The 142,759-nt window shown below is 44.0% G+C and overlaps 5 protein-coding genes and 1 non-coding gene across 6 annotated transcripts; 1 reads left to right on the top strand and 5 right to left on the bottom strand.

Annotated features, from left to right (window-relative positions):
• Nucleotides 1-23,820: 23,820 nt before the first annotated feature.
• On the bottom strand, nucleotides 23,821-38,417 carry LOC126014293 (dimethylaniline monooxygenase [N-oxide-forming] 4-like). The gene is given in 11 exon segments (XM_049777602.1): nucleotides 23,821-23,932; nucleotides 26,193-26,321; nucleotides 28,319-28,498; nucleotides 30,101-30,526; nucleotides 30,692-30,761; nucleotides 32,004-32,356; nucleotides 33,530-33,729; nucleotides 35,500-35,642; nucleotides 36,416-36,578; nucleotides 37,349-37,537; nucleotides 38,284-38,417. Coding segments are annotated over 11 exon segments (2,097 nt in total). The 5' UTR covers nucleotides 38,416-38,417.
• Nucleotides 38,418-41,568: 3,151 nt separating this feature from the next.
• Nucleotides 41,569-41,675, bottom strand: LOC126015152 (U6 spliceosomal RNA). Its single transcript, XR_007498045.1, has one exon. It is a non-coding gene; the product is annotated as a U6 spliceosomal RNA (small nuclear RNA).
• Nucleotides 41,676-44,443: 2,768 nt separating this feature from the next.
• On the bottom strand, nucleotides 44,444-59,440 carry FMO1 (flavin containing dimethylaniline monoxygenase 1). Its single transcript, XM_049776658.1, has 8 exons — nucleotides 59,290-59,440; nucleotides 56,315-56,503; nucleotides 53,932-54,094; nucleotides 50,718-50,860; nucleotides 48,138-48,337; nucleotides 46,363-46,718; nucleotides 45,634-45,706; nucleotides 44,444-45,072 (listed from the first exon to the last, which is right to left on the bottom strand). The coding sequence occupies exons 1-8, from the start codon at nucleotides 59,419-59,421 to the stop codon at nucleotides 44,730-44,732; spliced, it is 1,599 nt and encodes a 532-aa protein (XP_049632615.1). The 5' UTR covers nucleotides 59,422-59,440; the 3' UTR covers nucleotides 44,444-44,729.
• Nucleotides 59,441-67,042: 7,602 nt separating this feature from the next.
• LOC126013408 (dimethylaniline monooxygenase [N-oxide-forming] 2-like) lies at nucleotides 67,043-83,399 on the bottom strand. The gene is made up of 8 exons (XM_049776495.1): nucleotides 83,268-83,399; nucleotides 74,068-74,256; nucleotides 73,475-73,637; nucleotides 71,306-71,448; nucleotides 69,956-70,155; nucleotides 68,557-68,915; nucleotides 68,121-68,193; nucleotides 67,043-67,466 (listed from the first exon to the last, which is right to left on the bottom strand). Exons 1-8 carry the CDS (start codon nucleotides 83,397-83,399, stop codon nucleotides 67,115-67,117), a joined length of 1,611 nt encoding a protein of 536 aa, XP_049632452.1. The 3' UTR covers nucleotides 67,043-67,114.
• A 7,132-nt stretch (nucleotides 83,400-90,531) lies between these two features.
• Nucleotides 90,532-105,649, bottom strand: FMO3 (flavin containing dimethylaniline monoxygenase 3). The gene is made up of 8 exons (XM_049776540.1): nucleotides 105,420-105,649; nucleotides 100,029-100,217; nucleotides 96,895-97,057; nucleotides 96,303-96,445; nucleotides 94,048-94,247; nucleotides 92,946-93,301; nucleotides 92,107-92,179; nucleotides 90,532-91,121 (listed from the first exon to the last, which is right to left on the bottom strand). Exons 1-8 carry the CDS (start codon nucleotides 105,549-105,551, stop codon nucleotides 90,779-90,781), a joined length of 1,599 nt encoding a protein of 532 aa, XP_049632497.1. The 5' UTR covers nucleotides 105,552-105,649; the 3' UTR covers nucleotides 90,532-90,778.
• Nucleotides 105,650-131,291: 25,642 nt separating this feature from the next.
• On the top strand, nucleotides 131,292-131,402 carry LOC126013525 (thymosin beta-4-like). The gene has a single exon (XM_049776643.1). The coding sequence runs from the start codon at nucleotides 131,292-131,294 to the stop codon at nucleotides 131,400-131,402; it is 111 nt and encodes a 36-aa protein (XP_049632600.1).
• The last annotated feature ends 11,357 nt before the right edge of the window (nucleotides 131,403-142,759 follow it).

Below are 142,759 nucleotides of genomic sequence, written 5' to 3'. Positions count from 1 at the left end.
CTCTCCGGGCCCTTGGAATTTTAAATTTTATATGTTGCAGGTGTGCCTTTAATTTTGAACATTTGTCATAATGGCTTGAGTTAAGCTACATTACTCTGAGATTGGCCATATAACTCCAAAATTTTGGGTCCCATCATTGGAACCAGAGACAGGTTTTGAGCTACCCTGGCATTGAGGGATCCAGGGGCAGGATCTGCATCACCCTGGCAATGACTTGCAAACAGGGTCATGCCTCCTGAATCACTGGCAATTACTTGCAAACTGAGGCATGTTTTGTGACACCCTGGCATCGATCTAGAACTTGTGAGAACCCGTGGACTCTATGTCTAATATGATAACTATCATGAGAAGAACTTTTCCTGGGACCTAGAAGACTCTCTGGAGTCAAGCAAACTTAGACTGTCTGAAGCCTGCAGTTGGAAATGTGAGCAAATGCTTCTTAGGAAAGGTCACCCCATTCTTAGGCTGAAGGTTCTTTCTCATTTCTATCCCCCACTTTACTGTGCCTATACAAAATACAGCCACTTTTATAGCTCCTGTATGGGGAGGTCCCTCCTTGTGCAGAGAACATTAGAACACTATTTTGGTTTATCTCATACTTCTACATTTTAGTAAACATACAAGTAGGAGTGGAGTATAACTAGGTTTTTCCCTAAACAAAGATGGCTTTCTCTTTACATGTCAAAGATTCACCTGGGTGGGAAGAGTTTCTAGTTAGGTCCTTTGCTTTTGCCCCCTCCCTTTCATAAGGGTGGTCTTAATTTCTCAATAAATACTATAATTTCAGAGGACCTCACTCGAAACACAAAGTGGAAGGCTTCTGGGCAACATATGCTTCACTCTCATCCTGGTTTGTATTATTTCCTGTGGTGATCCTTGCTCCAGATCCATTCTACTCAGAGTAGGATTACAGCGTGTGGAGCCTTTACACCTGTTGGCTGAAAACTCACTGCAGTGTGTGACTGAGGGTAGCAAAGAGCAATATCCATGCTTTTTCTCCAGGAGCAAACTGAGAAAGATAGGGATTCTGGAGAAGGGTCCTAAAAAATTCCAATTCCTTCTAAGCCACAGAGGTTAATTGCCTTGGGTTATCCAGGGCAGAGTCCCCTTCAAGGGTGAGGAACAAGTTACTAAGCTCTGAGTTGGGACTGCAATTACTCTAACATGAACAGTGATTCCCTTAAGAGTTAGACTGATTCTTTCTAGGAGTAGGCCTATAGCACCAGGCTGGATTGACCTTCTTATTTTATTTTGTTATTGGGTCACGCCCATCAGCGCTCAGGGGTTACTCCTGGCTCTATGCTCAGAAATTGCTCCTGGCAGGCTCGGGGGGCCATAAGGGATGCTGGGATTTTAACCACTGTCCTTCTGCATGCAAGGCAAACGCTTTACCTCCATGCTAGCTCTCCGGCCCCTGGACAGGCCCTTTTATAGCAGATTTTTAGTCACATATCTAATTAATATCTCCTAGCAATTTTGAAAGTCATTAAGAGTTTAGAGGGTTTTCTGATTGATGGAAATTTTCTGGGGATGCACTGTAGTGTGCTTCAGAATATAACCTTAGTATTTATATGGGAGCAGTATCTGAGTTTTCTCTATGGCAACCTGTAAATCAGCCACTAGCAAGTGTACCATTACATACTCATATAATATCTGAAGCTCCCTGTTGTTAGACGTGCAAGCAAGATTTTCATTCATATAGTGAATAATATAAGCATGAGTAAACCTTGCACGAGAAAGGTGTAAAACAATATCAACAAAGTATTGACACATGGTAGGTGAGTTGGTCATTCCCTGTGGTAAACAGTCCACTGAAATCTGTGCACAGGTGTCTGATTATTAAAAGAGGTAATGGAAAATGCAATGTTTCTGGGTGAATATGGATATTCTGATAGCAGTCCTTTAAGTCAATCACAACCAGCGACCAGTCTTTAGGAATCACTGCAGGAGAGGAAAAGGCGATTTGGAGGGTCCCCATAGAAACTATAGTAGAATTAACATATCCCAAGTCAATAAACAACCATCACTTGTCCATTTTCTTTTGTATAATAAAAACAGGAGAATTTCACTTGAAAACAAAGTTTCAATACATCCTAATATAAGCCGTTCCTCTATCAAATCTACCAGTGTCTTTAACTTTATTTTTTGAGGGGCCACTGCAATATCTACACAGGATTGTAAGACTTTCAATGAATGCAAGAAGGGTACTGGTAGCCCCGATTAAATAGGTATGGCCTCTGAGTTAGGGGCCAATGAGGAGGCTGCCACAGTTGGTGTAAACATTGACCCCATAGATTTAGGGTTACAGGGGCTACATAGGGCGGGAAAATGGCTATAATCACCTCTGGTCCAATGCATTTTAGCTATCTATCATGCTGTCAGACAGAGAAAGAAGGCAAAGTGCCTTTTCCATGCAGGCCATAAGCTATTGCCTTCAAGTCACAGTTACAGGGCTAGTAATAGAAAGAGATGATAGAAGTATGGCACCTGTGTCAATCATACCCTTAATCTGCTTCCATGAATCTTAAGGGTTAAAAGTGGGTGCTAGCCTTCTATACAATCAGAAGCAAAGGCTACCAAAGGATAAGCAGAGGCTGCTAGGGGATTAGTGCTATTGAAACCTCCAATCCTAAAGTGATTGGAGAAGTCAGGCAAGGAAGGAGGTGGAGCTGGGTAATATACTCTCCCTTTTCAGAGGTCCAAACAGTTGGTACCAATGTGACAATTATTATTTCCCCAGAATCTATTAATCCGACATAAACAATGATTTCTTTAAGAGTCGACTGATTCTTCCTAGAAGTAGGCCTACAGTGTCTAGAGGGATTGACTCTTTTATAGTAGATTTTCATTTATAGGGGCAGGATATATCCAATGCAGCACTCCCTATAGTATTGGGTTGCAGCTAACCTATTGACTATAGCTTGTAAGCTCAGATTGGGGGGTGCAGTCGGGAGTGTCCCCTTATTCTGCAGAGCCTGGGGTTGGCCCCTTTACCAATTTCCTGAGACAGGATTAATGAGGCAATCTTTTGCCCACTGGTCTCCCCCACTGCATTGCAGGCAAGGTCCGGGTGGTGGTCTCCAGAGGGCAGGACCAGGAAGGGCCCTACAGTTCCTGAGGAGAATGGCCCAATCCATGGCAACCAATACATCTATGTGGGCTTGTGAGGCCTAGGACTGGCCTCCTACAATATTAAAACAAGATTACCAAAAGATCATGATCTTGCCCAATGGTGCACACCACAATTGGAACATTTGTCCTGAGCCTGCCTCTATACTGCATAGGCCTCAATAGCACTCATATATGTCTTATATTTAATAAGGCCAATGTTTCAACATGTTTTAAAATAACCTATAACACCCTTTCTCTCTCTGATGGGGTGTAAGATCACCTGAAAAATCTACATTAGCACTCTCAAAAGCTAATTTTCTCAACAAGTTTTGTTGAGTCTCTTTATACTTAACCTATTTCTGAGTTGCCCCTATACGTTTCCCAATAAATCCCTCATATGGCTCAAAAACTCCCCGAAAGGTTCCTGTATAACCTCCTTTAAATTTAGCATCAGCATCAGTCTTTTCCCAGCCCAAAATGCTGCCGCATGGACATGAGTTAGAACAGCACAAGGCAAGGCAGCTTGCTTTTTTGTGTCCTTCCACTCTCCCTTGCCTATTAGGATCTCATAAGTCAATTAAACTCCTGAAAATTTCCTCCCAGAATGACTTAAGGCATGGTGTTTGTCTTGGGCTTATTACTGAATAACATTTTTCACTGTATATATGAAGGGCTTAGGCAGATTTTAGAAACCCAATGAAAATCTCAGGGGGGTGGTCCAAAGCATTCCTTCCTTCCTTCCTTCCTTCCTTCCTTCCTTCCTTCCTTCCTTCCTTCCTTCCTTCCTTCCTTCCTTCCTTCCTTCCTTCCTTCCTATCTCTTTTTTTTTGGGGGGGGCACACAGGGGTTAATCCTGGCTCTGTGCTCAGAAATTGCTTCTGGCTCAGGGACCATATAGGGGCAGGGGATTGAACCAATATCTGCATTAGGTCAGCTGCAGACAATGCAAATGCCCTAACACTGTACTACCACTCCGGCCCCTCAAAACACACTTTCACTCTGTCCTGTAAGAAATTTATTTCAGGGGCCGGGCGGTGGCGCTGGAGGTAAGGTGCCTGCCTTGCTTGCGCTAGCCTAGGACGGACCGCGGTTCGATCCCCCGGCGTCCCATATGGTCCCCCAAGAAGCCAGGAGCAACCTCTGAGCACATAGCCAGGAGTAACCCCTGAGCGTCACAGGGTGTGGCCCAAAAAAAAAAAAAAAAAAAAAAAAAAGAAATTTATTTCAGTATGAAGACATAGGTCCATACAAAGCACAGGCCTTTTAAAAGCCTTCATAAGGGGCCAGAGAGATAGCATGGAGGTAAGGCATTGTTTGCCTTGCATACAAAAGGACGGTGGTTCAAATCCCGGCATCCCATATGGTCATAAGATGGAGACTGATTATCCTCAGATGGATGGGGAAGAAAAAATGAAGCTCATGAGGCCTAGGAGAATATGGACAAATAAGGGTGTTAACCATATGCTTTGCTTGGAACTATATCTAGAACAGTCTCTATGGGGTAATGATGAGGAAAGGAGGGAAGCATTTATACTGAGCCATTTTCAGACTCTGAGTTTGAAGTGGTGGTAGCAGGCTCATCAGATATTTCTTCCTCATCTGATGTACTGAAAGTGAAGTCATACTTGGGAAGTAAAGGTCTCTCCCATTTGACATCAGTTGTGAACAATAAGTTAGAGGCCCTGAGAAGGTTTTTAGATCAAGAACGTGTTATTGGGGCAGGAGCGGTGGCACAAGCAGTAAGGCATCTACTTTGCCCGCACTAGCCTAGGATGAACTGTGGTTCGATCCCTTGGTGTCCTATATGGTTCCCCAAGCCAGGAGCGATTTCTGAGCATATAGCCAGGTGTAATCCCTGTGCATTACCAGGTGTGCCCCCCCCCCCAAAAAAAAAACCCCAAAAAGTGTTACTGGGAAAGCACCCCTCCCTCTTGGGACATATGCATGGGAGAATCTCTAGAGGGCATGGCACGGCCAACCTCATGTGCAAAATGTATGTAAACACAACAGAGTAATGCAAAGCAGCTCAGAAGGGGGGGGTCACATATGCCAATGCTCTGGTAAAGGGCACGGGGCATTCAGTCCAGCATGGGATGGGGGGATGTCATGGCCAAAAACTTGTTACCCCATTCACCAATTTTGTCCCTTTGTTGAGGTTTTCAGGTCCTTGTTCTGGGTGCCAGATGTAAATAAGGCAGGTGAAATCAGACCCCTTGCAAGTAGAGAGCTTACAGATTCAAAAAACCATCCATGAGCTACTGTGCGGGGAATAACTCCAACAACCTTTTATTTTAGGTGGGGATGGGATATTTATAATGTGTCTCAGCCAATGGTAAGGAGAAAAACAGGAAAAAAAGAAAAACAGAATAGGTATCTTTAAAGAAAAACAGGATATACTCTGTGTGTGTATGTGTGAGTCTTAATGTATTTGTTGAAGTTAGCATTGTCTTCCAACAAATACACATTTTACTGTTTCTGTTTTTGGGCCACACTCAGCAGCACTCAGGGATTACTCTTGGATCTGTACTGAAATCACTTCTTGTAGGCTTAGGGGACAATATGGGATGCCAAGGATTGAACCCAGTTCAGCTGAGTGAAAAGCAAATGACTGTGCTACCACTCAGGCCCAGGACCTGTATTCTGTTTAAAGGAAAAACAGGACATGGACTCTGTTTAAGGAGAAAACAGGATGTTTGATCTGTCTAGGGAGTGAAACACGTTGTCTGTTAGACTCTGTGTGTTTAGTTACAATACTACAATGGAGATGTGCTTGCCTTGTATGTGGTTGACTTGGGTTCATATATGGTCCCATATATGGTCCTCTGAGCACCTCCAGGAGCAATTCTTGAAACACTCAACTCAACACTTATGTTGAAAATGCATTTCTGGGGCCGGCGAGGTGGCGCTAGAGGTAAGGTGTCTGCCTTGCAAGCGCTAGCCAAGGAAAGGACCACGGTTCGATCCCCCGGTGTCCCATATGGTCCCCCCAAGCCAGGGGCAATTTCTGAGCGCGTAGCCAGGAGTAACCCCTGAGCATCTAATGGGTGTGGCCCGAAAAAAAAAAAAAGAAGAGAAGAAAATGCATTTCTTTCCAAGCATCAGGACTAGAATTTCAATTCTAAATGTCTATACTGGCTCCTAGAGGAAAGAGAACTTCCTAAATAAGAAAATATCGTGGGGGATTGGAGAAATAGTACTGTGGTAGAGCATTTGCCTTGCATGTAGCTGACTTGGGACGAACCCAAGTTCAATTTCTGGCATCCCATATGGTTTCCCAAGCCCATCAGGAGTGATTTCTGAGCTAAGAGCCAGGAGTAATCCCTGGCACCGCCAGGTGTGACCCCAAAACAAAAACAAAATAAACAGAAAAGAGAAAATATCATGGGGCCAGAGTGGTAGCACAGTGGTAGGGCGTTTGCCTTACATGTGGCTGACCCCAGGACAAATGTGTATTCTATCCCTGGCATCCCATATGGCCCCCGAAGCCAGGAGTGATTTCTGAGTGCAGAGTCAAGAGTAACCCCTGAGTGTCGCTGGGTGTGGCCAAAAAAGGAAATAAAAATAACAAAAAAACCAGCTGTTCATAGATTTTGTTTATTTGCATTCTTCATCCCTTATTTCTGCTGGGGTTAATTAGATTCCTTTCAGAAATCTTGCTTCAAGTAGCTGAGAGTCTAAGTGAGATCATTATGTCCAGTGGGAATTAATGATGGTTCAATGATCCAGAGACTGAACTGTGGTGAACTTTACAGAGCAACCTGGGAGGGAGAACTGAGAAGAGAATAAATGAAGAAGCTGGGACTGTGAAAATCTTTGCCAGCCTGGGTAACTACAGGGTAATAAAACACCCATTTTTGGACCATTTCATTTTCTTCAAGAAATTTTTAATGGGTCTAGAGCAATAGTGCAGCACAGAGGTCATTGGCTTTGCATGTGGCTGACCAGGTTCAATCTCTGGGACCCCATAGGCCGGTCAACGAGCTCCATCAGGAGTGAGCCCTGAGCACAGAGCCAGGAATAAGCCCTGAAAACAAACAAAAGTTAACAATCTTTAATGCTTATTTTTGTTGTTTTTGGGACATACCTGGCATCACTTGGAATTACTTCTGACTCTTCACTCAAAGAAATTACTCCTGGCAGACTCAGGAGACCTTATGGGATGCCAGGGATAGAACTCAGGTCAGCCACATGCAAGGCAAATGCATTACCTGCAGTGCTATCACTCCACTTCACCTTAATAATTTTTATTAAGACCAAGCTTTATTTGATTTATCTAGTGTTTTTAGGCCATATTGATTAATGTTCTGCCAGAGTCCATGAGGTCCTCAACCTGCCAGAGGCCGAGCAGGCAAGACTCTGGCAAGATGTTTCTTTAAACCTATTTTAATAAATAGAAAGGGTAGAGAAGCCAGATGCTTTATGAAAAACCCCTAGGCCGGGAGAGGGAGAAAAATGGAGAGATTCCTGGGTTTTGGACCAGGTCAAATTGAGGGACAGGTACAAGGTACAAGGTAAAAATGGCAAAAGAATAAGCTGTCCGGGGCTGGGTGGTGGCACTAGAGGTAAGGTGCCTGCCTTGCCTGTGCTAGCCTAGGATGGACGGCGGTTTGATTCCTCGGCGTCCCATATGGTTCCCCAAGCCAGGAGCGACTTCTGAGCGCATAGCCAGGAATAACCCCTGAGCATCACCGGGTGTGGCCCAAAAACCAAAAAAAAAAAAGAATAAGCTGTCCAGGAAAATACAGCCAAAGCCTGTAGAAATCAGAAAGCAAGCCATAGCCAGGCGAAACTGTTCATTAGTCTGATGCTCCACAAAACTTCTTTCACAATTGCCACCTTACAACTCTCCCCACAAGCCTCACTTGGTGTGATGTTTCATACCCCTAGCCAAATAGCCAACTAAGATAGTTGGTTAAAGTCGTTCTTGAAAAGGCATACCCCTTTTATGGCTGCTGCTGGGGCATTATGAGAGTAATACAGTAATATAGGACAAGAGTGCTCAGGGACTATTCCTGGTTTGGTACTCAGGAGATTCTTATGTGGTGCTAAAAATTAAACTGAGATCAGCTATGTGCAAGGCACACCTCTCCAGTTCTAAGATCAGGCTTTATTTTATTTTATTTTATTTTGGTTTGGGGCCATGACAGTGCTCAAAAATAAAATTAAGTGTTCATGACTTACTCCTGGCTCTGCACTCATATCACTTCTGGAATGCTCACAAAACTATGTGGAATGCCACAGATCTAACCTGGGTTGGTGGTATGCAAGGCAGAAACCTTAACCACAGTATTATCTCTCCAGAACTGAGGTGTGATGTTTCCCCCTGAGGGTGTTTTTTACCTTTCTGTTTGTTTGTTTTGGGGCTACACCCAGCAGTTCAGGAGTTACTCCTTGTTCTTCTTGGTTCTGCACTCAGGAATCACTTCTGGCCTTGCTCCTCAGACTGTATTCCATGCCCGAGATGAAATCCTCCCCACTGTGCTAGCACTCTTACCCCTGTTTTTTATTTTTATTTTTATTTTATTGTTTTGTTTTTTGGGCCACACCCAGTGATGCTCAGGGGTTATTCCTGGCTCTGTGCTCAGAAATCGCTCTTGGCTTGGGGGACCAAATGAGACTCTAGGGGTTCCAACAGAGGTCTGTCCTAGGCTAGTGTGTGTAAGGCAAATACCCTACCGCTGCACCATTGCTCCGACCCCATGTTTTATATCATTTTTAAGACAGGACTAAGTCAGCTTCTTTTCTTTTAAGTATATATGAGCACTGACATCCATTCTATCTTAGTTTAATATTGATCTTTGCATCATACACTTATATCTAGAATATTTTTCCCTGAGAAAAATTCAACACAGAACTGATATTGAATTCAAATATTAGGAAGAAACAGATAAGTAAAAATAACAAATATGATAAATGGCTTTGACTCACAGCCTATTTTTATTCTCTGCTGAATGGTGAGTGTCCAGATTTATATTTTCAGAGCATAAAAAGAGAGAAAACTTGAGTTTGGAGAGTTCCAAAACTACTTCTGAAGTCTTCATCTTTTTTGTTTTTGTTTTTGTTTTTTTTTGTTTGTTTGTTTTGACCACACCCGTTTGATGCACAGGGATTACTCCTGGCTAAGCACTCAGAAATTGCCCCTGGCCTGGGGATCAAACCTAGGTCCTTCCTTGGCTAGCGCTTGCAAGGCAGACACCCTACCTCTAGCGCCACCTCACCCCCCCCCCCCCCGAAGTCTTCATCTTACTGCAAGACTGCCACCTGATATGGTAACATATACATTTTAGAGGCCAAATACCTCACCCTCAAAGAGTATGCAGCAATGTAAACTGGTGTTACACCAATTTAGAAATTAGAATAAGGGAGGTGGAGTGGTGGTGCAAGTGGTAAGGTATATGCCTAGAACGCACCACGGTTTAATTCCCTGGCCTCCCATATGGTTACCCAAGCCAGGAGCGATTTCTGAGTGCACAGCCAGGAGTAACCTCTGAGCGTCACTGGGTGTGGCCGAAAAACCAAAAAACCAAAAAAAAAAAAGAAAAAAGAAAAAAAAAAGAAAGAAAGAAAGAAAGAAAGAAAGAAGGAAGAAAGAAAGAAAAATAAGGAAAGAAAGAAAAAGAAAAGAAAAGAAAAAAGAAATTAGAATAAGGGCTAGAGAGATGACTCAATAGGCTCTCCAAGCTTGATCCCCAGCTCTCCAGGCCTCCATCTACCATCCAAGGCCATATTAAGGGCTGTTTTGCAACACTCCATGATGACCCAGGACACAAATAACCCTTGGGCCCAGAGCACTAGTGGGTGTATCTCCACCCCACCCCCAAAATAAAAACAAAAAGAAAGAACAGCTTTTGAAGAGTCTAAGAGAAAAAGAACGCAAGAGCACATACTTGTGACTCTTTACTCAGATCACTCCTTGAAGTGCGAGGGAACTAGATGTGGTGTCAGTACTGAATCTGAAGCAGGCAGGTAGGTACATAGGGAAGGACCCCCTATAGCAGTGAGTTCTTGGAATGTAATAAGGAACATAATAAAACCAAGAGATGGATTTGAAGACATTATTCTTATCTTAAGGCTACTGGGACATACTTGTGGATACTGGAACTAAAGCCTGATAAGAGAAGCTCCAGCAGGAACAAAGTCCAGGAAGGAAAGTCAAAGAAAGATCAACTGATCCTAACTCTTCCCTAGCAATCACAACAGGACTCTTATCTAGGTAGAATGTGGGGCAGGTTGGGAGAAACCTTGTATAAGACAACTTGGAATCAAGGAGATATATACATGTGCTCCCTGGACTCATGAACATGGTCTGTAAATGATGTTAGTGAAGTCATATTCCAAGATGTAGAAGTCCCTGGTGAAGTCAGAGTCACTGGTAAGGTAAAATTCTGAACAAATAGAGCACTCCCAAAGAAGCCTCTGCCAACCACTTTGGGAGAGTAACTCAGTTTATTGTAGGTGGGAAATGGATATTTATATTAGGGAGAGTAGGGTGTGGTCTCTGTGTCAGCCAATCCAGTAGGATGTGAAAGGGGATTAAAAAGGGTGTGTGCTTCTGTGTTTAGGGAAAACAAGGTAAGGGGATTAGGGTGTGCTCTAGATGTTAAAACAAGGTATATGCTTAAGGGGATCAGCAACATTTCCCCATTTTCTGTTTGTGTGTGTGTGTTTTTAATAAAAGAATTGAGGTTTTTTTTTTTAGCACAAAAATTAGAGAAAGGCTAAATAAGTCATGCTAGATTGTCTTCTACTAGAGGTGGGAACTCCAGATCAGAGCTAACAGCAAAGGGTTAAAAGGGCTGTTATTTTGCAGAGGCACAGTAAAAGCTAGGATAAAAAAATTTTTGGGGGGGGGGTTGCTCCTGGCTCTGCACTCAGAAATTGTTTCTGTCTTGGGGGACCACATGGGACACCAGGGGATCAAACCGAGGTCCATCCTAGGTTAGCAGCATGCAAGGTAAATGCCCTACTGCTGCGCCACCACTCCGGTCCATGGGCTAAAAATTTATAACCTAGGGGCCAGAGTGGTAGCACAGGGCGTAAGGCATCTGCCTTGTGAATGCTAGCCTAGGATGGACCGTGGTTCGATCCCCCTGCATCCCATATGGTCCCCCAAGCCAGGAGCTATTTCTGAGCACATAGCCAGGAGTAACCCCTGAGCTCACTGGGTGTGGCCCCAAAACCAAAACCAAAACCAAAACCAAAACAAGGGGCTGGAGAGATGGCATGGAGGTAAGGCGTTTGCCTTGCATGCAGAAGGTCGGTGGTTCGAATCCTGACATCCCATATAGTTCCCCCGAGCTTGGCAGGAGCGATTTCTGAGCATAGAGCCAGGAGTAAACCCTGAGCACTGCCAGATGTGACCCAAAAACCAAAAAACCAAACAAACAACAACAAAAAACAAACAAACAAACAAAAAAACCTTAACCAATCAACCAAACAAACAAAAAAACCCAAAACCATATGCCCTGGTATCAAGTCATTGCCAGACTGGTGCAAAATTTCCACTAGCTCTTTAGTCATCAGGATGGCTTGAAACCTAACCCTGGTTCTGTTGATGGGATCCAAAGTTGAGGGGTTTATGGTCAATCCCTGAACAATTCAAGCTTAACTCAAGCGAGTATGACAAATGTTCAGGGTTAAAGGCTCATCTGCAACATAAAAAATTTGGAGTTCCGGGGCCAGACAGATAACATGGAGGTAAGGCATTTACTTTGCATGCAGAAGGTTGTTGGTTTGAATCCTGGCATCCCATGTGATCCTCTGAGCCTGCCAGGAGCGATTTCTGAGCATAGAGCCAGGAGTAACCCCTGAGCGCTGCTGGGTGTGACCCAAAAACCAAAAATAAAAATTTTTTTTTGAAGTTTCTATTCCTAATAGATGAGAACTCTTCTCTTTCATAAGATTTTGTCCATTTACTGGGCCTATGAATAAAGGAGAAAAGGATATTACCACAGGGTAATATTGGGGTATCACAGGACTATGGCTAGGTTGTAGTTCACTATCTCTGATCATAGGTATAGTAATAACATTGTTCCCTGGTGTGTATATATATATATATGTATACATATATATACATATATATACACACACACACATATATATAAAGAAATATACATATCCCCTCTTCTGTCTGTTGAATCAAATCCAAAGTAATAACCTTGTTCCCCAAGAAATATATACATCCCCCTAGTCTTTTGAGAGCAAGTCCAAAGTAGGATGATTCAGGAGGACTACTTAACAGGTAATCTGTTGACTGAGAGTAGTCAGGGAGGCAATGGAAGTGTCAAGAATTTCCTGCACTTTTTCTCTGCTGAGCCTGCCTACATCCAAGGACTATAGCCTCTTCAGGACCCATCCTGGTAAGATGTCCCCACCCAACGCACGTGGGGTCAATTCCTGCCGTGATTGGGTACCCAGAGACTTTTAAACCACAGCGGCCTTGCTCTCTGCCTTTTCTCTGCTGAGCCTGCCTACATCCAAGGACTATAGCCTCTTCAGGACCCACACCCGAAACGCGGCTGCAAAGTGAAGTGGAGCGGCCGCGCTTATCTTGTAACCCCTGAATTCCATTTCTGTAAATTTTAAGAAGCAATCTACAGCCTTGCCAATGGAGTAATTTTGCAGTACACCCCCATATTTACAGAAATCAAGATGGCTCCTCTAATAATCTAAAAAGTAGGAAACAAATAGGTATCCTCTCAAGAAGTTTAAAGTAGAATTATGGAGAATGTTCAGGGAGCTCAAATAAAAAAAAAAAAGCATCGATAAACTTGACTGGAGCAAAATTAAGCATCAAGAAGTTTTGTCAACTGAAATTAGAAATTTTCACACTGAACTAACAGATCAGAGAAACTGAACTTACCGGGACCCTTATTCCTAGCCTGAGGAGTGCTGGGAGGCTTGACAGGCCCCCAGCCATCCTTGTCTTTTTCCCCTGACTCCAGGCCTTCCCTGGGTGCCATCTCAGATGGCCAGAAGTGGGTTCAGGTAGACTCTTAGTGGTCCTCAGGTTCCCCCCTCCCTCCGTACTCCAGGGGGGAGGTGCATGGGGAAGAGGGCAGGAAGACATCTGGCTTCCAGTTTCCTCTTTGATTCTGGAGACCAGCTCTTGCCAGGTATGGGGTTTGGGGAGGCCCCATACCAGAGCTTTTCTCCCTAGCCTGGGGAGTGCTGGGAGGCTTGGCAGGCCCCCAGCTGTCCTTATCTTTTCCCCCTGACTCCAGGCCTTCCCTGGCTGCCAGCTCAGATGGCCAGAAGTGGGTTCAGGTGGACTCTTAGTGGTCCTCAGGTTCCCCCCTCCCTCCGTACTCCAGGGGGGAGGTGCATGGGGAGGAGGGCAGGCAGACATCTGGCTTCCAGTTTCCTCTTTGATTCTGAAGACCAGCTCTTGCCAGGTATGGGGTTTGGGGAGGCCCCATACCAGAGCTTTTCTCCCTAGCCTGGGGAGTTCTGGGAGGCTTAGCAGGCCCGCAGCCATTCTTGTCTTTTTCCCCTGACTCCAGGCCTTCCCTGGGTACCAGCTCAGATGGCCAGAAGTGGGTTCAGGTGGACTCTTAGTGGTCCTCAGGTTCCCCCCTCCCTCCGATTTCACCCTTGATTCTGGAGACCAGCCCTTGCCAGGTATAGGGTTTTTCTCCCCTGGACTTCAGTCTTTCCCTGGACACCAGTCTAGGTGGACTCTATAGGGGTCAACAGGCTTTCCCCCTATCTCTCCCTACACTAATGGGAATGCACTCTGGGAGGACAGGCTGTTCTAGCACTGGTTTATATTGGGACAGTCAGAAATATTTTCTCTTTTTTTCATATTGATATTATTGTGTGCATATATTCGATATATCCATAATATCCATCTTGTATTGGGACCTTGATACTGCCCTACAAAGCTCATTTCTAATATTTTACTGCCTCAGTCCCAACCCTTGCTTCCCCCCATCCTCCCATGTAGGTGCAGCTAATGACATGAAGCTCACCACATAGAATGATAAGTGCAGTTAGAGAAATAACTACACTGAAAACTATCATAACAATGTGAATGAATGAGGGAAAAAGAAAGCCTGTCTCGAGTACAGGTGTGGGTGGGGTGGGGAGTAGGTAGATCTGGGAAATTGGTGGTGGGAATCCTGCACTGGTGAAGGAGGGTGTTCTTTACTGTAATCATACAAGTCAATTATATTTGTAATCACGGTGTTTAAATAAAGATAATTAAAAAAAAAGAATTTCCTGCAGCTGCCATTCTTTGCAGAATCATTGAAAAGTTTTACTAACGTAGACAGGGTCATTATCAACTTTGATAGTATGGAGAATGCCCATGACAGAGAAATCTTGTAGTAGAAAGAAACAAACAGCCTTAGCTCTTTCAGAAGTCATAAGAACAGCCCACATAAAATGAAAATATTGTCAACTATTACATTAAGATATGGTTTGTTCAGAAAAGGTTTACATGTGTTGCATCCATCTGCCACAAATAATTCATCTGCAGACATTAGGGCTTGGCTTCAAATATACATGGAGTACAGTTCAAAGGGGCACAAACATTACATGCCCTGATAATTTGTCTGTTTTTTTTCCATTGAATGTGATAGTGTACATGAAGGTGGCGAGTGTTTGTGTATAAGGCTTGATGATCTTCTAAAATGGATATAAAAACAGGCACTCCCGGGCAATCAGTAGTCTCATTTCCTTGAGCCATAGGCGTGGGGAGGCCAGAAGGAGATCTTTTTTTTTTTTTTTTTTTTTTTTGGTTTTTGGGCCACACCTGGCGGTGCTCAGGGGTTACTCCTGGCTGTCTGCTCAGAAATAGCTCCTGGCAGGCACGGGGGACCATATGGGACACCGGGATTCGAACCAACCACCTTTGGTCCTGGATCGGCTGCTTGCAAGGCAAACGCCGCTGTGCTATCTCTCCGGGCCCAGAAGGAGATCTTATGTGGGTGATGAAAATGGGTTCAGAACACTGTCTTAAAAGGATTTGGAGTTGGGGCCGGCGAGGTGGCGCTAGAGGCAAGGTGTCTGCCTTGCAAGCACTAGCCAAGGAAGGACCGCGGTTTGATCCTCGGGTGTCCCATATGGTCCCCCCAAGCCAGGGACAATTTTTGAGCGCTTAGCCAGGAATAACCCCTGAGCATCAAACGAGTGTGGCCCGAAAAACCAAAAAAAAAAAAAAAAAAGGGTTTGGAGTTGCCGAAGTGATTCCTAAACCACATTTTCTGTTATTGTTGTTTTTGGGTCACACCCAGTGATGCTCAGGGGTTACTCCTGTCTCTGTGCTCAGAAATTTCTCCGGCTTGGGGGAACCATGTGGGACACCGTAGGATTGAACCATGGTCCGTCCTAGGCTAGCTCAGGCAACGCAGATGCCTTACCACTTGTGCCACTGCTCCACCACCCCTAAACTACATTTTTATGAGCATTTAGGGAAGTTGTGACAAACCCAGGGAAAAGGTCGACCTCGTATGCTGAGTCACTCACCACATTACATGGGTTTGACACATGAGAAATTAAGTAAATTTCTGTGGCAAGTTGTTGGGCAGATTTATAATTTGTGGACAATGTCATGGTCAGTGAGGGCCAGTGATACCACCTTTCCCTGATGAAGAATAATTTTGAAGAGCTTCACTGAGAGGAAGAATGAATTAAATTCCCTTTTATGGAATAGGCAAGACATGGGCCTGGGGGGTTGTAACTCCGTAGAGTATGTGACCACAGTCTCCCTTTAATTACCAGAGCAGCTATCAATTCCAAATATGGTACAAGGGTAGGAGGCTGTTTATTGTTTAAATAATATGGGCCAGATATTTGGGCTACAGCAGCAGTTGGAAATTGGACCATAGCAAAGAGCAGTAATCATACCTATTCTCCAGGGGTAAACCTGGAAAAATAAGACTTTTGGAACTGCTCAATTAAAAATTCTAATTCCTTTTTAGCTTCAGTTGTTAACTGCCTTGGGCTATCCAGGGCAGAGTCCAAGTCTAGGGTGAGACATAGGTTACTGAGCTCAGAATTGGGAATTAGAAGGGAAGGGCAGACCCAGTCTCCCAGCAGTTTTTGAAAGCCATTAAGAGTTCTGAGATCTTTCTGGTAAATGGAGATTTTCTGAGTACACACTGTAGTGCATTTCAAAACATAGCCCAAATATTCATACTGAGGCTGCATCTGAATTTTCTCTGTGGTAACCTGTTAACCAGCGATTAGCAGGCATGTCTTCACATCCTCATATAATCTTTGAAGCCTCCTGTTATTGGAACATGCAAGCAAGATATCATCCATATAGTGAATAATATAAGCTTGGGGAAACCTTGCATAAGAAGGCCATAAAACCACATAAAATATTGGCACATGGTAGATGAGTTGGTCATTCTCTGAGGTAAATAAGTCCACTGAAACCAATACAAGAGGGCATGTTTTTAAGAGGAGTGGAAAATTGCAGTACAACTGTCAGTTGCCTGACTTCTTTTGTATAACAAAAATAGGAGAATTCAATCTGAAAATGAAGTTTCAATATGTCCCAATTTAAGTTGTTCCTCTATCAAGTCTAGTAGGTCCTTTAATTTTGTGTGGCTAAGGGGTCACTGAGGCAACCACACAGAATAGTGGGGTTTTCAATGAATTCAGAGGGGTGGCAGGCAATGAATTACAGCAGCCCCAATTTAAAAAGTGTGACCTCTAAGCTAGTGGCCAGAGGGGGGCTGCATGAGGGATGTGATAAGCATCCCACTGATTATGTAGGTCTTGGCCCCATACATTCATGAATATGGGAGGTACGTATGACAGGAAAGTGGTTATCTTTTTTTTGTGTGTGTGTGTGGTTTTTGGGTCACACCCGGCAGTGCTCAGGGGAAACTCCTGGCTCCATGCTCAGAAATTGCTCCTGGCAGGCACGGGGGACCATATGGGACGCCGGGATTTGAACTGATGACCTTCTGCATGAAAGGCAAACGCCTTACCTCCATGCTATCTCTCCAGCCCCGGTTATCTATTTTTAAGAGCTAATACATTTAGTTGCCTTGTCGTTTGTCAGACAGAAGAGGGTAAAATACTACCTATTCCCTCCAGGCCATAAAATATATATATATATATATATATGTATATATACATATATACATATATATATATTTTTTATTTTTAGGAGACAGGGTCTCGCTATGTTGCCCAGGGTTCGTCCCTCCTTAGGCAACAGCGGAGGGGGTGCTCGCCTTTCACAAGGCCAAACCAGGTTTAATTGTGGCATCTCATATGGTCCCCTGAGCAAAGCCAGGAGTGGTTCCTGAGTGCAGAGCCAGCAGCAACTCCTAAACATCTCTGGGTGTGGTCCAAGCCTATCCCTTCTCCCCAAAAGAGGTGCTTCTGAGTGAATTCCAGGTGGCATTGATGAGAAAAAGAGATAGATATTAGGGGGGAAATCAGAGATTCATTAATGGGGATGTGGTAAGAATGTCAGGGAGAAAAAAAATCAAGCTCTCATCTGTGGATAGCAAATTGGCAGTTTTTTTTTAAGGCTTGTTTGGCCAGAGAGATAGTGAAAGGCATTATGGGTAGGCTGCACTCCTTTGGCAAGGCCAAGCAAAGATCACCCAGACTTGCTGTGGGAACAGGTGGGAAGAAGGGGCTGGGCCACAAGGATCAGGCTGGAAGTAGTGTTCCTGAAACTTTACAGCATTATAAACCACGGCTCAGGCAATAAATGAGACAAGAGGATACTTGGGCCAACTTTGTTTCAACCAAGCAGGGTCAAAGGGGAAGTGACAGGGGTGGGTTGGGTTGATGGGTGGTAGGGGAAAGCTTGTTCTGAGAAAGATGAGGAAGTGGAACAAGGAATTAGGTTATCAGCTGTAACCTAATTTTCAGGGAGGAAAGACTTGAAGCTTATGGTACTCCAAAATCAGCTCCTCTTAAACTCTGGCTCAGGTCTAACTTGTTTTTTTGATTTTGTTTTGGGACCACACCTGTTGGTGCTCAGGGCTTACGCCTGGCTCTGCACTCAGATGTCACTTTTGGCAGTGCTCAGGGTACCATAAGGAATGGTGGGATTGAAACTCGTGCAAGGCAGATTCTCCCCCCATTGTATTATCACTCCAAGCTTCAGATTCCTGTTTCTATAGGAGACCTTTACTCCAACAACGCACAAGTAGCATTGATCATGGTTGAGGCCTGGACCACTTTCTTTCCACTTGTTTCTTTTCTACACCTCATAGGAAGCCAGTGGCAGGCTGGGATGGGTGGATGATATTTACATTAGGACATGGCATCCCTTTGATTTTGTCTCTCATTCTCTACATCAGGTCTTAGGAGATAACCAGAAGGCCAGAGCTTTAGGACATTGTAATAAGGCACCTGCTTTGCTTGTAGCAGCCTCCTGGCACTACAGAGGGTTCCTCAAGTGCTACCATGAGTGATCTGTGAGCAGAGTCAGGAATAAGCACTGAGCACCCAGGGGATATAGTCCCAAACACAAACAGTTAACTGGGGGAGCTGACAGCACATCTGTAATTTGGTCTTTCTCATTGCTGCCAGATCCCAGTGTCCCATCAGCCACCTCTGACCTTGACTAGCAGCTTCAGCTTCTGTCCAGGTCCTGCCTGTACAGAAATTATGGGATGCACATCCTTGGGTATGTTTCCACAGGACCTACATGCAAGCACTTGGAGCTTAGTGAGGGGTCCCAGGGGGACTTTGTGAGGATATATTTAGTTGCCAGACTGCTGATGATTTGCTCTCTGGATGGCTATGTTTGTTTATAGCTGTAGACTAATAGCATTTGTGGGGCCCCTTCCCCTGCATTCTAATTTCTGATATGACTAAACTTAAAAAAAATTCCAGAGTTATCCTATTTTAATTTTCACTTTTTGGGTTACTCTGAGCATTTCCCCCCACCCCAGATTTATTCTTTTGTGATTTTGGGGGGGTGTTGATAGAAAGAAAAACCCCTGTATGTCTATATATTAATTTTAATTTTTTATTTTTGGGGTCACATCTGGTAATGCTCAAGGATTACACCTTGCTCTGCATTTAGGAATCACTTCTGACAGTGCTTGGGGGGATACTATGGGATACCATGAATTGAACCCATGTCAGCCACTTGCAAGGCAAGTGCCCTACCCATTGTCCTATCTCTTCAGCCCTTATACTAATTCCTCTTATTTTTATTAAAAGGCTTATTTGTGGGCTGGAGTGGTGACACAAGCGGTAGGGTGTTTGCCTTGCATGTGCTAATCTAGGACAGATTGTGGTTCGATCCCCAGCATCCCATATGGTCCCCCAAGCCAAAAGCAATTTCTGAGTGCATAGTCAGGAGTAACCTCTGAGTATCACTGGGTGTGGCCCAATAAAAAAAAAAAGGCTTATTTGGAATGTGGGACACACCTGGTAGTGGTTGGGACTACTTCTGGTTCTGTGCTCAGGGATGCTCTGAAGACACTATAGTGTTGGCTGCATGCAAGGCAATACCAAGCACTCCATTCAATTCACCAGTTCAAATCCTTGACTTTAATAGGCGATGAACACAGTCCACCATCTGTTAGACCCTCACTGGACCTTAACTTTGTCTGTGAAGACTTTCTCTGAGAAGATATCTTTTTTTTTTTTTTTTTTGGGTCACACCCAGCGGTGCTCAGGGGTTACTCCTGGCTGTCTGCTCAGAAATAGCTCCTGGCAGGCACGGGGGACCATATGGGACACCGGGATTCGAACCAACCACCTTTGGTCCTGGATCGGCTGCTTGCAAGGCAAACACCGTTGTGCTATCTCTCAGGGCCCCTGAGAAGATATCTTGTGTTTATGTACTAAGCCTGTTGAGGTTTTATGTATTTGCCTTGGTGAGTTGTGATTTGGGGACGTTCTCTACTTTCCTGGTCTTTCTGGGCTCTCATTTTTGATGAAAGGTACCAATTGTCTCAAAGACATCTCTAAATGAGGTATAAAAAAGAAATTCAATGTGTGTCTTTCCCATGTTCCAAACCATGTGTGTCAACATTCTTTAAAAACAATCTCATTCCTTTATTCAGAGAAGAGGCCATTTCTGACATTTATTAAGTTTCTATATATTATGGTGGTCTGGTCTAGGGTCTCTCTCTTGCTCCACTGATCTGTATTTCCAAAGCCCAGTGTTATTTTACTCGAGTTGACATGGTGGTAGATCTTAATATCTGTCAAGAAAAAACAGAGGCTGGAGTGATAAGATAGTAGGTAGGTGTTTGCCTTGCATGTTGCTACCCAGGTCAATCCCCACAATTCCATATGGTTCCTGAGCCCACCAGGAGTGAGCTCAAGTGTAGAGCCTTGAGCACTGTCAGGTGTAGCCTAAAAGCCAAAAAAGAAAAAGAAAGAGGCAGGAGAGAGAGAGAGAGAGAGAGAGAGAGAGAGAGAGAGAGAGAGAGAGAGAGAGAGAGAGAGAGAGAGAGAGAGAGAGAGAGAGAGAGAGCTTAAAGGGCTGAGTTTGTGCTCTGAATGCTCTGCTGGATTCTCCTCCTGGCTCTTCTCTTCCCCATTACTGAGAATGCTAAGAATGTTCTATTCTCTCTTATCTTGTCCTTTCCCAAAAGCCAGTAAGAAGGGGAAGGCAGGAATCTTCCTTCAGCTGAGACATGGCTTTGCAACTGTTTGTACTTTCTCCCACCACCAGACATAGAATCCCATAACTACTTACTTTTTATTTCTGTTGCTCTGGGGTTTCTTTGGTGGTGTAGTGGGGCCACTTCTTTGTTATTATTTTTTTTCCCACATAGTGGTTTTCAGGGCTTACTCCTGGCTCTTTGCTCAGGAATCTTTCCTGGCAAACTGTGTGTGTGTGTGTGTGTGTGTGTGTGTGTGTGTTTGTGTTTGTGTTTGTGTGTGTGTGTGTACTGTAATGGATGCCAGGGATTGAATTCAGGTCGGCCACATGCAGGGCAAATGTCCTACCCACTGTGCCATTGCTCTGGCCCTGGTGGAGTTACTCCTGCCAGTGCTCGAGGAGGTATTGTTGGGTGCCAGGAAGGAACTGGGCTCCAGCCTAGAAGAGTTCTGTGCTTTGAACCATCCTCCAGGTCCCTCAAAGCTCTTCTCACTCTGACTTTATTCAAGTATGCTGGGAACATAAAGACAGCCAGGAAGGCAATTCTCTTGAAATACAGATAAAGAAAAAGTGTATGGGCCCCACATCAGCAGAGCAGCTGATGTGTATGGCAGAGGCTAGTTTAGGGTCTCTCTGGTTAGATGTATCACTGGATCTCCTGTAGATTTGGGAGATAGGAGTTTCCCAGTCACTGTGTCTGTTTGCAGAGAGGCAGGTAAAAGCTGCCTTTTAGGCAAGTTCTAACCTGATGCGGATATTGTGGAACTGAAACCTTAGAAAGAAGGCATGTGGACAGTGCTGGGGATGGAACTTTGGGCCTCACACTTTTAAATCAGGTGCTGTTGCTCAGGCCCCCCAGCTTTCTTCTTTGCACTTCCTTCCTTCTTTTTTTTATAGAAAGGGGAAAAAAAATCCAGAGCTGAATGAGTTGCAGCATAAAAAGAAGAAATTGAGACAGCTGCAGGGCAGGCCTCTCCTCCTTTGGGATCTTCCTAAGTAAAAGGATTGAGGAGCCATGTTTGGCAGTGCGGGAGTAGCAAAGCTAAGGTGATCAGGAAAGAAACATTGTGGGGAGAGGTATTCCAGGAGCTATTTTGGCGGCTGACACATTTAGCTAGGATGACAATCACAGAATGGTTTCACTCACACAAGGGACAGAAACAAAACAAACAATGAACTGTCTAAACACACCCTGGATAATTCTGGAATCGGGGCAAACTGGGATGATCATTGGGGAAGGGGAGGGTAAGAGAATCAGGGAGCAGGGAGTGGGTTTGTGTTGGCCCAGGGGTCTGAAATGGCTGAGGAGGGGGCCGGAGAGATAGCACAGCAGTAGGGTTTTTGCCTTAGACACAGAAGGACAGTGGTTCAAATCCCGGCATCCCATATGGTCCCCTGAGCCTGAAGGATGGTGGTTCGAATCCTTCATCCCATAATGTCCCCCGAGCCTGCTGGTAGCGATTTCTGAGCCTAGAGTCAAAAGTAACTCCTGAGCGCTGCTGGGTGTGGAAACCCTCCCCCCCACCCCCAATGACTGAGGGGATCTCTGAGCTGTTTAGGACATTTTATTGTGTCACATTGAAAAACTGATGAGGATGGAGACTCCTGAGCTGGGGCTTATGGGTATAAAAACCCGGCAGAGGGCCAGGAAAAAAGTACAGTGGAGAGAGTGTATGCCTTGGATGTGGCTGACCCAGAGATCTATCCCCTGCATTCCTGAGCACTGCCAGAAGTAATTCCTGAGTGTAGAGCGAGAAGTAACCCCTGAGTATTCTAAGGTGTGACCCCAAACAAAAACCAGAACCAAGCCTACAGAAAGCTAGGTGTCAGTTTCACCATCTGCACAGAAGCACAGCGCATTGCCCAGGCCCTCTCCCAGACTCTCATTATCCTCACTGTTTCCTCTTCGGCTTTTTCTTTCACTTACCTACTCTGAGTCACAGGATCACTCAGAAGTTTGCCTGGATTGCCAGAGGGCTAGAGCAGGCTTGAAAGGAGCCGAAGCTTGCACTAACCAGAAAAGCAGAGCCACAGGGGAAATTTGGAACCTAGTTTCCAGGTAAATAATAACAGAAATACTCTGAAAAACAAGATGCTTCCACCAGGAATTCTCTCTACACCACACCCAGGATGGTCCTTAGACTATCTGACCATACTCTCTGCTGCAGGGAACAAAACCCAATTGGTCTTTCTGCCTTATAATTGCAGGGACAAGGGACAGACAGGGGTGTAAACACATTGGTGGGATCTTAGGTCATTTAGGGAAATCACAGACTGGGAGACTTTATTTAAAATTTAGAGTCCGTTCAAGACTCACATTCCTGCTCCATTGGTCAAATATCCCTAGGAGCACCCCCTGAGCACTGATTGGAACAACTGTTCCTTCACAGTTAAATCCAACCAAGGAATCACAGTGACCCAATGCAGTGAATTAAAAGAAGACTGTGGATGTCCTCTGGCCCACGTGGACGAAGCCTTTAGAAACAGACAGCTGCTGGGGGGAGAAAGCAGTGTCTAATTTGCACAGGGAGGGATCTTGTAAAAATATCCCTCCCTGGACCCCTGTCTTCTGGCTGGTCCAGCACAAACACCTCCCTTTGAGGAGGGTTAAGTTGGAAAAGTGACAAATGGGAACAGCAGGGGTCGCTGTTTGCCAATAATTCTATGCTTGGCTGTAGGGTGTTGAAACTTCCATAAATCATAAATCATAAAGTGGAGTGGTTGAGTGTAAACACACACCCCCATTTCCTCTGGTGTAATCTTACCTGCTAATAGACCTCCCATTTCTGGGAGGGGTCTTGGAAAGGTTAGATAAGGCTTTGGCCGCTGGAAGGGCAAAAGGATTTTGCCTGGATAGAGAATAGAGGAGGAAGCCAGAGAAGGAAGCAGGAGGAGAGATGGCTGAAAGAAGCTAGACGCAGGGCAAGCTGACAAGACCATGCTTAAATAGGTTTAAGATTATAGGCCACACATATTGGCCAGGGAAAATAAAGCTATATTTTCTAAAGCCTGTCTGTGAATGGATTTTCTCCTTGCCGCCACCCCGATAGCTGAAGGGGGTTGCAGAGCCACGTGTCATGAGCTGGAGGAGAAAGGCCTCCATCACCATCCACCTCTATCCAAACCCATCCTAAGGGCTCTGATGCAACAGTTGAGTGTTATCAAGAGCTGGGGGCTTTGGTTCCCGAGCACAGTGCTTCTGTGAGAGTGTGGGAGAAGGAGAATACGGGTGCAAAGTCTCCAAATAGTCTCATGTCTTTGAGGTCTCCCGACCTACCTCAAAAATTAACACAGACCCTTGAGAGTGGCTCAAAGGGCAGGGCTAAATTTATGCTTGACCTGTCCCAGGCAGGAGAACAATCCCTGGCAACTGTCTGACCTCACAAGAGGTGCTGGTTGTAGCCCCCTCACTTCTGGTTGGCCCCCTCACTGCTGCAGAGGCTCCCTGAATTACTGCAAATGCTGGAAGCTGTTCCATGAACCGCCCACAATAACCTATTGCTCAAGCAACACTGCACAATATTTGGCACTTAAATGAAGGAGCGCCCTTCCCCTTATCATCCACTCAATTCTGAATGAAATCAATCTTCAGTGGTCTGAGTGATAGGACAGCAGGGTGGGTACTTGCCTTGCACACAGTCCCCCGAGTTTGATTTCTGACATTTATAGGGCCCTCTGAACAGTGCTAGGAGTGATTCCTGAGAACAAGGAGCATTGCTGGTTGTGGTCCCAATTTCCACCCCCAACTCCAATCAATCCCCCTAATGCTTCAGAAAGACCTGAGGGTTTTTGTTATTGTTGTTTGTTTGTTTTTTGGTCATACTTGGGGGCGCTCAGGGGTTACTCCTGGCTCTGCACTGAGAAATTGTTCCTAGCAGGCTCCTGGGACCATATGGGATGCGGGATACCAATCATTGAACCACACTGTCCGAAGGCAAGGCAAATGGCCTACCAATGTGCTATCGCTCCAACCCCAAGACCTGAAAGTTTTTTTTCTCAGGCCACTGGAGTTCTCCAGTTCTGCATCCAATGATCCATTAAGTTCAGGCTGCACAAGGGACCCTTTATAAATGAAAGCACAGTCTGGACTCTGTGTGTGTGGGTGGGTGAATATGTGTGTGTGTGTGTGTGTGTGTGTGTGTGTGTGTGTGAGAGAGAGAGAGAGAGAGAGAGAGAGATCTCCTCTCTTCCCTCCCACATCCTGTTTCTTTCTCTATCCAGTTCTTCACATTGTGTGTGAGAGAGAGAGAGAGAGAGAGAGATCTCCTCTCTTCCCTCCCACATCCTGTTTCTTTCTCTATCCAGTTCTTCACATTGTTTTCACTTAGCATTTTGATAATTTTATGAGCTTCTAAGCATTTTATGAGAAAAGCAGATTCCTGTTTATATTTCCAACCCTGATTTCTCCCCAGAGCTCAGGACTTTGGAACTTCTTTCAGTTCCCTTGTCTGTGAAATTTTGTCCCAGCACCAATGTGCCTGCCTCCCAAACACCTGTTCCTATTATTTTATTTATTTATCTTTTGTTTAGGTTCCACAACCAGTGATGCTCAGGGGTTTCTCCTTGCTCTGTGCTTGAGAATTGCTCCTGTTGGTGCTCAGGGATGCTGAGAATCCAACTTAGGTCGTCTGCAATAAAAATAAGCACCTACCCACTGTATTATCTCTCCAGTCCCTATTGCTATTTTTTTTAACCTTTACAAACTTACTTGCATTTTGTTATTTTCCTTCCACCATAATGCTCATGTTCCATGGACTCCCTGTTGTTAGTTAACTCTCAGAGGACTTGGCATGGACTACGTTTGGTGTTAATTTATGCATTGTTTCATATTTCCTCCAACTTTTTTTCCCCTGCTTGCTTGGCCTCAGCTTCTGTTGTAATTAGTTTCCTTAAAAACATAGGTTGGCCCTTGTCTTTCTGTCTGTTTTCAAGCACTACCCCAACTGCTGGTTGGTGGCTCTGGGTTTCTTTTTCTTTTTTAAAAGCAGTTTATTTATTGATTGACTGATTGGTTTGGGGGCCACATCCAGCAATGCTCAGTGTTTACTCCTGGCTCTGTGCTCAGAAATCACTCCTGGCAAACTTGGGGGACCAAATGGGATGCCAGAAATCGAACTGGGTCTATCTCAGGTCAGCTGCATGCAAGGCAAATGCCCTATCACTGTGCTATCTCTCCGACCTGGCTCTAGGTTTCTAGGCGAGACTTTTCAACTAGTGCATAGACTCATTACCAGGATATCAAGTTTGGACTTTAACCTTTGGATTGTGTTGCTTGTGTGTGTGTGTGTGTGTGTGTGTGTGTGTTCGCGTGCGTGCGGCACGCGCGTGTGCGGGAGGGCTCTGCACCGCATGCTAAAAGTATCCAGAATTTTTATGTGGAGCCTTTTGAATTTCCCACAGTTTTCTTCTGCCTAGTTCCTGATTTTCTCAGTGGAAATGGAAACTTCAACCCCCTCGACTTTTTTTTTTTTTTTAATTTATTTTGAGACCACAGCAGATAGTGCTCAAAGGCTATTCCTGCCTCCAGTATCACCTTGGTGATAATGGTGTAAAGCCTATCTGGCCAGCAGCAACTTGTTCTATCCCAGGCTCCTCCCCTCTCCAGGGATTTGGAGTAGGGGCAGCCTGGTTCCCACCCTCTTTAGCTAACAGGTTAGTTTCCCTGCAACCAGACCCCCTTAGGGTTTTTTCAAAAGTCACTTTACTCACAGATGCTCAAATGTGTTTCTGGGGTGGGTTACAGCTGACTCAACAAAATAGAGCTAAATAAAACAGGTCAGACCTGGGAATCAGAGGAATCAGGGTCCCACTGATCAACCCAAAGGATGGTGGCCTGAAGTCTTTATTGCAGGTTTTAAAGGAAAAAAGATCAGGAAAAAGACAAATGGCGAGAGTTAGGAATAATGAGAGGTTACATTCCTACAATAGAAATGGCCTTGGTTGCCTTGGAGAGAAGGAAGAGAAAACAAATAATCTTTGCACAGTTTCTAGGAAAAAAAAAGCATTCCCTGGCTGCCAGCCTTTAAGTCATTAAAAAAAATGGGGTAGGGGGCCAGAGGTAGTATGTTTGCCTTGCATGCAGAAGGATGGTGGTTCGAATCCCGGCATCCCATATGGTCCCCCAAGCCTGCCAGGAGCGATTTCTGGGCATAGAGCCAGGAGTAACCCCTGAGTGCTGCCGGGTGTGACCCCCCCAACCCCCCCCCCCCAAAAAAAAACACAACAAAAAATGGGTAAAAATCATTAGCACTGAGACTTTTTTTTTTTTTTTTGGTTTTGGGGCCACACCCAGCGATGCTCTGGGGTTACTCCTGGCTGTCTGCTCAGAAATAGCTCCTGGCAGGCACGGGGGACCATATGGGACACCGGGATTCGAACCAACCACCTTTGGTCCTGGATCGGCTGCTTGCAAGGCAAACACCGCTGTGCTATCTCTCCGGGACCACTGAGACCATTTTTTAAACAGGACAAATTCTGGGGCCGGGCGGTGGCGCTGGAGGTAAGGTGCCTGCCTTGCCTGCGCTAGCCTAGGACGGACCGCGGTTCGATCCCCCGGCGTCCCATATGGTCCCCCAAGAAGCCAGGAGCAACTTCTGAGCGCATAGCCAGGAGTAACCCCTGAGCGTCACAGGGTGTGGCCCAAAAACCAAAAAAAAAAAAACAGGACAAATTCTGCAAGACAGAGCTATTTTAATTGCTATTTCTTCTTTACTGGGAGATCTTTTCAAATGATAAAATAACAAAATGTGTCTACATTGTGCTTATCGATAACTCAGGAAACTGCTCTGAGATTCCAGTTGCTCTGTGCTACTCAAATCAAATCAAAATATCCAAATCAAAATATCCCACAGGACTCTCTGAGCTTGCCCACAAGGTTTGGGCCACACCCAGCAGTCCTATCTATTCCTGGCTTTATCCTCAGGGGTGACCCCTGAGTTCTGAGAGCAGAGGGATTGGGAAGGTGTTTCCTTTATTCATACAGGTCTTTAAAGAGAGGGTGGAGGGTCCCTGCACTTATGAGAATTTTGCTCTTGTTGCCCCCAAAAATCTGCAAATGCCACCACAGTGCTTTCTCAGGGACAGTCTGGATCCAAGAAGGTGACAAACCATCAATTTTTTGTTGTTGTTTTTGGGCCACACTTGGTGGTGCTCAGGGGTTACTATGGCTCTGTGCTCTATGGTTCTGTGCTACAAAATTGCTCATGGCAGGCTCAGGGGATCATATTGGATGCTGGACAATCAAAGCTGGGTCAACCTGTGCCAGGCAAATACTTTCCCAGTTAGCTATTATCACTCTGGCCCTTGTTCAAGTTTTTTTTTTTTTTTTTTTTTGTTTTTGGGCCACACCCGTTTGACGCTCAGGGGTTACTCCTGGCTAAGTGCTCAGAAATTGCCCCTGGCTTGGGGGGACCATATGGGACGCCGGGGGATCGAACCGTGGTCTGTTCCTTGGCTAGCGCTTACAAGGCAGACACCTTATCTCTAGCGCCACCTTCCCGGCCCTCAAGTTTTTTAACTAGACCCCTCTGGTGTAGGTTATGCTCCCTAAATATTCTATGTATTTGCTTATGTTGTGGCTGGAGGGGGGTCTCTCCCCAGGGACTCGTCACAGCTTTAGCCAGAGAAAGTTAGGGACCTATTCACCCCTAGGAATCCCACCCAATCCTGGGCCAACCAGGGGTGTGCTCCAGCCCTTTGAACTTTGTCCCTGCTTTTTTAGAAACACTTTGAACCTTGCTAATCAGCAGGATGATCAAATCTTTGACCCAGCCTTCTGCTACATTGGCAAAACGTGAGGAGAAAGTGCTGTCTTGAATGTCTGAATTTCTCTTAGACTTCCTGTGAGAGAAAATGAGAGTTTTCAGAAACACTCTTCACTCAGGAACCTGCTGAACAAACTTTTCCCCTGTGCATTTGTTCACTGCATCCCTGGATGGCTGTCCTTCCAGTTGGCAGACACTGTCCTGTCAGCCAGAGCACCTGACTTTCCAGGGCGCACTACTGTTATCTGTCAACTCACTTATTACACTTTGTGTTAATCCTGATAGATTGTGGGGGAGGGGGTCAATTTAAATCAAATAGTCAATGACTTTGCTCTCAGGGTTCTGATGGGTTAGCATGTAGCAGAGTTTAGTGAGAGAGTGAGTGAGAGAGAGAGCAGACTTCTCTCTTTTCATTCATCTCCACCCAGTTGAGAGAAACGGAGAGAGACAGAGAGAGAGACAGAGATAGAGAGAGAAAGTGAGCAAATTTCTCATCTAGCTCTCCTCTTGGGGTTCAACAATAGAAGCTGAAGGTCATAGTTCTTCCTTTTTTGAGGGGGTCACGCCACACCTGGTAGTGCTCAGGGGCTATTTGGCTCTGTGCTGGGAAGGAGAGGTCCCAGGGGGCCAAGCACTGCCAGATATTGAATAACCAGGGTCAGAACCAGGGTCAGCTTTTTGCAAGGCAAGTGCTGTAACCCATGTGCCTTTTTCTATTCTGAAAGTCCTATCTCAGCAGTGAATCTCAACATGATTCACCTTCTCTCTCTCTCCCTCTCTCCTCACTCTCTCTCTTTTGGTTTTTGGGTTACATCCAGCTGCGCTCAGGGGTTACTCCTGGTTCTGCACTCAGGAATTACTCCTGGAAGCCTTGGGGGTTCATATGGAGTGCTGGGGATCAAACCCAGGTCAACCTTGTGCTAGACAAATGCCCTCCCCGCTGTGCTATTATTCTAACCCTCTCTTCTTCAGTCTTATTATACTGCATATGGTCAGAGCCCTCTTGCTGCTCACACTGGATGTGCCCCATTAGCCCTCTGATTTCTCTTTACTCTAGCCTGAATTGTTTTGTTCTCTGGAAGTTGGGTTAGGGTTTGATTATGTCATAGTTCCCATAAAAGAAAGGGAAATCCCATATCCCTATCCAGTAAGGATAGGGGAAGCAGTTCCAGTTGTATTCATCTGCAATAAATAATCTACACAGATTATGAGGGTAATTAGAGGAAGGAAACTCGCACTCAAGCAGTTCACCAACAAGCCAGTTGCTCCTCTCAAGGAAGCCCCAACCTGCCGGGAAAAGGCTCCATCCCTCTGCTTTCCTATTTTTTTCAGCTCCAAACCACACTCCTCCCCATTTCAGAGAGAGGGGAAAAAGCAGGCCATGAGAACAGATACAAATGAGAACAATTACAAAGACCTCTGTTTACCTAGTCCATGTCTTTATCATTTGAGACCATCTCTGTATTCCTATGGCCACAGTCACTTCTCTGCAGTACTGCCCTGCTCTTGGCACTTAAGGACAACCGAATCAGTCTTGACCCAGACAGTCCTGTCGTGGTGGCAGAGCAATGATGGGCTCCACAAGGGAACAGGAAAGGAGGTAAAGATAGGGAAAGCCAAGACTTATTCCTTCAGATAAGGAAGGTGCCTGAGCTTGCCTGACAGTGTAAACAGGTACTTAGCTGGGTGGAGATTAGAGCAGCCCCACTCATCACATTCCTGTAGCTTCTATTGCACCAACTTCACTATAGGGGCTGCTCTATAGAGCAGCAGAAGCAAAGCCAGCAAGAAGGGGGGTCCCCAGATTTTGAAGGGGTGAGGCCTGGAAGCAGGCGGGGAGGACTTGTGAAGGTCTCGAGATTTCAAGGGTTTCATTGTCCTGTTCCACTGGGTGAGGATGGCTTGTCTGGCACCAGCCCACTTCCCTGGGCCCTGGAGGCGGTACTGGTACGGGGTACACGGTCCAAAGAAAACTTCCCAGGCCAGCCTGGGGTCGGTGAGCAGAAGGGACAGGACCTGGGGCTGGGCACCGATAAGCACGGCCAGCTCGTCCAAATACTTGATGTAGTTGAGCTTGTCTTGTGTGGGATCTTCAATCACACCCCTAAGAAGGGAAATGAGGTTTGCCTTCTACCCTCAAGTTCCTTGAGTTGCTGTTCCACCCCCACCCCACTTTAAGGAAAGGATGTTGAATGAGGGATTGGGGGCTAGCTGGGTGGGAGAAGGGAGAATCCATGGGTGGCTTTTCCTTAGCAAATCCCATTCATACCTTTCTATGAGCTTCTGCTTCTTGGTGAACTCCGCCATCAGTTTGTGGGATGAGGGGATGGAACAGAGTCCTGCGAGAAAGATGAGAAAGAAACAGAGTTGGGGGTCCCCACTTCCCATGAGTTATATTTTCTCCAGCCTCAGGCTTTGAAGATTGAGATTGATGGGTGGAAGATGGATCTGCCTCAAACATTCTGGGACAGAGAAGTGCAGAGTTGAGGGGCAGGGCTGGGTGGTCCAGCTTTCAGCCTGTATCCCCACATTGCTAACAGAAGGGCCAGCCTCTGCCGTCCTATGACATGTATTTGCATATTTACCCTATTCTCCAATTCTCATGGCTTGAGCACACATGTGTGAGTGTGTGTGTGTGTGTGTGTGTGTGTGTGTGTGTGTGATTTTATTGACTTAACTCTAGCTCCTGGCACAACTTTTTTAGCTTTATTATCCTGCTAAGCAATGTCCCACCTTAAGTTACAGAAAAAGTAAGATTAAAAAAAAGGTACTTAAGTATCCTTTGTGGTTAGAATTCAAATCGACCAGTGCCTCAAAAACACTTTCATTGAAAGAAATAAAAGCTGGTGAAAATTTCATGGAAGGCTGTGGAATTTCGTTCCTTTGTAGTGTAGGAAAAAAAAAAAAAAGAGAGAGAAAGATTTCCAAGCCCCTTTTTCTTCTACCACCACCTTCCATTCAAAAAATTTAATAGAAACTTATTCTACTTACTATGGTGACTAGTTGTTTACAATTTGTGAGTGGTTTTTAAATTAAAGACACAAATTCTTTAAAAGGGCAATTGTTTGGCTCAGTTGCAACTGTGATTTATATTTTAATAACAATTTTTCTCTATGGTGCTGGGATCAAACCCAGGGTCTCACACTAAAAAGGCGAATGCTCTAGCCCTGAGTGACCTCTTTCCCCTTACTCATACAATAGAACATATTTTATAATAAGACTTGAAACATTTCTGATATATAGTCCTTGAGCTGACATCTGCTTGGTCTTAATTAAATCACAAGGCACTTGGCTTTGTTCATTTTGCATTTTGAGCCACATTTAGCAGTGCTCAGTACTTATTTCTGATCCTCAGGGATCACTCTGGCAGAGCTCAGCGGTCCATATGAGATGCCAGGGATCGAACCTATGTCGGCAGCATACAAGGCAATCACCAGTACAGTGGGCTGTACTATCTCTCCAGCCCCAACACTTGCTATTTTCCTCCTCTCAGACCTCACGGGCACATGAAATACGGTAGATGGCACTGAGGCTCCTGCTGGCAAACCTATCACCACTGTCCCAGCAAAGCACCAACGTACCTTTGAAGACTCGTGTGGCCCAGCGCGCCTGGAGCTCGGTGCCCGCCAAGATAGAGCCTTGGAGGCTGATGAGGCCGATGAAGGCCAATGTGGTTCTGTCAAGGCTGGAGGGGAAAACGTACTTGTACAGGAACAGCTTCTTGGCACAGAGGCTCCGGAGAGGCTCCTCCAGGAAGGGGAAGGAGAAGGTGTAGCCTGTTGCAAAGATGACTGCATCCACGTGCTCCTTCATTGATCCATCCTGGAAGAGCACCCCGTGTTCTGAAAACTCCTTCACTCCACCTTTCACGGTCACTGCCCCACAGAGGATGCTGGTGGGAAGTTCATCGTTGATGATGACTTTGGGTTTTTTCCTTTGGACACAGAAAAAGAAGAGATCAGCACCACCCGTCCTATCTGTGAGACACTTGAGCAAATGGTGCGGGGCATTGTCTGCCCAAGTCAAGGAAGGGGAATGCACCCAAGGTCTAATTCAAAATGAGGCGTCCGCCTCCCTATTCATTCCCCTTTGGTTGCTGGGCTCTCAGGAGAAGGTCACCCATATATAGAAGGTGTGAGCCCATTCCTTCCTGCCTGGGTTCACAATTCTGTCTCTTGGAATTAATTTCTGCAGCATTCCTCTTTTCTCTGAGTCAGAATAGACAACAGTCGATTTGCTTTATTAAACTTTTTAAAATTTGTTTTGTTTTTAGACCACATTCAGAGGCGTTTAGGGTTTTTCTTGGCTCTGCCCTCAGAAATCACTCTTGGCAGGCTTAGGGAATCAAATGGGAAGCCAGGGGTCTAAGCTAGGTTGACCCCATGCAAGGCTATGCTATTGCTCTGGACCAAAAAAATTATTTGGGGGGGTGGGACACGCCCAGTAGTGCTCAGGGTGACTCCCGACTCTACGCTCAGGGGACCAAGCAGTGCAAGGATTGATTGAACCTTTGAACTTGGTCCTCCCACTTGTGAAGCCTATGCTTAGTTCGTGAATTCTCTCTCTCTCTCTCTCTCTCTCTCTCTCTCTCTCTCTCTCTCTCTCCCCCCTCCCCCCTCTCATCCAGAGTCATGAATTTAAATGTCCTGTGTGGGGCCAATGAGATAGCATGGAGGTAAGGCATTTGCCTTTCATGCAGAAGGTCATTGGTTCGAATCCCGGTGTCCCATATGGTCCCCTCAGCCTGCCAGGAACGATTTCTGAGCGTGGAGCCAGGAGTAACCCCTGAGCAATGCCAAGTGTGACCCAAAAATCAATCAATCAATCAATCAATCAATCAATCAATCAATCAATGTCCTGGTGTCCTGGTCTTCGAACTGGAAAAGAAAAGTCTTCATCTTACATCTTATATTTGCTTCTAACTACATGAACAGCAGTTTTGGTTCCCAGACAGAGAATCTTGAGCGTTTAAGAACTTTCTTAAGAAGAAGAAACACAGAACAGAATTGGGCAAAGTCCCAATATGGAGCAGTTGGAGTTGCGAATCAAAGTAAATAAAGACATGGATTTAATCTTGGAGAACATGAAATTAAAAAAAGGTAAATACCCCTTTGCAATACTCAATCCATACATCTCATGGTTAAATCTCTTATTTTTCTGCTTCTCTTGAATCCACTTTAGCACAAATGAAGGCAACACTTGTGCAATAAAATTATGATATCTTCTTGTAGTCATCATATTATATGGGTAGCCCCCATTTGAAGTTCGGCCAATAACCCAGGCACCAGTTCTAGTACTGAGAAGTACCTGAAAAGTAAGGCAAGAAGGATAGAAACGTGTCTGTTATTTTGTATGTGGTTTTTTTTTTTTTTTTCCTTTTGTTCAATGTCCTAAAAGTCTTAGAATTTCTGGTCTTCCTCAGAGTGTTGGTGAATTTGAATCTACCTCTCCAAATGTTTTCTTTGTTGTTTTTTTTTTTTTATGACTTTCAGAAATTATACTTTTTTTTATGGAAGGACGGAGAAGGGTTGGGTCATACCTGACTGTGCTTTATGCTCAGGGATCATTCTTGACAGTGCTCTGTGACCATTTGTGGTGCTAGAAATTAAATCAAGGTCAGCTGCGTGCAAGGCAAGAGTTAATCCCTATAACAAGAGTATAATCTATGGGGCCTCAGATATCACTTTGAGTTGATTATATTATGTTATATGTAAAGAGTGGTAATACAGGTAGATATGAGCTATTGATTGGGAAGTTTTTAACATGTAAATAAGATAGTATTGAAAAGAAGGTTTTCGTTGTGTGTGTGTGTGTTTTATTTTTTTTAAAGAATAGACTTAATTATGTTTTAGTTTAGTGCTTGAGAATCTCTCCTGGTTGTGTTCGAAGCAGCATGTAGTGCTGTAGCTCAAATTTTGACCTCCTAAATTCAAAATACTTTTCAGCCCATTGACCTATCACTCACTGCAGTTCCAAGAACAAAATTTTAATTGTGGTTAAGTGGAAGAGATTGCAAATTTGTGACTTTGGACTGTCTAAACCATTGTTCACTTCTTTGGTAACGAAAAACCAAGAAACAATTGTGACCTATAGTAGGAAATTTAGAGGTATTCACCCCCCCCCCTTTTCTATTCTTGGAAGGAGGTTTGCCATAATTACAAAGGGACATTGAAGAAGGAGGTAGTTGGCCTGGGGAGCAATTTGCTCTTTTGACCTTATTCTGTTAAAATCTAAAGTTTGATTAAATGTTGAATGTTAGAATAACATTGATTTTAAATATTAGGGTATAAGTTTGAATTTAACTGCTGTTTTGCTTCTGTAAACCTGGCTTTGCTTTGAACCAAAGTACAGCCATGACAGACTCAAATTGTAAGGTACAAAGAGTAGGCCCAGAAAAACAGCCAATTCCTGGAACCAGACACCATAGGGGCACATACCAGGAAAACATCCATATAAGGCTAAACAGCAATGGCCAGATGGCCTGATGACACTCACATCCTGGGTCCAACACTGCACCATGGATCTGGAGGCACACGCTTTCCTGTACAGCCCACTCTGGCCGTTCGTCTGATATGACATATTGCCAACAACCAATCCTAGTCATTTGGTGATTCAACTTAGTACAAAAGACCAATAATTTTAAAGATCAACTACCCAGAGGTGGGAATTCCCTAGACTGAAGCCCTAGGGTACCCTATAAAATTGGCCTGTGAGCCATTTTCGGGGTCCTCATTTCTTAGGAGATGTTGGACCCCAGCATGCTGGAATAAACTGCTGTGTTTTTCCATTGCTAAGCTGTCTTCCTGGTGGTCTTTTGCATGGAAGATCATGAGATCAGGATCTAGAAGTTCCTGAGAGTAAAAAAGGCCCAGTGTCCACCTAACAAACAGGGACCCTTCTGGGTTGGGCTCTGCAAAGTGTCATTCAGGTCAGAGAACCAGTGGCTCTGGGGACATCTTTGGGGTTCCTGTGTTCACACTCACCCCTATCTACAGGACTTAGTAACTGATCAGAGTGTCTGATAATACTGCAGAAGTGACATCTGGGAGGGACATGGGAGGGACAAGATGTCATTACCTGAGCTGCTGAGTGTCCAAGCTCCACAGCAAGGTCCCCTCCTGTGTTCCCAAGGCCGATCACCAAGACACATTTGCCTTGGAAGCTTTCTGGGGTCTTGTACTCTTGACTATGCAGGATTTGACCTTTGAACTTATGGATTCCTATGTGCAGAAGGGATAGAAGAGGATCAGAAAATCAGAAAATTTTAAAGCTGACTTTCCCCAATGGGCAGGCATAGTGTTTGTGGATGGTTTCTATTTGTTTGTTTGATGTTTGGGCCACACAACTATGCTCAGGAATGACTTCTGGTGGTGCTGGGGGACCAGGTGGGATGCTAGGAAATAAAACCAGGTTGGCTTTGTGCAAGGCAAATGTCCTCCCCACTGTACTGCTGCTTTAGCTCCAGGTCTGTGGCTAGTCTTAACCACCAAGCCTGACAGTCTCTACTTTGGGTTATGGAAATGATGGTCCAAGGCTAGGTCTGCAGAAGGTTCTCATTGCAGGACATGGGACTGTTGATCATGAGAATTACCGAGTTCCACACTGATGTATTCTTATTCTAAAAATGCCATATTGCCTTTAAAATCAGAATTTTTGAGTAGGGGAGGTGGGTGGGTGCGTGGAAGATCCCAGGCTGCAGTAATAGTCAATATTAAATATGTGTCTTCCACATTGTTTTCATTGTTTCTCATTGAAAAACTAGACACCTGAATTTTTAGATTAGTAGAACAGAAACATCTACTAATGTCTCCCTCATAGAGTTTGTTTCAAAAGTCTGCTTAGGGCTGGGCTGGGGCTTGGAGGGAGGTCACTATGAAGTATTGCTGGAATCTTCTCCCATGCTGAGAAATTCTAATGCATTTCTCAAAGTTAGGCAATACAATCATTTTGAGCACTAGAAGAGTCAGCATGGTCTCAGGGAGCTGCAACTCACCAGGGAAGAATTCCAAAGGTAGGTAAGGATTCAGGAAGTGCCCCGTGCAGACCAGGACAGCATCAAACACAGCTCTGTTGTACCTCCCTTCTGTTTCCGTCACTACCTCCCACTGACCAGTTTCAATAAAATCTGGACGCCTGGTTATGTTACACACTGTGGTCTGAGAGCAAAAGACAAAATACTTCCCATCAATCACTTGGGCTTCTCAGTCAATAATGGCCAAGGAAGTCATATTTGGTAGCATAAGCAGGTCACATGACTTCCTCAAGTATGCAGCCATGATTGAAGTCCTTCTCCCTAGAGAAATAACTAATTGGGTCAAAATCTTTTTTTTTTTCAGGCCACACCCGTTTGATGCTCAGGGGTTACTCCTGGCTTAGTGCTCAGAAATTGCCCCTGGCTTGAGGGGACCATATGGGACGCTGGGGGATCGAACCACGGTCCTTCCTTGGCTAGCGCTTGCAAGGCAGACACCTTACCTCTAGCGCCACCTCGCCAGCCCCATGGGTCAAAATCTTAAAAGTGGTCCTGTATATAAGAACTTCAAAACATCCTTCTTGGATGGAAAAGAAATATTCAGTTTCTTGTTATTGCTTATTTATTTTGTTTTGGGGCCAACCCGACCATTTTCTCCCAATGAGTTTCCTGAACTAGATTCATACTTGGTCTCTTTAAAGGTCATGATTTTTATTATGACCAAGAAGATGGATTTATAGATAGATAGAATCAAGAAGTAGTTTAGTATTTTCATGAGGTATTTGTGTACAATTTTAGCTTTATTATTTATATAAATAAATTTTACCTCATTTATGTAAAGATTAAAATAAGAAAAATTAGACCAACATCTAAACCCCTTGTCTATGAGCTTAATTATTAGACACCCCTGACCCACCTTCTCTCCTGAATCTTTCATGTCTCCAGGGATCTTACCTGGAACTGAATATATTTCAGAAGGCCAAAGTGCTCTGCAAATTCTTGGAGATAGGCCCAGAATTTTTCTTGGCTCATATAATTGGGATAATCTTCATGGAAGGGGAAGTCACTGTAGCATGACATTTCCTTGCAGACATTGGTCACTAAGGATTTGTAGACCTTGGTCATCCTATCTTTTGGGCCATCCTGCAGAGAAAGCAAAGTTAGCTTGGTGGGGAGAGAACAGGTGGTTATTTCTTCAGCTCAGGAGAGAGGGTGCTGCTGACCCTCCAAAGAAAGCTCAACAGTTTCCCATGTCACACTAACTGGAAGTCACCAGTGGGAATGGAATCATTGAATAAACAATATTCTTGTACCCCAGTGGAACCAGAAAATTGAAACAGTGCTCTGTAAGGCTCTTGGTACCCCAAAAACACTTTCCTGAATTCTGCTCCATTTTAGGTCTGGACTAATTTTTCTTCCTTCCCTTCCATAGTCCCTCCGCTCATGCTCCCTGGCTTCTCTTGCCTTTGCACTGGGGCACCTAAGGGTTTCCCCTCTACTGTCTATGTGGATTAGCAACCATGCTGTTTGATGGTCTCCTTCCCAAAGTCTTGCCTTACTCTGCCAGCCTCACTGATTTCCCTACCCAGAGTGTCAGCTGCTCTGCATGTACTTGTTTAGCTGATACCCTGCTCTACAGTCTTGAACTGCAGTCTGGAAATCACTGGACCTGACTCCCCAGAATTAGCTATTCCTTCCTCTTTCCCCTGACCCCTGACACATGCCACCTCCTTCAGCTCACCCACATCATCTACATCCTGTGCACATCCATGTGGTTTCCTGCCTTAACTTCCAATATAAGTCAAGGCCTGGTGTCTGCACAGGTACAAAGCCAAGGGTCAGAAAAAGCTGCAGGGAGGTGAGGAGGGGAGGGGCAGTCTCCTACTCACAGTGAACTTCCAGAGTCCCCCAAAGTTTTTGCTCCTCTCAAAGCAGGTGGGTTCCAGGCCCTCATCCAAGCAGCACTTAATGGAGGACAGGCCACTCACCCCTGCTCCTACCACGGCTACTCGTTGGATCATTATGGTCTGTTAAGGAAGCAGGGAAGAGCATGTTTAAATGATGAGGTGGGGAGGACAGAGCTGGAGGATGCTTGCTTTGGATGCAGTCTGCCCACATTCAATCCTCGGTATCCCATAGGGTCCCCTGAACCTGTCAGGAATGATTTTTTTTTTTTTTTGGTTTTTGGAGCCACACCCATTTGATGCTCAGGGGTTACTCCTGACTAAGCGCTCAGAAATTGCCCCTGGCGATCCTTCCTTGGCTAGAGCTTGCAAGGCAGACACCTTATCTCTATCACCATCTCACTGGCCCTATCAGGAATGATTTCTGAGTTCAGAGCCAGGAGTTACTCCTTAGCATTGCCAGGTGTGGCCTGAAAACAACATAACTGGACTTTTGAACACCATCAAACCCCATACCCCTTCCAGAGCAACAAAGAGAGGAATTCTTTCTTTTTAAATTTAAAAAGTTTTGATTTTTGGTCACACCTGGTAGTACTCCGGGGTTTCTCCTGGCTCAGTTCTCAGGGATCACTCCTGGTGGTGCTCAGGGGACCCCTTGGATGCCGAAGATTGAATCCAGTTTGGCTATGAGCAAGGCAAACATCCTACCTATTGTACTATTGCTCTAGTCCCAAAGGCAGGAATTATTTCTAAGAGGAGAGAGCCAGGTGATTTGCAAATCAATTCAGTGATCATGATTTATTTGAGTTAGGAATGTGCTGGTTTATAAATCATATTACCACCTGCAGATATTCTTCATTCTAGTTTTACCTGTCAATCTCTCTATGGAAAACTTGTGTTTCCCACTGCCTGCAAACTCCCAGTGCTTCCTCTGAGATAAAATCAGAGTGGATGCTGGAGCAGTAGTATAGCAGGGAGGATACTTGTCTTGAATGCAGTCAACCTAGTTCAACCCCTGGAACACCAGAGGGTTCCCTGAGCACTGCCAGGAGTAATTCCTGAGAACAGAGCCAAGCATAACCCCTGCACACTGCCAGATGTGCCCTCAAGCCCAAAACAAAACCGAAAAAAGATGAAACCTGGGAGCCTGCAACTAGAGAAAGGTTGATGTCTTTTTTCCACTAACGCTGTTCTTTTGGGCTGTTGCTCGTGACACAACTTCCTTTCTTTACAACCTGCCTTTGCTTCCTGCTGCTCTAACCCTATCAAGCGGCTCCAGAGGTTCCGGAGAAGAGTCTTGTTTCTTCTCAGGAATGCATTCAGAAGTCTCAGAACACTCTCTTCTGCAAAAATAGCTTCTGAAAACATGCCCCCCCCTTTCCCGCCCCTGTTTAAACACCAAATCCAAACAAATTCAGGACACTCACCTTGTTGGCAAAGAACAGAAATGCTGCCTTCAGCTTTTCTTACAACCAATCACTAGTCCGTTCTGTCTTTGAAAAACATATTTCAAACTCTTTAGTGAACACCAAGATATGCTGACTTCAAACCAAGTGCTCAGTGTAAGCAAAAATCTCTCTGGCAGAAGGCAAACTTACAGACCGTTAAAAAAACAAAAAAAAAAAAAAAAAAAAAAAAAACAGATTGTGTGAAACTTAAACTCGCTCCTTCCGTGGTTTCAGATAGGGCGAGATGACGAGTTAGGACCGGGCTCCTGGATTGGCAGGACACTTGTAACCTCTGTCCCCTCCCTCCGCCTCTGGGAGGCAACGAACCTTGAAAGGCGCAGATTTTGCTCCTGCCAGCCGGCTGGGGGCGTCCACTTTGCATCAGCACCAGCTTGGAAGCGCATCTCCCCTTTGGGAGATGCAGTACCTGAACCCCGACTCTCTGGTGCCTGGAAACTGATCTGGGGCTGTGCACCGAATTATGCGACAGGAGTAGTCTAAGGGGCCCCAGAACAGAGATTTTGTTTTGTTTTGTTTTTTGGGTCACACCTGGCGGTGCTCAGGGGTTACTCCTGGCTGTCTGCTCAGAAATAGCTCCTGGCAGGCACGGGGGGACCATATGGGACACCGGGATTCGAACCAACCACCTTTGGTCCTGGATCGGCTGCTTGCAAGGCAAACACCGCTGTGCTATCTCTCCGGGCCCCAGAAGAGAGATTTTTACAGCGCTGCCATATGAGGCCAGTGAAGAGACAAAGTTCCTGACAACCTTGAGGTGGCCTCAGAGATGGGGGGGCCTCAGAGATGGGAGCGGGGAGGTGGCAAAGATGCGTCTTCTTTCCCTTCCACTGGAAAAAGTCTCACAAAAGAGCTGCCGAGGGTCTTTAGATAAATAGACTTGGGGTTTCTGGACAGCTGGAGGGTCTCTGAGCAGACCCCGCTCATCTCAAAGTTTTAGATATGCCTTCTTCAAATGAATTCCACTTGAATGAATGCACTTAGACTTCTCAGAGGAAGCTACTGTCCCAATTTTTAAAGGTCAAACTGTTTACATGAATACAAACGTTAGTGTGTTTTAGGGGGTGCACACACCACCTGGTCTTCCTACATTGCTGTGCACTGGATCTCTCCTTTCTTCCCTTCCTCTCCACTCTTACTCTCCTCCCTTCTTTCCTTGCCCTCCCCTTTCCTCTTCTCTCCCCAGGTCCTCATTTGCCAACCTCATCTCACCCTGAGTTTTGTTTTCCTCTGACCCACCTGTTTTCTCCTCACTCATGGTGCTTAGCATGAGCCTCTCCAGTCCCATTCCTGTTGTAGAAAATGGGACAGAAGTCTGCTCATTTCTAGGGATTGAGCAGTAAGCACCACCCATCAGTGGTGGATGTCTTTTTTTGTTTGTTTGTTTGTTTTTGGGTCACACCCGGCAGTGCTCAGGGGTTACTCCTGGCTCCACGCTCAGAAATCGCTCCTGGCAGGCTCGGGGGACCATATGGGATGCTGGGATTTGAACCAATGACCTTCTGCATGAAAGGCAAAAGCCTTACCTCCATGCTATCTCTCCGGCCCCATGGTGGATGTCTTTATCTACTTCTGTGTTGGGGTGTTTGAGCTGTGTAGGGGTGTCTGGACTGTGTTGGGGGTAACTTGCTATGTTGGGTGCCTCAACTGTATTGGGGTGACTAGGCTGTGTTGGGGTGCTCGGGCTATGTTGGAGTGCCCAGGCTGTCTCCAGATGCCAATTCTTCATTTAAGGGAGGCTCTGAGTAGAGTTCCCTTTTCTAATGAAGATAGCTCTAACATTTTTAATTCTTTTATTTTTTTAAATTTTTTGGAACGCTTCACAAATTTGTGTGTCATCCTTGTGCAGGGGCCATGTTAATCTTCTCTGTATCATTCCAATTTTAGTATATGTGCTGCCGAAGCGAGCACTAGCTCTAGCATTTATGGCTGTAGAAGTCTGTCTTCTGGGGGAGGGATCTAGATTTGGGTCTTGGTGATGCTAAAGTGTGCATTTGCCCATGAGGGTTCATGGGGACACACCTGTAACCCCTCAGCCAGCAGGTTTGAAGGTTTCAGGGTAATGACATAGAAATAATCACAAGCAGTCAGTGTTTCATCGGAGCCAGCTTGGTTTATTCCATGGCCCTACCCGCCATGTGCAGACTTTGTGCCATGTCTGCCTAACTCATCTCTTTATCCCAGAAGCTCTCTCTCTGTCTCCCTTCCAGCTTATCTCCAAGGTTCCTTGCTACCTTTTTCTCTGCCCCCTCCCGCACAGGCAAAACTTTTATTTCAAACCTCAGACCCCTCCCAGGGTGGTGGGGTCTGACCATTCAGGTGGGATAAACAGGAAGTTTGGGGAGGGGATACCATATTTATATGTCTTCAAAATTTTTATTATAACACCACAAGTTATATTTATAATACAGTTGCTTCAGGCATTAAATGTTCCAACACCAATCCCACCACCAGTATGACTTTCCCTCCATCAATGTCCCCAGTTTTCCACCCACCATCCTAACTTTCCACTTTGCAGGCACAAACAACTTAACACAAAGGCCAATGAAATGATCAAAACTTAGATCAACAGGGTCAATTTGAAACAATAGTTCTATCTTTTCATAGTGTTACTAAAGTCAGTGTCTGAAGATCGACTGTGCTGTGGTTGATGCAAGTGCTAGGTTAGCTTCTGTGTTACTGTGTAGGCTCCCTCAGCTTGGTGGGCTTCTATGCAACTTTCTCATCAGATTTGCTGTGATCCTACTGGGCTGACATTACTATGAAATTTGGACCCGATATACAATAAATTAATCTTTGATAAAGAGGCAAGAAATGAAAGATGGAGCAAAGAAAGCCTCTTCATAACTGGCCAGCCACTTGCAAAAAAGTGATCCCAGACCTCCATCTAATACCATGTACCAAGGTCAAATGCAAATGGATTAAAGACCTAGATATCAGACCTGAAATCCTAAGGTAGAACAAAATGTTCTAAATGGTAAAAAAAATCTCCATGACATTGAGACTAAAGACATCTTCAAGGAGGAAACAGCACTCTCCAAATAAGTGGAAGCAGAGATAAACAAATGGGACTATATTATGCTGAGAAGCTTCTGCACCTCAAAGGAAATAGTGCCTAAGATACATAAGCCACCCACAGAATGGGAGAAACTATTCACCCAATACCTATTAGACAAGGGGCTAACATCTAAGATATACAAGGTATTGACAGAACTTAACAAGAAAAAAAAAACTAACCCCATCAAAAAATGGGAAGAAGAAATGAACAATTTCTCAAAGAAGAAATATGAATGGCTAAAAGGCACATGAAAAAATGTTCCACATCACTAATCATCAGGGAGATGCAAATCAAAACAACAATGAGGTATCATTTCATGCCAGGGAGACTGGTACACATCACAAAGAACAGTCAGTGTTGGCGGGTTGTGGGGAGAAAGGAATTCTCATTCACTACCAGTAGGAATGCCATCTAGTCCAGCCTTTATGGAAAACAATATGGAGATTCCTCAAAAAACTCCCCTATGATCCAGCTATACCACTCCTAGGGATATATCCTAGAAACACAAAAACTCAACACAAAAATATCTTGCTCACACTGATATTCATTGCAGCACTATTTACAATAGCCAGAATCTGGAAACAACCAAGATGCCCTTTACCGGTTATACACAATGGAATATTATGCAGCCATCAGGAGAGGAAGTCATGAAATTTTCCTATACATGAATGGACATGGAAACTATTATGCTGAGTGAAATAAGTCAGAGGGAGAGAGACACAGAATAGTCTCACTCATCTATGGGTTTTAAGAAAAATAAAAGACATTATTGTAATAATGCCTAGAGATGAGGGCTGGAAGGACCTGCTCATGATATGAAGCTCAAGCTACAAAGAGTGGTGAGTATAGTTAGAGAAATAAGTACACTAACAACTACCATAACAATGTTAATGAGTGAGAGAAGTAGAATGCCTGTCTCGAATACAGGGATAGGGTGGAGGAGGAGGGAGATGGGGGGCATTGGTGGTGGGAATGTTACACTGGTGAAGGGGGTGTTCATGTTTGTAATCACAGTGTTTAAATAAATATATTATTTTAAAAAACTTAGAAATAAAAAAGAAATTTGGAGGGTCCATGTGGTCCAGGATTTAGAGATCTGGAGCAAACTTGGTGCCTAGACATTATTTTAAGAAGGCCTTAGGGTTTTTAGCCTGGATCAGACAACTTGGGAAGAGTTGGAAAATATCGTTTTCTTTGGGGGGAGTGGGGACAGAGAGAGAGACAGAGACAGAGAGACAGAGAAAGACACAGACACACTTAGAGATAGAGGACTTCTCTCTTTCCACTCATCTCCCCCAAGTTCTTGAACAGACAAAGCTGGAAGCAACTGATTTCTGGGTTTCTTTTATTTTTATTGGCTGCTACCCAGGAGCTCCATTTCAGCATCCCCTCCCCAGGGCTCCCAAAGGGAGGGTCTCCTTAAGAGTAGGAAGTTGGTTCCAGAGGGAGAAAGACATGGTTACCAGACACCTCTCTAGCACAATTTTCTTCTAAAAATGCTGCTGTAAACTTCCAGCAGCTTTTCAATGCACAGATTTCTTGAGGATCATCTTTTCGGCTTAGAAAAATCAGGAGAACTGGTAGAAGTTAGGATTACCCATGTAGAAAATGGTTTCTTCACTTGTTTTTGTTTTTGGCCCACACTTAATGATACTCAGGACTTACTCCCAGGTGTGTATTTAGGGATCACTCCTGGAAGTTGTGGGAGGACCCTATGAGATGGGGGAGATCAAACTTTGGTTGGTTACATGCAAGACAATGTCTGCTCCATTGTACAATCACTCTGACCTCTCTTCAGTCTTTAGATTTGAGTTTTTATCTGTGAACATTTTGTTCCAGTGGAGGAGCCAGGCCCAATGGGTTACTCTCTGTGCCTCTGCATAAGCTAATTTTTGAGTTTTTGGGTTTTACAGGAAAATCAGGAATACAGCCATGAGTACCACTAGGAAGCCAATGAGTTTAAGGAAGCTGATCACAGATGAGGTTGACTCTTGTACCACCCGGGTTTTGGTCACCTTCACCGTCCTGTCCCACTGGCTCAGGATGGCATGCCTGGCACCTGCCCACTTCCCCGGCCCCATCAGGCGGAACTGGTAGGGGGTGAAGGGGCCAAAGAAGAGGGCCCAGGCCAGGCGCGGGTCAGTAAGCAGCAGGGCCAGCAGGTTGGGTTTGGCTCCAATGGCATCCAGGAGCTCATCTATGTAAGGGATATAGTCCGATTGCAGTGCTTGACAGAAGTGCAAGCCAAACCTGCACCAAGGAGAGAGGGCGAGGGTAAGGGAGGGGAAGAGAGAGAGAGAGAGAGAGAGAGAGAGAGAGAGAGAGAGAGAGAGAGAGAGAGAGAGAGAGAGAGAGAGAGAGAGAGAGAGAGAGAGAGAGAGAGAGAGAGAGAGAGAGAGAGAGAGAGAGAGAGAGAAGATGATGGCAGCCTTAGAAATGTGCATCCAGGAACAGTAGCCCCGGGAAACTGGACACAGCCCTTGGGTTCCTCCCTTCAGAGCTTCTAATGCTCTTAGGTGATTTCTGTCCTTAGATGGGGGTTTTTCTGGGGTGACTGAAAGTGCCTTCAATCTGTGCATCTTTATTTTTATTTCATTTGGGAAGGGCACACCCAGCTGTGTTCAAGGCCTCCTCCTTACTCCTCAGGAATTACTCCTAGCAGACTCAGGGGACCCTATGGGATGCCAATATCAAACCCGGGTCAGCTGCATGCAAGGCAAACATCCTCCCAGCTGTGCTATTGCTTTGGCACATGCACATCTTTGATCAGTGCCAATTATGGCTCTAGGAGGCCAGGCCCAATGGACTTACCCTGTGTGCTTGTTCTGTTTCCTTACTCTCACCTCCTCCATCATGACAGCTGATGGTGGCAGCTTGTTCACACCTAGAAAACAAACCACACAGGCACTTTGCCTGCAGGCAGACACAAATGTGTACCCAGAGGACAGAAAGGAGAGGGATTTCTACTGCTCATTGCTGGCAGTGCTGGACCAGAGTGATACTAGAGTGAGAAGAGCATTTGCCTTGTATGTGGGTTCAATCTCCAGCATCCCATAGAGCCCCTGAGCACAGCCAGGAGTGATTCCTGAGTACAGCAGAGCCAGGAGTAGCCCTTGAGCATTGCTGGATGTGGCCCCTATTAAAAAAACCTGGACCAGAGTTATATAGCACAGCTGAGCTGAATAGAGGCATTTGTATTTGGGTTCAATCCCTGGCATCCCACATGGTCCCCTGAGACCACCAGGAATAAGCCCTGAGCACAGAGTCAGGAATAACCCCTGAGCACTGCTAGGTGTGGCCCAAAAACCAAAAAAAACCCACCTCACCCCAAAACAAACAATAGCAACAACAATGAAAACCCCATAAAATAAAATTGGCAGTGCCATGCATTGCTGGTCTGATCCTGATGAAGTGGAAATGAAGTGGATGCCGGCAGGAAAGGGCCTTATCCCTGTGCTGGCCCAAGTGAACAGATTCTGGGGTGGACACAGCTTCTAGCCTGCGGAACCGCATGGTCTAACAAAGGTACCCAGACCTTACCCTTGAGCACGCGGACAGCCCAGCGTGCTTGAGTCTCCATGGTGGGGACCATGGAGCCCAAAGGCTTGATGAGGCCAATGACAGCCAACGTGGGCTTGGGCAGGTGCGCTGGGAAGATATACTTGTACAGGGAGGCCTGGCCCTCTTCCACCTTTACCACAGTCTCATCCAGGAAGGGGAAAGCAAAGGTGTAGCCAGTGGCCAATACAATGATGTCCACAGGCTCCTCCTCTGGCATGTCGCAGAAGAGGACGGAGTGTGCCCTCACTTCCCTGATGCTGGGTCGGATGAGCACTTTGCCTGTGATGATGCGCCCAGGAAGCTCATCGTTGAGTACTGGCTCCCTCAGCTGTGTCCTGTGCAAAAACAGTTGGGGTAGATGCAGGCCGAGGACTGGTCTTCCAGCCCTGCTCTATTCTGGGACTATGCCTGGGGCATTAGGGAGGAGAAACCACCCTCCCCTCTCTCCAAATCCTTATAGAAAGTGATTCAGGAGTATCCAGGAAGAAAATGTCCCACAGATACAGAGGAAATGTCCTGTTCTCAACTTGGGATTCAGGAACACTGAGATCGGGACAGTCTGGGCTCCCACTTCTCTGCTGTGAATCCTCTCTTTTGTACTCTATACAGAGAGAGCAGAAAGTTGGAGGTGGGGACCCCAGGAACAGCCCTCACCTTCCCAAGCTGCTGATGATTACAGGAATTTCTCCATTCCCCAGAAGCAGTGGCACAAGGAAAACAGAAATTCCCTTCTCAAGCCGTCCCATAGGCATCACACAAGCTTAAAGGGGTGGGATGGTGGCCTGGGGGAGTCACATGAGCAGAAGGGGACAAAAAAAGAGGAGATAGAGGAGAAACAGAAAGGGGGACCCATGCCCAGAGTTTGGCCCTAGGGTTCCAGAGGCATCTTCGCGGTATTCTGGGAGATAGGGACACTGGTACTTCTCGCTCTGAGCTCCCTGTGAGCACTTACAGAGGGTAGGTCTATATGAACTTTGGGAATGACTGTGCTAGAAAGATGGACAGCAGGGAGAGAGATTTTTCCCTTACTCATGGCTGACCTGGATTTGATTCCTGGAATTCTATAGGGTCCCTGAGCATCTCCAGGAATAATCTCTGAGCATCACTGGGTGTAGCACAATAATAACAAAACAACAACAACAACAACAACAACAACAGCCAGTGAAGCCCAAGGATGGGATTGGGTGTCCCACATTACAAAATCAGGCCCATATACTGCTCTATTGGAGATGCCTGGGTTAAAGGCTGGGAATTGGTAACCTGTGAATGCTGCATGCAGCCTGGGGGATCTGGAGGCATCTTCTTTCCGAGTGCTGCTCTTCTTGGTGACCCATCGCAGCTCAGGGCTCAGTTATTGGCTCATAAGTCTAGTTTATTGGCCAAATATCACTAAATATCAGTTAACTCACAGGAAAAGGGCTATGATTGGAATCTTTGAAGAAGGTATCACTGTAGACAATCGAATCACACCATCTCACTCCCAAGCATGCTCCACACCAGCTATTAAACCAGGCCAATTTGTGTCTGTTTTCCTGCTAATTCACAGGGAAGGCCTGTCTTGGCTCTGCCTGGGAAGGCCTAGGCCTCTTCTTAACCTCTTCAGCAAGGCTAAATAGATGGCCTGTTGGCTAGAGTCTCTGCTTTGCTGCTAGGAAGCCCTGGGTTTGATTCCTGAGTACATCTTCAGCAATTCAGAGCACAGAGCCATGTGCAGTCCTCCAGAATCCATGTCATAGAACTGGGACTACACTTACCGGTCTTTAGGGATGACCCCATAGTTGGCATGGTTGAACCAGCTGTTCATCTTTCTTGCTATCAGTCTCGTGACCAGTGAGGTTGGGAGCGAGTTTCTGAGGAGGTTCTGGAAGCGCGTCGTGAACACCATGTCCCACGGGTAGCCTGAGTCAAAGACCCGGCTCATGACCCAGGCACCACCGGTGGTGCTGAGATAGACCTGCAGGGGGTGAACAGGGGCTGAGATGACCCCATTGCTGCCGAGGACCCCACCTGTCTCTAGAAGGGGCTCCTCTAGGGTCTGTTTTCAGGGGTGCTTTTGAGTTGTGGTCTGACTATGTAGATGGATGTGCAACTCTTTATTTTTTTTTCTTTTTGGACATGCTAAGGACTCACTCCTGGCTTTGTGCTCAGGGATCACTTCCTGGTGATCAGGGGACTCGGGTATGCCAAAGATCAAACCTGGGTTGGCCTCTTTTAAGGCAAATGCCCTTCCCACTATGCCATTGGGCTGGCCCAATGTGTTCAACTCTTTCACCCTGTACGCCAGTTTCTGACCTTCAAAGAGACAGTGATCTTTGACTTGCAGATGGCCCTGACACCTCAGTGCCCACTCATCTGCCAGCCCCGAGCTCCATGGCCCAGTAAGTGAGAGCTGTGGACAGGGAATTGTCTGGGGGCTGAAAGCTTCTAAGACTGGAAAAGAGGTGAATTCAGCTTTCTTTGTTAACAGTGGGGTTGGATGTGACAAACAGATAAGGGGTGCCTGAGCATTATCAGTTGAGAGCCCTAGAAAGTAGCATTGGAGCTGTGGGGAAGAGCAGAGACACCACGAGCAAGGCTGTTCTTTATCAGGCTTGATTGCAGGGACTGTCTGGTGATGTTTGACTCAGTTCCACTTGGTATGGCACATGCCAGACCTGAAGGAGGCTTTGTTCCACCAAAGAAATTTAGATTTCTAGAACATCATTTGCAGGCCATACAAGTCAGGTAGGGAAGTAGGTGATGGGCAGCCCATGGGAAGCATTCGTGTCTAGCCCATCATGGGCCAGGGTCAGACTCTGATTTCATATATAGTTCACAGTCCAGACAGGCCCTACCCAGGGTCTATGAACAGTTATTTTTAATTCTCCTTGCCAACTGGACCTGGGGACTCCAACAAATGTGTTCATGATTTTGCTTTAAAGTGATTACTATGATATATATTTTAAATAATTGTGTGTGTGTGTGTGTGTGTGTGTGTGTATGTATGTGCTTCAGTCATGCAGTTGAAAGACAGAAAGAGTTGTTCTGACACTGTGTATATTTGTGCTGCATCCTGGGATGGAGTTGGGCATACCTTTGGGCAGATTTAGAATCTGTTCCAAGCTGAGTGGAGTTTCTTGGTTGTAGAAAGGATGAGATTGTGCTGAGGAAAGTTTTCAGACTGAAGACATTTGCAAATTATTAGAGAACAAGAAACACTGAGTTTCCTCCTACAAGTGACAAGTCAAGGCAGATGGGCCTGTACTAATATTTGAGAACCCATTTCTCTTTCTTCAGAATAATCTTACAAAAACAGCTAGATCTTTCCATACCAACCTCCTCCTTTACGGAAATAATCAGAAGGAAATGCCAATGTTATACACATCAAATTCCTTTCCTTCCAAGCTAGTTGTATTCTTTTTTTTTTTTTTCTTTTTTCTTTTTTTTTTTTTTTTGGTTTTTGGGCCACACCCGTTTGATGCTCAGGGGTTACTCCTGGCTATGCGCTCAGAAATCGCCCCTGGCTTGGGGGGACCATATGGGACGCCGGGGGATCGAACCGTGGTCCGTCCTACACTAGCGCTTGCAAGGCAGACACCTTACCTCTAGCGCCACCTTCCCGGCCCCGCTAGTTGTATTCTTGCAATAATTAAATGAGTTTCCTACCTGCTCTGCTGGCAGGCTTCCCACAGGATTGTGTGTTTCAGGATGGTTTGTGCTTTCTAGGATTTTTTTCCACTGCCTCCCACAACGTTTCGTCCCTTATAAGCCAACAGCTCATAGATATTTGTTGGCTCACTGCCATTCAGTGAGTTTGTAGCATGGCTTGTAAAACAATATTTGAGAAAAGGTAATGTGTAATACTAAGACTTAAAATGTGCTTGCTGAGGTCCGAGCATTTGTGGTGGGAATGAGAGAGCTGTGTGTGAATGTAAATTGTCATAAAAGAGGAAAGAACATTGCAGAAGAGCTGGAGAGGACAAAGACTGGGGTTACAAAATGCACCTCTCTCCAACTCCAGCACAGCTGCCAGGCCATGGCTGATAGAATTAAAGTGACAGATGTGGCTCAGGATACAAAGCACCAGACAAAACAGGAGCAATTATCTGAAATTTGTTATTTAACAAAATTAAAATGATTTGGGGGAATGTTCCAATCAATGTTCATGGAAGTTGGTGGCCATTTTGGTGATACTCAGCCCAGTATGTGAGAGCCTGATAGCTGGTGTCCCATCTGCTAGTACCTTGGAGTCACCAGACTCACCCCAGTGGTGCTTAGAAGGCACTTCACACACACACACACACACACACACACACACACACACACACACACGAAAAAGAGAACAAAAATGGTACCTTTTTGGCCACATGACTGGCCTCCACGGCAATGTCAGTGCCAGAGTTTCCCATCCCGATCACAAGAACTCTCTTGTCCTTAAATATGTCAGGGTGTTTATATCGTCGACTATGAAAATATTCACCTTTAAAGTTCTTTATACCTAGAGGGGGGAAATATGGAGTCAAAATTTAGAGGATCTGTGAAGGCAAAACATGCATGAAATAGTTTGGAAAGTGGATTAGTATTGAGTTCAGTTTTCAGAAAGCCTGAAGATATAATCCTGAGAATTTACAAGATATTGATAGTGCAGAATCATTCATTTATTGGGAATCTTTAGCTCGTCTCACTATAATGGTCTCAGTGTTTCCTACTCACCTGAAGTGGCTGAGTCAACTAGGTGGCATGAACACTTTCAAGCTAACGTGGATGGAGCTAATACCTTAGCACAAGGTTGGCAGAAATCAATGAATCAGGGGCTGGAAAGATAACACAGAAGTAGGCCTTGTATGCGGCCGACCCAGAAGGGACTCAGTTTAATTCTCGGTATCTCGTATGGTCACCCAGCCAGCCAGGGATGATTTCTGAGTGCAGAACTAGAAGTTACCCCTGACCATTGCTGGACCTGGCCCCAAAATCAATCAATCAATCAATCAATCAATCAAGTTAAAAAATAAAAGAAATCAATGAATCTGTCATACCCATGGGCCTAATATTTAGTTTGTACAGAGCTTTGCAAAGACAGAAGCAAGAGCACAGGGAGAAAGGAAGTGCTTAGTCATCCTCACTGTATTCAAGCACTTTCCATTAACTGCTCTATGCTTGGCACAGAGTGAGGGACAGACACTGGGAAATAAGATACAGAAAGTCAGATGCCTGATAATACCCTGAAGTACTCAGGAATTAACTCTAGCTTTGTGCTCAAGGATTATTCCTGCCAGTGCTAGGGAACCGCAAAGTGGCGTGGATTGAACTCAGGTTCATCCATTCATGGCAGATGCCTGCGTGCTGTAGTTTTGTCCTGGAATTACGCTTATTAAATGGGGATTAAATTTATGGTTTTTTTTTTTTTTTTTTTTGGTTTTTGGGCCACACCCAGCGGTGCTCAGGGCTTACTCCTGGCTGTCTGCTCAGAAATAGCTCCTGGCAGGCACGAGGGACCATATGGGACACCGGGATTTGAACCAACCACCTTTGGTCCTGGATCGGCTGCTTGCAAGGCAAACGCCGCTGTACTATCTCTCCGGACCCAGATTTATGGTTTTTACTAGCTAAGATCTCTCAGCTATCTCAATACAAATAAAATGTCAAACAGAAGTAGAGATTTCTGGAAAATTCTCTCAAGGTTGTATGACACCAAAAATAATGCATCCACACCAAGAACTTATTTTTCCTCAGACAAAGAGATAAAGCATTTAGAGTTTCAGGGAACAGATATTGCTTGGTGTCAGTAGCTTTACTCAGGCCTGGTCATACCTTAGAAACCCAAGGCAATGTCAGGAACTAAGATATAGAATTAACTGTGACCTAAATGTTGAAGTTAGAATATGGTGTGCCTTTAGAGGTAACATTGCTTTGGCTTCTGTTCTTTGCTTGCTTAAGGAAGTTAACTGCCATAAACCTGGCTTTACTGTGAGCCTAAGTATAGCCACAACAGGTTCTAGTTTTAAGGTAAAAGAGCAGCTAGTTTGTAGAACCAAACTCTAGGGGTACATGCCAGGAAATACATCCATTTAAGGGCTAACAGCTGACAGCCAGCCTGATGACACCGAACCCTGGATCTGGGGGCACGCAGCCCACCCAGCCATCTGTCTGATGCTATACTTGAACTACAAACAATCCTAGCCATTTGTCTGTTGCAACCTTGTACTAAGGACTCAATACTTTTAAAGATAACCACCCAGAGGTGGGAATTCTCTAGACTTAGCCCTAGGTAACCTTCAAATTTGGCTTGCTTGTTCTTGGTATCCTCATTTCTTAGGAGATGTTGGACCCCAGCATGCTGGAATAAAGTCGCTTTATTAAGTAACTTGCATTACTGCCCATCTCTCTGGTGGTCTTTTTGGTGGCAGATCCTGAGTTATGGACTTAACATCAACTGTCACTTAAAAATTCACAGAGGGGGCCAGAGAGATAGCATGGAGGTAAGGCATTTGCCTTGCATGCAGAAGGACAGTGGTTTGAATCCTGGCATCTTATATGGTCCCCTGAGCCTGCCAGGAGTGATTTCTGAGCATAGAGCCAGGAGTAACCCCTGAGTGCTGCCGGGTGTGACCCAAAAACCAAATAAATAAATAAATAAATAAATAATTCTTAAAGAAAACTGAGAAAGTCTCAGAAAACTGAAACTTTAAGAGCTGTGCAACCACATTAACACATTCACTCAATCAATGACTGGACATGTATCAGGGGACCACAAGAGGTGAAGTGCATTTAAGACTCAACCACCGGGCCTGGAGAGATAGCACAGCGGCGTTTGCCTTGCAAGCAGCCAATCCAGGACCAAAGGTGGTTGGTTCGAATCCCGGTGTCCCATATGGTCCCTCGTGCCTGCCAGGAGCTATTTCTGAGCAGACAGTCAGGAGTAAGCCCTGAGCACCGCCGGGTGTGACCCAAAAACCAGAAAAAAAAAAAAAAAAGACCCAACCACTGCAGCACAGAGTATCTGAATATTTGTGGTAACAATGCAAGCCAGAGTTTAAATATTAACCTGGCCCAGGGATGCAGCGAGGATCAAAGATCTGCAGAGGGATCTGCTGTGGATCAGATTCGAGTTGGCCAAATTGAAGTGACTTACCTGAAGGGCTTGTACCCTGGTGCTGAACACCTCTAATTGATCTCACCTCTAAGACCCTCTGCCCTTGGCTAAATCTAAAACAGCTTTGGAGATATGTGCCGTGGAGGCTAGAACTGCACAGTAGTCTGAGTATGTGAAGCTAAAGCCTGAACAATTCCTTCGGGTCCATCTAGAGACTGGGATATTGAAATGGAGCATTGGGGCTATTGAAGTGGAGCAAAGCATTGTCGGGCTGTGCAAGACTTACTCATTCTGTTTGTTAGCACTCATGTCACAAGGAATAAAAACAAGCCAGAAAGTAGCCAAAAAGATGGTAGGGAAACAAAGCCAAAACCAACACTTCCTTCCCACTTTAACTATTTAAGGGGAATTGATTTACTAGTTGTAGGGGAACCTCCCATGAGAAAAGTGCAGGTGCATTGCAGAAAATGCTGTACCTGGGAAGGAGTCCAGTGGCAGATGCGGTATGGTCAGAAATCCAGTGCAGACCATGACAGCATCAAAGGTGGCCGACTCTTGCTTCCCTTCCTGCTGTGTGATCACCTCCCACTTGCCAGTAACAGAAAAATCTGGACTCTTGGTTACACTGCAGACTTTTGTCTGTGAAGAGAATCCCAAATGTGATGATGAGAATCATTAAAGAAATGTTGAGATACTGAGGACAATCATTTCCTACATGCAAATCATCAGAGCTTACCTCTAAGATGCTTGAACTTATGTGTGAATAGTTCTAGGAAATAGTATGAGTTTCAGACATAAGCTTAAGAAGGGTACGGGAGCCTGAAGACTAAATAATGGGTTAAAACTCTCATAATCAAGTACTAGAATCAAGACAGCAGTCTAGTGTTCCCCATTTCTCTTATTTTCTTTCTGTTCCAGAAATATTTCACAGAGAACTGTCTCTTTCACGTGAGTTCCTTTTTTTCATGGAGAATGTGTAGTTGAAAATAAAAGTTTTGTCCCTAGCAGTAGCTCCTGAAATGTCTTTTAGAGTTTGTTGCTAACATGTTTTCTTGTGGCTAGAGAACTGCTGAAAAGGTATAATACTTTGCCTGCATTTCTGGGGATTTGCTCAAACTTTAGTCAACTTTTTTGTTCTTACTGAGAACTCATGTGTCCAAGGGTACCAGATTTTAGTTCAGGAAAGAAATAAAATAGTTCTAAGTCAAAGCATGCCCTTGGCCCATGGAACTATCTCTATGACTCCTGATCTGGTGAGATTTGGGGGGGGGTATTAAGGATTGGGACCACCTTTAGCATTTGTGCTTAGGGCTTATTCCTGACTTTGTGCTCAGGAACTGTCCCTGGTGGTGCTAATGGGACCATATATGGTTCAGGTAATCAAACCTGGGTTTGAATCAAACCTGCACGCACCTCCTGTACTATCTCTCTGGTCAGTGATAGAGTGTATTTTTTTTTTTTGGGCACACTGTGATTATTGATGATAACTCCTAGTTCTTCATTCAGGTGCTTAGGGGACCCTATCAGATGCTGGGGGTTGAACCTGGGTTGACGTATGCAAGGCAAGCACCTTAATCACTGTTCTGGCCCTTAGAGTATATTTTTAAGATTGTGAAAATAAATCTTATTTGTTAATTTTTTGGAGTCAATCTTTTTCTGTATAATATATATTATATATATATATTTGGTTTTTGGGTCACACCCAGCAGCACTCAGGGGTTACTCCTGGATCCATGCTCAGAAATCGCTCCTGGAAGGCTTGGGGGACGATATGGGATGCTGGGATTCAAACCACCATCCTTCTGCATGCAAGGCAAACGCCTTACCTCCATGCTATCTCTCTGGCCCCTCTGTATAATAATTTTTTTTTTTTTTGGTTTTTGGGCCACACCCTGTGACGCTCAGGGGTTACTCCTGGCTATGCGCTCAGAAGTTGCTCCTGGCTTCTTGGGGGACCATATGGGACGCCGGGGGATCGAACCGCGGTCCGTCCTAGGCTAGCGCAGGCAAGGCAGGCACCTTACCTCCAGCGCCACCGCCCGGCCCCCACTGTATAATAATTTTTAAAATTACTTTTTGTTTTTGGGTGACAGCTGGTATACTCAGGAGTTACTCCTGACTCTGTACTCAGGGATCTTTCCTGGAAGTGCTCAAGGGACCTTATGGGGTGCTGAGGATCAAACCTGGGTCAGAAACAGGCAAGGCAAGTGCCCTGCCTGCTGTACTATAGCTCCTGCCCCAATCATTTATTTTTCAAATGACATCATCTCTGATAGAAAGGAAGGCAGGAGGGTAAATAGAACACATAAAATACCATGTATTTTGAGAGGATGAAAAACAAAGAGGAGAATGACTAATATTCATTGGTCCCCTTCTTACCAACCTTTCTGACTCTGTTCTCAGAAATGGAAGGAAACTGGATTCAGCTTATGAGGGAGGCAACATACCCTAAGTTTTCTATTCCTGAAGTGCTGTCAAAGATTTCCCTGAACTGTGAGGTCTTTTGTGAGTGTGATCATTGCACTGCTCATTTCTTTGAGGGACAAGTGACAAAGAACTGACCCAAGGATGAAGGGAGTTCTCAGGGCCCAATACACAGGCAAGCAAATAGGATCTGATATTTTAGGATCCTTGGGGTGGGGGGTTATGGTAAACAACAATATACACTTTTTTTTGAACAGGAGATATGTGCTTTTATCCTGGAATTAGGAATCTGGTGCTACCTCCATATTTACTGGGGGACAGAGGCAAATACAAGGGGGGAAAAGAACCCAGGCAGGAGTCTACAGTCTTGTCAGTTCTGTGTGTGCTCAGAACTGGACTGGGCTGGGGTGCACAGGCCAGTTCCCTGTATTTTACCTTAAAGCGGATGCACCGTAGGAGATCAAAGTGGTCTGCGTACATTCTGAGATAGTCCAGGAAGTAGGAATTGGGCACGTAGTTTGGGTAGTGCTCGGGGAAAGGGAAGTCAGAGTAGCAGGACATCTCCTTGCAGCTGTTGGATACCACAGACTTGTAGAGGCTTGCTCTGCCTTCTTCAACATGCTCCTGTGCAGACAGGGACCCCAAGATGTGTAGACACACTCAGGAAATGAAAGTTTCACTTTGAGACATTTTAAACATTGACTTGAGTGGTACATGGTCCCCAGCATCTTCCTAGCAGGATTTGTGATTCTGCCTTGAGACCATTGTTTGTTTGCTTTTGGGTCACACCCAACTATGCTCAGGTGTTATTCCTGGCTTTTCACTCAGGAAGCACTTCAATCAGTCACATGCAGGGGACTATATGGAGGTGCCATGGACTGAACCCTGGTTGTGTGCATGCAAGGCAAGTGCTCTACTGGCTATGTTCTCTCTCCAGCCCCTGCTCTTGAGAACTTTGATTTTCAGTGATCACTCCTGGTGGTGCTGGGGATAGGGGATCTATGTGGTGCCAGGATGAAACCTGGGTTGGCCAAATCCAAGACCAGCACTTCCCTACAATCCCATGACTCTGGCCACTGAGTTTCAGCTCACTGGTGCTGCTGTCGTTCATATATCAACCCTGCCGCTCTGGAGCACTGCTTGCCAAGTTGGCTACTAATCACTTTATTCCTTTCAATTTTGTAATGAAAGATTGTTTGTGTTGCCCAACCCCTACTCTTCCTGTAATCTTACCTGCAAGAATAAATAGTTGGGGAGCGAGGTGTTCAGGGTCTTTTGGAGAGTTTTCTGGTTGGCCCTAGGTGTTTTTTGGAGCTTGCAGCAGGCAAACAAAGGACTCTCTTGGCCCAACCTTTTACCCCTTAACCCTCCTGTTTGTGTGGATTATTTGCTGCTGATAAATATTACCAAGATCTCCCCCCAAAAGGGAACAAAAGGATGCAAGGCAAGTGCCCTACCTGCTGTACTATAGCTCCTGCCCCAATAATTTATTTTTCAAATGACATCATTTCTTTTTTTTTTTTTTTTTTTTTTTTTTTTTTTTTGGTTTTTGGGCCACACCCGGTAACGCTCAGGGGTTACTCCTGGCTATGCGCTCAGAAGTCGCTCCTGGCTTGGGGGACCATATGGGACGCCGGGGGATCGAACCGCGGTCCATCTCCTAGGCTAGCGCAAGTAAGGCAGGCACCTTACCTCCAGCGCCACCGCCCGGCCCCAAATGACATCATTTCTGATAGAAAGGAAGGTAGGAGGGTAAATAAACACATAAAATACCATATATTGTGAGGATGGAAATGTGAGGATGGAGAATGACCAATATTCATTGGTTCCTTTCCTACCAACCCTTTTGATTCTGTTCTCAGAAATGGAAAGAAACTCAGCTTATGAGGGAGGCAATATACCCCAAGTTTTTATTCCTGAAGTGCTGTCAAAGATTCTGCAGAAAAGTTATGTTTATGGAAAGGCTGATATGTTACTTTTCACCTTAAACTGTGTTGCTATGGGAATATTACCCACCTTTGGCTAAAGGCAGAGTCAGGATTACAAAATCTTATGACCCTTCATGCATATTCAGGAAGGGGGAGATCGTTGCCCAACCCCCATTCTTCCTGTAACCTTACCTGCAAGAAAGAGCTGCTCATTTCTGGGTGAGGTCTTTGAGGGGTTACAAAAGGTTTGGCCAGAAGGCCAGGAGGAGATTGATTAGAGATTGATGAGGAGATTTGGAGGAGGAGTTTTGGAGAGATTGAGCAAGGAAGATGGAAGGAGAGAAGATGGCTGAGGGACAAGGTACAATGCAGGGTTGAGTAGTGATCCAGCATAAATGGTTATGATAGGCCACACATGTTGGCCAGGACCTGAATAAAGATGATATACCCTGAAGCCTGCCCCTTATACCCACCGCTATCCTGAAGCTGCAACCCCGGCGGCTGGGGGAGGTGTATACCTGTGGTCCTGGACACTGGAGGAGAAAGGCCTCTCATCCCTTCATCACTATCCACCACCATCCAGGCCCATCCAAAGGGCTGATAGTCAACAGTTTGTTCTTTGCCTGAGCCCATCAGGGGCCAGGACAGCTGAAACTCACCTCCCCATTCTCCCTCCCCTAGACAACTGTCTCTACTGCACAGGGAAAGCTCCAGAGGATTGTTCTTCCCTCCAGGAGGGAAAATGGGAACTACATTTAGGGAAAGTTTGTGCAAACACTTTCTGGGATGAGCCTTCTGAATACAAGACTTTTTTCTGCCTTATTTCTGGGGTCCTGTGATGGCCCCAGAGCCCAGGTAGGTCAAAAGTGGCCTTTGCAATACCCTCTGTCTATTGCTCAACCCATCACCTCCATCAGTGTAGACCAAGCCAAGCTGAGAAGTGAGAAAATTAATCCTCTTTTACTCATAGAACAAGGAAAACCTCTAAGTTCACATTCTCAATTTCTTGGTAGGTTTTTCACTGGCTGTAGGTTCTCAATACATCAATTCCATATGGGGAGCAGGCCCCACACTCTCAGTTTATCTGTCCCACCCAGAGGTCTCAATTTGCCCATCCCACCCTGGAGCTTGTGCAGTGGCAGATAGGGTCAAGACCCTGTTCCGGGTTACCGTCTGTCCCTAGTATAGGCTCTGGTCTGCATCCTGCTTTTTCTCCTCTTCTGAGCTTTCCTGGGCTGGTCTCAACCCCTCATCCTCCAGCTGGAGGCAGCTTGCAAGTGGGTTTTCCAAGGAGCATGGCAGAGTTTTCTGGCACTTTCTGCCAGGAGAGTGGATGACCCGTTTGTTTCTATCTCACCGGTTCCCTGTAAGCAACGGCTGCTCCTCCCCATGACCACCTCCCAATTGGGAGGCCCCCCTGGGTGCCGTTCAGCCTGTCCCTGCATTTTAGCTACATCTTCAGGCAGGTCAAACCCCACTTACGGTGAATCTCCAAAGGCCCCCAAGATCATCGCTCCTCTCGAAGCAGGTGGGCTCCAGACCCTCTTCCAGGCAGCATTTGATGGAGGCCAGACCAGCGACTCCTGCCCCCACAATCGCCACGGCCCTGGCCATGGTCACCTGTGTATGGGAATCGGAGATGAGCCTTTAATACTCCCCTGAAAGACCCACCCCAGCTTGTCCTGCTGGTGAACCAGGACAAAGAATGGAAAGATTGAATGAAGCTTCCACATGAGGCCGCCGGCTGCCTCTGGCATTGCTGCTTGAATCCTAGGCTGGCTGTGCTCCTGCCCTGTCCCTCAGAGCTGGTGCCAAGTGTTAGTCTAGCAGGCCAGCCCATAGCTCCTGGTGATGGGGCTGAAACCAGACCCCAAGAGATAGGCTTGATTTCTTTGTGCCTTCCTAGCAGTGCACAGGAGCCTGGAGCTAATTCCTGTGATACTCAGTCAAATTGAGCAGATGGTTCAATACTCAGGCCCAGCGGTGACTGCTCACCTCTGGAAATCATATACGGGGTCAGATTGAACCCAGGTTTGTTGCATGCAAGGCAATACCTTCCCCACTAGCCTTTCTCTCCAATTTCTTCCTCCTCATCATCACTTTTCATCATCTTCTCAAGGCTGATTAGGTAGAAAAGATATTAAGACACACAAAAAAATAGAACCAAGTTAGTAAGGGTGAGATCAGGAGGGGAAGAAATGTAAAAATGAAAGAAGAGAGGCCAGAGTGATAGCACAGCAGGAAAGATGTTTGCCTTGCACGCGGCTGACCCAGCTTTGAGCCCTGGCATCTCATCTGCCCCCCCCCCCCCCCGAGCCTGGCAGGAGCAATTTATGAGCACAGAGCGAGGAATAACCCCTGAGCGCTGCCAGATATGGCCCAAAAAATGAAAAAGAAAGAAAGAAAGAAAGTAAAAGAAAGGAAGAATCCAAAATTGCTTAAATGCAATGACTCATTCTTAACCTGGGGGTAAGAAATAGCTCCCCCCAACCCTCTGTGAGTTTACTAGAAGGCAACTTTTTTGCTGCTTTTAGACTCTGCTCAAATCCTTTATTGTGCATCTCCTAATCTCCCTCTGTCCCAAAACCTCTCTCTCACTCCTTCACAGAGACATGTATCAAAATGCCACCAGAAAAGGAAGATCTTGTCAGGCTCCAAGGTGCATGGTGCTATTATCAGCTGTTTTGAGGGGTAGAGGAAGAAAAACAGCCCCATATTGACGTTGCGTATTAGGAACACACATGGGCCTGAATTAGACATTGCAGAGCCCTGGGTATGGGCCCTGCTGAGAACTGGCAGGTAGGGTAGAGGGGGGATTAGAAAAAAAACACAGGGGTCCAGAGCGATAGCGAAAGTGTAGGGCATTCGTCTTGCATGCGGCTAACCCAGGATGGACCGTGGTTGAATCCCCATCGTCTGGTATGGTCCACCAAGCCAGGAGCAATTTCTGAGTACTTATCGAGGAGTAAGTAACCCCGAGGGTCACTGAGTGTGGCCAAAAACAAACAAACAAAAAAACCAAAAAAGGAAAAAAAACACAGGCAAGGGAAGGGAAGCAAGAAAGGCCAATGACAGGCACTCAGTGGAGTGGTCAGGACTCTGCAAAATACAGAGCCTTTAAATACAAAGAGAAGGTGAGTATATACCCCAGAGGTGGGATTCTGAAGGAGGGTTGCTGCCCTCTCCCACCTGGGCTAGATGCCACATTGAGTCACAGTAGAAACCATCTATGGAAGCAGGAAAGTCCCAGCACCCACTTCCTCATGCCTCAGGAATCCGAGTTGAACCACCTAGCAGTGGATGGGCTGGCACTTAGGTTGACACAGGACTGGTGTTACCTGGATGTCTCGTCCCATTACTGGGCCTCTCTGGCTGGCATGGATGGCTTTATTGCTTCTCAGGTCACAGAGCTAAAAGCGGCAGTTTCTGAGATGGCTCTGTCCCCAAATACTTTAACAGAACTGGAAAAATCCAAACTGTATTACCCTCATCTGGAGGATCCCAACATCCTATCTGGTTATTACTCACTCTTTTTTGGGGGGTGGGAGGTTCTTGTAACTGCTGGTACTCGGGACTTATGATGGTGGCAGACTCCAGAAAGCAAAGCAGTAAGTGAAGCAGCGCTGGCTTGAGTCCTGGTATCCCGAGACTCAGTGGAAGAGATGAGAAATGTCAGACTGAATATGGGACTTGGGTGAGGCATTGTTTACATTTTAACCTGGTCCATTGCAACAGACAAGCACTGCGTGAGCTTGGGAGGTGAACTTTAGTCTTGCCCTGCTCCCTGACAGAATATCAAGAGTCTTGGGGGTTCCATCAGCACCTCTCTCTCCCAGGGAGAGCTTGGGCTAAGCATCTGTGCCAGTAACTGCTATCCCTAAAGGGGCACCCCCATTTCACATGTAGAGCAGACAAGTCCTCATGCTCTTTTGTTTGTTTGAGGGCCACACATGATGATGCTCAGGGATTTCTCCTGGCTTTCTGCTCAGAGATCACTCCTGAAGGAGTTTGGGGACCATATATAGTACCAGGAATAGAACCTAGTCTCCCATGTGCACAACAAGCCCTCTTTCTATTATACTATCTTTCCAGCCCCAGAATTCCTTTTCTAAGGTCTTTTTTGGAGACACCTCAACTCTGGGACTCTGGAAAATCAATGACATGTGTATAGAGCAAAACATGGGCTTGAGAATTGCAGGTTCTGAGTTTGAGCAATACTTTCAGAAGTCTTGGTAAAAGTAAAATATGTCTTGGTAAAAGTGGATTTTATTTAGTCTTATTTTTATTTATTTATTTTTTGTTTTTTTTTTTTTGGTCACACCCTGTGACACTCCTGGCTCTGTGCTCAGAAATCACTCCTGGCTTGGGGGACTATATGGGACTCCGGGGGATCGAACCGAAGTCCATCCTAGGCTAGCACACACAAGGCAGATGCCTTACTGCTTGCACCACCGATCTGGCCCCTAAAAGTGAATTTTAAAGCTTCACTTTCCTTGATTTAAAATAGTTCTAATACTGAGACCAGAGTGATGGTACAGGGGAGAGGGCATTTACTCTGCACGAAGCCAACTCGGATTTGATTCCTGGCATCCCAGATGGTCTCCTGAGCACTGCCAGGAGTGATCCCTGAGTGCAGAGCTAGAGTTAGCTCTGAGCATCACTGGGTGTGCCCACCCCAGAAAAGTTCCAAACCTATGATCACAGAGCACTGTTTTCTAACCATGTGGTGCTGAAAAGAGAATTTAGAGATCTTGAGATGCTGCCAGCCACTGTGGTGTTACAACATCATCTTTAGCATCATTAGTAACACAATCATCAATCATAGTGGTGTCCACAGAAGACAAAGAAAAGGCACAGACCTCACAGTGCCCACATAGATATGATGCATGTTATTGAGATAATGTATTTTCCAGCTTGGTTTTGGGCCTTGGTGGTGCTCAGGGTTTACTATTGGCTCTGTGCTCAAGAGTCCCTCCCATTCATCTAGCTCTTTGCTTTATTCTGCAACCCTGGGGTACAGATGGTTTTCTGCTGCTATCCAGGCCTCTCATTCAACTCCGGTGGAGGTCACCTCCCATAAGGAGGCTAGTAGGGAACCCCTAAGAGAAAGGGCTGCTACTGGCTCCAGTCCTTAGGGAGGATGGAATCCTTGTGGTAGGCTAGGAAAGATCCATCAGAATCGAAGTCCTGGTTAGAGCCCAGTTTGTGTCCTCCAGCCATCTTTAGAAGCACCAAGCCATGGAGGCTGGAAACTGGGTGGGGGGGGGGTTCACTGGGTAAGGAGGCTGGGGAGAGAAGATGGTTTCAGGGGTGCAGAGGGAAAAAAATAGTATGAGGAGCTCCCATGGAAAATTAACCAGAGATACCAGACTGGCCCAAGAGGAAGAGGAAGTTGCAGCTGTGTTTTCTGATTTGCTGGGCATGGAAGTAGCAAAGAGGAAGCAGGGAAACTGATGGAGAAAGCAGCTGGCAACTGGTTCAAAAGGCTCAGAAGAGTGATGGGAACCTATGGCAGCTTCACTACGGCTTCCAAGGCTGTGGTACAGCTGTGCTGGGGTGGAGATCCCAGCCCCATGCGTGTCTCTGGGGGACCTAGAGGGCAGCTGGGCATTCACTGGAGGACATTTCCCCGTTGTAGACTATTCCAGCCTGTCCCCAACACCTCCCCTTGTCCCTCAAACAGCACAGACTAGCAAGGTGGTCAGAAGGATCTGGCCTCCACCCATTTCCTGTGCTGTTTAATCTCTCCCAGGCATTTCCTTTAATTAAAGTTTGGCACACAGTCTTGCTTGGAAGAGTGGCCAGATTAGGAAGAGTCTGATCTCAGGAGCACCTTTGGCTTAATTCCACTAATATAAGTTCTGGTCAGAAAGTGGACAGGAATAGTTGGGGGAACTGGGAAGGGGAATCTGGTTCTGCCTCTTGGAAATCAGTTCCTGCTCCCTGCATGCAACCTAGCCAACAGCTAGGTTTCAGGAGAAATTTAGACAGGAAAGGATTTTTCTTTCCATCCTCGTAACAGTGCAGTTCTTACTGCACTGAGCTCTTAAATTCTTGGTTGTTTGGACATATTCTCTGAAAGTAGGTAACATGTCACAGTCCTGCTGCTTTACTTTAGAAAGGGTCTTTATTTCTCTTTAAGAATCACTGATGAGTGCACAGAAATAAAAAGAGGTCTGAGTAAAAAAAAAAAAAAATCACTGATGCATGTTTGGCTGTGGGTGGGGAAAAATCAAGGTGTCTGCCTAGAGGACAATCATTGAAATGAAAGGTTTGTGAGGTCCCTTTAGCAAGGAACCACTTTGGGGAAAGTTTTGGGGTGGGCTGGTGAGTGCAGTGAAGAACCTCTTCGGAAGAAAACAAGGCATGTGCCCACTGGCCGGAAACCTCCAGGATGACCTGAAGGAGGAATTTCCTGCATGCCCCACCAGCATGCAGGAAAACAGCACTAATCTCCCAAGGTGGTTTATCTTGGAGAGTCTCCCAGTCATTAGCTCCTCAGTGACCCCACAAAAAAATCTTCCTGGGAGCTCATCAAACCTGAGATGCAAGGAAAGCAGTGGGTCTGAATTAAATCTAGTGCAGGACTGAGGTTTCTATCCATTCCCTAAGACCATGTTTTGAGGCAGATCGGGGCCAGAGCTGGGGATGCATCAGGTTATCTGGACGAGCTGCCCCAATGTTAAGAATTTCATCTTAGACTTGAACTAGTGCTGTTTTAATTTTTAAATTAAATTAATTAATTTATTAGGTCTTTTTTTTTTTTTTTGACCACACCTGATGATGCTTAGGGGTTACTCCTGACTCTGAGCTCAGGAATCACTTCTGGTGGTGCTTAGGGCACTAAATGGGATACCAACTACAAAGAAAGCACCTTACCTGTTGTACTATCTCTCCAGTCCGAAACTAGTGATGTTTTTAAATTAATACCAGAAGATTCTGAGAGGTGACCAGAGAGAAGGTTGTTTGTAAAAAGGTTTAAGGGAATCCCTTTCCTAGTCGTTTTGTTCTCATGGAGTTGTCCCTGCCCACCCCCACCTCCCTGAGACCCTCTGATTTAGCATCGTCCTTTCTCAGTGGGTTCCACTGTAGGACAGGATAAAGAAGCAAAGCCACTCCCTTGCCTTGATTAAAGGAAGAAGTCAAGCAAAAGCAGAGCAATACCAGGCACACGGGCATGGGAGGTATTGAGAGCCGAGATGGCCAACATATCTTGCACAGATTGGACAGTTAGTGTTGATGACCCCACAGCCTACCACTCTTCAAAAGATGAACGGTCACTTAGGCTGTCACAGACAATAGTGGAAAGAGTGGGACTATGTCCCATAAACTTTTATTGACAGAAATATGTTGGGGGAAGGGTAGGGGCTGAATTCCATCTCCTCTTCTAAAGGCTTGATAAATGCAAGAAGGCCTTGTATTTGTATTTGTAGAAGGCCTTGCAAAGTATTTGTTAGGTAAAAGTGAGGGAATTAGTTTAACAAAGAAATAAATCTATGTATCACTTCTCATTCTACCAAGGGATATGCTTATAGAAAACATTTTAAAAAATCTGATAGAACTGCTATTTCAGTGGGCTTTAAATAAACAGAAATTCCACCAAACAGATTACTAACATATTGCTCTAGATCCCAAAGGGAGAAATACAAACTGAAGTGATCTCCCTAGAAATCATTTGGAGGCAATAAAGAAGTTTACCTAAAACTTTAATCTCTGACCTTTTCCCTCTCTTTGAAGGTTTTGGTTTGAATTCAAGGCAAAGAGCGTGGGTCTCAGGGGCAAGTCAGGCAAAGAACCCTCCATATGAATATTTCATAACCAGATGCTTTTCTGGTATGTTGCTTAATATGTACTGACATGAAATTGCTTGTGTTCTTTTAAAATTTCACTTCCAAGAAAATGTCTCTAATGGATGAACCTTCTCTCTTTCACAAATGCGATAGAGTGACTTTCATCTGGGTTATTTACCTGGCCTCAACTGAAGACAAAGCTCACTCTTTCTAATGCTTTTAATTTTCCTGGTGAATATATTTTCCTCTCCCAGTATTTAGTACTTTTGCAACTTGTCAGTGATGATTTTAAATCACATGTGAAGGTGTTTCTCATTGGAAACTCCTTTAAACACTTTTTTGCTTTAGTTTAAAAAAACAACCAACAAATCAATCAATATGCCAACCAATATACATAACAAGCAATAAAATGATGGTTTCAAGAAGAATGTTCTTCCCAAGGAGTAGATGTCTGATTACAAATCAAATAAAGGGAGGCAAAATACCCGATCATTACTGGAGGGTTTCCTAAATGAGCTGAGTATGGGGTGAGGTCTCATCCTTCACCTTGAGAGCCACACGAACCTAGATTCTTATTTCAGCCACGTAGGCAGGACTATCTGTGTGGTCTTGAGTATGAGAATCTATCAATCTGGTCTTTGTTTTACCATCAGTAAAGCAAATCAAGCAGCAGGACTGACTTGCTGAGTTAATGGTATAGTCTGTGCTTATATAATGTGCCCAGTATACAATCTCTAGAGTGATAAGTACTGAAAAGATGTGTGTTTAGCTATTATGACATATTCATTTTGTTTTAAGTTGTTTGATTTGGGTCCATGCCTAGCGGTGCTCAGGGGATACTCCCAACTTGTGTTCAGAGTGTTCAGAAGTGTGAGAAAGGCCAGGTGCCAGGGATTGAACCTAAGGCTTCCATCTACAAAGTCTGCTCATGGCCCTTTGAGTCCTCTCCAGGCTCGATTTTCATCTTCCCTCAGTGTCCCTGCCAAAAAGATAAGACACATGGTCATCTGTCCATCTGTCTGCTTAGCTCCAAGTCTGGATCCCTGAGGGCGTGTGCGCAGAGCCCTGCTGTAGGGATTGGACTGGGAGCTTGGCACTTCTCTGTCTTGGATAATTTCCCAATAAGCAAATAACCTGGAGTGACAGCTAAGAACTTTGTGACCAAACAGTCATGAACGGGGCATTTCAATATTTACCCACCGTTAAGCTTTTACAATCGTTGGAATCACTGGGGTCTGCTTTCCAGCCTGAGGGAGTCTACAGGTGGTCCTGGTCTGACCCAGGAGAGACAATCGGAAGGCTAAGGTGCTTCTGGTCCTGGTTTGGGGCATCCTTCACTTTTACACAACCCACCCATGACCTCACTCTGCTCCTCTCTCCTCTCCAATCCCAAACACAATTTCACACAACTTCAGCACTTTCTCTCTCTTCTCTCTCTTTCTGTCTTTCTGTATTTCTGTCTGTCTGTCTGTCTCTCCTTTGAGAGATCCCCGCACTGCGAGCTGGCTGCCCACTGATCAGAACCACTCAAGTTGGAAGCACACAGCCAGCCCAATGGCCAGCAGTGTCAGCGCCTTGAGCAGGAGGGAGAGGTGATCTCGGGCTCCGGGCTCCAAGGAGCGGGTCTTCAGTGGCTTCAAGATCCTCTGCTGCTGGGTGAGAATGGCCTCTCGGGCGTGGGCCCATTGGCCGGGCCCTGCCAGGCGATACTGATAGGAGTTGCAGGGCCCAAAGTAGAGCTTCAGCGCCAGCTTCGGGTCTGTGCACAGGAGCCCTAGGATGTCAGGCTTGGCTCCAATCTCCCCGGCCAGCTCATCCAAGTAGTCAATGTAATTGGTCTGCAGGATCTGACTTGGACTGTCTCCAAACCTTGGCGAAAGGAGAAAAAAGAACCGAGTCACAGAGGGTCCAGTGCTCCTCACCCTCCCTGAGGGCTGGCCTAGCTGCTGAAAGCAGGAGGGAAGGTTTGGCTCTGCTCAGTTGGGATTCAGCCAACAACTCCTCAGAAGAATGATCTGTGTGTCTGTCCTCACCCAGAGATTCAAATGTATTTGGTCTAGTTGGTGGCTCCTGAGTTTGCATTTTTTTGGGAGGTACTCACCCAGTGATATTCAAGAATTACTTTTGGTGGTGCTCAGAGACCCTGTAGGATGCCAGGGATGGAACCCAGGCCTGCTGCACATAAGGCAAGTGCCCTCTCTGCTATACAAAAGCTCAGGCCCTAAGTTTGCATTTTTAATTAGCAGCTAAATGGTTCTCTTGTGGTGAGGCAGGTCTTACCCTTTGGGAAACCCCATTCTATGTAGGGAATAATTCTTTTTTTTTTGTTTTGTTTTTTGGTCACAACCGGAGTGCTCAGGGGTTCATCTGGCTCTATGCTCAGAAATCGCTCCTGGCAGGCTCAGGGGACCATATGGGATGCCAGGGTTCGAACCACTGACCTTCTGATTGCAAGACAAACGCTTTACCTCCATGCTATCTCTCTGGCCCTGTAGGGAATAATTCTTACAAAGTCATTCTTACAAATCAATTCTTCTTTCATTCCTCTTGATGATGTCTGCCATCATGGCACTCTCTGAGGGCAGAGCGCACAAGCCTGGAAGAGAAGATCAGGCTTTGAGAAGTGTATTTGCTTCCACATCCCAATATGCATGAGGCTCTGATTCCTGGCAGCTAATGCAGAGCGAATGCTTTTCCTCCAAGCCACATTACCAGCCCCTGAATTTAATTTTATGCCACCTGGGGTGGACAGGATGCAAGGCAAGCACCTTAATAATCCCTGGAACATCTTTCTGGTCCCATTGCCCTGCATTTTTTACTGTGTGAATGCTTCAGTTCCCCTCCGGGAGTTAATCTTGTGAGATGAACCTTGGCAGTTTTTGCATTGATTGACACTTGTCATTGAGAGATTTCGAGCAACTGTGAAAAACTTAGCCACAACAGCTTCCTGCCTACTCACCTTTGAACACCCTGGTGACCCAGCGAGCTTGAAGCTCTGCTGTTGGGAAAATGGGACCAAGGGGCTGGATGAGACCGATGAAGGCAAGAGTTGGCTTCTCCAGTTGAGGAGGAAATATGTATCTATACAGTGAGATCATGTGATTCTTCCCCACTTGAAAAAGCGATTCTTCAAGGAAGGGGAAGGAGAAAGTATATCCTGTGGCAAACACGATGACATCAATGTGTTCCTCCACCGTCCCGTCCTCAAAGATTACCGACGTTTCTGTGAATTCCTTAACTCTGGGTTTCACCTGGATGGCCCCATAGAGCAGACGGCTGGGGAGATCATCATTCAGAATAGGCTCTTTCAGTAGGTATCTGGAACAATCACAAGCAAATGCTCAGGAGGCATATTTCATGTAGGTTTGGGTTGGCTCTGAACAAAAAAGTGCTTTACATCTTCTTTTGCTTTTTTGGGTCACACCCAGCTGTGCTCAAGGCTTATTTCTGGCTCTGTGCTCAGGTATCCATTCTGGAGGAGTTGGGGACCATATGGAATGCTTGGGAGTGAATCTAGGTGAACCAAATGCAAGTCAAATGCCCTATCCACTGTACTATCACTCTAGCCCCATATTTAGGAATATTTAAGGTCCAAAAATATTCCTGAAGTCTTTGTATGGGATGCCATATGCATAGGGCTAAGTCTGATTGTATTTCAAAAATTATCTTTTGTAGATTTGAGAACTATTTAAGAAAAGCAAAAGAAATGTAGGCTGGAGATAGGTCTTACAGCACCCCATCACATGACATCTGTTGCAAGCTTTCTTTCTTAAATCTTTTTCCCTGTTATCAGCAAAAGAAAAATAAACATTCATAATGTTTACTTGAGTTTCTGAGTCTTATGATGTATAACTTTGAGATCAACAGGACTTTGTTTTTCTCTCCTGGCAAAGAAACAGCATGTTCTCAAGAACCCCACCTCCATTGCCCTGGGAAAAGTTATCCCAAGTAGAGTTAGCAAAAAAATAACAATCATTGGAGTCTTGGGGGCACATCTTCCACCACCACCACCACCACCACCACCACCACCACCACCACCACCACCACCACCACCACTACCACCACCACCACCACCACCACCACTACCACCACCACCACCCCAGAAAAAAAGTTGGTAGCTTAACTTTCACCATCTCCACTGTTGGACAGCTCTAGCTATGAGAACATTCTGTCCAGGAGGCCCTTGTCTACTTCCTAGAGTGGCATTTCCCTCATTTCCTTCCTAAAGATGTGCTGTGTAAACAGTGACACATTTGGAACCAAATTCATTCCTCTGTGCTCCCCTTGGATTTGGAAACAGGGCTCTTTGCTGAGAGAGGCACCAGCCAGTGAGTGCAGGAGACACACCCCAGTCTTACTTGTTGTAGGGCTCCAGACCATAATTCTCATGGCTGAACCAGCGGTTCACCTGCTGTTCCATCATCCATTTCAGCATCGACCTGGGCAGGATGTTTCGGATCATGGTGCTAAAGCGGGTGTGAAATATCAAATCCCAGGGGTAGCCATTCTCAGAGATGCGACTCATGACCCAGGAGCCATGTCTGGTACTGATGAACACCTGCTGGGCAAAAGGAGGAGCAGCTGGAAGCAGGGCATGATCCTCAACATAAAGCAGTATTTAGCAACTGGTCTGTCTGAGCTGACAATATACCACTGCCCCGAATTTCTGTGGCTGCCGTCCTCTCACTGACTGGACAGACTTGGATTGTTCTTTGTGTTCTGCTTAAGTATCTCCATGAATCTCTCTGTCTGTGATCAGTTTAAGCAGGGGTGTGCCAGGACTGCTTTGTGGTGGTGGCCATGCCATGTAAAGTCTTGTACAGCCTAAAGATTCCAGGCTGGGGACTGGGGACTCTGGTGTGGGTCCAGCCCATGAAAAATAAATGAATCCAGGGAAAGACCTTCTGCTACTTCTATATTGACTGAGGTCTGTCCCAGAAGGGATGTGTTTCCTGCTCTTCCCAACAATGCTGCTGGTTTTTTTTTTTTGGGGGGGGGTCACACCTGACAGTGCTCAGGGGTTGCTCCTGGCTCTATGCTCAGAAATCGCTTCTGGCAGGTTCAGGGGATCATATGGGATGCCAGGATTCGAACCACTGTCCTTTTGTAAGCAAGGCAAATGCCCTATCTCCTGCTATCTCTCCAGCCCACAGTGATGCTGTAGTGTTTGGCCTTTGGTTGCTTCTCAATATCATTCTGTGTAGGTACAAAAATGAATAATGGTTGAAAGACCTTAGGAGCACAAGAATATTTTTGGGATGCTCTCTCAAGTGGTGCTCAAAATATCTATGAGCTCTACAGGTGATTTTTTATTGTTGTAGTTGTGAGCAACAATCCCTGGCAGTGCTCGGGGATTATTCCTGGTGCACTTAGGGATTATTCCTGGTGGGCTCAAGGGACCATATAGAATGCTAAAAACTGAATCTGGGTTGGCCTTGTGCAAGGCAAGAGCCTAACCACTGCATAATCACTCTAACCCCTACATTGACTTTTCGACTTACAAATTTTCGGAGAAGCACAATGACCAGTAAACCAACCAATTCACTGAACAACTAACAAGCCAAACATTGGGTTGACTAATTAGCTCAGTCAGTCAATTAACCCACCACCACCCAACTGGTTAATGAGCAACGAAGTCTGGATTGTCTGTCAGTGACTTTGACCCTGCCCTTCTTCCCTCTCCTCCCCACCTCCTCCCAGCCTCCTACCTGAGATGCCTTCTTACTCAGCTCCACAGCAATATCTGAGGCTGAATTCCCTATACCAACCACCAGGATGCGTTTCCCCTCGAACCCTTCTGGGAACTTGTACTGCCGACTGTGGAAATACTGGCCTTTGAACTTCTCGATGCCTTTAGCAGGAAGAAGAAAGAAGTTTATGATCTAGGACATTATTTTCAATGGCACTGTAATGAACAGCGTTTCCTTTCTGGGCCAAACATCTGTTTTGCTCCTCTTCTACAGTCACCAGGCTAATCGACAAATTCAAAATACAGAGTGTATAAGACATATAAACTAAAATATTTGCTACAGGACCAAGGAGATTATTTCAGAAGCTGCAGTTTACAGATTTATTAGGGGAAGAAATGGTTTTGATGACTAGATTGAGAGTAAAATGCTATTTTAAACTGAATGATACTTGCCTGTTCTAGTGCATTTACTCATAAACATCATGAAGTGATATTACATAAGTATGCAGTAATTAGAATATTACTTATCATGCTTATTTGGCAAAAGCCAAACAACCTAAAACCAGGTCCATAGATAGGACTTGAGACATGTTTCTACCTTGCTGTAAATTGTCACTAAATGGACCTGCCCCCAGGAACCTATGACTTTGTTAATGTATCTCGAAAGATTGCTTGTCAGAGAATCTTTATCATTAGTTCTCACTGTTTGGTCCCTTGGTCAACTGTGGTTGGGTCACCTTGGAACTTATAAATGATGCAAGTTCTGTCGATGGGTTGGAAATAGGGGGGGGGGGCACTTTACACTTAGTTGTTGTTGTTGTTTATGTTGTAGAGCCACACCTGTCTGTGTTCAGGGCTTACGTCTGGATCTGCACTCATGGATAACTCCTCACAGGGTTTGGGGGACCATATGCAGTTCCAGGAAACAAACCGATGTTGACTATATGCAAGGCAAGCACTTTACCTGCTGCCCCAACTTTCAAGTCATGAATCATCTTTGATTTTATTTTTATTGTTGTTCTTTGGACCACATCTGGTGTTTCTCAGGACTTACTCTGGCTCTATGTTCAAGGATCACTCCTGGAAGAACTTGGGATAAAGGGATTGTGTCACTTGTATAGTGACAAGGATCAAACTCCACATTTGTCTTATGTGAGGCAACTCCTAACCTGCTGTACTATTGTTATGGCCCTTGAATCAGGTTTTTAGAAGCCCTCTAGTTGGTTTTTATTCTGGTTGTAGGTCAGTAGATCTCTAGGTTTCTTTTCTTTTTTTTTTTTTTTTTGGTTTTTTTGGGCCACACCCGGCGGTGCTCAGGGGTTACTCCTGGTTCTCTGCTCAGAAATAGCTCCTGGCAGGCACGGGGGACCATATGGGACACCGGGATTTGAACCAACCACCTTTGGTCCTGGATCGGCTACTTGCAAGGCAAACGCCGCTGTGCTATCTCTCCGGGCCCGATCTCTAGGTTTCTGATGAAATCAAATGGACCACAGTGGAATGGTCTGGTCTTACTGGACTTTTTGGAAGGCTTCAGTTTCTCAGGAAGGTGACCGGGGTCATAGTACAGTGGTAGGTCATTTGCCTTGCATGAGGTCAATGCAGGTTCGATCCCAGGCATCCTATAGGGTTTCCTGGGCCAAAACCAAAACCAAAACAAGAACCTCAGGTGGCCCTTAGGGAGGCCTGGACACTCTGGCTCAGATGATCTCTGACAACTGGGAAAGGAGAGGAAGGGCTTGGGTGGGGGGACCAGGAGAGAAGACAAGTGACATCTATCCTGCCACTTCCATGAGGCCTCCATCCTGTTGTATATAGGCTTTAGTTTGTTTCTGTCCACTCTGCTCTCTCTGTTTATATTTTGGTGCTGAAGCAAAAATCCCATTGACTTGGCCTACTCAGGCATTTGGGAGGAAAGAAAGTGGCTGTTGTAGGTCCTGGCTCCTAGAGCAGCTAAACCAAGAACCACCCAGGTGAGTCTCTTAAGTCCTAGGAAGACTTTGCTTCTGGCGAAGGTCCCTGGATGCCCAGTGTCAGGAAGACCCTAGATTTGGCTTTGTGACCTCTCAGCTTCCTGACAATCTCTTGACCTTATTTTAAGAGGCAACCATTGAGACCCACTTTCTTTCCAATGCAGCCAAGTCCCAGGATGCCCAGTTCTAAGGCCAGAGCTCCTCACAGGCCTCACCTGGGAATGACTCAAGCTGGATGTGAGGCAGGATGTGGTGGCCACTGCACACCATCACAGCATCAAAGATGTCCCTTTGCTCCTGGCCTTTGCACTCGGTGACCACCTCCCATTGGCCGGAGGACGAGAAATTCGAACGCCTTTTCACACTGAGGACAGTTGTCTGCAGAGTGAACACAGAAAAGGGGAGAGTGACTTAGACACAGCAGGGTCGAGGCTCTGAGTCCTAGGGGCAGACACAGGGATGGTTTGATCCTGTCTATATGGATAACACCATGCTGTAAGCAGAGACCCACACACTGCAGCTTTCCACCACTCATCATTCACTGTTTCAACTTGAACAAGTGGATTGATTTCCTTTTTGCTCACTGTGGGATATCAGAGGGAATGAGACTTCTCTCAGGATTTCCTGCTTGCTTTTAGTCAAGGAATGCCTTGTTTTCTTCCCCTTTTTTTGTCTCCCCATCTGTCTCTCTTTCTTTCTCTCTTTTACTTTCTCTCTCTCTCGCTCACTCACTCACTCACTCACACACATATGCACACACACACACACACACACACACACACACACACCACAAACAACAAACCAATACCTGGAATTGAATATATTTGAGAAGATCAAACTTTTTGGCAAAAATCCTAAAATATTCCAGGACTTTTGAATTGTGCAGGAAGTTTGGAAAGTCTTCGGGCATTGGGAAGTCACTAAAACAGGACATTTCTTTGCTGGTGTTGGTGATGACAGATTGGTAGATGCTGGCCAGGCCATCCTGGACTTTTTCCTAAAGGAGCAAAGGCAAGAATGATACGGCATCTTAAGCAGCTGCTGTGATCTCCTGCTCCTCATCTCTATCTAACTCACACTTGAAATGATCTTTTGTGGCTAAGGTGAAGAGAAACATCTGGATGGTAAGGCTGTGAAAGCATGGAGTTGGGGGAATCCATTTCCCAATGTTACACCCTAGGCAGCTGTTTCCAGAGAAGAGATTAGCAAAAGGACCTTATTTTGAGTACAACAAAGGGTATTTTGTGTTCCTATCTCTGCCTTTTAAATGTCAGTTATGACGAGAAGCCCCTTTTGAGAATTGGGGGAGACTGCTTCCATCTTCTTTCATTTTCTTTTGATTTTTTTGGATTTGGTTCACACCCAGTGATGCTCAGGGATTACTCCTAGTTCTGCACTCAGGGATTACTGTTGGTGGTGCTCAGGGGACTATATAGGATGCCTGGAATAGACCCAGATTGACTTCATGCAAGGCAAACACCCTCCCCACTGTGCTATCCATCCAGTCCCAACTCCTCCTCCTTTCTACTTCTCTCAGAATCAACCCTCCCTAGGTTATGGGTAGAAAAACATACTAGAGAATTTAAATTAGACCCAGCTCTTTGTGTGTGTGCATGTGTATGTGTATGTGTGTGTGTGTGTGTGTGTGTGTGTGTGTGTGTGAGAGAGAGAGAGAGAGAGAGAGAGAGAGAGAGTATTTATATCTAAAATTAAATCTCCCATCTTTATGCCCTTTTTGTTTGTTTGTTTTGGGGTGGCCACACCTGACAGTGCTCAGGGCCTGCTCTTAGCTGTGTACTCAAGAATCATTCCTGGCAGTGCTCAGGGAATCTGAGGATCAAACCTGATTTAGCTGTGTGCAAGGGAAGCACCCTCCCAGCTGTCCTATTACTTACTCTAGCACCATCCCATCTTCATGGTTTTTTTGTAAATGCATCTTTCCTCCAGTGATAAAGGCAACCAGCGTAACCCAGCATTAAACTTAGTCTGGAGTGTGCCTCAGTTTCTCCAGAGGCATGTACAGTGGCTGTGTTTCCAATCTCTTAAAGAGGGGTTTTAAACCACAAGAAAGACCATAACGTGAAATCTTTTTTTTTTTTTTTTGGGGGGGGGGTTTGGGTCACACCTGGTAGCGCTCAGGGTTTACTCCTGGCTCTGCTCAGAAATCACTCTTGGCAGGCTCGGGGGACCATATGGGACGCTGGGATTTGAACCACTGACCTTCTGCATGCAAGGCAAACGCCTTACTTCCAAGCTATCTTGACATGAGCCAAGTATAGCTATTTGATGCCCCTAACATGAACTTCTGAGCCAACAGGCTTCCCATTGGTCACCAGAGCCATGAAATAGCTCTCTGGAGAAGCATGCAGGGCACCTGGCAGTGGTAGGCAGGGAAGAGAGAGGAGAGCAAGCTCGTTGCTGTAGAGGCTCAGCATTAGGGCATCAAGAAATGGGAAAGTTTTGGGAACTCAGATGAATTGGAGCCAAATAGAATTATTATCTCTTCTACAGGATAGTAAATAAAGGAAAGTAAAATTTAAACTCAAATCCCGGCACCACACTGCACATTCCTTTCTCATTGTTAGCAGAGGAAATTGCTCCTTTCCTGCTAAACTATTAGCTCAAGGGCCCTTAGATTTATGGCTACAATGAATGAGGCAGACTGGGCTAGAAATGGGAGTCTAGTCTTCAGAGTTTGACAGAGGCCCAGATCCATCTCTATAAAATTCAAAGGCGTGAGCCTAAACTTGGCAGCTCTCTTGAACTCCAGCCCCTGAAATGTTCTAGAATCTATATTCTTGCTGGTTGTGCTATTAAGGAAGAAGTAAAAGTCCTTGGTAATGTCATAGATCTCAGCTCACTGTTAATTGTTCTGGACCTGAAGGACCAGACACACTATTCCTTCACTATCTGTACAAGAAGCTGCACATATCCAAAAGCCAAGAAAAGATTAAATATGGGGAGTTGCCTCCTTGATGAGCAGAACCCTCTGCCAGACCTCTCAGTTGTTCCAAAGTCAGTTTTATCAGCTGTGTCATTAAGTCACAGAGTCAAAGAGAGAACAATTTGTCCTCAGATGATGTTATTATTATTATTAAAAATAATATGTACAGGGCCAAAGAGATAGCGCAGCGGTAGGGTGTTTGCCTTGCAAGCGGCTGACCCAGGACCAATATTGGTTCGAATCCCGGCACCCCATATGGTCCTCCATGCCTGCCAGGAGTGATTTCTGAGTGCAGAGCCAGGAGTAACCCCTGAGTGCCGTCAGGTGTGGCCCCCAAAACAAAACAAAACAAAAAAGAATAATATGTAAGAGTGGCCGGAGAGATAGCACAGCTATAGGGTGTTTGCCTTGCTTGCAGTTGATCAAGTACAGATGGTGGTTAGAATCCTGGCATCCCATATGGTTCCCCATGCCAGGAGATATTTCTGAGTGCAGAGCCAGGAGTAACTCCTGAGTGCTGCTGGGTGTGACTCCTCCCAAAAGAGAATACTATGTATTATTATTATATTGCTGGAACAATATGGCATTTGTCTTACACACAGCTGACCTGGATGACCTACTTGGGTTCTATCCCTGGCATCCGTATGGTCCCCTGAGCCTGTCAAGAATAATTTATGAGCCAGGAGTAATCCCTAAATGACTGCTGGATATAGCCCCAAAACAAACAAGCAAACAAACAAAAGAATAATATGTAGAACCTTTGGTAAATATAGGTCTTAGTGTGTAAAGATCTTCTTTCTTCACACATTCTTTATTTATCCATCCATCCTTCCATGTACCATCTACCCTTCCAGTCCCATCCACCTCCCATCCACCCATCCATCTTTACATCTATTCACTCACCAATCAGCTTTTAAATGCCCTTTTTTTCCCCTATAAGCAATGTCTTAATTTTTCTAGCCTAGAATCAAAGTTCCAACAACAACTTAATTATAATTTCAAGAGACCTGTAAAAACTAGACAGATGAGGATAGGCCAGAATTAGTGTTTGATACAGTGATAAAATGCAAAGGCATTGTGTTAGAACAGAAAAAGGTTTCTATCACATACTTAAGGATACTGTGAGCTGATTGTTGGATAGATACATTTTGGAACTTTTATTTTTAAATACTAACTTCCAATTGCATCTGACTCAAAATGATATGTAAGTTCTTTCCTGATGTTTCAGAATGATTGAACACAATGTTCTTGGCAAAATGAAACATCTGAGATCCTCATATAATCCTGTTATCAGCATGGGAAATCTTCCAGGAAGCCAAGAAATACTCTCAATCCCCTCACTCAAGCTCATAAAATGGGATGAATAGTCCAGTCAGAGCTAAATGAGGGTTGGAGACAGACTGGACTAATTCCTAATTCTACCACCTTTCACAAGTCAGTTTCTTAGATTCCTTTCGTAAAATGGGAATAATTAATCATTTTAACATTAAACAACTGTTCTGAAGCTTGAACATGAGTAAAGTACATAATGCTTTGTTTGCAGGGCCCAAGACATGTTTACTTTTATTGGTGTTTTTATAGGACTCTAACTAGAGTTAACCTTAGTGTTAATCTTCCAAACTAGTCACAGTTGTTTTGGGTTTGGGTTGTGTGGGGCCGCACCCAGCCATGCTCCTGACTTGCTCCTGGCTCTGTGCTCAGGGATGACTCCTGGAGGAGGTGCTGGGGTGAGTAGAGGACATATGAGGTGCCGAAGGATTGAACATGGATTGGCCACATACACGACCTCACTTACTCACTATACAGTCTCTGTGGTTCTAAACTGGCTTTAAGATGTGGTTTGATGGGGCTGGAGAGATAGTATGGAGGTAAGACATTTGCCTTTCATGCAGGTCAGTGGTTCAAATCTCAGCATCCCATATGGTCCCCTGAACCTGCCAGGAGTGATTTCTGAGCATAGAGCCAGGAGTAACCCCTGAGTGCTGCCAGGTGTGGACCCCCCCCCCAATAATAATTTAAAAAAAAAGATGTGGTTTGAGAGGCCAAAGAGGTAGTTCCTAGGGTTGTACCACATACTTTGCACACGTGAAGTCTCACCTTCTATTCCCAGATGCACCTCACTCTAACTCCCAGTGCTGACACCCCAGTACTGCTCTGCACCTCTGAAGATCTCCTGTATCACTGGGCCCAAGCACCATATTCTCTCCAAAGGTTATTTTTTCTGGGGAGGGCAGGGGAGAGGGTTGGGTCATAGCCAGTGACACTCAGGGGTTACTACTGGCCCTGTGCTCAGAAATTGCTCCTGGCAGGCTCGGGGGACCAATATAGGACGCCAGGAATTGAACTACCATCTATCCTGGATTGGCTGTTTGCAAGACAAATGCCCTACCACTGTGTTATCTCTCTGGCTCTCCAGAGGTTTATTGGAAACTCTGGATCTTAGTGGGGAACCACATGACCAGAGGGAAAATGATTTTTCAGAGCTCATCTAGAGAAAGTAAACCAAAGACTGCTAAAGCCTCTGAGAGAAATATGAAAGAAAACAGTTGCATACAGATAGCTGGAGTGGGGTGGGGGAGTATGTTTATTTCCGAATACTAAAGCCCCAAACAACAAAGGCAGTGTCTCTGGTCGTTTTTCCATGGAGTATCAGAGAAAAGGAGCTGGAGGAACATGCAGTTTTCTCTCCCTTCAAATAGCAAAGCAGCAAGATGAGGACCTAGATTCAAGAACCCTCACTATTCACTACCCCGTGATCCCCTAGGTCAACTGGACCTCAGTTTCCTTTCCAGGTATATACAAAGGTTGATTATAATAGCCACTTTTTTTTTTTGGTTTTTGGGCCACACCCGTTTGATGCTCAGGGGTTACTCCTGGCTATGCGCTCAGAAATCGCCCCTGGCTTGGGGGGACCATATGGGACGCTGGAGGATCGAACCGCTGTCCATCCTATGCTAGCGCTTGCAAGGCAGACACCTTACCTCTAGCGCCACCTTCCCGGCCCCTATAATAGCCACTTTTGAGGGGCCTCTCTCTCTTTCTCTCTCTCCCTTCTTTCCTTCCTCTCTCATCCCCCCAACCCCCTTTCTCTTATTTCTATTCCCTGGAAAATGTTACAACTGTACACTACATTCTGCAGTTCCAGGGCTGTCAGTAGGGAGCGCCAGAGAGCCTTGTGTTAGGAGGGGATCAAGGAATCTTTCTTTTTTTTTTTTTTTTTTTTTTTTTTTTTTTTTTTTTTTTTGGTTTTTGGGCCACACCCGGTGACGCTCAGGGGTTACTCCTGGCTATGCGCTCAGAAGTCACTCCTGGCTTGGGGGACCATATGGGACGCCGGGGGATCGAACCGCGGTCCGTCCTCGGCTAGCGCAGGTAAGGCAGGCACCTTACCTTTAGCGCCACCGCCCGGCCCCGGAATCTTTCTTTTTAACTTGTGATTTTTAGAAGGAAATTGAGTAAATCAGAACTGAAGGAGTAAGATGTCATCAGAATTGATCCTGGATGGCAGAGCTGTCAAAGGACAAAGCTTCCATCAAAACCCTGACTTGGTCCATTTTTGCTCATGCAAAACAGAGTAGTTTTTACTCTATAAGGAATTCTTGGTTTGCTTTGGATAGAGGGAAGTGTTTACAATTTCAAGAGAGATTGAACTAAGGTATTGTTTTTGGGCCCCAGAGAGTTTTAGCCTTAACTATTCTATAATTAGTAATGCTTAATTAATTTAACTTTGACTTTTTTATACCCCCTAAAGAGGAATTACTGTTTCTAACAATTCAGATACTGGGCTTAGAACAGCAATAGAACTATTTGGGGGCAGAAAGTATTAATACTATTCTTGGACAGTCCCCTCAAAATAATTCTCACTTCTTTTCCTAAAAGTTAATTATAAATAAGGAGAGCTGGCTTTTCGATAGGAAGATCAGATACTAAAAACAACAATGTAAATTATTAAACATTAAATAAGACATAGTATAAGTTTATATTTCTTCCTTAGATTAAAAAATCCCGGGGAAGTCCCAAATGGAATCCTACTGGAGACTTGATCAAGTAACATAAAATATTTGGTTAAGACAATAATTATTATATCTTATAGTATCATGTGAGCAAGTCATCATTACAAGAAGTTAATTAAGAAACGTGATTCAAAAAAAGAAACGTGACTCAAGCTGTTTTCCAGTGTCTTCTCTACAGTGTAACCTGTTCTGCATAAAGAACATGCATATCTCTGTAATTAACTCTGAGTGTGCTTGGATAGTTGGATTAATAGATTTAAATTATTTTATTTTTGTGCTACCTTTACCTAGGCTTTCCTCAGTGTGGTTTGGACAAGTTTTGGTTCATTTGGGCCTCATGGAAAAAAAATCAATTCTCTTCAATTCCTAAGATTCTGAATCAACATACCTCCTTGATGTACCTTAAAGTCTATATAATTGAGGACCCTAATGTTAAAAAATCCCATTTGAGGGGTCGAGAGATAGCATAGTGGTAGGGCATTTGCCTTGTATGCAGCCAATCTTAGGATGGACGTTGGTTTAAATCCTGGCATTCCATATGGTCCCCTGTGGCTGCCAGGAACAATTTCTGAGCACAGAGCCAGGCATAACCCCTGAGCACTGTCGGGTGTGGCTCAAAAACCCAAAACCAAAAAATATCCTACTTGGCATGGGTTTCAGTTGAAAGTCAACAGTTAGACAGTCATGCCTTCTCCTTGCCGGGCAGCTTGTAGGGGGCCCCTGATATATGTGTGTGTGTGTGTGTGTGTGTGTGTGTGTGTGTCAGTATGATCTCTGCTAATGTCTGTCTTCTACACAGTCAAATCTTTCACTTCTAATCTGCAAAACTCCTTCTGATTTTAAGCCTTCTTTAGATGTATCTGCATCATAATCCTAAAGTTCTTGCTCTTGCATTATGAGCTAAAACTTGTGTTTAATTTATTTTGAATAAGAATCTAAATGAGATCATGGCCAGTAGTTGGGTATTAACTGCTTGGTATCAACTGAACCTTGATTTGAGTGCTGATTCCTCCAGCTGGGTGCAGCAAACTGAGTCACTTCACTTCTTCAAGTCATATTTGTTCCTTCCTGTATGAAACTTTGCTGCACTTATTGTGACTAACATTCATGGATGTCTGTTAGAAGTTCTTCATACTCCTTAGCCTCCCTTAGCCTTCTACACAGCACTGTGAGAATATTGGAACTCCTTGAGATTAACTTCTTTGTAGTATTGAGGAAAACAAGATGCTGGAATATAAGTACCTCATTCAAGATCACATACCTAACGAGATACTCATAAAGTGGTGGCAGGGAATAATCTGAAATCTTTACATGGTCTCTAATGCATCTTTCTCTCAATTATTATTTCTAAAGGACAGCATCTTTGCCAGTATTGGAGATTGACTAATTTATGCCTGCATCTATAGACCAGAGTTCTCAGCAATTATCCCAGGTGTCACTAGATGCCACACACACAAATATGATTTATTGGTCAGAGGTCAATAAAGTTAGGGCTCCATAAGGCATATAAGAACCATTTGCTCAAAGATGGGAATATATATATATATATATATATATATATCCATGACAAATCATCATGGAGATGCAAATCAAAACAACAATGAGGTATTATTTCACACCACAGAGACTGGCACACATCAGAAAGAACAAGAACAACCAGTGCTGGCATAAATGGGGAGAGAAAGGAACTCTCACTGCTGGTAAGAATACCATTTAGTCCAGTCTTTCTGGAAAACAATATGGATATACCTCTAAAAACTGGAAATTGTCTGTTGTATCCTGTTAATGCATATTTCTCTGTGACTCTGGTATATCTCACCTGTTCTGACCAAATTGAAATAAAAATTTTATGGTAACTCCTAAAACAACAACAACAACAACAACAACAACAAAAACCTGGAAATTGAGCTTCCTTATGATCCAGCAATACCACTCCTAGAGTTATATCCCAGGAACACAAAACACAATACAAAAAATGCCTTCTGCACTCCTCTGTTCAGTGCATCAGTATTTGCAATAGCCAGAATTTGGAAACAACAAAGGTGCCTGACAACAGATAAGTGACTAAAGAAACTGTGGTACATCTATACAATGAGTGAAATAAGTCAGAGGAGAGGGATAAACATAGAATAATCTCACTCATCTGTGGAATATAAAGAAAATAAAAGATAGTGTGGGGATGATATCCAGAGACACTAGAGATGAGGATTAGGAGCACCAGTCCATGGTAGGAAGCTTGCCACAAAGAACAGGGAGTGCAATTAAAGAAATGTCTACTATGAAAGGAACATGCCTGGCACCTCCTCATTAACAGTAGTGCAAACTACAGTGTCAAAAAAGAGAGAAATAAAATGCCTGCCTCAGAAGCAGGCGGAGAAAGGTGAGTGAGAGGGAAGAGGGCATCAGGGAGGGTAAGAGGGAAACTGTTGACATTACTGGAGGGAAATGAGCACAGGTGAAGGTTGTTGTAGATTGTATAATTGTAACTAAAGAATAACTTTATCTGTGAAAAATAAAACAAAACAAAACCCTAAGGTCTGAACAACCTTGTAATCACAGTGTTTATATTAAAAAAATTAATAAAAAAGATGATTTGAAAAGAATCTCTGTCTTGAGAAATAGTACAGTGGGGAGGGTGCTTACCTTATACTTGGTCAACCTGGGTTCAATCCCCGATATTCCCTATGGTCACTCAAGCACCAAGAGTGATCCCTGAATGCAGAGCCATGAGTAACCCTTGAACATTGCCAGGTGTGGTCCAAAAGAAAGAAAGAAAAGAAAATAATCTGTCCCTTCTATCCTATAAAAGCTGACTCTAATATTAATCTGTTAAGTTAAGAGTGGCAGAAAGTTTGGATGGACTTCAAGACCATTTGCTGAGCCCTGAGAACTCCCTTCCATGCTGGTAACCTGGCCGAAAATAGACACCTTCTTCCATTCCTGCATAGCCAAGAGAAGCAATTCTGAGCAAGGAGACCTGGCAAAGTTCTTGCTAGGTCTGTAAGAAGCTAGCACACCCTCTGGGCAACCATGGTAGCATCATCCACTTACCTTGAACCTCCAGAGTCCCCCAATGTCTTCTGTCAGCTCAAAGCAAGTGGGATCAAGTCCCTCATCCAGGCAGCATTTCAGAGAAATCAGCCCGCTGACCCCAGCTCCAATCACAGCCACCTTCTTCACCATGGTCACCTGCCTGGTACCTGTTCAATAAGTGGATCTAAAGCTGCCACAAGAAGGTATGAGGATCCTGGTGGAGTGACCAGAGAATCATGTATAATGCCAACTTCAACCCACAGCCCCAGGTCATTCTCCGGCTTCTGTGCCCCTTGAGATAAGCCAAGTGGTTTCCAGAACTTGGCTGCAGATCTTGTTTACAGTGTCTTGGTCTAACATTAAAAAACAACCCAGTTAGCAAAGCCCAATGATTCAATAACATGCTACTTGAGGTGAAAGCCAAACCTCCAGCTCATTTCTGCAGTGTGCTGAGTTCATCCTGCCTGGACCCTTGCTTTCCCAGTTGCCACCTTTTACCTTGGCTTCTGTTTTGGAGTTGCTGTGTTTTAGGTGAAAGAGTTTTCTCTGTTCATTGTGAGCTGGGCGCAGGCAGAAGCGTTGTCGGGACTTGAGGAAGCATTTATAATGAGTAAAGTGAACAATGGGATAAGTATTTCCTCCTTCATGACTCTGCCAGCTGGAACTGCAGGAACTCTGGGACACCCTGACATCACATCAGGAGCTCATATTCCAAGGCTCTTCATGAGAAACAACATTTTTACAATTGTGGCGATTATGTATGTACAAATTCTGTCTGGGAAGCACCCTCAGTGGCAAAGTCAGGTTAGGATGGTTATAGACAGTGTTCATTCTATGGTTGACAAATCTGGAGAAGCTTTCTCTAGCTCTCTCCCCAGCAGCTCATTTTAGAAAGGATGTGCAAGTACTGTGCAGGTTGATGGATTTGTTTTCCTTCTAAAAAAAGGTTCATTTCAAAGGTTAAGCACTCAGTTTTTGGCCCCGAGCTTCTGGAAATTGCATTCCTGTTCCAGCCTGGCTTTCTCAGCAGCCGACACCAGCTTTGTTCTGGAGCTTTCTAAGACCTCATGGGTGTTTGAGTCTTCCACTTTCTTGGGGATTTGCTCTTGACCTGGAGAGTCTCCCTTTGCTGGTAAACTCAGTTATTAGCACTGCGTTAGCTTGGAAGGTTTGGTGTTGTTCAAATGAAGCCCCTGTGCATGTTGGTCTGGGTTATGTGTTGCCAGGGGCTTTGTGCATGAGCCCTTGGTTCTAGGTACCCTGATGCCATTTCCCATAAATTCGTCCTAGGTGCCACTCCCATTCTTTGTGGGGCAGATACAGCTATGAGCAAAGTTTACCTCCCTTCATGGAGTTTAGTTTTCTTCAGCAAAGATCCAGACAGGTAAGTGAGAAAAGGAAATGATCTGATTGATGGGGATGAATATTCAGGAAAGAGATGAAGGAAGTAGTGAGTGAGCTCTGGCATCTAGGCACGACGAAGTGTTCTTGGGTAACTTAAAATAAGGCATTTCCCCAACACTTTCCAAGTTGAATTTGGTGGTGGTGGGTTCTGTGAGAACTAGAACAATTCTATGACAAGAATGAAAAAGCACCACCTTTCAGCATGATGGTGGGTTAGTACTAAGGAACAAAAATGCTGAACATATTTCTCAGTTAAAGAAAATGGTTCCATCGGATCTGAGCAAAAACCAAGACCACTAATTACAGAAGATTGATTACAACAGTAGTGATGAAACAGAATTTCTAGAACTGTAAAGAAAGACTCTATCCTAGACTTCGTCCTATGACCTGTGTAAATGCCTAAATAGATCTCTAGCTACAGAGGCCTGATTTTATCATCCACAAATGAGTGGAAAGTTTTCTGGTACCATCAAAAGACCTTGGGGTGTGTAAATGAGTGGGTATGGAGCCTGTAGTTGTTCCCATGGCAGTATGCTTCAAGGGTGGAGAAACCCTGTATCTCTTAGGCCAAGGAAATTTCCTTTCTAATTTTTAATTACTGTGCCTATCCAAAAAAAAAGCACAAAACCTTGCCGAACCAGGTCTCCTTCCTTCATTTTTTTTTGTTTGTTTTGTTGTTGTTGGTTTTTTCTTTTTTTTCTTTTTCTTTTTTTCTTCTTCTCTTTTTTAAATTTTCTTTTGTTCTTATGGTTATTATATGATGGTGGTTGTTTTAGTAGCTGGGTGATTTTTTTGTAGTTGCTGGGTTTTTTGTTTTATTTTGTTTTGTTTTTCCTTATCTACTTTTAAATCGATATTTATAACCTCTAGACAGAATCGTCCAAGTTTTTTTTTCCAACAGAACTGAATCATCTTGTTCTGCCTCATGAATTGACGGGGGAAAAACAGAGGACACCAGGACCAAACAGTCATATGAACATTGAGTGGAAATTAAAAAATGATCAGACTTAAACACCAAACCCAAAGTCAGCAACAACAGAATTGATACACAATCTACAACAAGCTATACACAGAGGGGAGCAGTTATACTAGCAGTTCAGGGGGCAATTGAGGGTGATATCGGATGCATGATGGGAACAGGGGTGGAGGAAGGACAACACGTGGTAGAATGGCCCTGATTCATTGTCAGTATGTACCCTAAATATTACTGTGAAAAATTTGTAATTCACTTTGGTCACAATAAAAATTATTAAGAAAGAAAATGGGGCCCGAAGAGATAGCACAGTGGCATTTGCCTTGCAAGCAGCTGATCCAGGACCAAAGGTGGTTGGTTCGAATCCCGGTGTCCCATATGGTCCCCTGTGCCTGCCAGGAGCTATTTCTGAGCAGATAGCCAGGAGTAACCCCTGAGCACTGCTGGGTGTGGCCCAAAAACAAAAAAAAAAAAAGAAAAAGAAAAAGAAAATGGTTCCAGGCATAGCTCAGTGGTCAAGTACTGGCCTTGCATGTGTGAAATCCTGGGTTTGGTATTTCACACTACACACACACATACACACATGCATACACACTTGAATTTATGTATCCCTTTAATTAATAAGTATGCCAATTACAACTGAGCTAAAATGTATAAAAGGCAAATGGTGAAGTCTTTGCAGAGCCGAAAGGTAACCATACCTTTCTCTCACACACTTCCTTGGCAGTCACCACCATCAGGAGCTGATTCATTCTGTTTAACCAAATCCTTCAAATCCTATTAATGACACACCTCCAATGTGACTGGATGTCTAAGAGAACAAACAACTTGAATTCTGGCTGATTTTCTTCCCACAGACATATTCAATTTTTTAACTCAACTAAATATTTTTGTTGTTTATAATGAGGTAGCTGAACTTTATAAGCCAAGGAGAATTCGGGTATTGACTTTTAAATAGTCCAAATACACGTTGAGAGAGGTTCAAGTGATGGTAAAGCAGGTAAGAGGCTTGCCTTGCATGTGACTGACCTGAATTCCATCTCTGACACTCCATATGGTCCCTGAGCCTGCAGGAGTTATTATTCCCTGAGCACAGTCAGGAGTCAGCCCCAAGCACTGCTTGGTGTGGCCTCCCCTCAAAACAAACAAACATGTACTTGGATTAGAGCTTGAACTTTATTTTCGAAGACTATTTCATGGAGAGAAGACAACTTAAAGACATCAGAGAGAAGGGAGGAGTTGATATAATACTGTCCAAATAGCTTTGAATAGAGACTCATGGATTAAATTAAAAACTACCTTTACATAATTAAAAAAACTTTTGTTCTTGGGTCACACTTTGCAGTGCCTAGGTTTGGGGATCTGTCCCTGAGGTGCTTGGGACCATGTGGTGTCAGAATCTGTTTTTATGGCCCACCCACTACTTAAAATTTAGAACAACATGGGACCAGAGCAGTGGTGCAACCAGTAAGATGTCTGCCTTGCCCGTGCTAGCCTAGGATGAACCACGGTTTAATCCCCCAGTGTCCCATATAATCTCCCAAGTCAGGAGCGACTTCTTTTTTTTTTTTTTTTTTTTTTTTTTTTTTTTTTTTTTTTTGGTTTTTGGGTCTCACCCGGCAGTGCTCAGGAGTTACTCCTGGCTCCATGCTCAGAAGTCGCTTCTGGCGAGCACGGGGGACCATATGGGACGCTGGGATTCGAACCGATGACCTTTTGCATGAGAGGCAAACGCCTTACCTCCATGCTATCTCTCCGGCCCCAGGAGCGACTTCTGAATGCATATCTAGGAGTACCCCTGAGTGTCACCTGGTGTGGCCCCATAACAAAACAAACAAACAAACAACAACAACAAAAGCAACTCAACAAATATGGGCCAAAGAGCTAGTAGTAAGCTAAGGTGCTTGCCTTACACTGGTTTGATCAGGGGTACTGCATGATCCCCTGAGTACTGGCTGGGGAAGATCTTCAAGTCCTTCTGCCCTCCTCCAAAAAAACTAGTTACTAAATATAAAAGATCAAGGAATAAAATCAGATAAAAATATTAATACCAGGCCTCCTAAAATATGCAGAAATCTTGTGGGACAGAAAAATCTGCAAATTTTTTTCTCAGTGGCAGAAAAGACAGACACCTCTGTTTCATATACCAACAAGATGATTCATTAACAGTCTGTTTGTTTCACTCACTGACCTCTTGGGAACATCCCAGATGGCATCCATGTTTGGTTGCTTGAGGATCTCCTCAATATTACCAACTCCAAGCAACTACATTGATAAGAGGAATCAACCTGAACAAGAAGGAACAGATTTGTCTTGAAACCTCTTATTGTCTTAGACATTCCTGATTTGGACCTTCAGAGCACTGCCCTGGGAACCTTGGCCCATGTCTGGTGATTCTTGGCCTATAGGCAATTCATTATGAGGGTTTGAAGAGAGAGTGCTGTTAAGAATATCTGGGCCCTGCCCAGTGATACTCAGGGGGCTGTATGGCCAGAGATTGAGCCAGTATTGGTTGCATGCAAGGTAGGTCCCCTACTCCCTTGTACTATATCTCCCCAGCTCCTGCTAAATGCTACTTTCAGTGAATGAGGGAAGGAAAGTGATGTGAGAATCACTGTCTTAGCAAGTCTAGGCAGAGGCTCACTGGCAGCTAGCTGTAGGCGTCCTGTGGTGACAAAGCAAAACTGAGGATGAATAGGAAGCACATCAGGACCTTGAAACAGATGGTGCTGGCAAGCAGCTGTAGGTGCTTCTCAAGGGTCAGCTGGGCAGAACATGTTCTCCTGAGCCAGTGTGCAGGGACAGGCTCGGGCAATGTTTGTGGGCCTCCTCCTATGTATGAAGAGCAGAATGTGAAATTTCAGGAAGAACCGAGGTTAGACCTACAGCTGGTGCCAGGCCCTTTTACCCTAGAAAGGCTCAGAGGAAGCTGCCAACCAAACTTTACCGACTGGCCTTATCTTGACCCTTGGCAGCCTAATCATTCTTTTTCCTTCAGTTCTGTCAATCCTACCACTTCACCATAAATCACCATAAATTCAACATAAATCTTTGTTGAAGATGCTGCATAAATAGGAACTCGGGCATTTCAATCTCGACAGCCTGCATGTTTTGCCAGGGTGATGCCCAAGGCATATGGGGTGCTCATGTCAGCCCCTGACAGAGCATTTAACTCTTGCTGCTCTGGGTATGAGTATCATAATTCACTTCTACAGCAGTGCTGAGGTTTTATTTACTTACTTAATTATAATTTTTTTTTGTTTTTGTTACTCCTGACTATGTGCTCAAAAATCACTCCTGGCTTGGGGGACCATATGGGATGCTGAGGGATTGAACCCTGAACCATCCTAGGTTAGTGCTTGCAAGGCAAATGCCCTACCACTTGTGCCACCACTCCGGCCCCAATTATAAATTTTTTAATTGACTCTCCATGAGATACAGAGTTAAAAAGTTACTGAGGGCTGAGTTTCAGTCACACACTATTCCAACACTTATCTTTTTACCAGTGATCATTTTCCACCACCAATTTCCTCAGTTTTTCTCCTATCCCCATTGTAGTATGACAGCCCACACCCCATCTGCCCCTATGGCAGACACTTTTCTTCTCTCTTCCTCCCCCCCATCTCTGTCTCTCTCTGTCTCTCTCTCTCTTCCCTTTTTTGCAATACTGTTATGGAAAGTGGATCATGTATATTACTTTCCTTCCTTTCTGTGGTGAGTCTTAATTCCCTGCGTGAATAGATCTCACTCCATCCATTCCCAGGTTGATCTCATTATAATTTGGGGGCTCCAATGAATAAAACTGTCTGAAATAGTCATTTACAAGTTGCTGCAAAAAAAAAAAAAACATTTTCCTTTTCCTTGGCTTAATAAATATCTGAAAATAGAATGAGATTAAATTGTAGGTTTGTTTATTTTTGTTTGTTTGTTTTTTGTTTTTGGGATCCAACCAGCTGTGCTCAGAACTTATTCTTGAATCTGCCCTCAGGAGTCACACCTGGGGGTTTTCGGGAGATTACCTGCTGTACTATCATGGTGATTCCTCATATATCATTTTAATCTAGACATTAAAAACACCAGATAAAGCCAGAAAACATTCTTACTGAAATGGTCAGTGTATGATTTAGGTTCTTAGATTGATGTGGAGCTTTTTTCTTTTTTACATAATAGTTAATGGTAAAGGTTAATGGTGAATGCTTTACTCTGGAGTTTGTCCATAATGTCTTTCCTTCTGTTTACAATCATTCTGGAGTTTATCATCAGTGCAAAGAAGCCAGAAACAAATAAAAGATGTGCAAACTGGAATGGGAGACGCAGACCAATGTTTATTTCAGACTCCATGATCATCCATCTAGAAAGTGTATCATAAGCTACCTGAAGGTTACTAGATTAATTTTCAACATATTATCATTACCTATTAGAAAAATCAAAAGAAAGTTGACCTTTGTGTAGAATAACTGGTGACTCTTTTCAAGAGCCCCCAAATGGGAGATTCTTATGCTATCCCTGACACTGGATGGGAAAGATTATGCCACTAAAAAAAAAAAAACAAACAAAACCAAACAAAAACAACAACAACAAAAAAAACCATTAAATGCCATTGAGAGAAATTCAAGGTGAGCTGAGAAGTGGAGGCTTGGAGATACTGAGTTATGGGATGTCAGTTCTACTCTGAATAAAACCCTCTTTTATGGGGGTGGAGTCATAGTACAGTGAGTGGGGGGGGGGTTGCCTTGCATGCGACTGATTCAATCCCTGGCATCTCAGAGGTTCCTCTGAGCACCACTAGGAGTGATTCCTGAGCACAAAGCCAGGAATAAGCCCTGAGCACTGCCAGGTATTGCCCCCAAACAAAAAACAACAATGAAAAAAAAAATTCTCCTTTCAAAGCTAAAACTAAAACCCCCCTCTTTCAAAAGCTTGTTTTGCTTGTGACTCTGAATTTTGGTGTGGGCTCCCTTTATCTCTGCCATCTTTCCCCTCACCATGAACATCCCCAGATTTGTCTCTTGTACTGTTGGATGGCCTCCTGGAGCACCGAGGCTCATTAGAAAGAAAAAGATGAAGAATCTGGCATCTGATGTCTACTTAGACCAGTAGACAGGGCTGGAGAGCTGGGGGATGCTTGGTCAGGAGCCCAGGTCCCTCCCCATTAGTAAAAGGTCAGGAAAGCAGCAAAGAGGAGGGCCAGAAAGGAGAACACCCTAAGCACATTGTGCAAGGGCTGGGGCCTCTGAGCTGCCTGCACGGCCCTGGTTCTTGTGACCTGCACAGTCCGGTCCCACTGGGTCATGATGGCATTTCTGGCTCCCTCCCACTTCCCTGGGCCCATCAGCCTGAACTGGTATGGGCTACAAGGTCCAAAGAACACCTCGAGGGCCAGTCCGGGGTCAGTCAGGAAGAGCCGGGGGATGTTGGGTTTGGAGCCGATGAAGGAGCCCAGTTCGTCCATGTAGGTGATATAGTCTGTCTGCAGCGTCTGGCTCTGGCCAAACCTACAAGCACAAGGGGATGGGAAGAGTGAGCATTGCCAGTGTATGGGGAAGTCACCAGGAGTCTCCTCAGAGAACTAGCCTCAATTTCCTTCTTGCCCTAATCTGCTTGTGGCTCCATTTTTGCTGATTTGAGTCTATCTGGGTGACATCCCTGTAAACTCCTGGCTCTCTGAGACTGGGTAATTCAGTCTTTCCAGAGACCATAAATTCTTTCTTGGCTCTTGACCTCACAGGATACCACGAGAAAATGACAAGACACAAAGATGGTCAAAGAAATCACCTAATAGGCCCTAAACACATCTGGAGTATTTTATCATCACACAGATGGGCCCTAAATTAATAAGGGATTTCTGGGAAATAAATAGGAAGGATTAATCTGAAATTCAGATTCTGGTCTATAAGTTCTTCAATGACAAGAGAAAAAAAAAACACATTTCGAGACTGAATGACTTAATGCTTTAAATAACTTGCTAAATCCCACCATGGCTTGGCTGGGAACATGTTTGGATGGATTGGAGTGGATGTCATCTACTTAGAAAGCAAGAATTCTCTCTCTCTCTATTTCTCTCTGTTTCTCTCTCTCTCTCTCTCTCTCTCTCTCTCTCTCTCTCTCTCTCTCTCTCTCTCTCTCTCTCTCTCTCTGATTTCTACTCGTCAGAGACCAGCATCTTCTGGTTTGCAGTGACCAATAATGTCTTCAGACTTTGCTAAATGTCTCTGAGCTTGGGTTGGGGAAGCAAAATCACTATTCAGGTTATTCAGTAATAGGTTATTACTATTCACTATTTGAGAACCTAAACTCCTGAGTCCTGGAGAAGCAGTGTTTTTAGAGCATTCACTCTTCCTTGCCTATTGGGTTTGGTTATAGCAGGAGATTCCAAAATTAAGAACTGGAATAAGTATGATGTTCTAGAACTTAGGGGTGTTTTCCTACCTAGAGAGACAAGCTGTAGGATTGATTTCCTTAGCAAGTGAACTCTCTTACCACTTGAGTTTCTTCCCCATTTTCTCATCAACGTCATCTATCATTTCCTTCTCACTTGGCAAAGTGCATTTGTCTAGGAGAGAAATGAAGAGAGAAACATTAGAAAAGATAAGGAGCCAGAAATCCAGAATGAACTGAAGGAAAACTTTATCCCAGTGCTCTGGAGACTAAGAGGATTTTGTTTTTGAGGCTCAGTCTTTAATCTCATTAGCAGAAAAACTCTTCACAGAAATAAAAGATGTAAGAATTCACTGATCTTGCTTTAAGAGTGGCTAAGCTGACTGAAGATAGAGACTGGCAGAAAGACAAACAGAAACAAAGACATAGATATGATGAGAAGTTCTTAGCTTCACACCTAATGCCACACTTTGGGAAGATCCAAATCTTCACCAGACCTCAGTACACATTTTTCAGCTAACAACTCAAGAGTTTCTCAATATTTTGTTTCTGTTCTTTTGGTCATCCTGGTGGTTTCTAGGGCTTCTGTAGGCTCTGTACTCAGGGATTATTGCTGGCAAGGCCGGATGGGGAGTATCATATACAGTAGGGGATTGAACCTGGGTTGACTGCATGTATGGCCCAACTATGTCATTTCTTATACATTTCCTTCTGCTCTTCCCTTTTTTGGGGGGCCATCTCACTGCCCAGCTCACTGACCAGAAATGTCACCCTGCAGCTTCCCTTGTGGTGACATTTCTGCCATCTTGCTTTAAGCACTAATGAAGTTAAGACTCATGCCCATTGTGTTTCCTCTCTATCTCCAACACCTAGCAAGGTGTTTGGCACATAATAGTGACTCAGTATATGTGCATGACTCCCATGGAAGGCAGTTTACCTACTTGTGAACACTTTTACAGCAAATCGAGCCTGCAGATCAGCAGTGGGGATGGCAGCCCCCAGAGACTGGACGAGGCCAATCACAGCCAATGTTGGCTTTTCCAGGAAAAGAGGGAAGATGCCTTTGAACAAGGTGACCTCGTTGTTTCTGCTCTTGATGATGGAGTCATCAAGGAAGGGATAGGCATACCCATAGCCAGTTGCAAAAATGACACAATCGATAGCCTCAAAGACAGTTCCATCCTCGAAGATGGCTGAGGTCTCTGTGAACTTCTTCACACCTGGCTTGATAGAAACAACCCCACACAGAATTCGGGATGGGAGCTCATCGTTGAACACAGGCTCTTTTCGCAGAGTACTGTGAACCAAGAGATAAAAACACTGAAACAAGGCCAGAGCAATAGGACAGGGGAGGGCACTTGCCTTGCAAACCATCAACCTGGGTTCAATCCCAGCACTCAGGAATGATTCCTGAGTGCAGATCCAGGAGTAAGCCCTAAGCATCATCAGCTGTAGCCCAAAACAAACAAACAAACAAACAAACAAAACGAGAAACAGACTAGTAAGAACTAGTATTTGGTTGATTTGTAGTGTGGTAGCCTGCTACGTTATTCTTATATGTTCTTATATCTTTTTTTTTAATTTTTTTATTTTTAATTATGTGAACAATGATACAAACGTTCTTATATCTTATTGAACACACTAGTCCTGAGGGAGAGGAGGTAATATTATCATGATTATTCACTTTCTCCTATATGCATAGATAAAAGATTCCTTGAAGAAATAATTTATGAGTTGGCTCAGCCTTCGGATTCAGTGGAGCAATTCACATCTGCCCTTATTCATGGTATTAGAATGATCTAAAAGTATCCTCCACTTCCCTTTGCTGCTCTTTGGTTCCTTTTTACCCCTCTCCACTAATTTCCATCCAATTTTCACCCTATACCTGGTGAATGGGTATAAAGGTGTTCCTGCACCTGTAAATAATACCACCAGCTTCCATAAGACAGAATTGGAATAAAATAATTCAGCTTAAAATCCTGCCCTTTTGCTCTTCCACCCCCCCCTTTTTTAAAATAATGCAATGCAGATTATTTGTCATACCCATTTAGAGGCATCAGGCCATAGTTCTCGTGCTTAAACCACGTGTTCATCTTCCTGACATACATCCAGTCAGAGACAAATGAAGGAAGGATATTCCGGAGAAAATTTGTGAAACGGGTGACATACACCATATCCCAGGGGTAGCCATTGTCCCAAACCCGGCTCATGACCCATGAACCACTTCTGGAGCTAATGATGACCTGGCATGGAAAAACAATGTAGATGTCAATATGTCCCTGGAAGAAAGAGTCTCAAGAACATAATTCCATAATTCCATTGCCCTGCATTTTATGTCACAATCAGCAGCAATTTTTTAAAGTGTCAATATATGATTTGAACATATGACTAAATGAGGCAGAATTAAGAACTCCTCAGCCCCCCGTCAGAGTGAAGGCAAGAATGAGGGTCTGTGTCCTGCCAGGTGGATTTCATTTTCACTCATAGGAAATAGGAAGTGTTGTAGAAACCCCCCTGAAACTCTCTCAGTTATAGATCTTTTCCACCATCTTTGTGATAAGCCAGGGACCTTAGACTTTCAAAATCATTGGGTGGGCCAGAGCCATAGCACAATGGGGGTAAGGCATTTGCCTTATATGAAGCCTAATTGGATTCAATTTCCAGCATCCTATAGGGTCCCCTGAGCACAACTAGGAGTGATTCCTGAGTGCAGATCCAGGGGTAAGCCCTGAGCATTGCTGGGTATGGGCCAAAATCAGACAAACAAAAAAAATCCAAGCAAATCTTGGATTTTACTTAGAGACATTGAAGAAGCTCAGCAGTGATTTTTTTTTGTTTGTTTGTTTTCTTGGGCCACACCCGGCAGTGCTCAGGGGTCACTCCTGGCTGTCTGCTCAGAAATAGCTCCTGGCAGGCACGGGGGACCATATGGGACACCGGGATTCGAACCAACCACCTTTGGTCCTGGATCGGCTGCTTGCAAGGCAAACGCCGCTGTGCTATCTCTCCGGGCCCAGCAGTGATTTTCTTAACAACAGCAAGATTATTGGTGACATAGCATTTAGGGGTCTCCTGGGCACACTCACTTAGCGTGGCTGAGTTTGGCTTCTGCCATCCCACCAGTGACTGTTTCTTGATGTCAGGAATCTGCCATAACTCTGTGCTTATTTCCAGTCTGACACAGCTCCAACACATTAAAAAAAAAAAAAGGCCCAACACTTTCCCATCAGCTGTTGACTAGATAAATGATAGGAAAAACCAATCTTGTGCATCTTTTAGAAGATACAAGTGGTGAGTACAGTGCTTTTTTTGCCTGCTAGATTTTATTTTATTTTTATTTATTTATATATTTATTGACTTATTTTTGGTTTTGGGGCCACACCCATTGACGCTCAGGGGTTACTCCTGGCTATGCACTCAGAAATCGTCCCTGGCTTGGGGGAACCACATGGGACACCGGGGGATCGAACCGCTGTCCATCCTATGCTAGCGTTTGCAAGGCAGACACCTTACCTCTAGCACCACCTTCCCGGCCCCTTTATTTTATTTTTTATTTTTTGGGTCACATCCAGCTATTTTAAGGGCTGACTTCTGGCTCTGCCCTCAGGGATCATTCCTAGTGGAGTTCAGGGGATCATATGGGATGCTGGGAATATAACCTGGGTTGGCCATGTGCAAGGCAAACAATGCCCTACCTGCTGCCCTATCACTCCAGCCCCTTGCCTGCTAGATTTTGTACATCATTACAATAATATAGAAAATAGTACAGGAAAAAAAGAAAATAGTACAGGGATTTATAAAGCAATGCTAGAAATATCATTTGATCTGACTAGCCTACATTTGGGATACTTAGCTAAAAAAAAAAAAAAAGAACAAAAGACAATCCTCTGTTCCCAAAATGAAGGGCTCTCTCTACCCACATTGTGTGATACACAATAGCCAAATCTTAAACTACAGTCTGTGTTTACAGGTACACAACTCAGCTGTGAGAAAAGATGCAACTGAGGTTGGGAGATAAGGTGGGAACCTGTGGTGATGAGTAAATCAGAAGTGAAAACTGAAACTAGAGACTCTCGTCTGCAGAGTCACCCCTCTGCTCGTTCACCAAGGGGCACAGCAGACTGTACTCCTCTGAACAGGCTCCTTTAACTGGCTTCAGGGAGCCAAGGTTTGGATTAGACATTTGATGTGGAGGTACTCTTGTGACTGGTTCTCTTGGACACTGGGCCAGGTGTGTGGCGGCTTTGGCTGTGCAGGCTCAGTTTTGCTTTGTTGCCTGGAACCCCGTTCCCCATTACCTGGGCAGCGTGGCGGCTGAGCTCCACAGCAATGTCGGTGCCCGAGTTGCCTAGGCCTACCACGAGCACCCTCTTCCCCTGGAAAGTAAGAGGGCCCTTGTAGTCCCGGCTGTGCATGTACTTTCCTTGGAACTGGTCCAGTCCTAGAGGGACAGGGCAGGGGTTTGAGCTGATTTTCAGAAGAAATAAGAAAGACTTGCCTTTGTCATTGTGTGCAGATATAAATAAGTATTATATATTTTTTCTCATTTAATCTATTATAAGTCTTTTCTTTGAGCCATGCCTGGTGATGCTTAGGGGTGACTCCTGGTTCTGTACTCAGGAATCACTCCTGGAGAGCTCAGAGGACCCTATGGAATGCTGGGGATTGAACCCAAGATGGCATGTGCAAGGCAAACAGCCTCCCCACTATCCTATTGATCTGGTCCCTCTATTCTCAGTCTTAATGTTTTAAAAGGGTGCCAGTTGAAATGTGCTCAGGGATGACTCTTGGCAGTGCTCAGGGGACCATGCCCTGTCAGGATAAAGCCCTGAACCCCCCACATGCAGGTAGCTGCTCCAGTTTGTATAGCCCAGCCCCATCCACACTCACCAGGGAAGGAGTCAGTTGGCAGGTTGGGGTACACATGATGTCCGGAACAAATCATGACTGCATCAAAAATGGCAGATTTCTGCTTCCCATCCTTTTCTGAAATGACTTCCCATTGGCCGGTGACTAAGAAGTTGGGACATTTCTTTATACTAGAAACCAGGGTCTGAAAGAAAACCAGAAAGAAATTCTAGTTAGATTCTGGAGTTGTAAAGATAACATGGAGGTAGAGCATTTGCCTAGCATGCAGAAGGATGGTGGTTCGAATCCCGGCATCCCATATGGTCCCTCGAGCTTGCCAGGACGATTTCTGAGAGTCGAGCCAGGAGTAACCCCTGAGCACTGCTGGATGTGACCCAAAAACAAAAACAACAGCAACAACCACAAAAAGAAAGGCTTTCTAGTTAAATTCTTTTGTCTCCCCATAGCAGTGTAGAAGTGTTTCTATGGAGGAAATGATTATTATGGTCTCTGCTGGCCACAGAGCAGGACCCAAGAAATACTGAGGTCAGTCATAGTGGTGCTACTATGGCATCTAAGTTGGTTGATTTCGAGTCAGTGAGATTGAGTGCTTTTAAGCATGATGCTCTACCATTTTACTAAAGTCAATCTGATTTCCTTCTTTTCTCTTCCAACCCTCAATTCTAAATTCCCTTCAAATATGGGGATGGCTCAGGACTTGCTCATTGTTCTCTCTGAAATGCCTCTTTGCCTGGTAGAGAACAGCCATTCTTATAGTGTGAGTATGGTGCAAATCTGTGTCAGATGATGTAAATACAACCATATAAAAGTTATTTTTTACTATGTTTTGCTCAATAGGTGTATGTGTTCTGAATTTAATGCTTTTGGTTAAGCCTTTCACACAATGGCAAATGTAATACCTACAACATACTTTTTTTTATTTTTATTATTATTTTAATTATGACAACAAAGATGTAAAGAAGAGGACAGGGTAAAGTTACAGTGGAAGCCCAATCACCCATAAACAGAATTCTCGGTAGTCCCATCGATGATGTCCCAGCCTTGAACTTTCAGCCAAAGAGCATTTAGAAAAACAAAACTGAACCCATGTACAGTACAATTACTTGTCCCTCAGATCCCCAGTTGTAGTACATACTATTTCTTAGCAGCACACAATATAATCTAAAGACATTATACTTGTGTAGCTCCTTAAACATTGAGGGCAAAGTACATTTCTCTAGTTCCATGTACATACTAACTAGTTTAAGTTAACCTCAAAAGTTTTAGTGGCTTGTTTTTCTTAAGGGTTGGAGTCAAGGGAACATAGTAAAAAATGGTATTCAAGTGGCATTTGTTTGCATAGGCCCACCAAAACATAAGGGACATGGAAAGACAAATTATGGTCTAAATACAAGGAGACCCTAACCCTGAAGTTTCCTGGCACAGGATTGACTCTAGGCTCCAGGCAAATTAGTTTGTTCAATTCAAGTCATCCTCTGTAGTGGCAATACACCTCCATTCCTCACATAGTCTCTGTTGTTGGTATCATGCTTCTGTATTAAAAGATCCTGGAGTCTGCATGTCCCATATTGCAGTCAGGATGGTGCATAGCATCCTCTCGTTTTACCTCCCACTTAAGGGGCACTAGAGAGAACCATGTCCTGTAGAGCAGGTCATTGTTGCTGTCAAGTCTTCTCGGTGGAAACGGAAGTCTCTTTATAAGAGGTCGATGTCAGACCCTTGGTAGTGTCTTTCCTGGTAGAGGACTGCTTCCCGCTGTTGCTCTAAAAGACCTTGGATGTTTCGTAGATAGCTTGCCTGGTTCCGGCGTGTATGGAGAATGCCCATTCTTCTGAAGCCTGTGCCAGTTCATTATATCAATGTTCAGGGTGTAAGGTACATTGTACTGAGATTTATTAGATAAGAACTTATCTGTATGTATTTTTTTTCCCATTTTAATGTGTCTATGCAAACAAGGATCAATGCCATGGGGCATTATTGGTGCATCTGAAGGCAATAGGGACAAGACCAGAAATTTCCATGACATAGTTCAATCATAGGCATCAAACTGAGGGACAGTTCCACCAACAATCCTTACTTAACAGCTTACAAAGAAAAGATAAGATGAAAAGTGAATAGAAACATCATGGTAGAAGAATATATACAGAGTTACATCAGTTAAAGAAAATACCCATAAAATATTCAAAAGATATGTGTTCAATTTGTGTCCTTCTAAATAGTTCTGGGATTTGTTAGATATACTGTATGTCTTAGGTTAGAGATAAGAACTATGTGTTACTGAAGTTAAGAAGGGTAAATCGGGGGAACTGAAGGTTGGAAGGAGCAAATGTTCGCGCGGAGGCGCTAGCCCCCGCGCGGTTTGCAAAATGTAGACTGGTATGAGATTACCAGTGACAAACTGAGTATAGCTGAGCCGCTCTCTGCCACCCACCAGATCCAGCTCCACCCCCTAAGCCCAACCCTAGGCCAGTGTCCCGGCCCGGCCTGGGGGTGGGGAAAACCCAGGGTGCCCCGTCAGCTCCTCCCAGAAACCCACCTGGAGATCCGGAGGAATGGGGGAGAGGGAGGTCGTGTGACCCAATTGCGGGCCCCCCTGACCCTGAGCTGGACTTAAAGGCCGCTGGCCCATGAGGGGCCTGCCAGCTGGCCGTCCATGCCGGCTAAAATCTTGCTCCGGGAAGGGAGAGAGACTACAACATACTTTTTAACCATCATGCCCTGCACCTAATATGGAATATGGCTGAAAGATAAAGACAACAACCATCTCAATTATTCATTCAAGTTCCACTTTTCTTCATTATGGAATAATCTATAATAAGTGATGTTTTCTTGAACCACAACTCATTGACATACAAACTACTGAAGTTTGGATATAGACTAGAGAAAGTGGTATTTCTTTTTTGATCTCCTAAAATATGGTTGCATGAGGGTGGAAAATACTTTGGGATGAGAGAGCCAGTATTTTCTGAGGGATTGACAAGTCTCTCAGACACTCGTGGGGAACTTGTTTAGGGAAGCGAAAGATAGATTACTTGGTGAGCTATTCAAATTATACCCCAGTTGACTCTGATTTCAAGGACAAAAATATGTCTTTTTGCTTCTCCTCAAACTGATAGACCAATTGATATCAAAAGCACAGTATAGAGGCCCCTTACCTCAAACTGTATGTATCGCAACAGGTCCTTCTTCTTAGCAAATGACTGTATGTACTCCTGGAGCTTGCTGTGGTGCATGTAGTTGGGATAGTTGTCAGGGTATGGGAAGTCGGGAAAGCACATCATCTCTTTAGAAGAGTTGGTGAACACGGACTGGTAGATGCTGGCTCTGCCTTCTTCTGCTTGGTCCTAGGATAAACAACAAAGTCTACTGAGGAAGCTCTATGTGGCTTTCTGCTCCTCTCAATAAAGATTCAATTTTTAGATCACTCAATTGTTTAGAAAGAACAAAAGAACTTGGGATGCCATCCAGTGATAGAGAGATATGATTAGATATCTAATGGGTTAGATCTCTATGTATGCATGAATTAGATCTCTAACATGGTATATCTCTACTTAAGCTTTTGATTAGATTGCTAACACATTAGATTTCTATTTAAGTTGCAGTTAGATCTCTAATATATTAGATCTCTATGTAAGAATGAATTAAATCTCTAACATTTCTCTATATGCATGAGTTAGATTTCTAATACTGAAAAAAACAATGTCCCCTCCCCTCCAAAACCTCCTCAACTCCCCTATTTCCCAAATAGACACCAGATCTCTGTAAGATTGAGGAAGAAAAGAAGATATACCTTGAGTATATACCAATTTACAACTTGGTTCCACCCAAAACAAAGATCATTCCTGTTTTCTTTGTATTTTTTAATTTACAACTTGGTTTTTACCAAAAACAGATTTTCCTACTTAGCATATCAAGCTAACCTGGGCAGGACTGGCTTGAGATCGACCTTCTGTCCTTGTCCTTCTGAGTCTCTGCCCAGGGTGTGGTCCTCTATATTCAATATAGAGTATAGAGATGTAATCTGGCAGGCAGCTCTCTCTCTCTCTCTCTCTCTCTCTCTCTCTCTCTCTCTCTCTCTCTCTCTCTCTCTCTCACATTCTCTCTCTCTCTCTCTGACAGGGCATCTCTATTTCTGTCTGTCTATCTCTCTTTCTTTCTCTGCTTGATGACATGGTTGCTACTCAGTACATGCATTTTACTCTCAGATTTGTTTGGATTATTTCCTGTGGTGACCCTTGCTCCATCTCCCTCCCCCTGGGAGGAAATAAGGTGTTAGGAGCCATTGCATAAAGCCTGTCTTCAAGAGCTGTCTGCTCTGTTTAGCTCAGTGCATCAAGTCCCCGTTGAATTTCCCTTTTTTTTTTCATCCTCTTTTTTTTCCATAGACCTTTGGAGACAGTAAATGCTGGAAAGGAATAGCAAGGGTTATGTCTGGGGGTAGGGAGGTCTTGGGGTTGGAACAAAAACTTCCCCTAGTTCCTGGTACTTCTGGTCCCTGTGTTTCTCAGAAATGACCAGGTTCAGAACTTTGAAGGGTGTTGGTTTGGCTTTTCTTTGGCTAATCTCAGAAAGACTAGGGAGGAGCTGGGGCTGGCTAGGTTCTCAGATTGCTCTTTCTTGTCCCACTATGGGGCATGGCAGGGAGAAGGTGGTTTTTGTCAGCTCCCCATTGGTGGGAAGGAGGGAGGGAAGCAGAGGTGACAGGTCCTGAATAATTTGCAGCCTTCTGGCAGCTCAGCTCCCTCAGACCTGCCTTGTTCAGTGCCAATAAAAGTGCAAAAGCATATGTATTCTGCGGGCCCTGGGAATTTTCCCCCATGAAGGAAAACAGGCAGCTTATATAACCACAGACAATGGCTTCACGGAGCTCCCATTTTCAAGAGTTCACCATGTAGCGGGGTGTGGAACCAGGAGGAAATGAAGCTCAGATTTGGTCTCTGGCCAAGAATGCTCTCAAAATGAGAGCTCTAGTGGTTATCCTAGTTCCCATCTCTCAACTTTTCCTCTAGAATGGAAACAGCTTGAGAGCCAGGCTAGAGGCAAGTGCCCAGAATATGCTTACCGCATCTTGGCAGTCTGCCTGTCTCCATTTTCATCTCCTTCAGGAGATGGTCATATCTACTTCTGGTCACAGTAAACCTCAAGCCAGACTCTTTCTTGCTTCTCTCTACTCAAATGGAAGACTTTTTGACATTCTAATGGTTACAGATTCACATTTATTTGAGTTATTCTAACACATATTTCCTCTCTGCTTTGGACACTCCATTGCCTGCCTGATTGCCTACCAGGAGTTAAACTCCATTCATCTGTGCTGTGCTCAAATGTGCGTGTTTGTGTGTGTGTGTGTGTGTGTGTGTGTGTGTGTGTGTGTGTGTGTGTGTGTAATGAATACACAGTTGAATGAGTGGAACCGAAGTCCAGAGAGAACTATTTAGCTCCATTATTTGCCTCTTGTGCACTCCAAAAAATCTCTGATGGGGAAAGATTGAATCACACTAATTTGTGTAGTGTGCTTACTCCTGGCTCTATGCTTAGGGCTTACTTCTTGTGGAGCTCAGGGGACCATAGATGGTGCTTGGGGATTTGAACAGGGGTCTGTTGCATGCAAGGTAAGTGCCCCTGTAAGTGTACTATCTCCCTGGCCCCTTTCTCCTGTTGTGACCAGCCTGTTGAGCAAACTCTTAAGATAGGAGCTTAAACAGCATTTGAGGTCACGTGTCCCTGGATTACAGCCCTGAAATTTAAAACCCCTTTATGTGCTCCCTGCTTGAGTTTGGTTTTCATTTTTGAGAAAAAAATATCTGGTGAAGAGTTCAGCATTATTAGGTTTCTCTCTTCCGGGATACCTTCTGTCTAACAGGACTGGCAAAACGAGAAGTTATGTAATCCCCTTTATAAAAAGGTCCCTAGAATCACCTTTGTCCCAAGTCCTCTCTTAAAAAAGAAAGGAAAGACCAAAGGTGGGGCTTTGCTTATGATTTTGCTTCTATTCAGGAACTGTGTGGAAAAGTGACATCCCCTTGGCATGAATGACATTGAATCTGCCTCTTATTCCTGTCTGTCCATTCCTGTCCTTGCCTGTGAGGACTTTTCTGATCTGGCCAAGATGGTTGACTTACAGAGTCCTGCACTCATTGATTGTTTTGTTTTAGGGTCACACCTGGTGGTACTCAGAAATCTCTCCTGGCAGGCACGGGGCAACATATGGGATGTCGGGATTCAAACCACTGTCTGTCCTTGATCAACTGCATGCAAGGCAAACACCTTACCACTGGTGCTGCACTCATTGAGAGACTTCCCTTGGCTGGACTTCTCACACTGGCCACATCAACCTAGAGATCTTGGCTGTGCAAGGGGGCACATAGGGCTTTTCTACTTTCCTGGTCTGAGGACACCTGAATCCCAGCTGGTGTCATTAGACAGGAAGTCCCTCTCTGCTCAGTGCTCACCTCAGTCATCCTCCCTCTTCTAGCTCTTTAGGCGCTCAGTCATTAAGTCCCTCATCACCCAGGGTGATCTGATGGCAGGGATATATAACCTCATATTTGGGGGCCTGGTATCTCTTTCAACTTTTGTTGATTTGGAAAATTTTTCCCCTAAGAATATGCTGCCCTACAGCAGTACCCTAGAATAAACATGACCATCATAGCAACACTCTCAATGGGGACCAAGAAGATTCAAAGAAGCCTTGGGTGACCATAGTGCCTGTTTCTGGTCACAAGTCTCTAAGACAAGTTCTGTTATCAAACTATGATTTCCCCACTTAGAGTCAAAAGATTATGGGGAATTCAAGAGATAGTAGAGCTGGTAGGATACTTGCCTTGCATGCAGCTAACCATAGTTCAACCCCTGGCATCAAGTATATATGGCTTCCTGAGTCTCACCAGGAGTAATTTCTGAGTAAAGATCTGGGAGTAACCCTTAGACATTGCCATATGTGAACCCCTATCCCCCCAATAAAAGGCTATGAGTCTCTATAATGGCTTGATTCTACAAATAGTCTAGAAAGCATTTACATTCCATCATTATGTCTCCTATTTGTCATCCTAGATAAAACCTAGAACCAAGCTCTGTCCAGAACTAAACAGTTGTTAGTTGCTGCTGGGAGAGAGAAGAGAATTATTCTGTGATTTAGGTGAAGATGGTCATGCTTCCGGAGCAAGGTAAATAAAAAAGTAAATAATTTGGGAAGAAAAGTAGAATTTCTTGATTGTACTATGGTTGAAAGTGAAATGTTGAAAGCTTATAAGATACAGGACACTTTCTGAGTTCCAAGATCACTTTTTTTTGTTTTAAAAAGAAGCTCCTGAAGTGTAAGCAAAGGTGTCAGAAGCACTTTATTGGGAGGGACATGACTTTGCAGGCTGAGCTTGAGCTAGACAGAAGGTCATTGCAACAAACTATCAGACAGATAGTGTCTAAGAGACAAGTGCACATCACTCACCTTCAATCACAAGGGCTGGACAATAACCTACATGCAGATAAGAATCTTCCCTAGACCTCACTTTTGAAAAAAATTAAATTATGTCTATCACCCATATTTCCTGATCACATTGTTTTTACAGCACTGAGACTAGACAAGAAAGAAAATAAATTTTCTTTCTAGCTATAGCAGTAACAGAGTCTTTAATAAAGCACCCATCTCTCTCTCTCTCTCTCTCTCTCTCTCTCTCTCTCTCTCTCACACACACACACACACACACACACACACACACACACACCATCATAATGCCACCTATGCTTCAGAGATATGAGTTAATTACAGAATCCTAGTCAGCTAGAATGGGAAGACATGTTAGGGAAGACATGTTAATTTCCTTTCTTCACATTTTACAATGAGTATTTATGGTCTAGAAAGATCAAAGTGATTTTCCTAAAATCTCTCTGCCTAGGAGGACTAAGAATTGAGCTGAGAACTCAGCATTTCTGACTTAGAGACTTGTGACCAGTAAGCATGTATTATGGTCATACAAGGCTCCTTTGACTTTTCTTGGCCCCACTGGGAGTGTTGGTGTGGTGGTTATGTTGATTCTAGGGTATTGCCTTAGGGCAGCATATTCTGGGAAAATAAATCCCCAAATCAACAAAAGTTGAAAGAGATACCAGGCCCCCAACATGCCAAATATGATATTATAGATTCCTGCCACCAGGTCACCCTGGGTGATGAGGAACTTGATGACTGGGAGCCTAAGAAAAGTCTAGACTTTTCTTTGACTCCCCTACCCATGTTTCAGAATTTCAGAGCAGCTGGAAGAAAGAAGGGAGGGAGCTTTGGGTAACTGCTGACATTAGTACTCTTTCTAGCCTGCAGTCTGAGGTGTCAAGGTGAAAAGGCTCAGTGAGTAAGAGATGCCCTTTTTCAGACAAGCCCAGCTAGAATGGCAGAACAGGGCATACTAGCATGCTTGGAGATAAGGTTTATCATCCCAGCTCTAAAGCCATATCAGAAAACTTCTCCCCCAATCCAGATCATAACTGATCCAATGGGGTTTTCTGCAGAACACAACTTTCCCCCAACATTGTTGTTTCCCAGATGTCTCACTCACCGAGAATTTCCACAGTCCCCCAACATCATTGCTCCTCTCAAAGCAGGTGGGCTCCAGCCCCTCTTCCAGACAACTCCGGATGGAGGCCAAACCACTGACCCCAGCCCCCACGATGGCCACTCTCTTCTTCATGTGTGTGTCAAGGTGGTCTGGAATGGAAATCTTCCAGAGGGTGCTCTGGACTTCCAACAGAAAGGCCCAGCCAGTGGTGATGGGCTTAGAGTCTCCCCTTTAGCCTAGAAGACAGAAATAACTGAAGAGTCTGTTCAGACCCTCTCACTTTAGCTATGAAAGAATGATAACCCTACTTGCTATAGATAGTTCTAGATGCCGATGCAGCTGGAAGTGAAAGCCAGAGGAAGAGAAGTTGGAAGACTGTCATCAGCCCAGGAGTTCACTCACCAAGGCAGCAAATGTCAAACAAGCACAATTAGAAAGTGTTCATTAAGGTCACCATGCTAGTTAGGACCTGTGACCAGGAAAAAGACTGGAGGCGCCACCCATCAAACCAATCCCCACAATTGCTGAGTCAAGGTCTTACTATTACTCCAGCACCGTCTGCTCCTCAAAGAGCCAGCTGGTCTCCAAATGTCTAGGAGAGTGGTTTTCCACAGTGTCCTTTGATATAAGTTTAGGGGAAGGGGAGGAGTCACTGTTTTGAAAGTACAAATTCCATGGTACAGAGCCCTGGGAAAACCTGGAAGAGAACTGAACCTTCCAGAGTTTGGGGGAGTAGGAGGGGTTCAGGGAGCAGAGGAAAAAGAAGAGATTGGGGAACTGGCCAGCACATAGAAGAGTAACTGATATGGTCCATGGGGCTATATGTGACCCTCCCTCTGGGGACTTAGGGAACAACGATTCTTTTCTTTACTTCTGCTTTGGGAGGAGAAAATTTACAAACAAGACTATGCACCTGGGCAGCTGTGAAAGGCCTTGTTGTGCCAACAATGAGTGAAAAATAAAGCTCAAATTTCAGGAAGTTTAGAAAGGTGCGGCTTAAGAAGGCACACTACTTCTTGGAGATGATGCATTTATGAAATCAGTGACCCCTGAAGAACAGAATTGTGAGGTTGCTGAATCTTGTCTCTGTCCCCTTCCTAGTCCTATGCCCACCTTTCCCCTCTCTTCAGACTTCCTTTACCTTATTGTTGCCCCAGAATGCCATAGAATTCTTGTCTTATGTCTTTCATGTTTACAGTCCCTTGGAAGTTTCCTAATGAGAAAGCATGGCCATTTCTATCCAGAGCAGAGTCTGGGGGGGTGGGGAAAGGATTGGTTTAAGCTCCAGGGGAGTAGAACCTGCGGGGCTGATGCAGGAGACCAGGCAAGGGGAAGAGGACCTGACTGAGTAAACAGGACCTGTATGATGAGGGTTATAGATGCAGGTAGAACCCATTCTCCAGATAACATTCCATTCACTCCCTCTCAACCATGGTGTGTCAAGAGAATATCAGATTCGTGCTGACATTGTGGTAGAGAGTCACTAGAATCCATCTTGCTCCATTTCAGAAGCTTGATCATCCAGAGATGCTGAAAGTTCTCATCAAAGAAACAGTGTTGGTGGGGATCGAGAATGAATGGGCATGAGAGAGATTGAGGAAGACAAATGGGAACTTCTGGAGAGAGATGGAATGCTTCAAAGGTGGTTTGAGTCTTGACATTGTGATCTGTATGTAGATCAATTCTTGCTTTCATAGAAGCCATGACATAAAGAAGGGGTACAGAGAATGAGGTGCTCATTCAAGATTGGAGGGCACACCAGCTACCTTCCCCAGACCTTGAACTACCAGCAAGAATGCAAGAAGCTGCAACCAACCAAAAGTTTCCCTAGACTTACATCAAAGAATACTATTGCTGAAGCAAACACACCCAGCTGGGCACACCCAGCTGGACATGTTTGCAGATTGACACTGTCAGTGAAATTCAATCTCCACTTCTCATGTTCAATGTCTAGCTCATGAAAAACATTGAAATGGCATTGAATTGCAGAAAGCCAATCTCTTATTTCTCTATCCTTGTGAAGTAGTAGGGAGTACATGCAACAGTATGTCAAGTGTCTCTGGGGCATCATGACTTTAATGGAAGACTTGTCTCCTATGAAGTCTGAAAAAGAAGAATCCTCCAACTACAAAATTTATGTCCTTAGGGTTGGTCCTGTTCAATAGTTCTTGCAAAATTTTCTATTTTTTTCTCTGATAAATGAGCAAATGGAACCAGCTCATGGCTCATGTCTTATCTCCATACTGTGAATCTAAACAAAGGCCTCTTAATGTTCACCTCTGCTGTCTGTAGTTTCTATAGACCAAAGGACAATCCAACAGAGTAGACAACAAGGCTGGGTCTCACATACCTACCATCACAGACACCCAACGGGTTGCATGTTGGGAGCTGTTCACTCTTACTTTTTTATTTATTTATTTATTTATTTATTTATTTATTTATTTATTTATTTATTTATTTATTTATTTGGTTTTTGGGCCATACCCGGTAGTGCTCAGGGGTTACTCCTGGCAGTTTGCTCAGAAATAGCTCCTGGAAGGCACGGGGGACCATATGGGACACCGGGATTCGAACCAATCACCTTTGGTCCTGGATCAGCTGCTTGCAAGGCAAACACCGCTGTGCTATCTCTCCGGGCCCCACTCTTACTTTTGTAGAGAGTTTTGCACTCTTACTTTGTAGAGAGTTTTGCATTTCTGGTCAAGTATATTTAATTTTCTCTTCTTCAGCACCCAGGAGAGCATTGGAGATTGAGTGGGAGTCCATTAATGAATGTTGGTATGATTTGAGGGTCTATTCTGAAGTGTTTCCTTAACACTTAACAGAGAGCAATGGTTATATTCACCTGCCATGATAGTTTCAATTCTTTGGCCCTCTAAAACCTGGAACAGATGTTGCTGCTATTTTTTTACTAGGAATGCATGAAACTGTTCTCTCTTGTTTTGATTATAATGTGCTCTCTTTTATCTGGAAAGGCAAGTTTAGGCAAGAGCATTTTTAGGACCGTACCAGTTGCAAAACACAAACAAAATTTGCTTTGTTACGTGAAAATAGCTTCAGGATTTGGTCTCTCTAGTCAAAAATCTCTTTTGGATTGCAACACACATCTGTCTTCTGGCTGGGTTCAGTTCAAGGGTACAGAGGCAAAGATTTAGAAGTCAAAAAGTTGCCTGAGTCTGAGGAAAGATCAGTCGGGTTATAAGAAGACATTTTCTCTTGCTTCCTTGAAGTTCAGTATCTTGGTTAACCCTGCTAGTGACAGCCCATTTTGGCCTCCTTAATTATTCAATTTAAATTAATTTCGAGTATCCTTTAGTCTGTTAGAAAAATGAGACCTATGATGTGCTGTCTAGTATGAGTGCAGGATTGCAGAGTGGACAAGATCCAGGAGACATGGAAATAAACGCCCTATCTGTGTTGTCTAACCCGTGTGCACGCACGCGTTCTTAGCTTCTGTTAATGAAGGAGTAGGGTAGTGGAGGGGAGAGAAATAGTGCTGCATGAGCAGAATCTGAGTGTAGGACAGGCAACAAGGACACCCAGAGGAACCCACAATACGCTCTTGCTCAGAGGAGAGAGCACATGTAGATTCCAAGACTGTGTTGAACAGTTTAGTTCTTTTCTCTCTTTTCTCTGAACTCCAAATTATTCCTTCACACTTGACTTCAAAATGTATGTAACTGCTTTTCTGGAGAAGTCCAGAAGCTGCCTAGTTCCCTTCTTTCCTCTTTGCTTCCTGCCCCACTACCAGCTGCCATGAGAGTTTAGAGTGAGCTTTGATTTAATAGACCTTCCAGATCCCTGAAACAGATTCTTCATGTTACCTCAGTTGGTACCAGAAGCCATTGGGCCCAGATCTGTAAGTGGCTCATTTCCACAAACCCAACCTCTTCCCTTCTGTTTCTGAAGGCCAGGAAGGAGTCATTTTTTTTTTGTAGGAATACTTTTGGGATCTTATGTGTCTTAGAGATAGTCTCTGGTATATTTTCTGCTATCTTGAGAGTTATTTTTCATTCTGTTCTCTCTGTCCCAAGGCTAGTAAAACTTTGTGTCCCGATTGCATAATGACAAGTCTGAAAGTTGGTGCCAAAAATGAGCCTCCAAGGGCCGGAAAGATAGCATAGCCTTAGAGCGTTTGCCTTGCATGCAGCTGACCCAGGGGTGATTCTGAGCACAAAGCCAGGAGTAACCCCTGAACGCCACCAAGTGTGACCCCAAAAAAGAATGAGCCTCCAGAATAAAATTAATGGTAAATAAAAAATAATATAGAACGGGGTTGGTTCTATCATTGGTCTTGTTTATACAGTGCTGGACTTCTTGACCCATATGAATTGGAAGCAATAATTCACCATAAGAAGTGACGGCATTTCAATGAAAGATGATCATTTCTCACTCCTCTTTTGTGCCAACAAAAACAAGTAAAACAATTGAATATACTTCTTGTAATAATAGTGCTGGCAGGGACCACAACATCTTGGCACAGTTTCAGGTAGTGGACATAGTTCTGGATGAAGCCCTGAAAAGAAGGAGCTGGTGAAGGAGGAAACATAAATGGACTTGGGTAATCACCCACTTTGCTTCCTAAACAGTTTAGTCTGTACTGCTCTTCTCTGGGGGGAATAACGAATCTCCTGGTGGCCAAATGCAAGTGTGAGTACCTGTTGAATATGGATTTCACTTTTGCTTGAAAACTCTTGGAGTCCATGATGCAGCTTGGTAGAAAACCCAGAACACTCTGATATAATGAGAAAAGCCACAGCCATGCTGACCTGGACCTTGACACCAGCAGCTAGTCACAATGGCTAATCTCTGTTTGTATCTGATAAAGATCATGCAGTGAATGGCCCAGCACATGGGAGGTTGGATACTTAGAGGTTTGCAGACATGGCAAGGACTGAACTGTCCTGTCTACAATTTCTAGGATGCCACTTTAATGCCCAGGATCTCAAAATGTGACTGTATTTTGAGTCTTTATATGCAGGTACTCAAGTTACAAGGAAGTTTTAGGGTGGATCTAGTCCAATGGAACAGGTCATTCCAGAAGGAATTTGGGGCTCAGAACACACAAAGGGAAAAACATGTGAGGACTAGAAAAAAAGAGGAGGAGAAAGAAGAGGAGGCAGCTGTTCACTGGCCAAGGACAGAGTCTCAGGATATATCCCATTGCTAACACCCAGTCTCTTCTTCAATCTCTGGCCTCCAGGACTATGAGAAAAGGCCTTTCTAGGCCTGAAGTCAGTGGCAATTTGTTTGTAAGTCCAATGGTAGCAAGGGCATCCAGCAGGCAAACAGAGGAAGCCAAGATGCAGCCTGGATTTTGGTGTGAGATGCTAAATATCTATAGATCTCCTTATCAGGCTGAACAAGATTGAGTACAGAACATATCTTCAGTCATGGTGGGTGTTGGTCGTGGGAAAAACAAAGGGCTGGAGGATGAACCACTATTCTGGGAACTGCCTGCAAGATTATCTCCTGGGAGACAAAGAGCCTAGTGAGTTTATGTTGTCCCAAATATCTTTTCACTACAAGAACCTAAGCTTCTCCCTTTCATTTCTGACCACTTCTGGAGATCACTACTGAGGTCTGGTCCCAGGAATTTGGTTTGATTTGTCAGTGACAGACATGGGAGTTTTTGTCTTTGTGCTGAGGATAACACACGATACAAGACATTTGCTTCTCTTAGGCTCTACAGAACTTAGACAGACATGAAAAGGTCAAATATCAGTGGTAAAGCTGTTCCAAGTGAGGAGGCCATTGTGACTTCTGAAAAAAAACAATGTACTGGTTCAGACTTATGAGGCGAAGTTCTACGTGTGAAATCTTGTACTGTGATTGCTAAGAATTTGAGTTTTCATCTGTATTGATTTTATTGTGTCTGTGTGGGGTGGCCACACCGGGCAGGGCTTACTCCTGGCTCTGCACTCAGGAATTACTCCTGCTCCAGGAACCATATAGAAATCATGGGTTGAACTTGGGTAAGCCATGTGCAAGGCAAATACCCTCTCCATCGTATTATCTATTCTTCCAGCCATGTGACTGATTCTTTCTCCAGCAATTTTTAGGCCACTTAGGAATCCATAGGGAAAGTTTCCATTGCTTCCCGATGAGTACATGGTAGAAATCAGAGACCCTAGAAAATTTTCTCCAGTGAAAGGCTCAGTGATCCATTTACCTATATGCCACTTGGTAATGGTCACAAAAGCAAAATATGCCAGGATTCCAGGCTAAGACAGATGTTAAAATGTGCATAGGGTGGCTGTTATCTATGCATTTAACTTGAGTACAGTAGATCAGGTATTCAGAGCTGACCTTGTATCAAATTGTACTGGGGACCCCTGGCCCTTATATCCTGATAAAAAAAAGACTGCAGTGGAGAGCACGTGACTTATGAGTGATATTCTCAATGGTCCTTACCTCAAACTTCCCCTCCAGCCAGGCAGTGCAGCAACTCTAGTATTCCCCAAAAAACTGCAAGAAGGGGACTGGAACAATTGTGTAGTGGTTAAATTGCTTGTCTTTGCTAGCAGCTGACACAGGTTCAATCACGGCATCCCATTCAATTCAATCCCTGAACACCACCAGGAATAATTCCTGAGTGCAGAGCCAGGAGTAACCCTGGAGCACTGTTGGGTAAGGACCCCCCCAAAATAAACAAAAACAAAAATAATTTTAAACAGAAACAGAAAGAAGAGAAGGTTCTTTCCCCCACTTCTTTGTTCACTCCCAGTGGTCCTTCTACTTTTGTCCTAGGTTAGCAAAGTTTGGTTTTGCTGTGTGAGAGGGATGTCTGCACTTTCTCCTATCATCACGTCTTTTTAAAATCTTTTAAAAATATATTTATTTAAGGATTATGATTACATGTTTGTAATCTACGTGTTTGTAGTTGGGTTTTAGTTATAAAAAAGAACAACTTCCTTCACCAGTGCAATATTCCCACCACCAATGCCCCCCAACTCCCTCCTCCTCCACTCCTTGCCTGTATTCAAGACAGGCATTCTATTTCTCTCACTCACTTCAATTGTCATGATAGTTACCAGTGTAGTTATTTCTCTAACTGGACTCAGCACTCTTTGTGGTAAGCCTCATATTGTGGGACAGTCCTTCCAGCCCTCACCTCTATTGTCTCTGGGTATTATTACAATAATGTCTTTTCTTTTCTTTTTTTTTTTTTCCGCTTTATTTTTGGGTCTTTTATTTTCTTAAAACTCATAGATGAGAGAGGTTATTCTGTGTCTCTCGCTCTCCCTCTGACTCAGCATAATAGTTTCCATGTCTATCCATGTATAGGAAAATTTCACGACTTCATTTATTTTAGTGACATATATAGTTAGTGACACACACACACGCACACACACACATATATTAGTGACATAGTATTCCATTGTGTAGATGTACCACAGTTTCTTTAGCCACTCATCTATTGTCATGTTGTCAGGCCTCTGGTTTGTTTCCAAATTCTGGCTATTGTAAATAATTCTGTAGTGAATATAGGTGTGCAGAAGGCATTTTTGTATTGTGTTTTTGTGTTCCTAGGGTATATCCCTAAAAGTGGTATACTGAGTCATAGGGAAGTTCAATTTCCAATTTTTGAGGAATCTTCATATTGTTCTCCATAAGGGCTGAACTAGATGGCATTCCCAACACCAGTGAATGAGAATTCCTTTCTTCTCACATCCCTGCCAGCACTGATTGTTCTTGTTTTTGTGATGTGGGCCAGTCTCCGTGGCATGAGAAGGTACCTCATTGTTTTTTCATTTGCATCTCCCTGATGTTTATTGGTGTGGAACATTTTTTCATGTGTCTTTTGGTCATTTGTATTTCTTCTTTGAGGAAGTTTCTGTTCATTTCTTCTCCACATATTTTGATGGTGTTAGATTTCTTTTTTGTTCAGGTCTGTCAGTACCTTGTATATTTTAGTATTAGCCTCTTATCGAATGGGTATTGGGTGGATAGTTTCTCCCATTCTGTGGATGGCCTTTGTATTCTCATCACTATTTCATTTGAGGTGCAGAAGCTTCTCAGCTTAATATAGTCCTATCTGTTTATTTCTGCTTTCATTTGTTTGAAGAGTGCTGTTTTCTCCTTGAAGATGCCTTTAGTCTTGGGGCCAGAGAGATAGCATGAAGGTAAGGTGTTAGCCTTGCATGCAGAAGGTCGGTGGTTCAAAACCCGGCATCCCATATGGTCCCCCGGGCCTGCCAGGAGCAATTTCTGAGCATAGAGCCAGGAATAACCCCTGAGCACTGCTGGGGTGTGACCCAAAAACCAAAAAGAAAAAAAAAAGATGCCTTTAGTCTCAATGTCATGACGTTTTTTTTACTTATTTGTTGTCCTATCTACCTTATGGTTCCATGTCTGATATCAAGGTCTTTAATCCATTTAGATTTGATCTTTGTGCATGGTATTAGATGGAGGTCTGAGTTCACTTTTTGTCATGTGGCTGACCAGTTGTCCCAACACCACTTGTTGAAGAGGCTTTCCTTACTCCATTTTGTGTTTCTTGCCCCTTTATCAAAGATTGATTGTATGTCTGGGAAACATTCTCTGAATACTCAAGTGTATTCCACTGATCTGAGGGTCTGTCTTTATTCCAATACCATGCTGTTTTAATGAGTGTTGCTTTGTAGTACAATTTAAAGTTGGGGAAAATGATGCCTCTCATCTTCTTTTATCTAAGAGTTGCTTTAGCTGTTCGTGGGTATTTATTGTTCCAAATGAATTTCAGGAGTGTTTTTCCACTCCTTAGAGAAATTGCATTAAATCTGTATAATGCTTTGAAGAGTATTGCCATTTTAATGATGTTAATCCTCCCAATTCATGAACAGGGTATGTGTCTCCATTTTCTTGTGTCCTCTTTTATTTCTTGAACCAGTCTTTTGTTTTGCAGTTTTCTTTGTGTAGGTGTTTGACGTCTTTAGTTAAGTTGACTTCATGGTATTTGAGCTTGTGTGGCACTAATGTGAATGGAATTGTTTTTTAATGTCCATTTCTTCTCTATCACTATTTGTGTATAAGTCCATTGATTGGGGCTGGTGAGGTGGCGCTAGAGGTAAGATGTCTGCCTTGCCAGCACTAGCCAAGAAAAGATCTTGATCGTGGTTTGATCCCCCGGAGTCCCATATGATCCCCTCAAGCCAGGGGCAATTTCTGAGTGCTTAGCCAGGAGTAACCCCTGAGCATCAAGCGGGTGTGTCCCGAAAAACCAAAAAAAAAAATGTCCATTGATTTTTTTATGTGGTAATTTTGTACCCTGCCACTTTGCTATATGAGTTTATTGTTTGTAGAAGCCTTTTGTTAGAGTCTTTAGGGTTTTCTTTTTTTTTTTTTTTTGATTAAAAATACATTTTTTCCCATAATGGGAAAAAATACATATTTTTTACAGTAGTATTTTAGGTACATATTAACATTGAGTCAGGGGAATATCCATCACCAACTATGTCCTCCCCCCATTCCAGTTCCCTTTCTACAACCCATATACCCCACCATCATCCCCCCCACCCGGGCTGCTAGAGTAGGTTGACCCCTCTTTTTCTGGCTTACTATTAGTGATCACATATCTGTTTGGTCCTGGAACCCTTTCTTGTTTCCCCCTCTATTTAAGAGGCAGAGCTAGAAAAATTAAGGCCACATATTGTATTTATTCCCATTTTGTTTCTTCACTTCTAAATAAGATATATGCAGTGTGCATAGAAATTTGTTCATAATTTTTGTTTTTACTATAATCTGGCCCTCCAACAGTCTGAAGGACAGTGAACTGGCCCCTGTTTAAAAAGTTTGAGGACCCCTGCTAGAGGCTTCCAACCTCAGTTTGAGAGAGGATGTGAGAAAGGTAATTGAAATACCACAACAATATAGAAAAAATATCGAATTAAATAATCGGTGAGCACTACAGCAATAAAGACAGGCACCACACAATAGTCTCAGTTTTGAAATCAAATCATGCTCGAGTGCACAAAGAAAGAGAAAGACAAGAGAAAATAAAATAATATTGGAGACATCAACCGTAATCTCCATACCAAAATAAAGACATCAAAAAAATCGATCAATCGATAAATAAACATGTGAAAAAATGATTGTTTTGTGCTTTTTTTTTTCCTTTTCTTTATCCCCCTGCATAGGCACAGTAACTAATGGGGATATTGTAGAGGAAATTCCTTTGACCTAGGAGATACAGGGTTTCTCCACCCTTGAAGTATACTGTCATGGGATTAACTCTAGACTCCTTGCATGATCATTTACTCTCCCCTTGCTGCTTTCGTGGTGTGTGGAAGACTTCTGCTTTGTCTTGGATGGTAAAATCAGGCCTCTGTTTCTAGAGATCTTGGTGGCTGTGCAGCTCAGGGAATGGAGTTTATGAAGTCTTTCTTTGTGGTTCTAGCAGTTATGTTTCTTCAGTGTCGTTTTAATCCATCTTCTATAGTTGGTGTTCTTGGTCGTTATGTTGTTCCTAGACTGGAGCCTTGGATAAAGTCTTTCATTATGTTTCCGGAAGACCCGTTTAGTTGTGGTTGTCTCAGTCAAACTTCTGGAATTGGAGCTCTTGTTTGTTGAACAGATCGTATACCAAAAGCTAGGCTAGAGCTTTTTGTTGCTGCTGTTGTTGTTGTTGGTCCCTTGATGTGTACTGTCCAGTCTTGGTTGCAACAACCAGTATATAGCGATCTTGGCTTTTACACATATCAAAGGGTGACCTGTTTTCTGGTTTTGTCTTATCGATAGCTGATGAGGGAGGACAATTTGCTCTTAGATCAAGTTGTTCCCATTTCCTCCTTGTCAGGTTATCAATTTAGGACTGGCTCATGTTGGTGTCAGAGCAGCATTGTAAATGCCCTGGAGGGGATTTGGTTCCTTGAGCTGTTGCGGAGAACTCTGTTGTATCTATGTCTGGGATCCAGGAGTTAAGGCTGAACGGTCAGTGTCTAGTTCCCTGGAGCCTAAGTTGTTTCCACATGACATACATTCAGGGTGGGAGATGTCCCTGTGTTGTAAACAAGTATGAGTTCTTATCCCTAGTAGATAAGAGCTTGTTTTTACACGTACAATTTCCCCTTTGTTTAATATGTCTTTGCAGGAGGAAGTGGTGCTACCTTATATTGCTGGTGGATTTGGGGGGAGGGGTGGAGAGAAAAGAAACCAGACTCCCGACAAAAACTAAGAATATATATGCTCACACATATCTAAAGGAAAAAAAGTCTCTTTAAAAAAAAGATTAAATAAAAGATGTAATTAAAGGGATAAAGTGGGGCCAGGAGAGATAGCATGGAGATCAGGCATTTGTCCTTTCTGTAGAAGGGCAGTGGCTCAGAACCTGGCATCCCAAATGGTCCCCCGTGCCCTCCAGGACATAGAGCCAGGAGCACCCTCCGAGCGCTGCCAGGAGTGACCCAAAAGAAGCAAAAACAAATCAAATCCAATAAAAAAACTAAAACAAGGCAAAAAAAAAAAAAACCAACAAAAGAAACTAACAAGAATAAAAAAGAAAAAAAGAAAACAAAGAAAAGGGGGAGAAAGTGATACAGGAGATCACTTTACATTTGGGGAGAAACAGGATAAGAGGTAGTGTTATATAGGTCTATACTTATAATGAAAGAATAGGGTTCCCCCTTGTCTTTTGAGATTTCCTTGTGAGGTATGGGGTTCAGGCAGGGAGGTCTTGGGTAGAGTTCTTGCAGTGGGGGTCCTTTGGAGCTAGTTCCGGTATCAAGCCACAGTCCACATTAGGGAGAGGTGATTAGGAGGGCCACACTGCATGTGTCAGGGTGTTGGCTTTATTTTCTTGCCAGGAACGAGGTGAGAGCTTGAGTGGATGTCTCTTCACTTGGGTAGTGGGTACTAGCTCATTGAGGTAGGAGGTCTTTCTTGGTGCCTAGTGAATTAAGAGCTGAGGGTGAAGAGTTAGAGTGTGGTGGGGATATTGGGGGTGGGATTGAGGGGTGAAGGGATAATCGGATTTCCGGAGGAGGGAGAGGGGATAGTATATGGGAGGGGTTACATAGGGTATAGGTATGAGTTGTTTGTGGTTTAGGTTTGTCCCTTAAGGAGAATTCCTGTCTCTGTGTGCGCCTGCACACATATAAACATATAGAAGTTAGCCTAGGTGTATATTAATGTAGAGAGATATGGAATGCAAGAGGTGTGCTGAGTACTAAGTATAGTACTTGTAAGGAAAGGAAACATTTAATAGATCAACTTCTGGGTATGTATAGGTTTCGTGTCTTGAGTACTGACCATTATGTTAGTGAGGTCTATCTATATAGGTGTTTACCCTTTTCAGTTTTGTCAACAGCACCCTATATATCCGCATTCCTTTCCTATAGAGGAGGTAACCCTGTGGTTTTTATTTGACATAGATTGAGTTGATGATAGTGAGGAGGAGAAGGTGGAAGAAGAGGGAGACAAGAAGAGAGAATAGGAAATACAAGACAAAACAAAACAAACCAACAATCAAACACCAAAAGCAACAAAAATATGAAGTAATGAGAAGAGAGGAGGCTATAAGAGCAAGGGCATGTTAGTTTGGTTGAAAGGGTTAGATGCTTGGGCCCTGTGGTAAAAATCCGTAGGTCTCGGTTGTTGCTTCGGTGACCTGGCTGGTCCTGTGCTTCAGATCCTAAAAGAAGGCATAATCTAGAGATAAAGGGTATGTTAAAGAGTTTTATCTGGCCATTTTCATGCTTCAAGCAGAGTATGGTGCCTCGTGTGACTGAGCACCGAGGTACCACCATAGGATATTCACCCTTTGTATCCAGAAACCCCTATGGACAGAAAAACTGAGAGGTTATTTTAATAGTGGTAAGGATAAGGCATTCAAATATAATGTTCTGAAGTGTTTCCATCAGACTTAGTAAGTTCCCGTCATAATCTTTACCTGTAATCCTGTATATGATCCCTAGTAAATGATTATGGGCCTTTGTAGTAAAACGATAATTACTTACCTGTTCTCTCTATGCTGCTGCTGTTTCTGTTGTTGCTCGTTTCTTTATGATATAATGTGTAGTTGGGCTTTGTGTTGTTTCTCTTCCCTTTGTTTTGGGCTATATTCCCCAGTATATGGTGATTATTACTGTGTTTGAGGTTCCTATCCTGTTACACCCTTTTATTTAATCGTGGGGTATTGGATGTATATCTGGTGTATATTCTAGGTACTTCAGAATAGTGCTATCATTCTGTGTTTATCTTTCATCTTCTGGCTTGCTTCATTTAACATAATATGTTCTAGGTCCATCCACGTTGCTGCAAAGTCTTGATTGTATCATTTATGAATGCCATGTAGTATTCCATTGTGTATAGATACCACATCTTAATAATCCACTCATCTGTTGTTGGACATTGAGGTTGGTTCCAAGACTTGGCTATTATACTGAGTGCTGCGATAAATAGGGTGCACACATACTTTGGGATGAATGTCCCTCCGACTTGGGGGTAGATACCTAGGAGGGCAATTGCTGGGTCAAATGGGAGCTCAATTCTGAGCTCCTTGAGCACTCTCCAGACTGTTTCTTCATAGGTGTTGGACTAGGGGGCATTCCCACCAGCAGTGGATGAGAGTGCCTTTCATACCCATCCCCACCAACACAGATTGTTCCCATTATTTTTGATGTGGGTCATCCTTACTGGTGTAAGGTGGCACCTCATTGTTGTCTTGATTTGGATTTCCCTAATGATGAGTGAAGGTGAGCATGTTTTCATGTGTTTGTTGGCCATCTTTTGGTCTTCCTCAGAGAAGTGTCTATTCATTTCATCTCCCCATTTTTCTATGGCTTTATTTGGTTTTAGGGGACTCAGCTTTCTGAGTGCTTTGTATATTCTGGTTATCAGCCCCTTGTCTGATGTGTTGAGTGCGACAATTTTCTCCCATTCAGTTAGCTGTCTTCTTATCTTGAGTTGGGTTTCCTTTGCCATGCAAAAGCTTCTTAGTTTGATGTAATCCCATTTGTTTATGTTTGATGCTAAAATTCCTTGCCATTGGTGTTCCATCCTCGAAGACTTTTTAATATATAGGTCTTCGAGTGTTCTGTCTAATTTTTCCTCAATAAACTTTATAGATCCTGATCTAATTTCAAGGTCTTTAATCCATTTTGAGTTGACTTTTGTAGAAGGAGTGAGGTATGGGTCAATTTTCAGTTTCTTACAGGTGGTTTTCCAGTTGTACCAACACCATTTGTTGAAGAGACTTTCTTTGTTCCATTTCAAGTTCTGGGCTATATTGTCAAATATTAGTTGACTGTATATCTGGGGATTTATGTCTGGAAATTCTGTTCTAACCCACTAGTCTGAGGCTCTGTTTTTGTTCCAGTACCATGCTGTTTTGATCACTATGGCTTTATAGTATAGCTTCAGATTAGGTAAAGAAATGCCACCCAACTTCTTGTTTTTCAGTATTTGTTTGTCTATCCTGGGTCTTTTGTGGTTCCAGATGAATTTTATGATTGATTGTTCTAAGTCTTGAAAGAATGATGCATGGATTTGGATGGGGATTGCATTAAATCTATATAGAAGTTTGGGTAGGATCGTCATTTTGATTATGTTGATTCTACCTACCCATGAGCATGGGATGTTCTTCCATTTCCTTAGATCCTCTTCAATTTCTTTCTGAAGTGTTTTGAAATTTCCCTGGTATAAATCCTTCACTTCCCTTGTAAGGTTAATTCCTAGGTACTTGATATTTTTTGAAACTATTTTAAATGGAATTGTATTTTTAATCTCTGTCTCCTCAGCTTCGTTATTTGTATAGAGAAATGCTACTGTCTTTTGTGTATTGACTTTGTAACCAGCCACTTTGCTGTAATGGTTAATTGTTTCTAGGAGTTTTACTGTGGACTCTTTAGGGTTTTCCATGTATATCATCATATCATCTGCAAAAAGAGATAGTTTGAGTTCCTCTTTCCCAATTTGGATCCCTTTGATTCCCTTCTCTTGTCTGATTGCTATTGCAAGGACTTCTAAGATTATATTGAATAAGAGTGGAGAGAGTGGACAGCCTTGCCTAGTTCCTGACCTTAGAGGAAATGCTTCTAGTTTTTTGTCATTAAGGATAATGTTGGCTGTAGGCTTTTCATAGATTGCTGTAACTATCTTGAGGAAGGTTCCTTCTAACCCTATTTTGCTAAGTGTCTTCAACATGAAAGGATGTTGGATTTTGTCAAACGCCTTCTCTGCATCGACTGATATGATCATGTGGTTTTTGATTTTTTTTGTTGTTGATGTGATGTATGATGTTGATTGATTTGCGTATGTTGAACCAACCTTGCATTCCTGGGATAAAACCCACTTGGTCATGGTGTATGATCTTTTTGATGAAGTGCTGGATTCGGTTTGCTAAGATTTTGTTGAGTATCTTTGCATCTATGTTCATTAGAGAGATTGATCTGTTTTTCTTTCTTGGTGGTGTCTTTGCCATCTTTGGGAATGAGTGTGACAGAATTCCTGTTTTTTCGATGGTTTGGAAGAGTCTGTGGAAAAGTGGCAGTAAGTCTTCACGGAATGTTTGATAGAATTCACCTGTAAATCCATCTGGGCCTGGACTTTTGTTCTTAGGGAGTTTCTTAATTACATCATCAATTTCCTCTGACGTGATTGGTCTGTTTAGGCTTTCTAGGTCTTCCTTTTCCAGTCTCGGGAGATGGTAATTTTCCATGAATCTGTCGATTTCTACTGGGTTCTCTAGCTTAACTGAGTATAGTTGTTCATAATATGATCTCATGATATGTTGTATTTCTTGGGGTTCTGTTGTAATCTCTCCCCTTTCATTTGTGATTCTACTGATTTGGTTGTTTTTCCTCTTTTTTTTTTTTTTTTTTTTTGGTGAGTTTTGCCAGTGGTTTGTCTATCTTGTTTATTTTTTTTGAAAAACCTACTCTTGGACTCATTGATTTTTTTGTATTGTTTTCTTAGTTTCTATGTTGTTTATTTCTGCTCTGGTTTTTATTATTTCTGGCCTTCTGGTTGTGGTTGGATTTCTTTGCTGCTGTTGTTCCAATTCCTTGAGATGATCCTTTAAACTGTTGATTTTGTCATTTTCCTCTTTCTTGACATAGGCCTGTATTTATATGAGTTTCCCTCTAATTACTGCTTTTGCTGTGTTCCACAAATTTTGACAAGTTGTCTCTTCATTATCGTTTGTCTCAAGGAATCTTTTTATTTCTTCCTTGGTTTGCTCTTTGATCCAGCTGTTTTTGAGCAGTGTGTTGTTTAATCTCTAGGTATTAGTTTTTCTCCATTGCTTCTTCTTGCAATTAATTTTGACCTCTGTTGCATAGTGATCTGATAGGGTGCTTCTAATAATCCTTACATTTGTGGTCTTATATAGGTTTGATTTGTATCCTAAGACATGGTCTATTCTGGAGAAGGTTCCATGAGGGCTTGAGAAGAATGTGTATTCTGTTTTCTGGGAGTAGAGGGCCCTATGTAAGTCTATTAGCCCTAGATCTTCTAATTTTTCATTTTAGGCTCTTTTTTTTTTTTTTTGCTATTTTTTTGTCTACTGGATCTGTCCAGTGGTGATTGTTGTATTAAATAATTAACGATGGGGCTTGATGGCGGTGGATGGCGAAGGATTTCTCTCTGCCACCCCAGGCCATGTGGCTCCGCAACCCCATCCAGCCGGCGGGTCCCAAGCCCAGGTGATCGACGTAATGAAGACTCACTCACAGGCAGGCATCAGGAACCATCAGCTTTATTCATGCCCCGACCACCACAGGTGTGTGGCCTATCTCATAACCTTTCAAGCATTCGGCCATTCTTAGCCCTGCATCTTATAATTCAGCCATCTTCCTTTGGCCTCCATCCTGGTCAAAGACCAAAAGAGGCAAAGAACCTAAAGCCAGCGAGCGCAGCAGGGCAGAGAACCCTTAATTCCCTGGCTTCAGGGTTTATAAACCTATTCCAAGACCCCTCCCAGGAATGGGCGGGGTCTAGCAGGTAAGGTCACACCTAATATTCAGTTCCCAAGACCCCTCCCAGAAATGGGTGGGTCTCAGGTAGCTACACATAATTCCAGGGTCTCAGATAGGTACACCTACAGTGATAGTGGAGTATTGAAATCTCCTACTATTATCACATTTCCCATCATGTGTTTCTCCAAGTTAGTGAGCAACTGCCTCACATATTTTGCTGATTCTACATTAGGTTCATAAATATTGATCAGGGTTAGTACCTCTTGATCTATTGTTTCCCTGATTAGTATGTAGTGACCCTCTTTGTCTCTGATCACTTTCTCGAGGTTGAATGGAATTTGGTCTGATATAAGAATGGCTGTCCCTGCTCTTTTTTGTTTTCCATTGGCTTGAAAGATTGATTTCCATCCTTTTATTCTAAGCCTATGCCTGTCCTGTACTTGTAGGTGTATTTCTTGCAGGCAGCAGAAGGCCGGTTTATGTTTTTTAATCCAGTTCTCTACTATGTGTCGTTTAATGGGAGCATTTAGTCCATTAACATTTAGGGAGATTATTGACAGAGAGGGCTGTTGTACAGTTGTGTTGTGTAGGGTAGTTGTTGTTACAATCGGGGGTTTGGATTGTGTAGTTCATCTGTGAGTAGGTCGTTTAGGATTAGGATACTGCAAGCTCGTTTTTGTTTGAGAATGTCTTTAGGCTACCATCCCATATGAATGACAGTTTTGCTGGGTATTGTACCCTAGGCTGAAAATTTCTTTCATTCAGTCATTTAAATATTTCATTCCACTGTCTTCTTGCTTGAATTGTTTCAAATGGGAGATATGGTTTGATTCTTATGTCCCTTCCTTTGTACTTGAGTTTCTTTTTTTCCCGTTATTGCTTTAAGGAGTTCATCTTTCTCTTTTTTCTTTGCCATTTGGATTATAATATGTCTTGGTGTTGGTTTATTAGGGTCTATTTTATTAGGGACTATTCACTTCCTGGATTTGCACAGAGTCCTCTTTCCAAAGGGTGGGGAAGTTTTCTGCTATTATTTCCCTGACTACTTGTTCTTCTCCTTTCCCTGTTTCCTCCCCTTTTGGTATACCTACAATTCTTAGGTTATTTCTTTTGTCTTTGTTCATTAAGTACTGGACTTTTCCTTCCAGTGCCTTGCCTCTTAATTCCTTGTTGGTTTCCTGGTCATTTTTGATTTGCAGTTTTCCTTCAAGTACTACTATGTGCTTCTTCTCCATCTCTGCGATTCTGCTTGTCTGGCTTTTTATGGTGTCTGTTAATTCCTTTAATTGCTTTTGTATGGAGTCTCTCATATTCTGTATCAGATCTTCTTTAAATTGGCTAATTTGTTCCTCCATGGATTTCTTGTACTTGGTGGTGAGAGATTCTCTCATTTCCTGTACCATGGCTTGCATTTCCTTTCTCATGGCTGCTTTTAAATCTTCATCTCTTGGATCTGTGCATTTTGGTGGACTTGGGAACTTAGTAGGAGTTCTCTCTGTATCTCCAGCTGTTAGGTTCCTTTTCAATTTACCCATGATTTTATGTATTTATTGGTGTGGCTTGGAGAGCAGTGTCTTCTGATTTTGGCCTGCTTTTGCTACCTGAGATGTGGGGCTGGGTCCCTTCTCTGGATTGCAGCTCTGAGTGGAACTGTTGGGTGGGCTGGCTGGGGGCGGGGAGGTAGCGGGAAGTCCCCTGGCAACTGCGTCCCTGGGAGACCTCACAGCCACGATAAAGGGAGGGGCGAGGCAAAGGACAGTCTCCCACCTGGTGCTGCCTCTGGAACCTCACAGATGAGACAGGGGGAGGGGCAAAGGCAAAGGACAGTCTCCCACCTGGTGCTACCTCTGGAACCTCAAGACGCGAAGGGGGAGGGGCGAAGGGGGAGGGACGAAGGCAAAGGACAGTCTCCCACCTGGTGCTGCCTCTGGAATCTCACAGATGCAACAGGGGGAGGGGCGAAGGCAAAGGACGATTTCCTCTTTAGGGTTTTCTAAATATAGTATCATGTCATCCACAAACAATAAGAGCTTGACTTCTTCCTTTCCTATCTGGATGCCCTGATATCTTTTTTTTTTTTTTGCCTAATTGCTATGGGAAGTACTTCAGTACTATGTTAAATAGGAGTGGTGAGAGGGGGCAGTCTGGTCTTCTGCCAGATTTTAGAGGAAGGCTTTTAGTTTATCTCCATTGAGAATAATATTTTGTGGGGCGAAAGGCTGGGTAAAATAAGGAGATTTCTGCAAGCTGGCCTTGAATATAAAAGAAAAGATGTCTCTGTTTAGAGACTTAGGTTCCTGCTGTTTTAAGTGCAAGATGAGCTAAGGAGAAAGTGATCCAAGTCAAACAACCTGTCTTGGCTAATAGTGCCATAAGTATTTCAACCACTATTTTTACATGTTTCCTGATTTAATGCTGCCATGGCATTATAACCACTATCTTTGCATTCCATCTGAATCAATGATGCCATGTACCTTGTGATAGCTCTCTTCACATACCATCTTCTTGCTGTAATGCCTAAGCTGTATTACCTACATTCTGTTTCCCACCTAAAGTTTGCCCTTAAAAGCCTTGTGCCTATCTTCAATAAACGAGGTCCATTGCTCTGACAATGCTTCCCTGTGAGTGGACTGTAGTTCACTGTCTTTCCTCACTTTCCTGAGTCTAGCCTCCAAGGTTATGGGCTGGAAGAGACCCTTAACCATCCTTGCATCGACCTCGTTGGGGGGGCCTCATGCCAGACCCTACATCTGGTGCCCAATGTGCTTTCTCAGGACCCTCGAATGCTTCTGGGACAAGGGGGTGCATTGTGGATCAAGTTAAATTATTTTTTCCTTTAGAGGCTTGGGTAATGGTTGTTGTTTTTTCAGGGGAGGGATAGAACCTCGTGAATCATTCAGTTCATTATATATATAGTCAAATTTATGGCCATTGCATTTATTTTCTTTTCCGTTCTTGTTGCCTATTTGCTTTATTTTTCTGTCTCTCTTTTTCTGGCTCTCTGTTCAGATATTTCTCCTCTGCTGTGCCTCTAATCCAGGCGTATCAAACTCGCGGCCCATGGGCCATTTGTGACCCTCTGTACAACATTTTGTGGCCCATGGCCGGCCTTCAAATATTGCAGTATTCGCGATTATTCACATACCGAATAATTGCAATAAAAATCGCATTAGTAAGAAAAAATTACATTAAACATTCGCATACCCTGAGCAGTTTCGTTTGGGGTATGCAAATGTTTAATGCGATTTTTTGCAATTTTTTCTTACTAATGCGATATTTTTATTGTGAATATTCAGTAAGGGAATAATCGTGAATACTTTGCGCCTAGCACAGACGTCATTTCCACTGCTCCTGCACGCTGTCCCTTGCATTATCGGAGGCCTAAGGGAGAGAAAGGAGAGAAGTTTATTACAGAATTAGATTTTGTCATACCTTCATCATGACTTCATCAAAACCTGCAGTGAAGAGAAAGATTGATGATGAGCAAAGACAATTTCAGGAAAAGTGGAAGACGCAGTATTTCTTTGTTGAGCACAGGGGTATCCCCATATGTCTTATTTGCTCAGAGAAAGTTGCAGTGCACAAGGAATACAACTTGAAATGCCATTATTCAACTAAACATGCTGAGGAATGTGCAAAATATCAAGAAAATGAGAGAGCCAAGCGGGTTGCCAGTCTTAAAGCATGTCTAATGAGGCAACAAGATTTCTTCAAGAAAGCAACCAAAGAGAATGTTGCATCAGTCGAAGCTAGTTACATGGTTAGTGAGATGATTGTTAAGGCAGGGAAACCATTCACAGAAGGAGAGTTTGTTAAAAAAAAATGCATGTTACAGGCTGCAAGTATTATCTGTCTGGAAAAGAAAGGTCAGTTTAGCAAAATCAGCCTTTCTGCCAACACTGTGGCAGAGCACATTTCTGACATGTTAAGTGACATTTATCATCAACTGTGTGAGAAAGCCAAATGTTTTTATGCATACTCAGTTGCTCTTGATGAGGGCACAGATATAACAGACACTGCGCAGCTCACAATTTATGTCCGTGGTGTTGATTGCAATTTTGAATTGACAGAGGAGCTGCTCACAATAATTCTAATGCATGGCCAGCCACCGCTAATGAGATATTTTGGCATCTGTGTGATGCTATTGAGAATGCAGGTTTGCCATGGAAGAGGTTTGTTGGAATAATAACTGATGGAGCGTCATCAATGACAGGGAGGAAAAATGGACTGGTGGCACTTTTTCAAAAAAAAACTTGAAGAGGAGGGTGTAGAGAAGGCCATTGCTCTTCACTGCATTATCTATCAGCAGGCCCTTTGCAGTAAATGCCTGCCGTGTGACAATGTGATGTCTGTTGTTGTGAAATGCATCAACCAAATCAGATCCAGGCGCTTAAAACATAGGAGGTTCTGTGCTTTTTTAGAGGAAATGGAGTCAGAATATGGAGATGTGCTCTATTTCACCGAGGTATGTTGGCTCAGCAGGGGAAATGTCCTGAAAAGATTTTTTGAGTTGAGAGAAGTGAAAGCCTTCATGGAGTTGGATGAGAATGCTGTTTCTGAGTTGAGTGATCACAAATGGCTCATGGACTTAGCTTTTCTTGTTGACATCACACATCAGCTGAATGTGCTAAACAAGATGTTACAAGGCCCAGGGCAGCTTATCAGTGCTGCCTATGACAACCTGAGAGCATTCTCCACAAAACTTATGGAAATCCCAGCTCTCTCAGACAAACCTTTGCCATTTCCCAGCATGCAAGGAACTTGTGGATGCAGGCATACCATTCAGTGGTGAGAAATATGTTGATGCTATTTTTAAGCTAGAGAAGGAATTTGATCACAGATTTGCAGACTTCAAAAAGCACAGAGCCACTTTCTAAATTTTTGTGGACACCTTTTCCTTTGATGTGCAAGATGCCCCTCCTGTGCTTCAAATGGAGCTCATTGACCTGCAATGCAACTCTGATCTCAAAGCCAAGTTCAGGGAGATTAGTGGAAAAGCAGACATGCATGGGCAATTTTTGAGAGAATTGCCCCCCAACTTCCCTGAGCTTTCCCGAATGTTCCAGCGCACCATGTGCCTTTTTGGGAGCACATATTTGTGTGAAAAGTTATTCTCCACATTGAACTTCAATAAGTCAAAGAACAGGTCTAGACTTAATGATGTTCATCTTCAAGCCATGCTGAGGGTATCCACTGCTTCCTCTCTAAAGTCAAATGTGGTTCAGATTTGGGAGAAGAAGCACTGTCAAGTCTCTGGCAGCAGGGAATAGGCAAAAGATGCCATGTTCAGAAGAACTGTTCATGATATTCACTCATTATTCTATTCATGTTCAGAAGAAATAATTAAAACGGTTAATAATGACGTTTGAGGACTTTTTTGTGTGAAATCCCTTATGCAGCCCTTCCTCATCTCGACTTTGCCTCCTGTGGCCCCTAGGTAAATTGAGTTTGAGACCCCTGCTCTAATCCTAAAAACCTTTTGCCTCTCATTCTGTGACATTCCTCTTCATTGAAGCAGTCTGAATATCCCCTTGGACACAGGCCCTCCAAATAAGAGTCTCTAGGATGGAGTCAGTAAAATCACCTGTGGCAGGATAAGGGGGTCATGAACAGGTCTCTCCAATTAAATACCTGTTCTCTGGAAACAAAAATTTGTGCAACAATTAGGCACATATTGGTTAAAGCAAAACACTTTTCCCCAAAAATATTTGGCAGAATGCTTCCACTTTCATCCTTTTGTTTCTGCTGCCATTGGAACACTTATCTCTCCCTTCTGGCTATGGGAAACTTTCCTCCAAAAGTGGAAAAATGCTTAGAGGGCTAAGAGCAGATAAAGATAGTAAGATGGCCTTCAGATGGTAATTTCAGTGAAGAATGGCCTTCTGATAGTATCCCCAGTGGCCACAGCTCCCCCCTTCCTAAGGGAATCTGTCAACATAGGGGTAGATTGTTTTCTTTGCTATTGCTTTTCTGTGACAGATAGAACCATTACTAGAAACCTGTCTGCAGGACCCAAAATGCAAGGTGTGGGCAACTTTCCACTAGAAAGCTTTGAAACTAAGGATTTTATTAAATGGGTTAATTTAAATGGAGATTCTGGTTTTATTAAGCCTCTAGTAGTCAAAGGTTTAAGAAAATAACTTGTTACAGAGTGTCTATGTTGTAACCGGTAGGGCAACTGCCTTGTATACGGATGGTCCAAGACCGACCACAGTTCGAATCCCGACCTCTGACATGGTCCCCCAAGAAAATAACTTGTTAGGGCTGGATATACTGGGCAGGCAAGAGCATATGTTTCTAAACCAAAGAAAGGATGTGCCCCCTCCAATAGTTCAGGCCACTGTTTCATGGGTCACCAAATTAAAACTGAAGGAGGACCCAGTCCAGGTGGAATAGTGGCCTCTATCCTCAATTAAACGGGATACTTTAAACCAAACACTTTAAATCAAGTAACATCTAAAACTTGGCCACATTAGACTAACAACCAGCCTATGAAAGACCTCTGAAAGTGGAGTATGTTGCAAATTTTAAAAAGATTAATAAGAAAATGATCATTCAGAGGACCTCCATAAAGGATTATGCCATGGATTCCAGCCATTCCAAGTGGCTTGCAGTTGGTAATTATTGACATCAAGGATTGTTTTTTCTCTATCTCCCTAAGGGATGAGGATTGTAAAAAATTTGCTTTTTATTCATTTTGTTTGTCAATTTGTGTTCTGTTTTCATTTACATTGTGTGTTCAGATTGTATTGTGCTTTTTGCTATGTTTATGATTGAGTATTGCCACATTTTAGGTTAAAAATTGGCAGAAAAGAGAAAAAAATGTATTTTTTTTAAAACCAAGCAGCCTTAGAACTTGTTATCTGACCAAAAAAAAAATTGTCCTAGGCAGATCATTGTCTCTATGCTAATAGGTAACCTGACTAGCTAGGGAAAGAAAAATAAAATGGCTTTTTAAAATTTTTACTGAAAATAAGAAAATAAAAGTTTCTCTGGCTTTAGAAATTTCTAAATATTGGGTGGATAAAAATTGGTTTCAAGATAATATTGAAAATATTGTGAGTGCCCTAATCAACAATGGGGAAAACCAACAAAAAAGCTCCCTTCGGGCCCGGAGAGATAGCACAGTGGCATTTGCCTTGCAAGCAGCCGATCCAGGACCAAAGGTGGTTGGTTCGAATCCTGGTGTCCCATATGGTCTTGGTTCGAATCCCGGTGTCCCATATGGTCCCCCGTGCCTGCCAGGAGCTATTTCTGAGCAGACAGCCAGGAGTAACCCCTGAGCACCACCGGGTGTGGCCCAAAAACCAAAAAAAAAAAAAAAAATCAGCTCAAATTTATTTGAGGCCGGAGAGATGATAGCACAGCGGTGTTTGCCTTGCAAGCAGCTGACTCAGGACCTAACGTGGTTGGTTCGAATCCCGGTGTCCCATATGGTCCCCTGTGCCTGCCAGGAGCTATTTCTGAGCAGATAGCCAGGAGTAACCCCTGAGCACCGCTGGGTGTGGCCCAAAAACCAAAAAGAAAAAAAGAAAAAAAAGAAACTCCTCAGGGGTTGAATTGCCAGTTAAGGGTTAATCGTGTTCAGCTTTCTCAACCACTTCAATTATGACTGAGGCATTGAGTAATCGCTGTATGGATGAATGGGATGGTGGGAGAGGAGAATTAGTGATGGTGATAGGGGTGAATGAATGATGGAAATAGGGGCAAGTGAATGATGGTGGTAGGAATAAATGAGTGATATGGGAGAGGAGAATGAATGATCTGGTAGGGGTGAATGAATGATTGCAGAAGGGATGAATGAATGATGGTAGGAGGAGTCAAGTGCTTATATATTTGAGGAAATGCTCTATTAATATCCTATTAATAATTGGAAAGGATCACGGCCCCAGTTATGATAGATATTAAGAACTTATTGCAAGTGTCATAGATACTAACAGCTATGCTATACATGTGACCATTTCTGAATCCAGTTCAGGACTGACTTAATTCAGTCTATGTAAGAATTTAGGGAATTTTTGCTGTTCTGGTTTAAGTACCTAATAGTAAACATGCTAAGTATCTTTTAACTTGCTGAGAATATTTAAGTGTTTTGTGAACAAAGGTAAAGTTCCTTAAAGCATTAAACTATAAATCTAAAGACAGAGTTTGAATTTGTCACCCCCGACCCCCACAGAGGCCACTCCCAGCATTGCTCAAAGTCAGGAAACACACTGTTGATATTCAAGAATCGATTTTATGCTGGCTCCCAGCATTTCATGTGTACAGGACTTGTGCTTTGCCACTAGGATCACCTCCCAGCCTCCAAATCCTCTTTCTACCCAGCATGGTGGTGAGTGACATATAAGTTAAAAATTCAGCAATGAACCAGAGCAGTGGCACAGAGCGGTAAGACATCTGCCTTGCCAGTGCTAGCCTAGGATAGACCTTGGTTCGATCCCCTGGCATTCCATATGGTCTCATAGCCAGGAACAATTTCTGAGCATCACCAGGTGTGGCCCACAAAAAATTCACAACAGCAGCTTCAATGTAGTTTGGATTTTCCAGTAGTAGATCGAAACCAGGTGATGGTACTTAACTATTAACTAAAATTTCACAAGAGAAGAACTTAACCAGTCTGTGCAGGATTTAGCTTAATGAATGTGTGTGATTTCCCCCTGTTGCATGCAAGATAAATTCTTGCAATGCTGACTTCAGGAATTTAGTAAATAATACATGCTAAGGATTTTGAAGGTTCTTGGTCAATCTTAAACTACATCTTGGTACACCATGGATTATTTTGGTATTAGGAGAATGAAGTCTTGCAGAAGCCATCATCAGTGAAGATGAAAAAATTGTTGGTTTGTATATTCAGCACTACTTTTTTTCATACTGTTCATTGATAAAAAAAAAAAAGGTTGGTAATGTAGATTTGCTGGTGGTTGCCATCTGGCTTAGTATCTTTTTGTCTGCTTGCCTCGTTGCTTCCTCTGCAACCATGTCTGACAACCCTGATATGGCTGAGATTGAGAAATTTGATAAGTCAAAGTTGAAGAAGATAGAAATGCAAAAGAAAAACCTGCTGTCTTCTAAAGAAACCATTGAATAGGAGAAGCAAGCAGTTGAGTCATAAAAGAGAGAAGCTGCCCATTCATAATGCACATTCCACAAGCATTGCCTTCTTTTTTTGGGTGGGGGGAGTCACACCCAGTGGCATTCAGGGGTTACTCCTGGCAAGCACAGGGAACCATATGGGATGCCCAGATTCGAACGACCGTTGATCCTGGGTTGGCCACTTGCAAGGCAAACGCCCTACCACTGTGCTATCTCACTGGCGCAAGCATTGCAGTTTTATGTTACTTCTTTCAGCTGTTTAACTTGGTTGAATAAAGTTTAAAGTTAAATGACTGTGCTGTGCCCCCTTTCACATTTTAAGATTTGGGAACTACTGACAATGATCAAGATACCTTGCCTCCCCCATCTGTCTTGTTGGGTTGGAAGAAAGAACTTACATGTTATATTGGGGGAAGGAAGAAGCTGGGTGGGACCAGAGATGGAGTTAACATCAGTGTGGTTCAAAGTGTCCTGCTAGCTGTAAAAAACAGTTAATCGAAGTGCCATTTTTTTGTTGTTGAATGGTTTAATTGTATTGCAATGCACAATTTTTAATATAGAAATAAAGTTTTAAAACCTGTAAAAATCCATGACATTCTTCAAAGAAGTGGATCAGGCACTTTTGAAATTTGTTTGGAACAATAAACACCCTAGAATAGCTAAAGCAATCATTGGGAAAAAGAATATGGGAGGAATTACTTTCCCCAACTTTAAACTGTACTACAAAGCAATAGTTATCAAAACAGCATGGTAATGGAATAAGGACAGGCCCTCAGATCAGTGGAATAGGCTTGAATACTCAGAAAATGTTCCCCAGACATACAATCACCTAATTTTTGATAAAGGAGCAGGAAATCCTAAATGGAGCAGGGAAAGCCTCTTCAACAAGTGGTGTTGGCACACTGGATAGCCACTTGCAAAAAATTGAACTTAGACCCCCAGCTAACATCATGTACGAAGGTAAAATCCAAATGGATTAAAGACCTTGATATCAGACCCAAAACCATAAGATATATTGAACAACACATAGGCAAAACACTCCAAGACATTGAGACTACAGGCATCTTCAAGGAGGAAACTGCACTCTCCAAGCAAGTGAAAGCAGAGATTAACAGATGGGAATATATTAAGCTGAGAAGCTTCTGCACCTCAAAGGAAATAGTGCCCAGGATACAAGAGCCACCCACTGAGTGGGAGAAACTATTCACCCAATACTCATCAGATAAGGGGCTAATCTCCAAAATATACAAGGCACTGATAGAACTTTACAAGAAAAAAACATCTAATCCCATCAAAAAATGGGGAGAAGAAATGAACAGACACTTTGACAAAGAAGAAATACAAATAGCCAAAAGACACATGAAAAAATGCTCCACATCACTAATCATCAGGGAGATGCAAATCAAAACAACAATGAGATACCACCTCACACCACAGAGAATGGCACACATCACAAAGAATGAGAATCAACAGTGTTGGCGGGGATGTGGAGAGAAAGGAACTCTTATCCACTGCTGGTGGGAATGCCGTCTAGTTCAACCTTTATGGAAAGCAATATGGAGATTCCTCCAAAAACTGGAAATCGAGCTCCCATATGATCCAGCTATACCACTCCTAGGAATATACCCTAGGAACATAAAAATACAATACAAAAACCCTTTCCTTACACCTATATTCATTGCAGCACTATTTACCATAGCAAGACTCTGGAAACAACCAAGATGCCCTTCAACAGACGAATGGCTAAAGAAACTGTGGTACATATACACAATGGAATATTATGCAGCTGTCAGGAGAGATGAAGTCATGAAATTTTCCTATACATAGATGTACATGGAATCTATTATGCTGAGTGAAATAAGTCAGAGAGAGAGAGAGAAAAACGCAGAATGGTCTCACTCCTCTATGGGTTTTAAGAAAAATGAAAGACATTCTTGCAATAATAATTTTCAGACACAAAAGAGAAAAGAGCTGGAAGTTCCAGCTCACCTCAGGAAACTCACCACAAATAGTGATGAGTTTAGTTAGAGAAATAACTACATTTTGAACTGTCCTAATAATGAGAATGTATGAGGGAAATGGAGAGCCTGTTTAGAGTACAGGCGGGGGTTGGGTGGGGAGGAGGGAGACATGGGACATTGGTGATGGGAATGTTGCACTGGTAATGGGGGGTGTTCTTTACATGACTGAAACCCAAACACAATCATGTATGTAATCAAGGTGATTAAATAAAATATATATTAAAAAAAACCTGTAAAAATAAGGTTGGTAATATAGAATGTCCTATGAGGGAGCATTGAATTAGTAATACAGTAACTACTAATCTTAGTATAAAAATGCTATATTTTTGTTATTGTTTGCATAATTTGGGTAAATTATCATTTGGGTAAAAATACCTCTTGATGAAGATGTCTTAGGTATAAGAAGAATTCTGCTGACAATTAAAGTGTATTATTTCATGTAGCTACATGAATTACAGTAAATGACTCTGAATAAGTATTACAAATGTGCTGGATGTTAATATAAATGAATAAATTTAGAGCTATGATGTTTGGGTTATAAATAATGATAGCATTTATTCAAACTGCATGGGAGATTGATGAATACATCAGGTTTTCCTATAGCTGTGTCTCGTTCATCTCTTCTCATACTATAACAGTATTATTATATAATAGTATTACTATACAGTATATAGTATAGTATATATTACTATAGTAGTATTATTATAGTATATTCTACTATGTAATTGATACAAAACAATACTAATTCATAGTATTCTTAAATTACCTGGTGATAATATTTGACACAAAACTGACATTGGTATAAGTTTTACATTGTCACTAAGATACAGATAATTACAGAAATGGATAATTTATGTAATTCCTGGCACTCAGCAATGCAGCAGGTAAAACCCAAGTCTAACACCATAATAATCGAAGATGCTGCTTAATTAAAAATATTTCCAATTGTTAATTGAACAAGTTATTCTAAATTAGTAATAGTTTAAGGGAAATGACATATAGTGATTTGTGTTGAGAAATATTTAGTGGTTGCTTCCATGAACTGTGAATTATAATTTTCAACAGTATTGGAACAGTGCTAGTTAAATTTGCCTTGTAGTCAACTTGTATTATTTATCTGTCACTATAATAGTTATTAAGGTACCTCTATTAATGTGAAGTCATAGTAAGGGGATTTATTAGTAGGTGAAGAAAATAAGTCAATATTTGGGAGCTGTGTATCCAATAATTTGTTTTGCAGATCTTGCTATAGAATATGACAGTATATAAGGATTGGGGAATACTTTAAAGATGTCTGTGTGATGTCTGCTCAGTTTGCTGCACTCTCTCACCATTCTTTTTTTTAAAGTTGTTTTGGGGGGACTTGCCCCTGGGAACCCAAGTAAAAACTGTCAGTGAGGGCAAAGCATAGAATTCAGGCAGTGATGGCTAACCTTTTTGAGCCCCAGTGCCCACACTGTCACACAAAACCAAAGAATTTCCTCAAAAGTGCCAGCACGTCAATTAAACCTTAATAACAAGGTTTTAGTATCTAAAAACTAGTCGGCAAGTGCCGCAGATCTTAATTGCGGACCTTCCCGCGTGCCAGCTGCAAGGCCTTTGAGTGCCACCGCTGGCACGAGTGCCATAGGTTGGCCCCTAGCCTAGGGGAGCAATTAGTAGAACAGGGGTGGGAGGCAGAGGAAGGTTGGAAGGGCAGCCAGGATCAGGAAAAGTTCTAGAAAAATATTAGATGCCCTAAGTCCCTTGGGTTTCAGGCTGTTATTCATTGTCCCTGTGTGGGTCACTTTTTCATATTGACTGAGTTAAGGGTAAAACTTGTAGAATGTCAAGTTCTAATTTGTGCCTCCCCTCTCCTAAAATCAGATACAGTAAAGCCATGTCTGTGGGTTGTTTTCATTTCACTTGCTGTCATTCTCAGCTTCCTCAATGCTGAACTATTCTTACATTGTTTTAAATAGTGCCCAGGCTGTGGGGTGGGGGAGGGGTGAGGAGGATGCTTGGGACATTCAGAGCCACGCCCTGGGGTGTTCAAGGGATGCCTTGTGACTGTGGGGAATGAACCCAGGTCAGCTACAGGCAGAGCATGTACTCTATCTCTCTGGTCCCTAAAGCATTTTCTTCAATGGGTTTGTTCATTGTTAATTATTGGAGGAGGAAGATAAAGTTCATAAGAGCATTGGGGGCATTCTTCAGTGTGTGGGGTCACTGGTATGGTATCTGGGATATTCAGGTCCCCTATTAACAAACATCAGTGATTCTTCTCAGGTATGAGAAAAAGCACAAAGCTTTTTACTACTTTTCTAGGGGTCCCTCTGTAGAAATACTGCTGCATTGAGAACCACCTATAGATCAAATCATTTATTTTATTTGTAATCAATCTCTGTCTCTCTCTTTCTTTGTCTCTCTGTCTCTCTCTGTCTCCGTCTCTCTCTCTGTTTCTCTCTCTCTCTCTCTCTCTCCCCCTTCCCCCTCCCCCAGTGGGCCCCAAGCTGGGTGACATATTACAAAGGCAAAAGAGCAACAAATTCTGGGAGCTGGTGGAAGAAACTTACTGCTAAGAAAACACATTTGAGTCTGAAACTATGTTCTTCCTCCCATCTATGTCATGAATGCCTGATAGGACCATGTTACTTATTGTCCTTTTTTCTCCCTTGTCAAACATTTTCTAAGGCCTGCCCCAATTGACTGATCTGTTCAGAGCTCAGGAACCATTCCTGTCACCTGCCATCCTGGTCCCACAGAGCTGCCAGAAAGAGGAAACCCGTGTCTTGTTGGCCAATATGCAAAGACACCTTTCAGAAGGGCTTATTTAAACAGAAAGAACAGTTCTAAAATCACTTTGAAATCTGAAAATGTTCGATGAAAAGCTCACTATTGTGTCTGTGGCCCCTTATTTGTAGAAGGATCAATGGGTTTGAAGATCTGAACATGATTGTTGATGTGAGACCCAGCATGCCTTGAAGCTACTGTTTCTTGGACTGATTTTAGAAGGTTCTGGAAACGATTCAAATGTTCTTTCATCTCTTTACCAGGGAACACTCTTTACCAGGGAACACAAAAAATCCTGTTTAAGTACATAACAGTGTTTTCTGGGCTGTGAAAGTTAAAGTTATTCGATGATTTCAATTTAATAAGGGAAGTACTTTTGTTTTAAATTTCTTTCATGCCCAGAAAATGAATTGAGTTTAAAGATGCAGTAATTCTCTAATTTCTTTTTAATCTTTTTCTTTTTCTAGTTTTTTGGGCCACACCTGGCAATATTCAGGCTGACTCCTGGCTCTACACACAAGGAAAATTCCTGGCAGTGCTTGGGGACTCTATGGGATGCCGGGGATGTATCTCAGGTCAGCTACATGAAAGGCAAATAAATGACCTAACCACTGCACTCGACCCCCACCATTCATTCCTACATCAAAATGTAAACCTATTCACTACCATGAAGATCAAATCTAGACATTGATTTGATAGCTGAGTCTCACTGAAAGGATCTTAAAGCCTCCTGAGCATGGCTTGGGGCTCCCTCCCTGCAAATTAGTAAACAAAAAAGAACATTAAAAATGCCCCAAGACAGAGAAAAGAACTAGTGTTAGAAGAGCCAGTTCCTCTAGGGCTGGAGAAAAAACACAGGAGGCAAGTTTTAGGGCTTCCAGGGGAGTTCTTGCTATAAAATCTTCCTTTCTAACCACACCCCTACATCCAGAGTGATCATGGGGAGAGTCACTATTCAGCAAAACCCAGGTGCCACTTCCCTCAGGGAGCCTTCTTGCACTAGGGGACCCACTCCACATAGGACATGTACTGGTGGCTGTTAACTGACTGTCAGAACTTGTTACCAATGCTTCTCTGATTTTCCACTTTTTTTTTTTTGTCTTTTATTTTGGGGGGGGTGGTGTCACACCCAGCAGCGCTCAGGAGTTACTCCTGGCTCTATGCTCAGAAATCGCCCCTGGCAGGCTCAGGGGACCATATGGGATGCCGGGATTCGAACCACTGACCTTCTGCTTGCAAGGTAAAAGCCTTACCTCCATGCTATATCTCGGGCCCCGATTTTCCACTTTTATTGGCCAATTCCAAGGCCCCCCTCCCCAGTGGGAGTGGAGTCACTTGGTCTCCAGGGTCTCTTCAAGGCTGTACTTCTCTTCCTTCAGGTTCCCTTGAGGCTCCTGCTCAGCCTTCTCTTCATGATGGTCTTACATCCTCGAGTGGGGGGAGGCTCCAATTCCAAGTCTTCTTCTATGGGCAAGTCATCAAGCAGCGTCACTTTTTGGATGTAGAGAAAGTTGAGGAGCTGGTGGCAGTCCTGATTGAAGCTGGAGTATATGATGCTGGGGGACAGCTCCTTGAAGATTTTGAAGACCTGCCTCACCAGGTCGTGACCTCCAGGTTCTTGTCTCAGAGCAGGCGGTTCATGGCTACTGAGGTGGAGAAACCCTCACTGTGAGATAGGCCCCTTGCCTCCATGGTTCACTGTCCCCACCCGTCTAAAGAACTCAGAATGTGGGGTGGGCAGAAGGGTAGAAGGTGAGTGGTAAATGCTGATTCTTCCCACCCAGTTCTGTTGTGACTCTAAATAAATTTGCTTTGAAAAAGAAAGGAAGGGGGCTAGAGCCTTAGGACAGCAGCAGGGAAGGTGCTTGCCTTGCATGTGAATTTGATCCCCAGCACCCTATAGGGTCCCCCAAGCCCTGCCAGGAAAGATCCCTGAGCACAGAGCTAAAATTAAGCCCTGAGCTTAGTGTGCTGAGTGTGGTGCCAAAAAACAAATATTAAATCAAAAGAAAGGCAGACAGTGACTTACTTTCTATCCCAGCTGTTTGTAATTCTCATCCTGAAGGGAAATTGAGGTTAAGAGGAGCAGAAGACCCTGTCACTGTTGGAAAAGAGGAGAGAAGGAGATAAAAGGAGGGGAGTAGGAGGGAAGAGAGAATCAGAGAGACAGAGGAGAGAGAAAAGAGACAAGAATAGAATAGAAGCAAGACTTTGAAACAAACTCTTGTTTGTTTTAGTCCTAAAAACAAATAGGGCTGGAGTGATAGAGTACAGAGGGCATTTGCCTTGTATGTGGTGGCATCCCATTTGGTCCCCCAAGACTATCAGGAGTAACCCCTGAGTCCTTCTGGGGTGGCTTATAAACCAAAACCAATCAAACAAAAAATAAGAAGAGCCGAGTGATAGCACAGTGGTAGGGCATTTGCCTTGCACAGAGCCAATCCAGGACCAACAGTGGTTTGAATCCCTGCATCCCATATGGTGCCCTGAGCCTGCCAAGAGTGATTTCTAAGTGCAGATCCAGAAGTAACCCTTGAGCGCCTCTTGCCAGGCAAGAAGGAAGGAAGGAAGGAAGGAAGGAAGGAAGGAAGGAAGGAAGGAAGGAAGGAAGGAAGGAAGGAAGGAAGGAAGGAAGGAAGGAAGAGGGCCTGGAGAGATAGCACAGCGGTGTTTGCCTTACAAGCAGCCGATGCAGGACCTAAGGTGGTTGGTCCGAATCCAGGTGTCCCATATGATCCCCCGTGCCTGCCGGGAGCTATTTCTGAGCAGAAAGCCAGGAGTAACCCCTGAGCACCGCTGGGTGTGGCCCAAAAACCAAAAAAAGAAAGGAAGGAAGGAAGGAAGGAAGGAAGGAAGGAAGGAAGGAAGGAAGGAAGGAAGGAAGGAAGGAAGGAAGGAAGGAAGGAAGGAAGGAAGGAAGGAAGGAAGGAAGGAAGGAAGGAAGGAAGGAAGGAAGGAAGGAAGGAAGGAAGGAAGGAAGGAAGGAAGGAAGGGAAAGGAAGAAAAAGAAGGAAGGAAGAAAGGAAGAAAAGAAGGAAGGAAGGAAGGAAGGAAGGAAGGAAGGAAGGGAAAGGAAGAAAAAGAAGGAAGGAAGAAAGGAAGAAAAGAAAGAAAGAAGAAAGGAAGAAAGAAAGAAAGAAGGAAGGAAGGAAAGAAAGAAAGAAAGAAAGAAAGAAAGAAAGAAAGAAAGAAAGAAAGAAAGAAAGAAAGAAAGAAAGAAAGAAAGAAAGAAAGAAAGAAAGAAAGAAAGAAAGAGGGACCGGGCGGTGGCGCTAGAGGTAAGGTGCCTGCCTTGCCTGTGCTAGCTTTGGATGGACCGCGGTTCGATCCCCCGGTTTCCCATATGGTCCCCCAAGCCAGGAGCGACTTCTGAGCAGATAGCCAGGAGTAACTCCTGAGCGTTACCGGGTGTGGCCAAAAAACAAAAAGAAAGAAAGAAAGAAAGAAAGAAAGAAAGAAAGAAAGAAAGAAAGAAAGAAAGAAAGAAAGAAAGAAAGAAAGAAAGAAAGAAAGAAAGAAAGAAAGAAAGTGAGAGAGAGAGAGAGAGAGAGAGAGAGAGAGAGAGAAAGAAAGAAAGAAAGAAAGAAAGAAAGAAAGAAAGAAAGAAAGAAAGAAAGAAAGAAAGAAAGAAAGAAAGAAAGAAAGAAAGAAAGAAAGAAAGAAAGAAAGAAAGAAAGAAAATAGTAAGCTCCAATTTCTTTGCACCCACCTTGGGGCTCACTCACCCTCCTGGACGACATTCATTTTCTCCATGAGCACAAAATGGCTCTCCAACTTCACAAGGTACCCTGAACACAAAGTGAAGTGAAATGAGTCCCCAAATAGAGTGTCACTGGATGGGGGATCAGCCACGTGCACTGTGGGTCTCAATGTGCCCGGGGCCTCAAAAATCATTACTGGCAGTGCTTGGGATACCCTATGTGATGCTGGGATCAAGCTTGGGTTGACTACATGCAAGGCAAGTGCCCTTCCTGTTGTGCTATTGCTCTGGCCATATGGGTATTCTGTGGGACACCCAAAAGAGGACGCTGTTACCCCTTTGAAGGTCCTGTGGGTAAACCTTCTTGTTTTGTGTCTGTCATTTTACACCCAGCACTAGTCAAAGCCAAGGACTTTCATGATCTAGGACATCTGTGGGTTCTGCTTCTAATAACCCTAAAAAGGTATTTATTTATTTATATTTTGTTTTATGGGCCACACCTGGTGACATTCAAGGGTTAGTCCTAGCTCTGCACTCAGAAATTACTCCTGGCAGGCTCAGGGGACCATATGGGATGCTGGGGATTCAACCCGGGTCAGCCACGTGCAAGGCAAACACCCTCCGCACTGTGCTATTGCTCTGACTCCAGATTTTTATTTAAAAAAAAAATGCCACCTCTTCAAAAGAAAGTAGAGCTGTTGACCTGTGGCTGGAGTCAGAACCCCACAGACATTGTCCCCCCCACCTCGCCACTTCCCAGCAGAAATTGGGAAATGGCTACATGCACATCTACCCGCTTTCCTAGCATTCGGTCCCCAAGAATGCTTGGCTGGTAGCTTCGTTCCACATCTGCCCTGCGCCTGCAGCTTCTTTGGTGGACAGAGCATCTTCAGAGAGAACAGTTGCAGTTTTCCCCTTTCACTCTGCCTCTATCCAGGCAGTCAATATGCTCTCAGGTTCCCCCTGGTGGCTCCGAGGTCACTGCAGAGCCCAGAGCAGCAGGACTCTCCTGGGCCCTACACTTTGCCTGTAAGGCTCTGGGAAAACCCTCCTTTGCCTTGCTTGACCTTCACAGTGTCTTGAGACTGAAGAGGTGGTGGAAGAAGGCACCCTGGTTTTCTCTTTTCTCATGCCTTACTCTTTTTTGTATTTGATTTTTAAAAATTATTTTATTTTTTGGTGGATTCTATAAAAAAATTATTTAAACCCGTGGTTTACATAGTGGGTTTCCCTCCACAGTTACAGAGTTGTTCATGGTGGAGTTCATTCACACAACATCACAACTTCACAGTGCACATTTCCTGACACTGATGTCCTCAGATTCCCTCCTGCCCTCCACTTACCCTCTCCCTGCCTGCCTCTGGGGCACACATTTCTTTCTCTTTCTCCATCTCTCTCTTCCTCCTCCCTCTCTCCTCCCTCCTTTAGTTGTTTGCATTACTGTTATTGAAGAGGTATCAAGCCTATCCTTTTCTCTCCTTTCACCCAGTTCTTGTCCTGAGTGACCATTCCCAACTCTCCTGGTCCTACTGGTTCCTTCTCCACCCTCTCCCCTGTGCTTTGTGACAAGATTCCTTCCCTAGTTTCTCCTTAAACCATGGTTTCTGGCCAGCTTATTGGGGGTGGGCCTGATGGAGTGGGGGGCAAAGGGGTGGTGGTGGTGAACCTTGCATGCTTATAACCCCCCTACCATGAGCAGGATTATAAATGACTGAACTTCAAATTTAAAAATGAAAATGACCCCCAGCCAGAGGGCAGGGGAGCCAATTGAGCACCTGGATGATAATCATCACCCCTTCCTCCCAGCAGATGCTGTCCTGTGACATCCTGGTGATCATTTCCTGGGGGAAGCAAAAGTGTTATCACAGATGCCTGGCTCATACTTGCCACCCCCCTGTCCTGCCAGCATGCCACACTGTACAAGCCTAGGGGTGTTGGTCTGGGGCCACCCTGGCCACCGTGGTGATGCTTAGAGACCTCCAGAGGTGCACCCAGCCATGCTAGGGGCACTGTGTGTTGTTGCAGATCCAGCCTGGGCAGGTGTCCTAACCACTGCACTGTTGATGTTCTTAAGGGGCAATGACAGTTCCCTGAAATAGTCCCTTGAACATGCCCTCTGAGGCAGACTTTTGCATCCAAGTATAAAAAGAAAAAGCCTGGCAATTTTTTTTTTGGGGGGGGGGGGGCTTAGGGTAGACAAAGCAGCACCTGCCAGTGGTGGTGTGTGGTGGGAGCTATAGATAAAGCACTGGCGAGATGCTGCTTGCTCTGTCTCTCTGTCTCTGTCTCTTGAACCTGGATCTACAGGCCTCCCCAGCCCCCTCTGGCTGGTGAATTTCTCTCTCTCTTCTCTCCTCTCTCCCCTCTCTCCTCTCTCTCCTCTCTCTCCTCTCTCTCTTCTCTCTCCTCTCTCTCTTCTCTCTCCTCTCTCTTCTCTCTCTCCTCTCTCCTCTCCTTTCTCTCTTCTTTCTCCTCTCTCTCCTCTCTCCTCTCCTTTCTCTCTTCTTTCTCCTCTCTCTCCTCTTTCTCCTCTCTCTCCTCTCTCCTCTCCTTTCTCTCTTCTTTCTCCTCTCTCTCCTCTCATCTCTCCTCTTCTCTCTCCTCTCTCTCCCCTATATCTCCCTCTCCTCTCTCTCCTCTCTCCTCTCTCCCTTCTTCCTTCTCCCTTTCCCTCTCCCCTCTCCCCTCTCTTCTCTCTCTCTCTCTCTCTCTCTCTCTCTCTCTCTCTCTCTCTCTCTCTCTCTCCCCCCCCCCCAGCATCCTTCGGTGGGTTTCAGGGTGGCCTCACCCGGCAGTTGCACCCACAGGCCCCTGTGACCCTTGCCGTTCCTGGCCCTTGCAGTCTTGGGCCTCTGCAAC

This window comes from Suncus etruscus, chromosome 7 (genome assembly GCF_024139225.1).
Source record: "Suncus etruscus isolate mSunEtr1 chromosome 7, mSunEtr1.pri.cur, whole genome shotgun sequence".
Taxonomy (NCBI): domain Eukaryota; kingdom Metazoa; phylum Chordata; class Mammalia; order Eulipotyphla; family Soricidae; genus Suncus; species Suncus etruscus.
This window is presented reverse-complemented; position numbering and strand designations above follow the sequence as displayed.

Bases quoted from the DNA above. Each gene is read 5' to 3' on its own strand.
- LOC126013525 (XM_049776643.1), top strand. From the start codon at position 131,292: ATGTCTGACAACCCTGATATGGCTGAGATTGAGAAATTTGATAAGTCA.
- LOC126013408 (XM_049776495.1), bottom strand. From the start codon at position 83,399: ATGGTGAAGAAGGTGGCTGTGATTGGAGCTGGGGTCAGCGGGCTGATT. The intron at 74,257-83,267 runs GTAAGTGGATGA...TTGCTCCTTTAG, and splicing joins GGGGACTCTGGAGGTTCAAG to GAAAAAGTCCAGGATGGCCT. The intron at 68,916-69,955 runs GTAAGACTGGGG...TGATTGTTCCAG, and splicing joins GGTCTGGAGCCCTACAACAA to ATACCTACTGAAAGAGCCTA.
- FMO1 (XM_049776658.1), bottom strand. From the start codon at position 59,421: ATGGCCAGGGCCGTGGCGATTGTGGGGGCAGGAGTCGCTGGTCTGGCC. The intron at 54,095-56,314 runs GTAAAATACAGG...TTCTCTTCACAG, and splicing joins TACGGTGCATCCGCTTTAAG to ACAAAAGTCTGCAGTGTAAC. The intron at 45,707-46,362 runs GTAAGGTCTGGG...TTTGTTTTCTAG, and splicing joins GGCTGTCCGCGTGCTCAAGG to GTGTGAACAAGCTGCCACCA.
- FMO3 (XM_049776540.1), bottom strand. From the start codon at position 105,551: ATGAAGAAGAGAGTGGCCATCGTGGGGGCTGGGGTCAGTGGTTTGGCC. The intron at 93,302-94,047 runs GTATGACAAATA...CTTGGTTCACAG, and splicing joins GGCCTGATGCCTCTAAATGG to TACTCTGCGAAAAGAGCCTG. The intron at 92,180-92,945 runs GTAGGTAAACTG...TTTCTCTCCTAG, and splicing joins TGCTGTAAAAGTGTTCACAA to ACAAATGCACTTTGCCAAGT.